This window comes from Schistocerca gregaria, chromosome 2, assembly GCF_023897955.1.
Source record: "Schistocerca gregaria isolate iqSchGreg1 chromosome 2, iqSchGreg1.2, whole genome shotgun sequence".
Classification (NCBI taxonomy): Eukaryota; Metazoa; Arthropoda; class Insecta; order Orthoptera; family Acrididae; genus Schistocerca; species Schistocerca gregaria.
Genome location: NC_064921.1, coordinates 125,954,223 through 126,098,401, shown reverse-complemented (window position 1 = coordinate 126,098,401; position 144,179 = coordinate 125,954,223). Strand labels below are relative to the sequence as shown.

General features: G+C 42.7%; 1 protein-coding gene across 1 annotated transcript; it reads right to left on the bottom strand.

Annotated features, from left to right (window-relative positions):
* Positions 1-33,476: 33,476 nt before the first annotated feature.
* On the bottom strand, positions 33,477-128,400 carry LOC126336499 (J domain-containing protein). The gene is made up of 4 exons (XM_050000247.1): positions 128,166-128,400; positions 120,575-120,676; positions 48,397-48,513; positions 33,477-34,736 (listed from the first exon to the last, which is right to left on the bottom strand). The coding sequence occupies exons 1-4, from the start codon at positions 128,250-128,252 to the stop codon at positions 34,521-34,523; spliced, it is 522 nt and encodes a 173-aa protein (XP_049856204.1). The 5' UTR covers positions 128,253-128,400; the 3' UTR covers positions 33,477-34,520.
* Between the last annotated feature and the right edge of the window lie 15,779 nt (positions 128,401-144,179).

Here is a 144,179-nt window from a genome sequence, read left to right as displayed (position 1 = left end):
GGAAAAACTTCAAGCTTTACTTGACATTACTGTTCCAACGACGAAGAAACAACTACGCAGCTTTCTGGGTTTAATTAACTTTTTCCGTAAATTTATTCATTACTCTGCTTTAAACACCCGTAGATTGTGCCAACTGACGGGTAAAAACTCTATTTGGTCCTGGGATAGCCAAGCACAGTCTGAATTTGTCAATCTGAAACAAGCTTTGTTGAACGCACCACTTTTATCACACCCAGATCTCACTAGAAATTTTTCCATTGCCACCGACAGTTCTAACACAGCTTTAATCGTACACATTTTTCAGGAAATTGAAGAAGACGGTAATACAGTAATTAAAAAAATCGCCTTTGCAAGTCGCATTCTGTCACCTGCTGAACGCAATTACTCTGTTACAGAACTTGAAACGTTATGTGTTTTATGGGCATTTACCCGATTTAGGCATTTTCTTTATGGAAGACATACTACCGTTTACACAGACCACAGAGCTATCCAGTTTTTACTTTCCGCTAAATTTACACATGACAGATTAAGCAGATGGAAACTTTATTTACAGGAATTTAATTTTACAATTGTTCACAATCCCGGTACAAAAAATATTGTAGCAGACGCACAATCCCGTTCTCTCTGCAACAATCAGCAAGATGTCGCAACCAACTTCTGCCAAGCAAATTCTAGCGTCATGTATATTCAACATGTCGCATTTGAAAATTTCATTTCATCGTCATTACGAGACATAGCACAAGAGCAGAGTAAAGACAACGTATGGAAAGAAATTAAACACCTTTGGCAAGATAAGAATAACGTTACCATTAGAAACCATTACACGGTACGCAATAACATTCTGTTCCGCCGCTCACACCCTGACGGCAACATCTGGTTATTATGCATTCCTGACGAACTTGTTAACAAATTAATTTGGTATACTCATTTGAGTTACGCACATTATGGAGCCGGAAAATGTTTTCTTATACTGAGACAGAACTGTTATTTTGCCAACATGGAGAAACGTATTTGACGAGTTTTAGCGTCATGTAAAATCTGCCAGAAAGCTAAATCGGACACGACTTCACATATTCCTCCGTTACATCCCATTGTACCTGTTAAATTGAGACACATGGCCGCTGTAGACATTTTTGGACCGATTCCCAGAATTAATAGAGGTTTTTGCTACATCTTTGTCGCTGTTGAACTCACTTCGAAATTTGTTACCTTCACTCCGTTGCGCAAAGCTACCGCTAAATCTATTTCGAATGCATTTGTAAAACATTTTTTATTTCATGTAGGGCATGTATTGAAAGTAATTTCCGACAATGGACCACAATTTCGATCTGCGATATGAACACGTATGTTACGAGCTAGAAACATTTCTCCGATATATATATCCAAGTATCACGCTTCTTCGAACCCTTGTGAACGACTGATGAAAGAAATTGGTAAACTGTGTAGAATTTACTGCCATAAAAGACATATTGATTGGGATACACACATACTCTCATTCCAGGATGTAATTAACTCCATACCAAATGAATCTACTATGCTATCTCCGACTGTTATATTGAAAAATGTTGAACCACCTAACAAAATTAAAGAATTAGTATCCTTTCCTACATCTCGTCGACTACGCCACCATGAAATAATTGAGATTGCGCTCAACAACATCAACGTGCCGCAGAGCGCCGGAGAAGACAGCAAGAACAGGTTTGTACACGCCGTGACTTTCACATTGGACAGAAGATATTAGTACGCACACACTATTTATCCAACAGAGGAAAGAATAGATGCAGTAAATTTGAACTTCTATACGCAGGTCCATACAGAATTCGCAGTATTCCTCATCCCAATGTGGTACATGTTGAAACTTTGAGAACCAGAAAAAGCAAAGGCAATCACCATGTCTCCAATATTAAACCCTTTATTGAATGAACATACTTTATGATTTATCACATTGTAATGCCTTTTCCGGTTATTGATATGAACACTTACTGATGATTATCATATTTTTTCCTGGCAAGTGCCCGGCAAGGTAAGGTTAGCAGGTCGCTTTTCTTGTCGTTATATATCAGACCGTGCACATTTTCGATTTTTTGTGTATGTATGATTGTTTTCCTATCGAAAGTAGAATTTTTGTCTGTATGCACTATGAAATGTTTAAGATGTAACAAACACCAGTTGACATTGACATTTTGCATTATGAAATCTCAACATCTTGACAATTCTACATTTTTGCTACTACATTATGATACTGTGTGTATATTTTATGCACTTAAAACAGTCTATGTATTTGACCTAATATGTTTTCTGTCATGCTATGGTGTATGCTTAATTATATCACTAGAAACAAGTTTTCATTTAAAGAATATGTGATTAAATGCAAGACATTAATCCTTATTCATCATTTTTCAGAAAGCAATACCGTGTAAAAGAAATGAGTTAAACAACCACAGTGGTTTATTATGAAATGGAGATTTTACCATCAGAATGAAGGAAAGAAAATGCAATATCTTGTCATGAAGAGTAAATGGATCAGAATTAACAAGCATTAACCAGAATATACTATACACATCGTATGATAGCAGTCTTGACTAATTATTTTTATTTCAGAATACGAGGCGATTGATGCAGGCTGTCAGACAGAACCACAGATATTAATTTTAGTAATGACATATGCTAGAAGTAAGAAACTCTATACTATGAATAGCTGTATGACGTAAATGGTATTATTAATATGAATAATGAAGTGTCTATTTTTTACAGATGATAATAAATGATGATGAATAGTTATATGAAGAATATGCTAATACGAATAATGAAGTTTTTCTTTGCAGATGGTGATAATATTTACTGTTAGTTAAGAAATGCTATGTAGTTATTTAAGCATTTGTTGCAGTTCCTTTTGACAGCATGTCTTATGTCGCATAGTATAATGACTGAAAGTTTTGGAAAAGACAGCTAGAGTACATACATACTGAGTACACGTTTCATTACCTGTTAATTTGAAGTTCACTACTTTTCAGCATAATATGCATTTCTTCTTTCAGTTCAATAATCTATTTTGTATTTCTTCCAGGAGAAGCTTTTCATGATATTAATATGCTATAAACACTTAGTTATGAAACCTATTCTAATACTTGCATTTTTTTTTTACCCAGTTGTGTCTCTCATTTATGAATGTGATCACATATACTCTACTTGTTTCATAATCTTGCTACAGCTGACTCATGACAAATGACGTTATTAATCCTTATTTCCAGCAATAAGTCAAAAGCAAATGTTTTCATGCCCCAGCAACTATCGATCCCAACGCAATGCATTGCTAGCACAAAAAAAACCAGTCCCAACTATTACCAGTATACAACTAAATAATGCTACCAGTTTAAGATATATTTTTAGTCTTAAATAAAATTCAAATTTTTCTGTGTATTGATTCCATTATGTCTATGTATTATTGGACTACCAACCTTGAGTAATCGTTCCAATGTCTTACATTTTAAATATGTCACTTACGTGATATCATATATAAACACCAGTAGCTTGAGATTAGATTAGATTAGATTAATACTTGTTCCATAGATCATGAATACGACACTTCGTAATGATGTGGAACGTGTCAGGTTAATAAAAGATGTCTGTACAAGAAATTACATTACACAAAATATTGCATGACACTAATGATTAAGTTTTTTTTTTTTTTTACTTTATATCTAAAAATTCAGCCAATGAGTAGAAGGAGTTGTCATCTAGAAATTCTTTTAATTTATTTTTAAATGTTAGTTGGCTATCTGTCAGGCTTTTGATGCTGTTTGGTAGGTGCCCAAAGACTTTTGTGGCAGCATAATTTACCCCTTTCTGTGCCAAAGTCAGATTTAACCCTGCATAGTGAAGATCATCCTTTCTCCTGGTGTTATAGGTATGCACACTGCTATTACTTTTGAATTGGGTTGGATTATTATCAACAAATTTCATAAGGGAATATATATACTGTGAGGTTACTGTGAGGATCCCTAGATCCTTAAATAGATGTCTGCAGGATGACCGTGGGTGGGCTCCAGCAATTATTCTGATTACACGTTTTTGTGCAATGAATACTTTTCTACTCAATGATGAATTACCCCAGAATATGATGCCATACGAAAGCAGTGAATGAAAGTAGGCATAGTAAGCTAATTTACTGAGATTCTTATCACCAAAATTGATGCTACACTCAATAGCTCCTGTTTTAAAGGATGACTTGTGAATAACACTGAATAATGTTTTGTAACACTATATGAATACTTTGTAACTAGCCAATGAATGCCAATAATTATTCAGATCGGTTGATACACTAGTGTAATTCTATGATGACTAGCATAAGACTTAATGTGTCCTTCACCTTCTGACCTAATTACCAGCAATTACTGCAATATCCGTTTGTCCTGTCCATCCTCATGATCATGGAGCACTATATTGGTTTTTGCACTAATTCTCCGTTGCTGTAAGAGTATGGATTCTACAAGAATATGGTGGTGACATATCAAGCTGTCCACCACCTTGAACGATGGAGATGTTATTATGGTCCTACTGTTTGGTGTACTTAATGTACTACCAAAATGATAGCACTGAATATTAATACAACATTTCAGTGTCTTGGCTACATTGATAAATACTTCAGGGAAGAGAACTTCAGATTGTCTCACTTGGTGTTGTGCTTATGTAGAAAGATATGGACTTTCAGTGCAGCTACATGCAACCTACTGTGCTACAACCGTGATGTAATCCTTCCCATTCCTTTCCTAGTTCCTGTAAAATGGTAAAGACTTTTACAGTGCATTTAAATTCTTGTAAAATGATAAAGACATATACAGTGCGTGTGCACTTCATTTAATTTATTAATATGATCAGTTGTCCTAAATATGCTAAAGTTTTTACTGTGCGTGTGCACTTTATTTAATTTCTTAATGTCTTCATTTCGTGTAAAAAAAAAGGCAAAGACTTATAGAGTGCATTTAAATTCTTGTAAAATGATAAAGACATATACAGTGCGTGTGCACTTTATTTCATTTGTTAATAAGATCAGTTGTCCTAAATATGCTAAAGACTTAAACATTGCGTGTGCATTTCATTTCATTTGTTAATATGATCAGTTGTCCTAAATATGCTGAAGATTTGTATCGTGCGTGTGCACTCTATTTCATTTCGTTATATGTTCTGCACTTATCAATAATGTATATACTCTGAGACTGTAGACTTAGTAACTAACTAGATTATAGAAAAATTTGTTGCTCATGGCAAGTCCAATTGACTCACCATCGCTGCCAAATTTTTGCCCCCCAGTGGAGGGTTATGTAAGAGGTCCATGATTGAGGAATTTGTTGTTAGCGCACTCGAGCAGATGTAATGTCGATGGATTGCTCACGCGCTGTCTGCGATATGTAAGCTGTAAGAGAATCTGGGACCAAAGAGCAGTGTTGAGTGCAGTAGGAACTGTGTGGCAGTAGCAGTAAGTAGTTGTTAGCAGTCTGGTGTATAGTGTTGGCTGGGCCGGTAGTGTGCAGCGATGGCGGAGCCTGAGCGTTGTAGTATAAGGTAAAAGCAGCCTCGCGCATATGTAGTATTGTTTTATCAAGTCCCATTTAAATGTTTAAAAAAAATCGCTTGGTAAGAATCTCATAAAAAGTAACTTTTGACAATCATTCATTTCAATTTAAAGAAATTACTAATTTCTCCGATTCTTGGTCACCCCGATTATTGAAAAGAAAAATCAGTTCTTTCTTTTTATATAAGACAAACCTATCGGCCAGCATTGCACTTAGCTGCGCCAGAAAAATTTCTTATAGGAGCAGATATATACGCGTTATCCGGCGACTTAATTAAGGTAAGATTTTTCAGTTTATTCAGAATGATGTATCAGGGCCATGACGCAGCACTGCTGACGTCCAAAATTTACCAAGTTAAATTGACAGGCAATTATTGAAAGGTTATAAGTGAGTCGCAATTTTATTGAGAGATTAGTCGCATTGTATTATTGGGAGGTTTATCTGTGGGAGGTTACGCTGAATGCTATAAATAATTATATTTCTTACTATTGGGAGGTTACGGAAATTATTTTGTGGGGAGGTTACACTAAAGGTGAATACTATTCATACTATTTTTCTGTTGGGAGGTTACACTAAATGAGAATATTATTTATATTATTTTTTGCTGTTGGGAGGTTTCGAAATTTATTTTGTTGGGAGGTTACAGTCTACTCTATTGTAGGTTTTCCGGTATTGCAAGTGCGTTCGCCAAAGTAGCGTAGTTGCTGATACTCGTTACTACCAGTTGGGGTCTGCCAACGTGGTTTTGGTGTTTCTAGTTCGTGGCGTGGAACAGTACGGAGGTTGGTTGATGGTCTTTGGGGTAGTGCTTGTTGTTGCCTGGTGTACGTAGGACGTTTGGTTATTTATCTAGATGTCTCTGGGGCAGTCTTCAGATAGCGCTGTTGGTTGTAGCAGAGTGGTGTGTATACCACAGGGTATCTTCCTGATACGTGGATGTACTTAGTTTGTTGGCTCAATAAATTTGATGGTAATCGTTCAGATTTTGCATAGTCCCGTATGTTGGTAGCTGATGACACGCATGGGAAACTGAAATCTGTTCCTGCGTGAATGGTTCCACATTAACGCATTGTTGCTAGTTGGGAGACACTTGTTTGTGGTTTGTGTGGCACTATGGCACAATGCACGAGTTACGGTTGTTGATTTAATACCCTGTTCTGTCAATGGTATTTTTGAGTTTGGTATGGTTGAACTGCGGCGAAAGAGGCATTCGTCTCCTTGTAAGAGGGCACTATCCGACCAGGCCGTCAAGCGATGGTGAGTAATGTCAGTTAGTCACCGAAAGGATAGAATAAACAAGCCTGCTTCCTTTTATTATTTCAAGTGGCTCCTTCATCGCTGTTGCGAAAGGTTAGCAGTTGACTCACGTAAGGTTAAGTTGTCCTGGCGTCAAACTGTCTTCGTTGTATTGACCGATGACGTGAGCTGTGACGGTACAGAAACCTAGTGAGCTTTCGCAGCCATTATCAACCGCATTATTTGTTGTTTGATCTTGTATCACTTAAATGGTTTTGAAAGCACTCACTGTCAGCGTGCCTAGTAATATTGTTGTATTAATTTGTACTGTTGTGGCTTTGCGTTTCTGAGTGAAACACTGAGGAAAACAAGGTTTGGTTACCAGAGGTGGCTTTAGGGCATAAAATGGCTGTTCGGTAGTGAACCATCTGCTGTTGAGCACAGTTGTTGTATGTCTTGCTAACGTGTGAAAAGTGTTCACTGCCTTGCCCAATGTGTTTTAATTACGGATTAGTAAGCCAATGGTTAATTAGGTTTACTTTTCTGTCTATTGGCACGCTATCGCCTTAAGCAGAGTCTAACTTGTGTTCACTGGGCTAGTGCCTACCAAGTGATAAGAGGCTAAAACCCGACAAGGATTAAGATCTAAATTAAGCTACGGCTAGTGCTAGTAGAAATAAAGTATTATTCCTTCTACTCGTATATTGTAAGATCAAATGGAATTTAATGTATAGATGTAAATGATATTATATCTATTGAGACTAAGTAGTTTTAAGAAACTAAGTGGGCTGTAGTATAGGTATCAGTAAATCGGTGTCCAATAGACGGGGAGTCCTAGAAATTATTGCTGCTGAAAATGGATTAAAAATAGTCTCGGGTGCAATAAAAAATTAACAATGGTTACCGGTTAATAAATGTTTCATTGCGTTCGAGACGGTTTTCTCCACGACAAATATTCTCAGAAATGATTACAGGTTTTTTTAGTTTGATGGTAGCGCACTTTGCGGGTTATTAAGACGCTACGGACTATAAGACGCACCTCAATACTAAGCACTTTTTTAAAAAAAAAAAAACCTTTACCATGTTTATTATTAGACTGCAAAGACAGACTAAAAAAATTCTTAGCTTATAAAACCAAACTGGTCTTTAAAATCGCTGAAAGTTGTCACCTGAACTTTCTTTTTCTTCTTCGTCTTCTTCTTTTTTGTCGTCATCGTTGTCCTCTTCTTATACAAGCTGACCTTCACTGCTATCAAGAGCGCTACTTGCGCGGCACTTCTTGAAAGATTTAACAGCAATGTCGTCTCTCACTCTAGACCGCGAGTGTTCTATCCACTGACTCACTTGTTTGGTTGGTTTCATACATCATCCATTTGTTTCATTCGTCTCTCATATATATAATGGTTTATTTATCGAGAGCCCGCATCTCGTGGTCGTACGGTAGCGTTCTCGCTTCCCACGCCCGGATTCCCGGGTTCGATTCCCGACGGGGTCAGGGATTTTCTCTTCCTCGTGATGGCTGGGTGTTGTGTGATGTCCTTAGGTTAGTTAGGTTTAAGTAGTTCTAAGTTATAGGGGACTGATGACCATAGATGTTAAGTCCCATAGTGCTCAGAGCCATTTGAACCTTTTTTTATTTATCGAGACATCAAGAGGTTGTAATTGTAAAATCAGTCCTCCCGGGATAACAGGCAGCTCTGTATTTCACTGTCTCAGTTTCTCTTTCACAGAATTTTTCAAATGACTACTAAACTGATCTAGCACAAGAAGAGAACTCTTCTTCAATGAAACATCTGTTCTTCTCTCCCACACTCTGTTAATCCATAATTTCACACCAGCTTCGTCAATCCAACCCTTGTCACGTACGTAAACAACATCTGGCGTATTTCAGAAGGTTTTGGCATTGTTTTGCGCTTGAAAATGATCATTTGGAGTAAGTTTAGTACCATCAGCACAACGTGAAAGGACAACACTGTAGTGCATTTTTTTCATGTCCACTTGTTTTTATAGTTACAGTTTTAGTACTTTTCATGGCAACAGTTCCGTTACTCGGCGCATCAGATGTCAGAGGAGTTTCATCCATATTCGCTATTTGCCTTTATTTCACACTGATTTTCTTTCGATGTTGAACAATAAAGCGATGGAAAGATAATATTTTCTCTTCATGCTCTTGTGACATTTTCTGAGATATTTTGGTTTTGGCTCACCTGCAAGTCCATGAAGCTTCATAAACCTGTAGCGCTAACCAACTACACCTGTGAAATCTGTTATGTTCCACTGTAACGCTAGCTTACGAGCGTGTATTTGCGTCATTTTTGTATCAGTTCCAATGCCATTTTGACGTGTCCTAGAATCCATTTCAGTTCGTCACCTTATAGTTTTGGCCATTTTTGCACTCGTGATGCAATAATTTACCAACAGCCGTATGTATTGTAGAAATTTATTTTATTTTGTGAACTTCTCCGTGCTACCAGTTTCGTCATTACATTGATGTCATCTTCAGGCCCCACTCGTCATAGTCGTAAAATCGCTACACACGAGAGGAGCCATATAACAGGAGCCGTGAATCAATCGTCCTGCAACAGCTCTTGGTGGCCAGGCGACACAGACTGAGGCGGTTTGCAAACATCGATGTGTCACAAACCGCCTCAGTCTGTGTCGCCTGGCCACCAAGAGCTGTTGCAGGATGATTTGATTCACGGATCCAGTTATATGCATCCTTCCGTGTGTAGCGATTTTCCTACTATGACGAGTGGGGCCTAAACATGGCATCAGTGTAATGCAGAAACTGGTAGCACAGAGAAGTTCACAAAATAAAATAAATTTCTACAATACATACGGCTGTTGATAAATTATTGCATCAAGAAGTTCATGTCAGCCGTCGTCCCACGATCCATAATGGATCAACGAAGTTTTTTTTGCATTCAGTCTTCTATTTGCGCATTTAGACTTCTTCATTTTCATCAGTTCTTCTTTACTAGCCCGCCATTCGCGAATGGTGTTTTCTGTTGGTAGAAGACGAAATGCCGCTCACCTGCTCTGTTTCATTGTTCTTTTGCATTTGTCGTTACTTTCAATCTATAGCCCGCGTATATGAATATCTTTTTTTTTTCATAACGAAACAAGCTACTAACAAAAATATTGTATTGTCACCGATAACACAAATCACTTTCAGTTCTAGTTCACTGGTACCGTAGACTGCAATGATGCATGAAAGGCAAGACAGAGTTCTGGGTTTGTGATGGCGTGGCGGGAGGGAGACACTGTTAGCAGTTTATGAATCCCTACTACTCATGTTCGTAACATCGGTACACTACTGCTACCAGTTGAAACCAATGTTGCCAAATAGAGATAGGTTTCCCGCGGCACTGGACATTTTTATATTAATTTCAAATATAAGACCCACCTGAATTTTTGAGACAATTTTTCGAAGAAGACACACGCTCTGTGTGCAATTTAAAACCGTCTGAGGTCTGTGAGGTGTGTGTCAACTTCGTGAAACGTGATGTCCTCGTATTCCGAAATCTGGTGTTTTGTATTCACTTTTCATTGACTGACAGATGTTTTTTAGAACGTGTCGCCATATTACTGTGTAATTTAAGTGGGTTTTAGCATCTTTATTATAAGAACGTTCATTCAGTATAATAATTGTGTAACTGTTTGGTTGTGCCTCTTAAGAGAGATTTATAATACACTGACTGCGTAAAATTGCAACACCAAGTAAAGCCTGTGCGTCATAATCGAAAGTTGGTAGACCTGTTTCTACATCCCAAAGGTGATGTCTATTCAAATTGCATACCAGTTACTTTCTTAGTAATACCATTATGAAGATAAAAATCAGGTTTGCTTTAAATATACGCTGTAACAGTCCTTTGCGTTAGTTAACCTTTGAGTTTGGACGTGGTTCAGAAATGGTTCAACTGGCTCTGAGCACTATGGGACTTAACTGCTGAGGTCATCAGTCCCCTAGAACTTAGAACTACTTAAACCTAACTAACACACATCCATGCACGAGGCAGGATTCGAACCTGCGACTGTAGCGGTCGCGCAGTTCCAGACTGTAGCGCCCAGAACCGCTCGGCCGCCCCGAGATATTGGATGTTCCTCTCTGTGATACTGCAAAAAGCCTTTACACGAATATAGTCACTGTACATGACTGCAGGCAGCGGTGGTCACGAAAATGTACGTTCAAAAGAAGACTAGGTTCCGGACAGCCACGTGGCACTGCCGAGAAGAAAGATAATCGTGTTCGGCGTATGCCTGGAGCATCTTACTGCAACTGCAGGAGCAATTTGAGCAGCAGTTGACACCACAGTGACATAACGAACTGTTATAAACTGGTTATTTCAAGGACAACTCTGGCCTAGAGGCTCTGTAGCGTGCATTCCACTGACCACAAACCGCTGCCATTTGCGACTTCAGTAGTGCCAAGCGAGAGCTCGTTAGAGGGCAGGGTGGATGTCTGTTGTGTTTTACGATGAAAGCTGGTTCTGGCCGTGTGATGGTTGGAGGGACACCAGTGAAGGACCTGCAACCAACCTGTCTACGTACTAGAGACATTCTGGACCTACACCTGGAGTTACTGTCCGGGGTGTGATTTTGTATGACAGCAGGAATACCCTCGTGATTATCCCACACACTCTGAATGCAAATTTGTAAGTCAGTCTGGTGGTTCAACCTGCTGTGCTACCATCCATGAACAGAATTCTAGGATTTTCTTCCAGCAGGATAAAACTTTCCCACATACCGCTATTGTAACCCATCGTGATTTACAGAGTGTCGACATGTTGTCTTGGCCTGCTCGTCACCAGATCTGTCTCCAGTCGGGCACATAAGGAACATCATCGGACAAATCCAGTGTCATCCACAAACAGCATTAACTGACCCTGTATTGACCGATCAAGTGCAACAGGCATGGAACTCCATCCCACAAACTGACATCCGGCACGTGTGCAACACACTGCACGCACATTTTCATCCTTCCATTCATCATTCCGGGTTACATCGGTTACCAATGTACTAGCATTTCACATTTGCAATGGCTCATCTCGCACTTACCTGTGATCTTGCAATGTTGTTATTGTTGTTGTTGTTGTGGTCTTCAGTCCTGAGATTGGTTTGATGCAGCTCTACATGCTACTCTATCCTGTGCAAGCTGCTTCATCTCCCAGTACGTAATGCAGCCTGCATCCTTCTGAATCTGCTTAGTGTATTCATCTCTTGGTCTCCCTCTTCGATTTTTACCCTCCACGCTGCCCTTCAATACTAAATTAGTGATCCCTTGATGCCTCAGAACATGTCCTACCAACCGATCCCTTCTTCTAGTCAAGTTGTGCCATAAACTCCTGTTCTCCCCAATTCTATTCATTACCTCCTCATTAGTTATGTGATCTACCCATTTAATCTTCAGCATTCTTCTGTAGCACCACATTTCGAAAGGTTCTATTCTCTTCTTGTCCAAACTATTTATCGTCCATGTCTCACTTCCATACGTGGCAATACTCCATACAAATACTTCCAGAAACGACTTCCTGACACTAAAATCCATACTCGATGTTAACAGATTTCTCTTCGTCAGAAACGATTTCCTTGCCATCGTCAGTCTACATTTCATATCCTCTCTACTTCGACCATCATCAGTTATTTTGCTTTTCAAATAGCAAAACTCCTTTACTACTTTAAGTGTCTCATTTCCTAATCTAATTCCCTCAGCATCACCCGACTTAACTCGACTAGATTCCATTATCCTCGTTTTGCTTTTGTTGATGCTCATCTTATATCCTCCTTTCAAGACACTGTCCATTCCGTTCAAATGCTCTTCCAAGTCCTTTCCTGTCTCTGACAGAATTACAATGTCATCGGCAAACCTTAAAGTTTTTATTTCTTCTCCGAATTTTTCTTTTGTTTCCTTTACTGCTTGCTCAATATACAGATTGAATAACATCAGGGATAGGCCACAACCCTGTCTCACTCCCTTCCCAACCACTGCTTCCCTTTCATGCCCCTCGACTCTTATAACTGCCATCTGGTTTCTGTACAAATTGTAAATAGCCTTTCGCTCCCTGTATTTTACCCCTGCCACCTTCAGAATTTGAAAGAGAGTATTCCAGTCATCATTGTAAAAAGCTTTCTCTAAGTCTACAAATACTAGAAACGTAGGTTTGCCTTTTCTTAATCTAGCTTCTAATATAAGTTGTAGTGTCAGTATTGCCTGACGTGTTCCAATATTTCTGCGGAATACAAACTGATCTTCCCCGAGGTCGGCTTCTACCAGTTTTTCCATTCGTCTGTAAAAAATTCGCGTTAGTATTTTGCAGGCGTGACTTATGAAACTGATAGTTCGGTAAATTTCGCATCTGTCAACACCTGCTTTCTTTGGGATTGGAATTATTATATTCCTCTTGAAGTGTGAGGGTATTTCGCCTGTCTCGTACATCTTTCTCAGCAGATGGTAGAGTTTTGTCAGGACTGGCTCTCCCATGGCCGTCAGTAGTTCTAATGGGATGTTGTCTACTCCGGGGGCCTTGTTTCGATTCAGGTCTTTCAGTGCTCTGTCAAACTCTTCACGCAGTATCATATCTCCCATTTCATCTTCATCTACATCCTCTTCTATTTCCATAATATTGTCCTCAAGTACAACGCCCTTGTATAGACCCTCTATATACTCCTTCCACCTTTCTGCTTTCCCTTCTTTGCTTAGAACTGGGTTTCCATCTGAGCTCTTGATGTTCATACAAGTGGTTCTCTTTTCTCCAACTTGCAATGTTAATCACTTAAGTATGTTACATAGAGAAAAGTATTTCCGAAATTTCATTACTCTAGATTAATTATGTTTTGGTGTCGCGATTTTTTTCTGTGTGTGTATGGTGTAAGTTGGAGAGTTCGTGAGTTTCCTCAATTTGTTGTTTTACTAATTCCATTAGTAAGCCCGGTCACTTTTTGGTGTTATGTTTAAAAGGGGCAGACTTGATAGCTAGATATGTTGATTGATGGTTCGTGATTATTCAGGTTTCTGTTGTAGAGCGACGTTCTGTCCCCAAGTGCTCCTGCCCTATGGGTAGAGGTCTGCGCGGATGAGAAAAGTGCAATCCGCAACCGCACCGCATACGCAAGTTTCTTATCCGCATCCGCATATATTTAAGTTTTGAATGAGTAATTAATAGTAATAGACAGTAGTACTTAGAATTATGGTATGCAATGACATAGCTATTGTTATTTTTGCACTCCGGAGCACACCCAGTAGCGGCTCGGATCTCGTGAGATTGGAAACGCTATTTAAAAAATAAAATTCAATGTAATAGTATTAAATGATGAAAATACGTGTATAGAAACAATTATATTTCTCTGCTGTTGTGCCAAGGCAGCTGAAACTGACGATGGTTTTAAACTGTTACTATCACACTGCATCATTTACCGACAGTTTTTTTGTACTCACTGCTTGGATGTGTCAAATTTTGAAGCCATTCATGTCAGCTGATGATTATATTATAGCTTACGCCTTCTGTCCTCGTTATTGTCAGGTGAAATTATTTGCAGTATTAGCCCTACACTGCAAAACGCTGGCGCACCTGTGAAAAAGTTAAACTGCCAGCAGTAATTGACCTTGTCTGGAAGAAATAACTCGTCTTCCGAGGAGTGAGAACAAAATCAGTGGTCATAGAAATTAGGAGTCCATTTAGCTTTAGCTAAAAATACGACTGAAATCTCGAACCTCACCTTTTGGCTGATTTATCGAATTAAGACCTAGCGATCAAATGAAATGTCTGTTTCATTCTCAACTAAACCAAGTTTTTCACACTTTAAAACGTCCTCAACATTGGTCTAAATTACTAAGACCAAATTTGCAGTAGATTACGCAGTTAATACTTTCAAGGTTAAAAAATAATTTTTTTCAGAGTTTAATGGAACAGCAAACGATTTCAAGACGTCTATCTAAAAACCACTCTCCCATAACTTCAAATTTTAGGCACTGTTCCCTTTTAAGCAATATGAATTACAGTTGAAATGTTAAATTTTGTTACGATTTTCAGTCCTTATCTTTACTAACTGGCTGGTAAATTAAAAGACACATTATTATTTTGGATGGTTTGAATATTTTGTAAGTTTTCAATGTGATCAGAATAATCTTTTACGGGCTATCGCAGTCACAGCTTGTTGGTTGTCGTGAGCCGTAGTTTGAAGTCCCACTTGTAATTAATTAGAAGGCCCGCCGTGCCACCGCCCGGCCGGGCTGTTTCACTGTTCACAAAGAGCGACAATTCTCGGCGGCTGCATATGTTACTGCAGTGCACGCTAAAATTTAGGTAGGCACTTATGAGATCATCATTACCTAGTTTAATAATATTGACGTGTTAGCTGTTGAATGTTCTTGTTGCGAAGAATAAAAACTTAAAATTGAGCTCTTTAATATGAAAATTATAACAAAACAAATTGCTTGTTAAATATTTCCTTCTTTTACCTAATCCTACTGAAATGTTTGTGTTGGGAATAGTAAAAACACTAACAATATGTCGAGGAAATTCTTTACTATAAATATTACATTAAAAACTCACAGGCTTCAGATTAAAAATTTTCATCTACTGCTTGCTTCTGATTCAAATTCCATAAAAGAAAGAATTAAATGAAAAAATTGTAACTAATTCAGATAAGCCCAAAACATACCGTGAACTAAGAGAAGCTGTACAAGTACCTTTTTACTCTGGAAGATTACTATGCAAGAACATGATGTCATCCATCGTCTGTGGCTTCAAAGACGTGCGTCGCCCCTGCATTATTTGTTCCGCAGTAGAGAAGCTTCTCTCAGATGGCGCGCTGGATGCTGGAATACAGTACACGAAGTATGCGAGTTTGGAAGGAGGCGGATAGACGTTTTCACGTCCATGCCACCAAGCTATCGGGTCGATGCCTTCCGAAAATTCGTAATCTGAGAATTTCATCTGGCGCAAAGTCAAGATCTCTCGTCAATTAATCTTCTGAGGAATCTTAAAATTCATTAAAAAGTACGTCAGACTTCTGTTTTTTTCTCTCTTTCTTCAGGAATTCCTGATGTTGTTTCCTCCTTATCTTGTAACTGTGGACAATTTCTCGCAACTCAATTTTTCGCTTCCTTTACAACTTCATCTTTTTCGGCACTGCTGAGAAATTTTAGGTTTGTATTTTGGATTCAAAAACGTTGCAAGTTTATGAGTTACTGTTATGTCCCATTTGCTGATTAAAATAGATTTGGCTGTACTCTTTAAATTTATCAGAAATGGGCTGTCGCCATCACTTTTTCCAAGGAAGCAGAGAAGTGTTAACTTCCACAACACACATAAATAAAGCGTAGGGGATTTGGAGGCTTCGAGATCACAAGAAGCTATTTTAAATGGTGTCAGAAAGGTTATTATATCTTGCAACATCCTCTTGTCTATAGAATCAATCAAATTATCTTGATCTTTCCCTGACAAAATTGACAGAACTTCAAACCATTGTGAGTTAATAGACTCAAACATATCCAATTTACTATTCAATCATGTGTCTACATCTCCTTTCAATGACTTCTGAAGGCGATTCTGAAGACCAGATCTTTTAAAGGAAGTTGTGATAGCTCGACAGGAATTTATTAGTCGCTGAACGTCACTCTTCTCATTCGCGTCTCCTCGAGTCGTGTGCTCCAGCACAGTATTAAGAATGTGTGCTGAGCACGAGAGCCTCTTGTATTGGCGAAGTGCTGCCACAATATTTTGACCTCTATCCGTAACGAACACATATTGTTCGCAGCACTGAATAAATCGAACGACCGTAGTATTTTAATTAATTCAAGTTCAATGTTTTCTCCTGCTTTTTTTAATCTCACTCTCAAAATTTCTGGTGCACAAGACTCGATCCACAAGTTTCACTTCTTCATAATTAACATAATGTGCAGTCACTCCCATATAGTTTATTTTAGGGTACGAATCAGTCCATAAATCGACAGTTACTGCTCCACCTATATCTCTGAATACACTCCTGGAAACTGAAATAAGAACACCGTGAATTCATTGTCCCAGGAAGGGGAAACTTTATTAACACATTCCTGGGTTCAGATACATCACATGATCACACTGACAGAACCACAGGCACATAGACACAGGCAACAGAGCATGCACAATGTCGGCACTAGTACAGTGTATATCCACCTTTCGCAGCAATGCAGGCTGCTATTCTCCCATGGAGACGATCGTAGAGATGCTGGATGTAGTCCTGTGGAACGGCTTGCCATGCCATTTCCACCTGGCGCCTCAGTTGGACCAGCGTTCGCGCTGGACGTGCAGACCGCGTGAGACCACGCTTCATCCAGTCCCAAACATGCTCAATGGGGGACAGATCCGGAGATCTTGCTGGCCAGGGTAGTTGACTTACACCTTCTAGAGCACGTTGGGTGGCACGGGATACATGCGGACGTGCATTGTCCTGTTGGAACAGCAAGTTCCCTTGCCGGTCTAGGAATGGTAGAACGATGGGTTCGATGACGGTTTGGATGTACCGTGCACTATTCAGTGTCCCCTCGACGATCACCAGACGTGTACGGCCAGTGTAGGAGATCGCTCCCCACACCGTGATGCCGGGTGTTGGCCCTGTGTGCCTCAGTCGTATGCAGTCCTGATTGTGGCGCTCACCTGCGCGGCGCCAAACACGCATACGACCTTCATTGGCACCAAGGCAGAAGCGACTCTCATCGCTGAAGACGACACGTCTCCATTCGTACCTCCATTCACGCCTGTCGCGACACCACAGGAGGCGGGCTGCACGATGTTGGGGCGTGAGCGGAAGACGGCCTAACGGTGTGCGGGACCGTAGCCCAGCTTAATGGAGACGGTTGCGAATGGTCCTTGCCGATACCCCAGGAGCAACAGTGTCCCTAATTTGCTGGGAAGTGGCGGTGCGGTCCCCTACGGCACTGCGTAGGATCCTACGGTCTTGGCGTGCATCCGTGCGTCGCTGCGGTCCGGTCCCAGGTCGACGGGCACGTGCACCTTCCGCCGACCACTGGCGACAACATCGATGTACTGTGGAGACCTCACGCCCCACGTGTTGAGCAATTCGGCGGTACGTCCACCCGGCCTCCCGCATACCCACTATACGCCCTCGCTCAAAGTCCGTCAACTACACATACGGTTCACGTCCACGCTGTCGCGGCATGCTACCAGTGTTAAAGACTGCGATGGAGCTCCGTATGCCACGGCAAACTGGCTGACACTGACGGCGGCGGTGCACAAATGCTGCGCAGCTAGCGCCATTCGCCGGCCAACACCGCGGTTCCTGGTGTGTCCGCTGTGCCGTGCGTGTGATCATTGCTTGTACAGCCCTCTCGCAGTGTCCGGAGCAAGTATGGTGGGTCTGACACACCGGTGTCAATGTGTTCTTTTTTCCATTTCCAGGAGTGTATATTCTTCAGTTCTGCGGAGACAGTTTCACGCAGACGATCGGTCGTTTCCTTCAAATTTATGGTATGGTGGTTGGATGAGGTAGCAGTTCCTTAGCACTCACTGCACCATACTTGGCTCCCACATCAATAAGAAACTGTGCCGTCTCGAGAAACCCAGACCCATACGCAACTTCGAATGGTAAAATGTCTTTGCTGACAAGATTGATATGTTTTTCTGTCGCGGCTGTTTTCAAATTTGGCGGAACTTCAGGAACTTTCACGTCTCTCTTGGTATTGCCCAGTCTCACACGAATGTTTTAGCAAATTTGAAGTTCCAATTTTGTGTCCAGTGTAGGAATAAACTTTTTTACACGCAAAACAAGCAACTATATCTTTTATCTTTTCGTTGCCATCAAATACGTATCCGAATTTTTTCCAAATTGGGGATTTCAATTAGTTTTCCTTCACTAACGTAAAATCACCTTTTTTCACCTTACACCTAATTGTATCCATAGATATGGTGTTCATTTGAAGAAAGAACTCTCACTGATATTTGCTACGATGCACGTTGTCGCTCGGTCACTACAAAGCGCTAACTGAAGTAAGCGGAAAATTGCAACAGCCACCTGTCTGGTAGACAGTGGGTAGGTTTGCCACCCAGAGAGCACTTCACAGGCCACACAAAAGACACGGTCGCGGAAATGGATTATGCGCAGGTCTCTTGGGTACAGCTACGTCGGTCGTAGCCAGACATCTGCTCTACCCGGGCCCTGCAAGATTCCAAGAATGTCAACAGACTTGAAGTTTTCAACTAACATTGCAACATACGTACTGGACAGATGCCTTGCTCATTATCCGCAGATGACCCGCGGATACCCGCGCCGGTCGCGATTTTATCCGCCAAGTAACAAATACCGCGGATATCCGCGGATATCCGCATCCGCGCAGACCTCTACTTACGGGCTCTTACAGACGCGCTCTTCCCGCCACCTACAACTCGTGATCCAGTGGCGCCGTGCAACAGTGCTTGGTGTCCGGTCTCTTTCTCCAGCACATCTTTGGGTCGAGATGCAGAACTCATGAGTTCTGTTGAACTGCAATTTTGAATGCGTTAATTTAAAAGGGCACGATTAATAAAAGGAATTTGAGTGGGCCGGACCTATTCTCTACTTAAAGCCCAGCGCTCCACTTCCCTAATTTCTTGGTACTAAGTAGTGGCACATTGTTTTCAAGACCACGTACAGTTTAACGTTCCCATCAGTAACATACCCTGTATTTAGCTAGGCCGTATGAGGCTTTTCATTGTCGTGGAGCGGAATAACCCCATGGGTGAGATTGCCTGGTCGTTTTGATATGATCGCTTGGCGAGAGGTGGTCATGGTTTGCGAGTAACACTGGACATTAACTGTTGTCCCGTGCTGCAGGAAGTGAATCAAAAGGGGGCCATTTTTGGTCTCCTTAAAAATGTCTGAGGGGCAAACGATTCACCTTGTACGACGACGCCCAGCTGTACGTGCGCAACTGGTTAACATCGTAGTCCAGGGAACTTTATAAGACAGCCATTCACCCCCTTGTGTCACAGTGGGAAAAGTGTGTCAATAGACAGGGTCAATACTTCTAACATACAGGTACCGGTTTCTATAATTATGCCTCAAGCTCGTTTATTTTTGAACGCCCCTTACATTAACCTGTAATCACTTAAATATTTGTTACCTGGACAAATGTAGCCTATTACCGAAACTTCATTACTCTACAAAATTATTTTTTGGTGTTGCAGTTTTTTCGTCAGCATTCTAGAACAGAGGGAACCTGTACATTCATTTTATGCTGTTGTATACGGGGATCATCCACATGTGCATGTTTCAGTGCTTACCATATTACTGTAAATGATTCCGTATTTTGAAATAATAGAACTACCAAGAAAAACTCACCTCGTACACTGCAGTTATCCAACACCTTCTTGGAAGAAACATGCATGTGTATGATTGTAAAATATCATCACCTTCCCCTAGTACTACATGCATAGCTATTGCCTTCACCTGATAATAAAACATATACACGAGGGATCCCTCATTTCTGGTTTTTTCATGTTGCAAACACAAGTCTTTGATTATGACTCTCTTCTGTGTTTTGCAGAATTATTTCGACAGCACTATGTCCATCAGGCATCTCGCCAGTTTCAGTACTTTGTGCCATCTGTTCTAGAATATTGGTCAAGTGTGTGTGCGCCGTGACTAATAGGACTTTTGGGATACAGAGAAGAGCAGCATGAATTATCACAGGTTTGTTCGATCCATGGGAGAGTGTCACAGATGTGCTCAAGATACTGAACTGCCAAAATCTGGGCAGGTGTAAGCTATCAAGAGAGAGCCTACTTACAAAGTTTCAACAACTGGCTTTAAATGATGACTCCCCGAATATACTACAGCCTCTACATAATGCTCCCAAAGGGATCATGAAGACAAGATTAGGTCAATTGCAGCACAGACGGGGGCATTTAAGCAATTATTCTTGCTGCACTCCATATGTGAATGGAACTGGAAGAAACCCCAACAACTGATACGTTGGGATGTATCCTCTGCCATACACTTCACAGTGGTTTGGAGAGTATAGATACAGATGTAAAATAGGCTGTGTATCACTTGTAGAGAATAACGTCAACAATGAAAGAATATCACAAGAATACATTCATTTTTTTCTGTTGTAGCGTTTACGACAAGCGTAACAGGGTGAATACATTTATGGAAAAGTTTGCAATTCACTAATTCTCTGACAGTGAAAAATGATCATCTATCAGTTGCTTCTTACTACCTTTTGATTGTTAAAATACGGGGAAAATTTGTCACAAAATTTGTCATCAAATCTGAAGAGAAATTGCGCCGTGTGTAGTGATTTCGTAGTTCCGCAATGTGCACAAAAAGTTTGCAGGACGGCAAGTTACAGGACCCTAGTTGTACTAGGTCAGCAACCATGACTCGCTGAAACCATTTTTTACGCACTTTTCCCAAGCCAAATAAAATAGCCTTTTCGAAAAGGAAACAGCACTAATACCAAGTAAGCAATAGGGCTGAAACTCGCGGAAGTTCATACTTGTCCCTTATGAACATTCTGTGTAAATTTCAACAAAATCGAGGATGGGTGAGCTGGCAGCACCTTCCAGGGTGGAACACTTAGCACAGAATGACGCCTAAGTTAGCCTACTGAATAATATGTAGATGAAAGGTAAAGTAAGCGCACTTCTTCACAGTAATGGGAATTTCGGGACTGACAGTGGAGTCGGGCAAGTAGATTCCGTATCGGCAATATTATTCTCAGTAACGCAGCAGGAAGTTTTTACTTCCTTTTCCCCGGTATAGATAATACATGTTTGAGGTTCACACGCGAGCCATGTTTATTTTACTGATACACTATTTTTCCCTATACCAGTAAACTACAATACTTCTTTTCTGTAGTGTTCATCCCATACAGTATGGGATCCAGTATTTCAGAAATTGACAATTCTTAATTTTTAACTTAGTGACTGGATGCCATTCTGGGGACGCCAGTTATCAAGGTAACACAGAAATCGCGTGGTGTGTATGTCTGGCGGCGGTGAGTCGCGCATGTGACGTGGACGGGACGTGAGCGATGCACGTTGAAGGGGCGCTGTCAGAGAGATGCGGGACGGTCGTGCAACGAATTAATCAGAATACGTAATCATCAGACGAACATATTGATCCACTGGGTCGTCTCTAACTTGTAAATGCTGAGCAGCGAAGAATATACTGAGCACTTCCATTATTGCTGAAAATTGACGAAAAGTAGTACATTCGACGTAATGAATTAAGATGTATCCCGAACGTCTCCAGCAATTTTACAGAATGTCTCAAAAGTGATTCTATATTGCGTTAGACAAAATGAAGGACAGAATTCAGAGAAAAGAAACTATATAGGAATGTTTCAATCATAATACTTATTTTTCGTATAATATTCACTCGAACGTGGCTTCAACAGTGCTTATTTTGTGAGAGATGTTCAAAATACACTGACCGAAAAAAAAATCGTTACCGAAAAATAATGTAGGGTAATGAAATTTCCGGAATAAAATTATCTTAGTAACATGCGAGTATTTAAGTGATATTAACATTGAAAGACCACAGGTTAATGTAAGTGCAAGAGAAGTCATTGCAAATGTGAAATTTTGGTGCATTAATAATGGCGTTACCGGCAGAATTTGAATGCAAGCATCCAAACGTGCATGCATTGTGTTGCACAGGTGCCAGATGTCAGTTCGTGGGATTGAGTTCCAGGCCTGTTGCACTTGGTCGGTCAATTGATTGACGTCAATGCCATTTGAGGATGACGCTGCAGTTGGAAGAACACCCCATGGAATGAATGGGAACACAACAGGTCGAATCGGCAGACTGCCGTACAATTTTGCAGTCATGTTGCATGGATAACCACCAGTATGCTCCTACTGTCTACAAAATTGGACCGTAGAACGTAACTTTAGGTGTTAGCCCGTGTGTGAAGCACACAGTCATGTTGGGTGGAGGTCTTCAACAGGCCTCCTAACCAACACAGAACCAGCTTTCATCAGAAAACGCAACAAACCTCCACGATGCCCTCCAATGTGTTCTCGCTTAACAGTAGTGAAGTGGCAAATGGCAATGGTTTGGGGCTAATGGAATGTACACTACAGGAAATTAGATCCCTTTTTGAGTATACTTTGCATTAAACAGACAACCAGTGAGAGCATCAGTAAGGCACATGGCTTTCAAGCCACACTTGCATGGTTTGTTCAGAATGTACGTTTTAATCTGTATTTGCCACTAAATGATACCAACGTGTCATCGATTTATGCACATTCTCCAATACTGTAGAATATTTGACAGATGTCAATAAATGTCGTAAACATTTTTGACATTGGAGCCAAAGGATCATTTTGCTTGCGCTCAAAACAAGTTGCAGGGTCATCGAATCTCAAGCATGTTAGGAGTATACCAAACCGACTTTAGGATGCAAAGCATCTACGTATATAACATCCAGTACCATCTGTGGCATCAAATGATTTTTAATATTGTCTTATGAATTTGAAAATAGCTGAATGAAATAGTATACCGAAAAATCCTTTAAGTGCACACAAATCAGCTCCATACGAAACATTTGGATCATTTTCAGGAATTTCTTTGTTTATTTTTAGCTTATTCCGTGTCAATATGACACTCAGACATAGTCATTAGCAAATTCCAGATAGTCAGAGGGTCTGGATATTACCTACTAGAAAAGGCGGTCGCATGTCAGCAAACGAATGATGTGCTGCTGAACACGAAATCACTTGAGAAGAATCTTTGACGACCAGCGGTATTTGTTTCAACCAAATATATTTCTAGCAGAACTTTTAGCTAAACACTCAATCTCTACACTTCTGTCCTCACCACTCTGATCACTTGTTTCATTCAAGGAATTTGGAGGTGGCAAAACAATTCACACTGTTGTGATTCTGAATTACGTTCGCTTTCAATTTCGTTGTTACTATCTGATCCAATATCACTTCCTAAAATGTCCTCAATTCATTTTAAAGCAATAGCATCGAAGTCAGAGTCTGTAACACAAACAGCAGAGGAAGACCTGACTACCGAATGCCTAACGGCAAGTCCCAGGCACGGTCTCAGAGACCGCTAGCACCTAGGAAGCAGTAACAGTATCGATTCCCGTCACGTTCAAGTGGCTGCCGACAAAGTAAAACACGGCAGCCTCGGGAGAGAGCAACTAGACATCGCTGTAATCATCTGGCCTGCCCCTATCCACTAGCAACAGAGTAACAGTAAACGCTAGCAGTCTGTGAGACCGCACTTGGACGTTAAGTGTTAAATAGGAATGCAAGTTTTGGAAACAAATAGGTCTTACCGACAGAGATGCTAAAAGAAGTACATGTTATATAGGCATTAAATAAAATAATATTACTTCAAAGACTAGTTCAGCACGAACTTTGGTACCTGAACGCTGTGTGAACAAAATGACCGTAAAATAAAACCCGAGTCCATTCTATGTGCCACGAATTCATATTATTATTACGTATCATACAAAGATAAACTTGCTATTTTTAGTCTAACCAACCTTCCTTTCAATATAACTTGTGTAAGGTTTCCTCTATGTAGTAGTAACTAACTGTACAATTGCTTGATGTGATCTACCGATTCGAGGCTGTGTGAGGCAAACATAAGAGACCAGAGACTCTGGGAGAACTGTCAAGCCTTAGTTTGATGATGAATTTCCATACTCAAAGTCTAATCATTCACCTGGGTCCAATATCATCTGACAAACCACCTCAACAAATCCTCGGTCTGTCACACCTGACTCTACTGCAGCAACATTCATCCTACACTCACAGCATAACCAACATTGTTTCACCTCATATCTGTAAAGCAAGAATGAAATTCATACTACGTGATATTTGTAAGCGCCAACGAAATGATACGCGTACTCTAACCACAACTTTTTTCAAAACCTGCAACTCTCCAACGACTACTTGTTTAAACTACCACGAGCGTACTTAATTCTAGTTGTCAAAGCAGAATTTTGAATGCAAACATGAAAATGTGCATGCATTGTGTTGTACAGGTGCCGGATGTCAGTTTATGTGATGGTGTCCCATGCCTGTTCCACATGACCTGTCGATGCAAGACAGTTAACACTGTGGAGGACGCTGGAGTTGTCCGATGATGTTTCATATGTGCTCGACTGGACACAGGTCTGTTGATCTAGCAAGTCAAGGCAAGGCAATGTGTCGACACATTGTAGAACATGTTGAGTTACAAACGTCCACCCTACCCTCCAATGAGCTCTTGCTTTTCACCCCTTAAGTCGCAAATGGTGGTGGTTTGGTGCCAGTGGAATACACACTACAGGGCATCTGAATCCGAGCTGTCATTAAAGTAGTCAATTTGTAACAGTTTGTTATTAATAATTGGCAACCAATGCTCTACAATCGTAATAAAGTCATGAGATGTTCAATTGACTCTTATTAGAACGTGTTACGCGTTTTGGGATTACACCCATCCTCAGACATCACAAACTTCAACTCCTTCCTAACCAATCACGCGTACAGCCTTGAAAACTCAAAGAAAGTGTCGAAGAACATATGACTGCGACACAAGCAACTCTGCTTCGAGACTGCTTGTGTCGCAGTCACCTCTCCACTCTCCTTACCAAGGTGGCTTCCGCCAGTTCCCCCTCCCTGATGATGTCCTCCACCCCTCCATCTACCCCTCCTACCAACTTTGATACTCCCCTCCCTCTTCCTGTGTTTGTTCACATAGGCACCCTCTCTCTCCCTTCTCTCCCCCTTCCCTCCCTCCTCCCTTTCTCCCCCCTCCTCCCCTGGGCTTCCTGTACCCCCATACCTTCATTCCTCCCATCATCTCCTCTGCCATTGGCATCCTTTGTTCCCCATCTCCCTCCCCCACAACCACCTTCTTCCCCTCTTGGCACGTCCCCGGACTCGTACACGTTAAGTGGACATTCGCGCGCCGGAGATCATCGGCATAAGTTTCTCGTGTGTGTGCCATCGTGTTTGTGATGTAGTGTTTTTCGCCCCCACGCTCCTTCGTTCACTTGTACTGTCTCAGTCATCATTGTCCGCAGTGCCGACAGTTCGTGTTTTTTTCGTCGATTGTTAAGGGATTCGTGTTTTTACATTTTTGTATCTACTGGTTTTAAACACCCATCTGTTACTTTTCTCTCTTGTCTCTTATTGTAATGCTTGTGGCTGAAGAAGAGTCGATTTATTCGCTGCCAGGCCACATTTTTATAAGGTGAAAAATAACAATAAAGAAAAAAAACAGTTTGTTATGTCACTGTGGTACCAACTACCGTTCAGGTTGCTGCTGAAGATGCAGTACGATGCGCCTGAGCAGTATACTGAACACGACGGTCTTCGCTCTCCGTAGCGCCACGTGCCCTTCTAGAGTCCGGTCTTCTCGAGACATTCTCGTGAACACCGCTGCCAGCAATCATCTACAGTGGCTACATTCTTGCCAGGTCTTTCTGCAATATCGCAGAAGAAACATCCAGCTTCTCGTAGCCATGTTACACAACCTCATTTAAACTTAGTGAGGTGTTGATAATGACGTCATTGTCGCTTTGAAGGCATTCTTGACTAACATCAGCTTACTATGTCCAAAGCCAAAGGTAACTAACGCTCACGACCATTAAAGCGTGCATTTAAAGCAAACCCGACTCATTCTCATAGTGGAGCTATTGTAAGTAAGCTGTTTAGGTTTTTATGCTGGTGACGTCACCTAGCGCTATATATGAAAATCACTGACTGTGCTGTGTGCATTCTGTGGCTGGTTTGCATTGTTGGAATTTGCTATTGTAGTGTTGGGCAGTTGGCTGTTAATAGCGCGTAGCGTTGCGCAGTTGGAGGTGAGCCGCCAGCAGTGGTGGATGTGGGGAGAGATATGAAGTTTTGAGAGCGGATTATGTGGACGTGTGTCCATGATAGAGTAAATTTGTAAGACTGGATGTCATGAACTGATATATATATATATATATGACCTTTGAACACTATTAAGGTAAATACATTATTCTCTATCAAAATCTCTCATTTGCTAACTATGCCTATCAGTAGTTAGTGCCTTCAGTAGTTGGAGTCCTTTATTTAGCTGGCAGTATTGGCGCTCGCTGTATTGCAGTAGGTCGAGTAACGAAGATTTTTGTGAGGTAAGTGATACATGAAAGGTGTAGGTTATTGTCAGTCAGGGCCATTCTTTTGTACGGATTATTGGAAGTCAGATTGCGTTGCGCTAAAAATATTGTGTCAGTATAGTGATGATCAGAATAAGTAAAGAGAGAAATGTCTGAGTACGTTCAGTTTTTCTCAGCTGTTTGAAAATCAAATAACGTAAGGGGTTTACCAGCACAGTAATTAATAAATTTTTCTAAGGGGACGTTTCACTATTAGCGCCGCTCTTCTGCGGCTGGCGCGAAATTTGAACAGACGTCATCTTTCAGGTGCAGAAATACGCCTATCAACTTTCGTTTATGTCGCACAACTCTTTCTTTGTGTTGCGATTATTTTTCCATCAGTATATGTGTGAAAAAGAACTGGTGGGGATGAGTCTTTAAATCTGTGTGCAAGAATAGACTTGAGTACTGGTGAGCTTACAAACCATATGCCATTCGAATGGAGCAGAGATGTTACAGTTTTTGAAAAAGCTAAGGAAGTGCCTATACTCATGTGAGGGGTAGTTTTAACAAAAACTCCGACAGTAAAATTTTGTGATCGTGTTAGTTCCTTCACAACAGATTCATCTTTCAATATAACACATTTTTCCCGACGGTGGGTGGACTCTGGGGACCTGGGTTCCAAAACTGTCTTTTCAGCTCTCCATGAAAAATTCTACCTTAAAAATCACAGTCATTCTGAAAATTCACGAGCAGGAAACCAAAGTCAGTGTGTGCCATGTGGAGGGAGGAGGGGGGCGGAGGTGAAGCAAAATTTGGTATCCCAAAGATAGTCTGTGTGAACGTCTCCTGAGCAGAAAGAGCTGCAGTGTTGTGGAGCAAAATCACACCCTTTGACAGCTTCCCGTGGTGATTCGTCTTGGCAGTCCCAAAATATACTTAGTATCACCTTGTCCAATAATGGTTGCATCTTTGTCTTTTTCGGTGTTGATGAAACCACAGATTTCCACCCACAGCCTTGATGCCTCGTCTGGGGTCTAAGGGCGTAGCCAAGATTTTGTCGGAAGGGGGGAGCTGATTCGATTTGTTGAGGAGATTCTCAAAGAGGCTTGTTTATCATTTATTTTGCACATTTCCATAAAGAACGTTAAACCATTTTATTTGAAAATGATCTGTGTTCTCATCAAGCGGGGATACAATTCCGTTACATTGGTGTGCTGTATTTTTTGCAAACCGGTAAGACACAGTCATGCTCCAATTTCCCTTCACCCGTCAAATTCATTTTATACTCTTGTTCTTTCAGTTTGGATTAGAGCTGAGAATGTGATCTGGAATGCACGTGCGCAAATTTTTTTGGAGCACCGTGATTATTACAGACCAGCCTTCTGGAATAAAGAGATCTCTGTTCGACAGAGAAGCTAGAATAATTTTCGGTGGTGAAAATGCAAAGGATCTGTAAGTAATCATCCTTACACTTTTCCAAATAGTGTCGCGACAGACAAATGTGCGAGTCTAAATGAGAAGAATTTGGATTATTATTTGTTTATCACATTGCTTTTTTGCCGGGAGTCTCTGAAGAAATGTCTGGCTCACCTTCGATGTAGCTCTTTTCAGTTAAACTGAGCGACTGCATCTTTAAGGGAATTGGAATATGTCAAGAAAGGAAGTTATTAGGAAGGCTGCGTTCTGTAATACGGGAGTAATACTGGCATTTGTATGAAATGAAAATGAGAAACCGCAGAAAACGGTATTTAAGCTTGCTGGCATATGGGTTCAAACCACCTCGCATCCCGAGTACAAAGATTGCTAGCTGAGTGCTCAACACGCGGAGCTACCACAAACGATGGAGAATTTGCGAACAACTGGTTGTTGCACATTGTTTCAAAACAAAATAAAATGCATCACAAGGAAAGATTGAATTCTGACATTGCATGTTTTTCCTTTAATTGCGCATGTTTCGTCATTTGATAGTGCATGAATACATGCATGTTTCAAGATTTAATTGTGCATGGAATTATTGGCTTTAGTTATTATAGTATTACAAGAGCGTAAATAGACTTAACGAAAATGGGGTGGGGGAGATGCGTGGTGCAGTCGACTCTGACCAATTCACGCAGCCCTCTGAAAAAACATCCTTTAGAAACGAACGAACTAAAGGTTGTTCTGTCATCACATACCATTTCAGCTCTCCACAAACCCCTCTCCATCGTTCCGTATCGGAACTCGTTTTTATTACTGAGTACTCCTCAGGTGACCAGACGGAGCGATACTTTGCCTTTTGGGCTACTAATAATAGAATATTGAACAAATTTTCTGAATACATGCAACCATCGCCGTTTGGATGGATTTTTTTGAGCAACTCAATTTTTGGGTGACAAGCAAACCCAATGTAATGTTAATGTAATGTTTCTAATGATATTTTTCGCTCCGTAGACTAGTAAATACTGAAATATTGCAACCTCAGAGTTCTACCAGCCTCCAAATAACTCCAGTGCTGATGCTGAGCTACTATAGATAGGTAAATATGCTATTACAGTAGTGCTTACACATTTTTACTTACCGTAATGCTACCAGACAATGAAAATCTATTTTCCTCTTCTTTCTTGTTACAGACTCACAATTAGAAACAATCGCAACAAAACACAGCACAAAGGTAACACATGGTAGCACTTTTATTAAATTCAGCTGCAAGTAAAACTGAACTGACTGACTAACAACTGAGCTCAAGCGAAATCAACAATTAGTCTTGGCTAAAATCTGGGTGGGAGATAAAGTGCTATGGATGTATAGATAGTTTACATCTATCGTTGGCATTGCTGACTATCGATAGTGTATATCCCTCTTTTGTCGCATGATTGAAAATAAAAAATATTTTTCAATTTCACTACACGGCAAGTAGATCGTGTGTAATTTCAATTAGGTGAATGGGGTGAGGAGGAGCAGACAGCCCTTTGGCTACGTCCTTGTTAGGAGTCATGATGATACACCGAGATCTCGTCCGCAGTGAATAGGCAGTTAATGATTAGTCTCACGCCGCTGCAAGATTCACCCTACTCTCGGCATGCTTCTTAAATGAGTGAGCAATCTTGGAACCCGGTGGGCAGCAACCTTGGAACCCGGTGGGCAGCAACCTTTATCTTCAATAACTCGTGCTACATTTTGAAAACTAATCCATTACTGATTTTCAGTTTTTACATTGCCGCCTCGAATGTTATATGCTGCTCCTCCAGCACCAGAGCCTTCACTTCTCTGGCGTTTTCTGGTTCTTCACGGAGAGATGGTCTGATACTTCTTTCATCATACAGACCTGTGATCACCCTGGAAGCGTCTGCATTACGTAAGAAACTGCGACGTATGATGGTATTGCCTACGCTTCCACCAACTCAGGTGAAATTTTTGCAGTAGTGTTCCCCTTCAAAAATCTCACAGTACTCGACTCTATCAGTAGGCTGCACAACTCCTTTTGGCTCGTTAACAACAAGCTACGGAACTGTCGTGCAGCGGTTGTAATTTTCACCGGGGCTTCAGACTTGTGCTTGCGAATGAACCTTATTGTAACTTCAATGTAATTGGACATACGAAAAATCAACTCGCCAAGCGCCAGCAGAAGAAAACAGACACAAAAGTCATGGAAATGTACACGCTTTAGGAGCCAGTGACTACCTCTGGGGAGGGGAAGGAAGGGAGGGAGGGGGAGGGAAAGGGCTGACGAGGTTTAGGAAAAGTCGTCGGAACATCAAGTCAAGGGGAAATTTACCGATGGGACTAAAAGGAAAGACTGATTGTTGGAGACTGCACCGGACGAGATTTGAAAATCAGAGAGCTTAAAGTTCTTGCTTATTACCCTGACGTCCAAATTCAAGCACTTAAGTTTCAAATCTCGTGTGGTGCAGTCCCCAAAAATCAGTCTCTCCTTCTCATCCTGCCCAGTAAGTTTCGCCTGACCTGAGGTTCTGGGCGACTTTCCCATGACTCTCCCCATTTCGTAAATCTCACCAGTTCTGTTCCTTCGTTTATAATACACATACCAAAAAAAGTTTTACATCGCCCCGATTCTGAGATCTTCTGAAGATAGACGTTGACTGTGGACATTGTACCACAGAGACAGTCCCTTTGTTCAGAGATGTCACTAAACTGGCCCAAAGATGTAAACACCCATGCGTGAGGAGCACCTATTAGACGGAGGGGGTCCTACAGCCAATCAGTTCCCGTCGTTCCACCAGGAAGAAGGTACACGGCTCTTGTCGTTTCTAGTTCAAACATGCCTAGACTGTCAATACCGCGGCTCGATCGCGTCCGCATTGTTACTTTGTGCCAGCAATGGCTCTCAACAAGGGAAGTGTCCAGGCATCTAGGAGTGAACCAAAGCGATGTTGTTCGGACATGGAGAAGATACAGAGACAGGAACTGTCGATGACATGCCTCGCTCAGGCCGCCCAAGGGCTACTACTGTAGTGGTTGACAAGCTCTACCTACGGATTATGGCTCTGAGGATCCCTGACAGCAACGCCACCACGTTGAATAATGCTTTTCGTGCAGCCACAGGACGTCGTGTTACGACTCAAACTGTGCGCAACTTCACTCCCGAAGTCCATGGCGAGGTCAATCTTTGCAACCACGACATCATGCAGTGTGGTACAGATGGGACCAACAACATGCCGAACGGACGGCTCCCAACTGGCATCACGTTCTCTTCGCCAATGAGTGTCGCATTTGACTTCAACCAAATAATCGTCGGAGACACGCTTGGAGGCAACCTCATCAGGCTGAACGCCTTACACACACTGTCCAGCGAGTGCAGCAAGGTGGAGGTTCCCTGCTCTTTTGCGGTGACATGTGAGGGCCGACGTACGCCACTGGTGGTGGTGGAAGGCGCCGTAATGGCTGTACGACACGTGATTGCCATCCTCCGATCGATAGTGCAACCATATCGGCAGCATGCTGGCGAGGCATTCGTCTTCATGGACGACAATTCGAGCCTCCAACGAGCACATCTTGTGAATGACTTCTTTCAGGATAACGACATCGCTTGACTAGAGTGGCCAGCACGTTCTCCAGACATGAACCCTATTGAACATGCCTGGGATAGATTGAAAAGCGCTGTTTATGGACGAGGTGACCCACGAACCACTCTGAGGGATCAACGTCGAATCGCCGTTGAGGAATGGGACAATCTGGACCAACAGTGCCTTGATGAACTTGTGGATGTATACCATGAGAATACAGGCACGCATCAATGCAAGAGGACGTGTTCAAAATGGCTCTGAGTACTATGGGACTCAACTTCTGTGGTCATTAGTCCCCTAGAACTTAGAACTATTTAAACCTAAGTAACCTAAGGACATCACACACATCCATGCCGGAAGCAGGATTCGAACCTGCGACCGTAGCAGTCGCACGGTTCCGGACTGCGCGCCTAGAACCGCGAGACCACCGCGGCGAGGACGTGTTACTGGGTATTAGAGGCAGCATTCTGGACCAGCACCTCTGAAGGTCTCACTGTATGGTTTCACAACATGCAATGTGTGGTTTTCATGAGCAATAAAAAGGGCGAGAATGATGTTTATGTTTAGCTTTATTCCAATTTTCTATACAGGTTCCGGAACTCTCTCCACCGAGGTGATGCAAAACTTATTTTTTTATGTTTATATATGAACTATATGAAAGTGTAATATCTGTTCTTTCGGACTTTCATAGTCCTTGCATTTGTGATAAATAGTGTGTGGATGACGCAATGATTAACGCAACTGACTAGGTGCACGAGATCCCAGACTCAAGTCTCGTGGTACATATTTTCAGTCGTCGCCGCAGATTTCATATAAAACCCCGATGCAGCTATCAGTTTCCTCTGTTCCTTTCCTTTCTCTCCTCCACTTTTCCTTAATTTATTTTCCTTCGTCTCCTGCCAGTAAGATTCACTGGCTCTAAAAGCTGGCTCATTTCCATAATTATTCTATGTGCTGCCTCCTGCCGCCCTTTGGGGAGTAGAATTTTTGTATATTCAGTTACATTATATTATATTTTCAAAAATTTATTATTTTAGGTGATAAATTGTAATTTTATGAGGTGATAAAGCTGATGACTGACCCTCATGGCAGCATAAATGAAAATATTAAAAAACTGAGCGATGTTCTGTGAGCAGTGGACAGCTATCTTTATGTTATTGCTAGGAAGATATCTGTTCAAAAACTAATTTAATTCTTAATTATATACTCAAGCTAAGCAACTTGTCTACAGTTATGTTAAGGAAAGCTCTGGTAGAATGTGAATGATTTGGGAGCAAAGAAGACAACTCATCAAAATGGTGGAAGTAATGAGTCATTAACAGACACAATAAGTAATGAAAACCGTGCCTTTAAGAAGATTGCTCACCTGCCCGCCCCACACGCTCCCCCCCCCCCCTCCTCCCCCCTACACACACGTTACATTTTGAAACCGATTGTTGATTTTCCAACATACATAGGGCCTATAGATAAATGCAACAGCAGTGCACGTTACTTTGCTTCACTGTAAATCTGAGCATAAAATTACATGTAACTCACCATACATGAAATATTTCATGAATATAAATGTCACCTTGTACACTATGAACTGTTTGTCAGAATGCAAACTACAGTTTGTTAGACATTTATTGTTGAAACATACAGGAAACACACTTACGGAAGGTACATGATAAATACACACATTGAGAATTAATGGTATTTTTAAGTGGAATTGATTTCCCAGGATATCAAAGTAGCAACACATTTAGCTCCAGAACACAGGTACAGATTATACTAATAAGTAATATAAACAACAATTTCTACTTTACAGTGTGACTTCACTAATTTAAATTTGCAATGCCAGCTTGCAAAATTGTTATAAATTTTGAAACCATTTATAATACATTACAATCCTTTTTCAGTTACCTAATAACCATTCATCAACAGAACCCTGTTTTCGTACTACTCTGAAACATGTCAAACATATCATGCACACATCAAATACTTATTATAGCATGACACAGTTTGTCTTCAGATTTGGGTACTAATATCACCTAACAACAAACATTAATTGTAACATTAAGTTTACAGGTAAGGAGCCACATTCAGTAAGAAGGTAGTTTATCACAGGAAATTTCTAAGTAGGACCCGTCTCTTGCACTTCACTTAAAATAGTCTTCAGTTTAAAATATAGGAATTCCATTATTCATAGTGAAAAATGCTTGAGCATGTTTCCAAAATACTTAAATTCACGTTTTGTTGATTATAATGCTTTATCACAAAAATAAAAATACTGATTATCGTAACTTGTCATGTTTTAGCCTTCAGACACCTGTCAGTGGAATGCAAAAGGTGATAGTTTGCTTTCTACATTTGTGGCAGATTTAAAAATACTTTCATTTGGATGCCACTGAAAAATAAAAGTGTATAGTTGGTGGCTATATAAATATATAAAATATATTATATGAAACAAAAATTGCAATGTGTAAGATTGTAGAGTTACAAGGAAGACAATAGAAATACTTCTTGCTGTATGAAAATATCAGAAATATTACAGACAGCATGCAGATTGTCTAAAGTACGGTACAACACAGAGACGGTATCACACCCATGGAATGTAGTTCTCTACAGGTTGTGACACAAACAGGAAATTAGTTACAATAGCAAAGCAGTCTAAATTTCATAGTTGCGGAACTTGCTGACAACTTCACTAGAAGCATCAGATTTCCAGTTGACAGTGCCGCGAGCACCCCAGTGTATGTTTGCACCTCCCTCTGAAGCCCGGCGGTGTGCCTGGGGGGCACTCCCTGAGCCACTTGTGCTGCCACCTTCACCTGCAGTTTCAGGCAGCATCCTATCTTTCGTCTTCAGGGTGGTCCAGTGCATTGACTGAAAAATATTCAACAGTATGAAATTAGGATTTCTGAAAATTTTTTCAAATTAAGGTGATACTTTTAAGAATCAGCGAACAAACTTTGAAGCTAAGGAAATTATGAGTTAATGGTACTGCAGAATTGCTGTAGGGAGATTGAAGAAGAAAATTAAGAAGGAGAAGAGAAGAAGCTGGTAAGACACGAAGAAAATTGTAAATCTTAGAAAGTTTAAGAACTTTACCTTAAAATCCAAGAGATAGAAAATAACAAATGGTAGTTTGTATCGTTATTTTTATTGTATAATTATTAAGAAATATCAGGTTACATAATTCTAAATGAATTTATTGATTCCCCTGTTTGTGCCTCATTCTGAGGATGTACTGGAGAAACTATTGTCCATCTCTTGGGTGATCATCTGACAGTTTTTTCCGTGTTGTCGTTCGATGTATACAAATTTTAACTAGTCTTGTGGCGGTCCACCCTTTGTGATCCTTCCAATTTCGTTCTCTTGTCTCAAAAAAACGGTTCAGATGGCTCTGAGCACTATGGGACTCAACACCTGAGGCCATGAGTCCCCTAGAACATAGAACTACTTTTGCCTAACAAACGTAAGGACATCACAAACATCCATGCCCGAGGCATGATTCAAACCTGCGACTGTAGAGGTCGCGCGGCTTCCAGACTGTAGCGCCTATAACTGCTCGGCCATCTCGGCCGGATTTCTTGTCTCCCTTTATTCACATCTTTTATCCCACACATATGCTTTATTCATATTTTTTCTGTTGTCCCATAATATAATTCCCTGGATATGCCTTAGTATCTTCACTTCCATCGCCTTTAACTTTTTTTATCTTTTCCATTTCCACTAGTTTCTGTTGGATGTCTTAATAGTAGGCAGCATTATTTTTTTATATATTTTTATTTTCCCCATAGTTGTCAAATTTATTTCACAGCAGAGTATTTTGTAGTGATCTGCCTACCGTTACTGCCTTTATCACTTTGTTTTTCACGTCCATGGTTATGTCTTTATAGCTGGTGATAATAGTCCCTAAATAATTAAAACTCATTACTTGTCCAACTAACACACTATCCACTTCTAATTTACCTCTTACAGGTGTTTTATATATTACATTAACTTTTTTAGAGAGGATTTTCATTTTATATTGCATAGCTATATTACTGAATTGGTAAGTCAACTGTGATTGTGAAAATCAGCTGAAACTGATTTTTATTCATTTGTTCTATAGATCCCATCAAGAAGCAGCCAGCTGCCTGTTCACTGAAGTTAAGCAAGGTTAGGCCATGCTCGTTCTTTCGAGTGACACTGGCTCAAGTATGTGCAAGTCACCTGTGGTGCCCCATTGAAAGACTTCCACCAGGCTATGATGACATAAGGCGGTGCCGCCGCCACCACCACCACCACCACCACCACCACCACCACCACCACCACCACCACCACCACCACCAGGAAGGGGATCATTCAGAGTTTAGAAATGAGTCAAGACAACCAAATCAAACAGACTTTAACTGTTTTGTGTATTAACCATAAGCCAACAATATATTTCTTAATGCTATTATTTGCATGTTAAAGCACCGTTTCCAGGCTGGGTATGTGCGCTGGACCTGGATCGAATCCACCTGGCAGGTTAACGACGAGGTTCAGTGAGCCAGCTAGACTTGCGGTGGTATTTAGGCAGTTTCCCCACATCCCACTACGTGAATAATGGGCTGGCACCCAAATCCCACATCAGTTCCACTATTTGCAAACATTTAGAAAACTTCTTCCCACTATCACATGAATACTACTGCACGCAGACAGTTGTGTACATATAGTCTGTCATGAGAGAGGGGTACAGGAGTAACAGGGTGGCATCAGGGTGGCAACAGGAAGAGCATCTGGCCACCATTTAAACTAACGATGCCAAATCCATTAATAACCATGCCGACCCTTAAACGATCCGGGACAAAGGTACAAGAAAAAAAAAACAATATACTGCTTAATGCTGTTCCTGCTTATGCCATGTAAATTTAACCGACACGAAATTAGGAAGGAAATATATTTTGAGTAGAGCAGGTGTCTCCTTTGTTATATTACATAGCTGCTGTTTATCTGCTATTGTAGCGTAATATTTTAGTTACAATGGCATTTCTCAAGGAAAATCCGTACCTATGTGTGTAAAAACTGAGTCGATTTATGGTGCATTACTGCTTTTCATCCAGTTTTACAACAAACATAGGTACTTGTCATGTAGCTAACAGAACTTTCCAATTGATGAATCTGGATACTCAGGTAAGTCGCAGAAAGATTGGTTAATGGGTTATGATTTTAATTTCCTTTGTATTCGTAGGTGTTCCTAATTTCTTGCTTCATGCTGAATGGAAAGTTGCTGAGTATCTTCCTGATAGAGTACACAACTATTTCAAACTCTGTATGACATTTATTTGTGTGTCGTGTATTGTGACTACATAAATCACAGATGTAAAGTTTTCTACTTCACTCGGTACTCTTAATGTTTGCTTCTGCTGAATAAGTACTTTGTTTGTTTAAATGAACTGCACCAGAAAACCCTACTGTAACATAAAAGGGATTTAAAATACACAAAATAAACCAACAGTTCTTTCTTTACTCCAACACAATGATAGATGTTTCTAAGGGAATACCATACTGAAAAGAGGATCTTTATTAGTTTTTCTATGTGTTAATGATATTTCAACTTTAACTGAACTCGGCCCAATGGAATTTCACTAATTCTGTTTCATTTAGTGTATCATCAATGTCTTCTTCTGGTTCTGAAAGGCATTATTGCTGGTTTCAAATTAGTACCACAGTGCATTCGTGAAGTTGTAAAGTCACTGGAAGATAATTTTTGTAGGTTAGAAACTACAGTGGGATAAGTATTGAATTTTGTAGCATTCCACACGTTATGTTCTCTCATTCTGAGACGAGTTTTTCGCTTGTGTCTCAGTCTGTTAATGAGATGACCTGCCTTCTATTATGAAGATAAGATTCTATTCATGCCAAAGTTATGCCATTCAGGCTACAACATTTCAGTTCGCCTAGTACAATTTTATGAGGCACACAAATGATGGCATCAGCTTTACAGACATGTTTATACTAAAGGAAATTATAAGAAAAAAAAACTCAATAAAGATACACATCCTTTTCGTCGATTATGTAAAGACCTTTGATGAAGTGAATAGATAGTTATCGTGGGAAATTTTAGTAAGAAGAGGTATACCAATACACATTGTACAGGTAGTTCGAAAGATCTATGCAAATACAAGAATTCAAATTGGGGATAATGAAAAAACAACAAAGGTTATTAATTTAGGAGTTCGAAAAGGTTGCAGCCCCTCTCGGCTGTTTTTTAACATTTACACTGACGACATTATACGGCAATGGAGAATGAAACTTAAGAACTATACATATAACTTCAACCAAAAAGATTAATTATGACTTTGTTATTCGCAGATGACCAAGTGTTAATTTCGAATAATGAAGATGGTCTGCAGAGAGCTGCCTAAGAAATATACCAAACATGACAAATATATAATATGTCAATATCAATAGAAAAAAAGCCATGGCTTTCTGTGGAAAAAATCCAGGAAGAACAGAAGTAATTATAGGCAACAAGATTATAGAGCAAGTAAATAGATTCAAATTTCTAGAAACCACGCTGTTTTACAGGTTAGACCTAGATCAAAAAGACAAAATTGAGAAATTTAACTACTTAAGTGGCACTATCAGAAGAGCTTTCCAACGTAAAGTAAGAACAGGAACATACATAAAATTTTATAGAGTTATTTCAGTACCCCCCCCCCCCCCCCCCCGCCACCACACATGAGCCATGGACCTTCCATTTGGCGGGGAGGATTGTGTGCCTCAGTGATACAGAGGGGCAGCAGCCTTTTCAGTAGTTGCAAGGACAACAGTCTGGATGGATGACTGATCTGGCCTTGTAACACTAACCAAAACGGCCTTGCTGTGCTGGTACTGCGAACAGCTGAAAGCAAGGGGAAACTACAGCCGTAATTTTTCCCGAGGGCATGCAGCTTTACTGTATGGTTAAATGATGGCGTCCTCTTGGGTAAAATATTACGGAGGTAAAATAGTCCCCCATTCGGATCTCCAGGAGGGGACTACTCAAGAGGATGTTGTTATCAGGGGAAAGAAAACTGGCGTTCTACGGATAGGAGCGTGGAATGTTAGATCCCTTAATCGGGCATGTAGGTCAGACAATTTAAAAATAGAAATGGATAGGTTGAAGTTAGATATAGTAGGAATTAGTGAAGTTCGGTGGCAGGAGGAACAAGACTTTTCGTCACGTGAATACAGGGTTATAAATACAAAATCAAATAGGGGTAATGCAGGAGTAGGTCTAACAATAAATAAAAATATAGGAGTGCGGGTAAGCTACTACAAAACGCATAGTGAACGCATTATTGTGGTCAAGATAGACACGAAGCCCACTCCTACTACAGTAGTACAAGTTTGTATCAATATCATCACCATCTGCAGAGCTAGTTGGCATATAAAGTATGATGAGATAAAAGAAATTATTCAGATAGTGAAGGGAGATGTAAATTTAATAGTCACAGGTGACTGGAATTAGAGAGTAGGTAAAGGGAGAGAAGGAAACACAGGTGAATATGGATTGGAGGGAAGAAATTAAAGAGGAAGCCGTCTGGTAGAATTTTGCACAGAGCATAACTTAATCATAGCTAACACTTGGTTCAAGAGTCATAAAAGAAGGTTGTATACATGGAAGAATCCTGGAGATACTAGAAGGTATCAGATAGATTTATATAATGGTAAGACAGATTTAGGAACCAGGTTTTAAATTGTAAGACATTTCCAGGGGCAGATGTGGACTGACCACAATATGTTGGTTATGAACTATAGATTAAAACTGAAGAAACAGCAAAATCGTGGGAATTTAAGGAAATGGGACCTGGATAAACTGACTAAACCAGAAGTTGTACAGAGTTTCAGGACTAGCATAAAGGAACAATTGACAAGAATGGGAATAAGAAAAACAGTAGAAGAAGAATGGGTAGCTTTGAGTGATGAAGTAGAAGGCAGAAGAGGCTCAAATAGGTAAAAAATCGAGGGCTAGTAGAAATCCTTGGGTAACAGAAGAAATATTGAATTTAATTGATGAAAGATTAAAATATAAAAATGCAGTAAATGAAGCAGGCAAAAAGGAATACAAATGTCTCAAAAATGAGATCGACAGGAAGTGCAAAATGGTAAAGCAGGGATGGCTAGAGGATAAATGTAAGTTTTTAGAGACACATATCACAAGGGTAAGATAGATACTGCCTACAGGAAAATTAAAGAGACCTTTGGAGAAAAGAGAACGACTTGTATGAATACCAAGAGCTCAGACGGAAACTCAGTTCTAAGCAAAGAAGGGAAAGCAGAAAGGTGGAAGTATATAGAGGGTCGATACAAGGGCGATGTACTTGAGGACAATATTATGGAAATGGAAGAGGATGTAGATGAAGATGAAATGGGAGATAGGATACTGCGTGAAAAATCTGACAGAGCACTGAAAGACCTGAGGCGAAACAAGGTCCCGGGAGTTCCATTAGAACTACTGACGGCCTTGGGAGAGCCAGTCCTGACACAAAAATCTATCATCTGGTGAGCAAGACGTATGAAACAGGCGAAATACCCTCAGACTTCAAGAGGAATATAATAATTTCAATACCAAAGAAAGCAGGTGTTGATAGATATGAAAATGATCAAATTATCAGTTTAATAAGTCACGGCTGCAAAATACTAACGTGAATTCTTTACAGACGAATGGAAAAACTGGTAGAAGCCGACCTCGGGGAAGATCTGTTTGGATTCTGTAGAAATATTGGAGCAGATGAGGCAATACTGACCCTATTACTCATCTCAGAAGCTAGATTAAGAAAAGGCAAACCTACGTTTCTAGCATTTGTAGACTTAGAGAAAGCTTTTGACAATGTTGACTGGAATACCCTCTTTCAAATTCTAAAAGTGGTAGGGGTAAAATACAGGGAGCGGAAGGCTATTTACGATTTGTACAAAAATCAGATGGCAATTATAAGAGTCGAGGGGCATGAAAGGGAACCAGTGGTTGGGAAGGAAGTGAGATGTTATTCCATCTGTATATTGAGCAAGCAGTAAAGGAAACAAAAGGTAATTTTGGAGTAGGTATTGAAGTCCATGGAGAAAAAATAAAAACTTTGAGGTTCGCCAATGACATTGTAATTCTGTCAGAGACAGCAAATGACTTGGAAGAGCAGTTGAATGGAATGGACAGTGTCTTGAAAGCAGGATATAAGATGAACATCAACAAAAGCAAAACGGGGATAATGGAATGTAGTCGAATTAAGTCGGGTGATGCTGAGGGAATTAGATTAGGAAATGAGAGACTTAAAGTAGTGAAGGAGTTTTGCTATTTGGGGAGCAAAATAACTGATGGTGGTCGAAGTAGAGAAGATATAAAATGTAGACTGACAATGGCAAGAAAAGCGTTTCTGAAGGAGAGAAATTTGCTAACATCGAGTATAGATTTGTGTGTCAGGAAGTCGTTTCTGAAAGTATTTGTAAGGAGTGTAGCCATATGTGGAAGTGAAACGTGGGCGATAAATAGTTTGAACAAGAAGAGAATAGAAGCTTTCGAAACGTGGTGCTACAGAAGAATGCTGAAGATTAGATGGGTAGATCACATAACTAATGAGGAAGTATTGAATAGGATTGAAGAGAAGAGAAGTTTGTTGCACAACTTGACTAGAAGAAGGGATATGCTGGTAGGACATGTTCTGAGGCATCAAGGGATCACCCGTTTAGTATTGGAGGCAGCATGGAGTTTAAAAATCGTAAAGGGAGACCAAGAGATGAATACACTAAGCAGATTCAGAGGGATGTAGGTTGCAGTAGGTACTGGGAGATGAAGCAGCTTGCACAGGATAGAGTAGCATGGAGAGCTGCATCAAACCAGTCTCTGGACTGAAGACGACCACAACATGTCAGTACCATCATTACTTTGTGGAAGTGAATCTTGGGTAATGAAAAAGAAAGATAAAATAATATTTCTGGCCAATAAAATGAAATTCCTCAGGTACATAGCAGTATACACTAAGCTATGCTACAGTTATCAGGGAGGAATTAAATATTTTCAATATAAACAGTAAGGTTGACGAATACTGACATAAATGGATATTGCATCTGTTACGATCGATAAATCAAGATTACCACTACATTTTCTGGCGATGTACTCCACAAGGTAAAAGACGCATTGGAAGACCTGCAAAACGATGGTAGGACGACGTGTAGGTGCAACAGGTTGAGGGAAAGCTTAATGGCCGACGGAAGAAGAAGAAGACAAAGGATAGCTTAGAAAAATATATGAACAAGGTAATCTTTTTTGTTTAGCTCTGCTACAACTCCAGCTGTGAGCTCTTTTATTGCTTTCTATGTGGAGAATCCTTTATGGAAGGGCAGTTAAGTTCTTTTTGGTGAAATAAGTCAGTGTGTCATCATAGACTGCTTTCTCAAACACTTTTTAAGAGATTGGAAGCAATAATACAGGTTTATAAATACCGGTATTTTGTTTATCTGTAAATTAGAAGATGGGTGTTACTGCAGCGTATTTGTATCTTCCAGCAAATAAGAACTCAACACAGATTGATTACAGAGGAGGCTTAAGTTGTGTGTCAATGTCACCCTCCCACCTTTTTTTTCCCTTTTTATTTTAATGTTATAGTGACGTGAGCTGTGGTGTATGCAGTGTAATATAGAGTAGTGTAGTGTAGTGTAGTGTAGTGATTACAGTCGCTGCCTGGTATACTGCATGTTCACAATTCAGACCCGAACCCCAGGAGTTACTTGCTGTTTAGTAAGTATAATTTCTGGAAGGTTCTTGAAATATTTTATGTTTGTATATTCTGGAATATATGACGTTTGTTTGAATGCCAGCAGTACGGAATAAATTTGTATCAATGTCTGCACATTCTGTCGAGGCGATCAGTCGTGTTCTGGCTGTATGCTGATGTTCATAATGAACGTGCTTTCACTGCGAAGTATTGTATTTCACTGAAGACACCACTTTCAGATTTTGACTTGACTCTTGTTACGACGTGACATTGTTTGATAGAGACGCCTAGTATTTCAAAAAATCTGCATGACTATGGTTCCAATTATGCCACGTAAACGCCATCGCATGCGTGGACAGGAACTAAAATACAAGGTCTGTGGATCTGTGGGTACGTTTATTTAAAACAACCATAGATCTGAAGGCAGCAGTAAGTCACTTGCACACGAGACATCCATCAGTGTTTTCTGGAGACGTTGGTCAGGATATGATGAAATGGTTAAAAGGATTTGACCGAATCACCAAATGCAACTGGTAGGATAAAATGATGTGTTTGGCGAATGTGCACTCTGACTTGGATGGCACAGCCCAGCAAGGTTCAAGAACAATGAAGAGTGCTCTGTAGGGGACAAATTCCATGCCGAACTGAAGAAAACATTTGATGACAACCAACAGCAGGCCCGATTAGCAGTTGAATGTGACCCAATGTCGTGGCGAATGACTTTTGCAACACTGCGAATCTGAAAATGACAGAAGCCAATAAAATATTACATTGGATGAAACGAGTAGCAGAAGTCATGTACCAAACACGTATGGTTAGCGATGTTACAACAGCAGAAGAATCATCAAGCGGTACAAGGAAACGCATCAAGAAAAAGTCTGACGAAGAGTTATAACCGTCTGCCGAATGTGGTCCGTTGGCAACTGAGGAAGCCCACTATGATCTCGCTTTCTCTCATATGCCATGTTATAAGAGAAGAGATACAGTATTTTATGGCACCCAGAACTGATGAACTGCGTATACATCAATCGTGGGCTTCAATCTCCACCACCACATGAACGTGCCATGGAGAAGTGACTGCCATCTCGGACTTACATCGCAGCTGTCAAACACACACCCGGCAACCAACCAAAGGAACTACAACCAAATCCTCTACGAAGTAGAACGCCCCCTAGAAGAACAGGTATACTAGAATGCCGAGACAAAACTTCACATTGATACTAGTAGTTTTGGGATATGAGCAGTTGTAGCGGAAATTTAGGACTGCATTGAGAAGGTTACAGCTTAAGTTTACAGAGTACTTCCAAATCCGAGGTGGACTACTCTAAAACCGAAAAAGAGTGCCTTGCAGTTGTTTGGGCCAGTAAAAACTCCAGCGGTATTTGCCTTGACGAACCATTCACTGTTGTGACGGTTCATTATTGTCTGTGTTGCCTGACTTGCCAGCAGGATCCAGTCAGTTCATCTGGTGAGACAGGCCCTTTGGCACCCAGAGACCAAGGTCACAATGGTATACAAAAACAGACACAAACGAGACTGTCAACTAGCTTTCAAGGCATTATTTAGCGAAACAACGCTGTGGATGAACTCTCAATCATGACTGTGTTAACTGACATTGCTGCTAAACAGAGGAAAGATCCAGCATCGCTAAAAACCATAGAAGCCTTGGACTAGTAGGAATTGATGAAAGAAAGATGCCAGTTAATAAATGGAACATTGTTTTAGAGGAATTATTAAATTTGGAAAAGTGTGGCTAAATATGGAGCGAACGTAAACATTAGGCTTTGCTACATGTCAGTCTCACCACAATCAAGATTTCAGAGGGTGGGTGGGGGGATACGCGATATCGCATTTTAGCCCCATGACTATCCTTTTCGTTTTCAGGGTTAGATTAATTTATACTTTACCCATTATACCTTATCGACGCCATTATCGGAAGTTATAATTTAAAATATGTTGCTATCTGTTGTAGATTCAAACTCTGAAAAATGACTGAATAAGTTTGGTTATGATTTTATGTATGCATAGAGTAATTTTTAATTCATACTTTGCACATAAAGGGGTGCCATTATAATTTGAAACAGATAATTACAGACCAGAATGAGATTTTCATTCGGCAGCCGGGTGTGCGCTGATATGAAACTTCCTGGCAGATTAAAACTGTGTCGGACCGAGACTCAAACTCGGGAGTCCGAGTCTCGGTCCGGCACACAGTTTTAAACTGCCAGGCAGTTTCAATTCCTGACATTCCTTTATAAGGTGAAAGCATGCTTCATTCAGTTTCCATAAAGAACCATAAACAGTTGTTGGAGTAATGCTTATTGCAATTGTCAAAAACTGAATCACACAGGAAAGACGTAATCGACAATATCTTCCAACCACAAACTAAGATTACGGTATTATGCTCCTGGTGTTTCGGAAATGTTACAAAATATGATAGAGGCCAGGAATAACATATGCTTCGAAGACCCTGGATGAAACAAGTTTTACTACACAAATAAACAAATACATCACTATACACAAAACAACACAGTTCCAGAACACAGTAAGAACATTTACACCTATATTTTTTTTCTTGATATGTTCGTACATTTGTATTCTGAGTACAGTTGCGAAAAGAAACTCAGTAACTGCGTAACTTATGAAACAATACACGAGCACTGTAACTTTCAAAATAATCGCAGAATGACTTCCCGAAACAACAACTAGTTCGGATTGGCACAGCAAAGAGCGCTGAATAACGTGCCACAGCCGTTCTCTCTCTGTCCCTCTCTCTCTCTCTCTCTCTCTCTCTCTCTCTCTCTCTCTCTCTCTCTCTCTCTCTGGCTAGAAATCCATGTCATTCATGTGCTCTTGCCGAATTCAAGCTGCCGAACACGAGTGTAGTTTCCAGTCCCTTGAACATTAAATTTCATGACCGTTATACCCTCGGCTATATTATTTTACGGTCAGCTACCTATTTCCCTGGCCACCCATTTATTAAGCTCCAAATGGAGTAACTACAGCGTGTAGCAGCAAGGGCGGAGCAGCAGGACTATCTGAGTGCGAAGACGCGTGTTTAAGGCACGCGCAGGACCTACAATCTGTAGCAATCCTGCTCGCACGCTGCCTACCGGCAAAGAGTTGAGAGGCATCTAAGCACTCAAGTAACTGGATGTTGATATCAAGCAGATTTTAGAATGATCATCTTTTATCGTATCGTAGTTAGGTGGAACTATAATTCCCATGCAGCCTGCTAATTTCCAACCAGATCATGGATCAAATGGTTCTAAGCTCTAAGGGACTTATCATCTAAGGTCATCAGTCCCCTAGACTTAGAACTACTGAAACCTAACTAACCTAAGGACAGCACACACATCCATGCCCGAGGTAGGATTCGAACCTGCGTCCGTAGCCAGCATCGCTGTTCCGGACTGAAGCGCCTAGAATCGCTCGGTCACAGCGGCCGGCCCAACCAGATGAATTTTGTAATCTCCTTTGTGTCTGTGTTTTCGGAACTAATGTTAGTTGGTAGTGTATGTCGTGACTGCATAAATAAATGTGACTCATCTGTATTTTGTGGTGTATTTCCGTGTGCAGTGTTTGCTGTCGCTGTGAAAAGTATTAATTGCAATTGGTGACCAATGTTTTCAAAGTGTCATTTCTACCAGAGCTATTTTCTGATGGGCGAAGTTCATTAGCATCACTATTTTTGTTTGTTTACTATTCTTCGATTTATTCTTAGAGTTTCATTTTGTGAGCAAAGTACACCATTTCTTTTATCTTGATAACAGACGGAAAGATTTTACAGTACTGGTGGCAATGAAGTTCAAAATCTTGAGTATATCCTTTCCTCTGAATTACGTAGATCTCTGTCTTCCTAGCGAAACTATTTTAATCCTAGGAATTATTCACCCCTTATCTCAGATTCCTGAATGGAGAACAATCGTAATAAGTTGTCAAATTGCATTCAACTAATAGTTCTGTGAAATATCGAAGATCAACCGATCTATTGATTGTACAAACCTATTGATATTTTCGAAAACGAAATATTAACACTTAGCTTTGATGAATAATGGGCAACGCCCTTGCCGCAGTGGATATACCGGTTCCCGTGATATCACCGAAGTTAAGCGCTGTTGGGCGTGGCCGGCACTTGGATGGGTAACCATTCAGCCGTCATGGGCTGTTGCCATTTTTCGGGGTGCACTCAGCCTCGTAATGCTAATTGAGGAGCTACTCGACCGAATAGTACCGGCTCCGGTCAAGAATTCCATCATAACGACCAGGAGAGCTGTGTGCTGACCCGACGCCCCTCCTATCCGCATCCTCTATGAGGATGATACGGCGGTCGGATGGTCCCAGTAGGCCACTCTTCGCCTGAAGACTGAGTGTTTTTTTTTTATGAATAATGATGCTGCAATGCTTTGCTTCACAACAACGTATACTACCACTACTCACGTATTTCGAAGGTACATATATCCCAAAATTGCTGGAGCCGTAAATGAATTAAATGGAATTTCTGTAACTGACAAATCGTAAAGAGCAGAGTTTAAACATAACTTAAGCAATACCAAAAGAACGTAACACCTATGCCGGCTGGAGTGGCCGTACGTTCTGGAACCGAGCGACCGCTACGGTCGCAGGTTCGAATCCTGCCTCGGGCATGGATGTGTGTGATGTCCTTAGGTTAGTTAGGTTTAAGTATTTCTGAGTTCTTGGCGACTGATGACCTTAGAAGTTAAGTCGTATAGTGCTCAGAGCCATTTGAACCATCTAAAACCTATTTACAAAACAGCTTCAAAAGCCTGATTACCAATAAGTGTGTGTTAAATATTTGTCATTAAGCATGTAAGAGAGAAGAAGTTTGTTGGAATTTGCTATGTGCTCTCATTCTCTAGGGCTGGATGAGTATGTTCTGGATTAATTTGCGCGCCATGAGTTAACGCTGCCTCAGGACATGTCAACAATTTCTAACAGTAATATTTGTCTTTCTGTGTTAAACTTACATCAGATTATACCTCTTTAAGTCGATTATGACGGCATTTCAAATTTTTAAATTAGCTCAAAAATTAATTTAATATTGAAAATGAAATTTTTGTTGTCTCTGAAAGCCGTCAGACAACCTGCAACTGAGATCGTGCACTATAAACTAGGTTTGCCGTTTAGCAACATAGATGAGCAGCAATTCAATAAGCGAACGTTACTTAAGTGTAACTATCACCAGATGATTGTCAGCCACGAAGACCAGAACACAGCAAATGATCTGGGCAGTTAACAGAAAATCCCAGTATCCTCAGAAGGACATTGCTTGGGTGGTTATAATTTCCATATTATTGTTACTACTGACTTCTGGCAAAAAAGTATTTTATTTACGTGCTTTTCACAAGACGAGAATTTCGTAAGTGAAGGAGTGATAAAATACAAAATAAACTAACCACAGTACATATTTAGGGTCATACAGTGAGGGGTACTGTAACTTTAAGAAACAAACATGCTGATTTGAGCTGTTTGATTAGTTGCCTATGTGTTGATTAACTTGTTATCCAGTCATAATACATGGAAATTTAGACACAGATTTTCACATAGTGTATGAGGCCATATTTGCTCATTTGAAATTGCATGATATCAGTCTTTGCGAGATAAAAAGTTGATCTGTTGTGGGCTTGTTCAGCCGTCATCTGAACTGTGTCTGGTACAGTTGAATTTTTATCCCTGGTTAGCATACTTATACAAGTTTCGAACCATTTTTAATATTGTTAGCCAAGAATTTATGTAGTAAACGAAAGTGCAGAAACTGTAATAGTAAACTACACAACAAACTTATCTTGGCTGTAGGTACTTACCGAATGAACGTGTTCCTTCATTCCAACCCATTGCTTGTAGCTGATAGCAATGCCACTATTGCGCCACTTGTCGTAATTGCTTCTTTTCTCGGGGTCACAAAGGATTTCCTTTGCTTCCTGAAACAACCAAACTATTATGAAATACTGCTTTCAGCAATTTCTTACTCTTAGTTTACTGAAACTTACTTGCTCCTGTGCCTAGGAGAGAGAACAAATTATCGAATTATTATTGTTCTGATAATCAGTTGTGTTTGCGACTTGCATTTCACTCTATGACCTGCGCCTGCAGGGTGCTGTCAAATTGCATTTTCATAAAAGCTGAAAAAGAAATATACTGATTAACAAAACCTAAGTGTTTTAGGTAGATTGCATTATTAGCACCTCATCCAGAAGACGTACTTTGTTGTGGTTCCCAATTTTATTTGTTTTTCTTGGGATATACTGACTCTACAGTGTTCATCTTTGCCACACTGGAGTAGAAGCTGTGACGAAACGAACTAAGCCAAAATTGGTGCATTTCGCATATTGACTTACATATGTTTATATATACAAGCCGACTTCTAGTATTTCCTTTGTGTCCGAGTAGAATCTTGTCAATCACATATATTCGCTTGAAAACAAATATGCTGAATTTTCGTGTACAATTTAAATGTCTTGTGTTAACTGTGTGGCGACCATCGAGCACAAAGACAACTCGAAGTCTATATCCTGACATATCTTTTGTATATCTTCGGTTTTTACTTAGTCTGCTCTTCAGTCATGTTCTTTACATGTGTAATATTGGTCTACCGGATGGAATGATTTAGATAAGTTGTTGCGATTCATTCTATTCACCGTCCGCTGTAGTGCACGTACTCCAAAACTCTCAAAACTTATCTGTGTATATTATGATAGAGTGTAATGAAACCGAGTGTCGCATGAGACTTGTTTTATGCTATAGCATCAGCTGTAAATTATTTTTGTACTTTACATAATTTTGCAGCAGTATTTTCGCTCAAAAAGCACGGAATCGGAATTTCAGTTTTCATGTACATGAACTCATGCATATTTTTAGAATGTTCAGAAGTTACAAGTTAAGGAAGTTTTGCAGGTGTGTGTAACATTTTTCTTTGCAAATCGGATTTTGTGAGTTACAGTTACTGCAGCGTATATTTTAACTAACATATCGTGTTAAATCTAAGTCTCTATTCCAACAATACTACAGTATTATCATCATCTTACATCTCCACAGTTTTCGAGTCTGATCTGTGCATTTGTTAGTTCCCACAATGTAAATGCTTCCGCATAGTTTCAGAATATCAGTGGTTTTTATTCCAGGTCATGGTATAATAGAAATCTATTTGTTGGGTGCTCAGCGCTTCACTTCCTTAAGAGAACTGGTAACACTCTTAGCGTAACGGATCCGGAAACTGAAAGAGAATAAGGAAGCTTATTTAAAGTTGTTTGCTTAGTGTTCCACAATAAATTGCGCTAGCAACAGTGCAACCCCATTTGAATTGTATCTTTGGCGCAGGACGATTTTGTTGCTCTCTACAAGAAGGTGGGAGTCTCACTGACAATCGTCACACAACTGGAAGCAGCTACAAATCAGTGTGCTGGAAGGTATACCAAGAGACATGCACCAGAATACCAAAGGTAAATGAAGTACTGTCTACTGTGCATACTGCCTCTTCTGCGGGCAGTACTCAGGATATTACATACAATCCTCAACCCAAAAAATCTGAGAGCTATTGTTGAGTTGGCGTTGATTCGTGACAGTTGCGGTAGGCTGAGCGCGGTTGCTTCACGGGCCTACTCCAAGCAGTGACGTAACACGATTATATAAACATTTCTCTGGCAATGTCTCGGTGTTGTCGCAGCTCTATAGGCTGCTACAGGTTTTGCCTGTAACCGTGAAAGCTAACAGCAGCACAACGATCTGTCAGGGATCTCTTACATTGTCCAGACTGTATCTTCCACTGAAACAAACTGAGCCCAGCGAGGATGACTTCACCTTTTGGAGAAACTGCGGTGTTTCGTGTCAATAGGTAGCAAAAGCGAAAGGATGGGGTTTAGTGATCATTTCCCTAAGGGAAAAGATACCAAGGAATGAGAATGAACTCCACAAACATTCTGTCTCTCTGCCTCAAGGACTCATTCAGCATGTTTAAGAAGCTGGTCCAGTGGACGTTGAGGAAACACGGTGCAAGCAACTGCCGACTAGGTTCCGCGATAATAATTGGATCGCCCTAGTGACTGGCTGAGGAAGTTGTGAAGACCAGTAATACTTGGGGAGTTTCGACGAAGTCTGTAGTATTGTATGTGGAACTGTTCATGGCCCCCCCTGGTCCTATGTCGAGCGGAAGGTTTGAACCAGTTGCTGTAAAGATTAAGTGACAAGCTAGTTCTTAGACTTGCGACTAGTTAAAACCCAAAGTAGATATGAGGGAGGCTCTTGGGGACAATTTAAGTGTGTATCCAAAGGGCAGGCTAATAGGAAATGGAGGGTGTATCTTTTGCAGTAGATAATCAGTGCAGGTTTAAGGCCCAGGTGACAAAAGCGGCTGCTTGGGACACCAAACAGGGGGGAGGGGGAGATTTCTGTACACCCTAACAACTAGCAGCCGCTTGGGGGCGCCAGCTGAGAGAGAGGTGCACCAGGCGTATCCAAGTGCTAGATTTGTTCACAACGTGTATCACAGTTCCGAAAACTGACAGAGAGAGAGGGGCGCCAAAAGATAATTCGGTTATGTGGAAAAAGTTCTCGATATGATCCTGTGGACAGGTGATAAATTCACTGGGTTGGTAATTGAAGATGCATGCGAGATTGTTTGGGCAAAATCAGTATTAATGGTGGGTATAAACTTATAATTAGATCTTTCTACTACCAGACTCATTCCACAGGGCAAAAAAAAAAAAAAAACGTTAGAGGAAACCTCAGTAAACCTCATATTTATGTTCCCCAGTCACACTGTCATCATTGAAATAGACTTTAATCACCTATCAATCAATTGGAATAAAACAATTCTGTACCTGGCTGACGTGACAAAACGTCTTGCAAAACGATAATAAATGACTAATCTGAGTGATATGTAGTTTGGAAGCCCACTCACGATGGAAATATATTGTGATCAAATCCCACAGGGATCCATACTTGGCCCATAGATCTTCACTTTATACACAAATCACAGTCCAAACAATTATGATAATACAGTTACTTACATAGATGATATAACTACTATTCAGGGATAGTGATACAGAAAATCTGCTACTAAAATTCAAATTTGAAGTAAATTAATCTATCCAAAGTTTGCTGAAATAAATTTTCACAATGATATTGGTGAACACTAACTTTCAGACTAAAAAGCGAGCACAATGAAGATATCAAACTTTTCACTGATGGGCACATAAAAACTCATAATTCCTTGTAACAATTAATAAAAACATTTTTCAGTAGAGCTGTGAATGACAGATCACCAAACCTCGTATGAAGTGGTGCTGGAATACAGTCCCATAACAGACGATACTCCACAGGCATGCAATTCGATTAGAAGTCGCTTGTGAGAAACGGGGTCAAAAGTCTTCTGGAAATGTAAACAAATAGCATTAATTTGTCGATGGCACTCATTACTTCGTCAAAATAAAGAATTAGTTGAGTTTCACAAGGACGATATTTTCTGAATCCGTGTTGGCTGTTTGTCAATAAATCGTTTTCTTTGATGTGATTCGTACTATTCGAGCGCAATATATATCCCAGAATCCTACTGCAAATCGTCGTGAGTGATATGGGTCTGTAATTCAGCGGATTACTCCTATTTCTTTTCTTGGGTATTGGTGTGGCTTGTGCAACTTTCCAGTCTTTTGGTGCGCATATTTCGAAGAGCGGGCGATTCTATGTGACTGCTACGTATGGCGCTATTTTATTAGCATACTCTCTGATAGGAACATGAGTGGTATACAATCTGGACCGGATCCCTCGCCGTTATTAAGTGATTTAAGTTGCTTCGTTACGCCGAGGATGTCTACTAAGTTACTACTGTTGGTGCATGTTCTTGATTTGAATCTTTCAATACTTACGTCGTCAATTTCAGTGAAGAAATTCCGGAAAATGTTTAGTAAGTCCAGTTTGATGGCGCTGTTATCGGTAATATTACCATTCGTATCGTGCAGTGAAGATATTGATTGTGTCTAACCGTTGGTGTACTTGACATACGGCGAGAATCTCTCTTGGAATTTCTGCCAGATTTAGAGACAGTTTAGTTGTGGGAACTATTAAAAGCATCTCGCATTGAAGTCTATGAGAAGTTTTGAGCTTCTGTAAAACTTCGCCAATCTTTGGGATTTTGCGTTCTTTGAAATTTGATCACATTTTTTTCGTTGCTTCTGCAACAGTGTTCTGACTTAATTTGGGTATCATGGCTGACCAGCACCATCTCTTATTAGCTTATTTGATGTATATCTCTTAACTGCCTTCGATACTCTTTGAATCTGAACCATTCTGGTCTACACTTAAATAAATGAATTGGAAGGAGTTGAAACTGGTTTTTAGGAAGGTTTGAAGCGAATTTATAACTGCTTTTTTAAATATACTTGTTTTACGTTTGTTTTTGGGGGTTTCAAAAATCGCTCTGAGCACTATGGGACTTAACATCTGAGGTCATCAGTCCCCTACAATGTAGAACTACTTAAACCTAAGGACATCACAAACATCTATGCCCGAGGCAGGATACGAACCTGCGAACGTAGCGGTCGCGCGTTTCCTGACTGTAGAGCCTAGAAACGCTCGGCCACTCCGGCCGGCTTGGTGGGTTTCGACCAAATTTTGAGTGCTGCTTATCAGTCTTAGTAGAAGATGGAAGATCGAAGGGATAGCATCATGTTTCGTCACGTGACCGCTGTAAGTGAGGCCATCTGCATCACGGAGTAATTTACTGGTGAAATTCCAAGAGAGTTCATTCTGCGGAGAGTCAGACCAGCATATTGCTTCCTCTTGCGAAATGACGACGATAAGAAAAATCGAAGAAATTAGAGCTGATACGGATGCTTACTGTCAAACATTCTTCTCATTCGCTAGTGGAACAGTGATAAAGAAAAGTACCCTCCGCCACACACCGTAAGCTGGTTCGCGGGGTGTGGATGAAATGTAGAATACACCTGAGCCATTTTCGCAGTTTCACATGAGGACGCAGGTTGCCCGTGACACACAACTGAGCCATTAATTTCCTGAATCGCTACGAGCCGTATCTGGAGTCATACCCAAAGGAATAGGGCACAATGACGCCAGGAGTAACGCCGCAGCCGTCTGTACCAAAGTAGAGAAGCCAGAAGATAATCAGAATTTGCAGAACGACCTGCAGAGAATTGATGAATGGTGAAGGTTCTGGCAGTTGACCCTGATCGTAAATACAGTACTGGCCATTAAAATTGCTACACCACGAATATGACGTGCTACAGACGCGAAATTTAACCGACAGGAAGAAGATGCTGTGATATGCAAATGATTAGATTTTCAGAGCATTCACACAAGGTTGGTGCCGGTGGCGACACGTACAACGTGCTGACATGAGGAAAGTTGCCAACCGATTTCTCATACACAAACACCAGTTGACCGGCGTTGCCTGGTGAAACGTTGTTGTGCTGCCTCGTGTAAGGAGGAGAAATGTGTACCATCACGTTACCGACTTTGATAAAGGTCGGACTGTAGCCTATCGCGATTGCGGTTTATTGTAACGCGACATTGCTGTTCGCGTTGGTCGAGATCCAATCACTGTTAGCAGAATATGGAATCGGTGAGTTCAGGAGGGTAATACGGAACGCCGTGCTGGATCCCATCAGCCTCGTATCACTAGCAGTCGAGATGACAGGCATCTTATCCGCATGGCTGTAACGGATCGTGCAGCCGCGTCTCTATCCCTGAGTCAACAGATGGGGACGTTTGTAAGACAACAACCATCTGCACGAACAGTTCGACGACGTTTGCAGCAGAATGCACTATCAGCTCGGAGACCATGGCTGCTGTTACCCTTGACGCTGCAACACAGACAGGAGCGCCTGCGATGGTGTACTCAACGATGAACCTGGATGCACGAAAGGCAAAACGTCTTTTTTTCGGATAAATCCAGGTTCTGTTTTCAGCATCATGATGGTCGCATCCGTGTTTGGCGACATCGCGGTGAACGCACATTGGAAGCTTGTATTCGTCATCGTCATACTGGCGTACCACCCTGCGTGATGGTATGGGGTGCCATTGGTTACACGTCTCTGTGACCTCTTGTTCGCACTGACGGCACTTTGAACAGTGGACGCTACATTTCAGATGGGTTACGACCCGTGGCTCTACCCTTCATTCGATCTCTGTGAAACCCTATATTTCAGCCGGATAATGCACGACCCCATATTTCAGGTCCTGTACGGGCCTTTCTGGATACAGAAAATGTTCGACTGCTGCCCTGGCCAGCACATTCTCCAGATCTGTCACCAATTGAAAACTCCTGGTCAATGGTGGCCGAGCAACAGGCTCGTCACAATACGCCAGTCACTACTCTTGATGAACTGTGGTATCGTGTTGAAGCTGCATGGGCGGCTGTGTCTGTACATGCCATCCAAGCTCTGACTGAATACCCAGGCGCATCAAGGCCGTTATTACGGCCAGATGTGGTTGTTCTGGGTACTGATTTCTCAGGATCTATACATCCAAACTGCGTGAAAATGTAATCACATGTCAGTTCTAGTATAATATATTTATCCAATGAATACCCGTTTATCATCTGCATTTCTTCTTGGTGTAGCAATTGTAATAGCCAGTAGTGTACGTTACCAGGCCTGTTAACAACACTAAACATGGACAGTATTAATGCACCCTGTTGGCCGCTCTGTCACTCAGAATTGCAACATACTTGCCGATGGTATGTACATGTACGAATTTACATTGACATCGGAGCATGTCTTCTGCGGGCTTCATATTTCTTGTCAGACAGTTTACTCTGAAGTAAACCAGAACTACGACTATGACTAATTTACTATTAGAACAGATGCAGGTAACTCCTTTGTGTCAGTTGATAGTATAATGAAAATTTGACTAGCGATACACTACGTATCAAAGAGCTCAAGAGGTACCTTGCTCATCTTAAAAAGAACTTTGAGAGATCCTTTAATCCGATTTGTCTGCAGCTAATTCGTCAAGGATTTCAAAATTTTTGTTTCAATACGCAGCGCTCGTATTCAAAGCGCCCTTTGAGTTCCGGATAGCGCATGCACTTAGCGCATAGCTGCTAGAAAACTGCTTCCCTTAAAAATTATTTTCTGTGCTAATAAGAATCATTATCTACACTCAAGGAAAACATCGCAGCACCAAAAAATAATTGGTGCTGAGTAACGAAATTTCGGGAATACATTTGTTTAGGTAACATTGAAGTTACTGATACACGCGCACCTGCTATATTTCAACAAAGGCTTAATCAGTCTTATACGAGGGGCGTTTGAAAAGTCCGTGCAAAGTCCGAGAGATGGTACCACAGGAGCATATGTAAGTTATGTTTAGATAGTAGCATCTTTGGAAAGAACGCACACAAAGTGTCAGCCATATTGGTCTCTTTCTTTGTGTTTGGCATTCGTGTGAATCAAGGAAGTCGAGTGATTGTCAAAAAATGGACGAAAAAGAATTTCGTGTGGTGATTGAACATTACTTTATGAAAAGAAAACGCCTCGTGAGACTAAAGAGAAGTTTGATAAACATTACAGTAACTCTGCACCTTCGATTAGAAAAGTTTACAAGTGGTTTCAAAATTTTCGGAGTGGCCATATGGACAGAAGTGATGATGAATGTTTTGGACGCTCTGTGGAGGTTACGACTCCTGACATGATTGATAAAATCCATGATATGGTGATGGATGACAGAAGAGTTAAGGTGCGTGAGATTGCTAGTGCTGTGGGCATCTCGAATGAATGGGTACATAATATTTTGCATAAACATTTGGATATGAGAAAGCTATCCGCAAGATGGGTTCCGTGATTGCTCACGGTTGACCAAAAACGGAATCGTGTGAAGTGTTGCAAGGATGGTTTGCAGTTGTTCGGAAAGAATCCACCTGCTACGGTCGCAGGTTCGAATCCTGCCTCGGGCATGGATGTGTGTGATGTCCTTAGGTTAGTTAGGTTTAAGTAGTTCTAAGTTCTAGGGGACTAATGACCACAGCAGTTAAGTCCCATAGTGCTCAGAGCCATTTGAACCATTTGAAGAATCCACCGGACTTAAAGCGTCGCTTGGCCACCGTGGATGAAACATGGATACATTACTATGTTCCTGAGACCAAACCAATCTAAACAATGGGTTACCAAGGGAGAATCTGCACCAAAAATCGCGAAGACCATTCCTTCGGCTGGAAAAGTAATGGCGACGGTCTTTTGGGATTCGCAAGGGATAATCCTCAGCAACGATCTGGAAAAGGGCAAAAATACTACAGGTGTGTATTATTCATTGTTACTGGACTGTCTGGAAACCGACCTGAAAGAAAAACGCCGGCGATTGGACCGGAAAAAAGTCCTTTCCCATCGCGACAATGCACCAGCACAGACCTCAGCAGTTGTGGTCGCAAAATTAATGCAAATAGGATTCCAACTCGTTTCATATCCCCTATTCTCCAGACTTGGCTCCCTTTGACTACTATTTGTTCCCCAATTTGAAGAAATGGCTGGCAGGACAAAGATTTTTTTTCAAACGAGGAGGTTATTTCTGCAACTAATAACTATTTTGCAGACTTGGACAATTCCTATTATTCGGAAGGGATCAACAAACTAGAACAGCGTTGGACGAAGTGTATGAATCTAAAAGGAGACTATGTTAAAAAATAAAGGTTTCCCCGAAACACGTACCGTAAGTAGTTTTTGTTTTTGAATGGACTTTTCGAAAGCACCTCGTATCAAACATTTTATATATATACACGCACATAAGCACGATTAAAAACTAGTGGAAAAACACTAAATTGGAAATTGACAAATCTTTACTCAAAGGAGCCGCACTTCATCTCAACACTCTAAAAATGGCAACTTAATGGCTACCTAGAGTAACAAAATTACGAACAACATGCTTATAGGTTGACTAGAATAAAGGAGTAAATAACACATACACAGATTCCGGCGGCCGACAAACTGTGTTGGACTATTGAGCAGTGATTAAGCTAGCCACAACATACGCTAGCCAGGTTAGCGGCTTATTTAAAAACAAGCGTCGAGCAAGAACCCTGGTGAGAAGGTAATGGAACCAGTACTTATAATTAACTAATTTACAACTAACTCCGCCGCGCGGCATTAGCCGAGCGGTCTAGGTCGCTGCAGTCATGGACTGTGAGGCTGGTATTTGAGTAATGTGTAAACTTAGGGACTGATGACCTTAGCAATTAAGTCACATAAGATTTCACACACATTTGAACATTTTTGAACAACTAACTCCAGCATTGAAATCAACTGATGACAAGTTAACCATTACCGATGTGGCGTACGATGGACAGTCAATAGACTGAACACTCAACTGAAACCCGGTGTAATGCTGTGGGGCGAAACGCCCAGCCCAAAGCATGTTTAGCGCAGACGCCTATTTTGAGAGTAAAACAACCATGAAGCAACAGGATTATATTGCAACTTGCAGTACAAATGCCACAGCCCAAATACAGCCTTCACCCAAGGCAGGACTAAAACACACTAGTTTGTCTCTGAAAGTTTCCAAAACAATCAAAATTAGCAGGATTACTATCACAATTCCCACGCAAGCTGAGGTGAATGGCTCCCCTAGCCTACCCTACTATTGCCTCCATGGTGCATCATTTGAACATCGGTCCACTTGGACGATGGCATATCTGGAGACGACTGTCTACTGATGTAACAAGAAATAAGATTCATCTGATCAGGTGACACATTTAAACTGATCCACGGTCCAACCGCCAGTGGTCCTGTCTTCACTGCAATCAGAACTGGCGATTTCTTTGGATCAAGGTCATACACAGGAGTCGGCTACAGCGGAGCCCCATGTTCAACCATGTGTGCTGAACGGTGTGCTCCGAAATACTTGGGCGGGCACCGGCGTTGTACTCCGTCAAATTTCCCATACATCACCGCCTATCTTGTTTTACAAAAGCTGACCACATCGTAGTTCCTGAGATCCTCGTTCGCAGGCGCCGGGCCGTAACGACCTGACCTTGGTCAAAGTCGCTTACGCCAATGGACTTCCTCATTCGCGGTTCGTATGGTCGTCTCCGGTCCTTTTATATACTTCCATTACCACAACGCCATCGGACGAGATTCAGTTTCTATGTGGACATTGGTTATAATGTTTTGCGCATCGGTGGATATATCTGCGACTCGTACGCCACAGTCCTCCATCGTCTCTGTTCTCCCAGTGGTGCAGTTCCCTTATACCTTGTGAGAGACCTATGATAGTCGTGTTCGTAAATCATAGGTTGAAACCAAAAATCAGTGGCAATGAACATTTGAGTCCAGCCTAATCGTTGGCGAAAATGCTTGCAAAAATCAGGAAATCCGGGTTCGAGTCCTGGTGTAACACAAATATTCAGTCATCGCAACGATGACTACAGTGCTAGTTTAGCATTTTTGAACCGTCCACTGTCCGCATGAAGTGTGTGGTGAAATGTCTTGTGTCGGACATGTATCAGATGAGCGTAAGTCTATCATCTTGACACGTGAACGTGTCCAATTATTCCATGCCGTGGCCACAGGAGACCTCTCATTCGTCCGCCCAACAGAGAGCATCGCTGGCGTTTCGACACTAACGCCCGTAGCTAAGACGCAGGTAGAACAGTAGTGTGCTCTTGGCACTTGTCCCTTCTCCCTCGACGGACGCTGTGGCGGAGCGGTTGTTGGCGCTTCAGTCCGGAACCGCGCTGCTGCTACGATCGCACGTTCGAATCCTGCCTCGGGCAAGGATGTGTGTGATGTCCTTAGGTTAGTTAGGTTTAAGTGGTTCTAAGTTCTAGGGGACTGGTGACCTCAGATGTGAAGTCCCATAGTGCTCAGAGCCATTTGAACCATTTTGAACCTTCTCCCACGTCATCATGTTTATCAGTGACTTCACACATGATATCATCGATGACCCTGATCTCATGAGGTCATCAGTTATCAGTGGGAAGACACACTATCCCTTGTCTCCAGCCAATCATAGCACAGTATTAATAATCCAAGCTGATGGGAATACACCAGCTGTGTGCTTCACACCCACCTCCACTTCTCTTCCCAACCAGTCAGAGCGTACTATAAAAATTGTGTCAAGTTACATCGTGTACAGACCAGCTTGTTTTATAATCAGCATCATCCAGGTCTATGCGTCCTTGGTCAAACTGGCAGCACCATTTCACTATAGCTGTACGCAAAAATGGATTTAGTCCATATTCCCCCAGAATTCATGGTGAAGGGATGTCCTATTTAGACGTTTTTTCCCCGCAGGGATCTTACTGTCCCATGTACTTCAATTCTGGAGTACATTTCCAACTACGAAGCTATTTCACTCTCACACTGTGATGCGTTTGTTATCAGTGCTGTAGCATAACTTCATCTGCAAGAAACCCGGAACATTTACACTGACAGTGCGCCACTCTTGATCGGCAATGGTCTTCGCGCAGGACGACCTGTGTACGGAGTCTGTTCAAAAATTTACGGGAAATTCGCGCCAATGGTATGTTGGTACGAAATGCGGTTGGCATCACTGCACACTCCTGTTTTTAATTTGTAACTGCCGGAAGTTTCATTGCTGCATGTCAGTTATTGTTCAGTGCTGTATTGAGTAGAATGCCTCGTTTCAAATTTCGAGATGGCAAAGTTAGAGGAGCAACGAGTCTGGATTAAATTTTGCGTGAAACTCAAGAAAACCTTTACAGAGACACACCAAATGATGCAGGAAGCCTGCGATGACGAGTGCTTAAGCTGTACTCGGTGTTACGAATGGTTCACACAGTTTAAAAACGGCCGGACGGAAGTTAAAGATGACTCGTTCAGGACGCCCTTCGACGCTCATGTCGGGAACGTCAACGGAATCGTGCCAAACGCATAAACTGTTTATCCAGGGTGTCATCGGGATGTGTTTCGGCGCCTGAGAGAAAATGTGAGAAGGAAACGGCCTGAAATATGACGAGACAATTCGTGGCTCTTGCGTCACGATAACGCACCCACACGTTCATCCCTGTTGGGGGGTGACTATTTAACAAAAAACTAAATCCCTGTGCTGTCTCACCCTGCGTACTCTCTAGACCTGGACTATGCAAACTTTTTATTTGCAAAGTTGAAAACGCCGTTGAAAGGATGAATATTAGCAACGACAGACGAGATGAAAGAAAATTTGCAGACGGCGCGAAGAGGCGCACCAAGATTTCTTCCGGAAGTGGAAACGGCGTTGGAAGTGGTGCATCAATTGTGGAGGAGATTATTTCGTAGAAGACCATGCACAATAAGAAAGATAAGCGTAGAAAAATTTTGTTGACAAGGTTCCGGAATTTTTTGATCAGACCTCGTAATTTATTTTTTGTAGTCCTCTCGTACGAAGTCCGTGATATAAGAAAGGCTTCTCGCTTCTGTCGTCGTGCAAGGAAATCTATACTAATGGGTCAGTAACTGTATCCTGACTAGGTTCTTACGACTTCTAAAATTGTATCAGTGAAATGAACTTGCCATTCGTCTTTTTACTACACTCTTTCTGTACATCACTTTCCAGGTCTCAAAACTCTGGTCGAACGTATATAATTTATGATATAATTCTTTTTGCTGAAGAATCACAAAATATTAACATAAACATTCGGGTGTTATTTCAAACGACCTTACTGAATTTCTTGAGTCGTCCTGTCGAAACGTTGCGTACGCCTGGCTCCAGGACACTGAAAGGACGATAGCCAATCTTCTTGTAACTGGTATACAGCTTTCATATTAGTCACACCAAAGTCTGACGAAGAGCTTTCATATTATATTCAAAAATCGTGGTTGAATGTTCTGAAAAAGGTACGTATTCCTCTACGGAGCGTGAATGCACGTTTCGAAAACAGTTCGCTTATTTGAAAAGCTAGCGCTTCCATAAAGCCCAGTTTTTATTTTTCTTGCGAATGCATTTGTAGGATTACCGCACGCAGTTCCACGAGCTACCTTTCGTTCGCTTCGCGGCCGTAGTGTGGCAGTGTAGACACCTGTGGTGGGACATACAGGGTGTTTCAAAAATGACCGGTATATTTGAAACGGCAATACAAACTAAACAAGCAGCGATAGAAATACACCGTTTGTTGCAATATGCTTGGGACAACAGTACATTTTCAGGCAGACAAACTTTCGAAATTATAGTAGTTACAATTAACAACAGATGGCGCTGCGGTCTGGGAAACTCTATAGTACGATACTTTCCACATATCCACCATGCGTAGCAATAATATGGCGTAGTCTCTGAATGAAATTACCCGAAACCTTTAACAACGTGTCTGGCGGAATGGCTTCACATGCACATGAGATGTGCTGCTTCAGCTGTTCAATTGTTTCTGGATTCTGGCGGCACACCTGGTCTTTCAAGTGTCCCCACAGAAAGAAGTCACAGAGGTTCATGTCTGGCGAATAGGGAGGCCAATCCACGCCGCCTCCTGTATGTTTCGGATAGCCCAAAGCAGTCACACGATCATCGAAATACTCATTAAGGAAATTAAAGACGTCGGCCGTGTGATGTGGCCGAGCACCATCTTGCATGAACCACGAGGTGTTCGCAGTGTCGTCTAAGGCAGTTTGTACCGCCACAAATTCACGAAGAATGTCCAGATAGCGTGATGCAGTAATCGTTTCGGATCTGAAAAATGGGCCAATGATTCCTTTGCAAGAAATGGCGGCCCAGACCAGTACTTTTTGAGGATGCAGGGACGATGGGACTGCAACATGGGGCTTTTCGGTTCCCCATATGCGCCAGTTCTGTTTATTGGCGAAGCCGTCCAGGTAAAAATAAGCTTCGTCAGTAAACCAAATGCTGCCCACATGCATATCGCCGTCATCAATCCTGTGCACTATATCGTTAGCAAATGTCTCTCGTGCAGCAATGGTAGCGGCGCTGAGGGGTTGCCGAGTTTGAATTTTGTATGGATAGAGGTGTAAACTGGCGCATGAGACGATACGTGGACGTTGGCGTCATTTGGAACGCAGCTGCAATACGGCGAACGGAAACCCGAGGCCGCTGTTGGATCACCTGCTGCACTAGCTGCGCGTTGCCCTCTGTGGTTGCCGTACGCGGTCGCCCGACCTTTCCAGCACGTTCATCCGTCATGTTCCCAGTCCGTTGAAATTTTTCAAACAGATCATTTATTTTATCGCTTTTCGGTCCTTTGGTTACATTAAACCTCCGTTGAAAACTTCGTCTTGTTGCAACAACACTGTGTTCTAGGCGGTGGAATTCCAACACCAGAAAAATTCTCTGTTCTACGGAATAAACCATGTTGTCCACAGCACACTTGCACGTTGTGAACAGCACACGCTTACAGCAGAAAGACGACGTACAGAATGGCGCACCCACAGACTGCGTTGTCTTCTATATCTTTCACATCTGTTGTTGAAAATTGTAACTACTGTAATTTCGAAAGTTTGTCCGCCTGAGAATGTACTGTTGTCCCAAGCGTATTGCAACAAACGGTGTATTTCTATCGCTGCTCGTTTAGTTTTTATTGCCGTTTCAAATATACCGGTCATTTTTGAAACTCCCTGTATATTGCCGCAAACGCTACCGAACTGCAGTGTCCGGCAACGCAGCCGGTCTGTATTATAGGCAATACGCTATTTCTTTGGCCCTTGAAGATGTGGAGCACAAATGAAAAAAATTCAAAAGCATCGTTAAATATGCCTTGGAAAAGAATGTTCCGATTAAGGTCTTAAAGGATGGGGAAGACACACTGGTTTAATAGACGTGTCTGAAAACTGCTACTTGCGCAAAGAGAGCTTCATCACAGATTCAAGGAAAGTCAAAACCTACAGACGAACAAAGGCTGAACTAAGTGAAAATGAGGGTAAGGAGGGCAATGAGAGAAGCGTTCAATGACTCATAGTAAAAATTTGTCAACCCATCTCACTACAAATTCTAAGAGGTTCCGCTCTTATGTAAAATCAGTAACCGAAACAAGGCCGAAATCCTGAATTCGGTCTTCCGAAATTGTTTCACCGCGGAAAACCGTGACACGGTCATTCGTTTCAACCATCGCACCATCGCACGAGCGTCAAAATGGCAGATGTTGAGATAATCGATTGCAGAACAGAAAAGCAACTACAATCGGTTAGTAGTGGCAACACATCAGGACCAAACGAGATACCTGTAACATTCTACAACGATTATGCGTAAGAACTTTTCCTCCTAGGTCTCCTTGGTCGTTGGAGCAACGAAGGGTACCTAGCGAAAACTCTAATGTGATTCCAGTTTTCAAGGATGGTCGTTGATCCATTGTAGAACTATATCAAATCAAATGGCTCTGAGCATTATGGGACTTAACTTCTGAGGTCATCAGTCCCCTAGAACTTAGTACTACTTAAACCCAACTAAGGGCATCACACACATCCATGCCCGAGGCAGGATTGGAACCTGCGACCGCAGCGGTCGCTCGGTTCCAGACTGTAGCGCCTAGAACTGCTCGGCCACTCCGGCCGGCGTAGAATTATAGAAGATATTTTATGCTGAAGAATTATGACGCTTTTGGAAAAAGAAAACCTCTTCTATAAAAATCACATGGATCCCGCAGAGATGTTGCGGAAATCAGCTCGCTTTGCACCTCCAGGAGATCCACAGCGCTGTACACAAAGGCGCTCAGGATGATGCCGTGTTCCTCGATTTCAGGAGGGTTTGTCACCATCCAGCACTGACTGGTTAGTGAAGAAACTGCGAGCTTATCGAGTATCGGATCAGATTTGCGACTGGATTCAAGACTCCCTTGCTGTTAGAACTCAACAAGTCGTCCTTAACGGAACAAAATCGACAGATTTATAGGTAATTTCCGGAGTACTCCTAAGTAAGTGTGATAGGAACGTTACTGATTACGACGTATTATAAATGTTCTAGTAGAAAGCGTCAGAAGTTCTTTAAGACTGTTCGTAGATGTAATGTTGTCTGTAACAAAGTAGTAAGGCCAGAAGACAGTATCGATTTTCAGAACCACCTAAAGTGGACTGATCATTAACGTAAATAAACGTAACATACCGCGCGAATGTAGGAAAAGAAATCCACTACTGTACAACTACATATTGATGGCAAATTGATGGAACCATATCTTCCGTAAAACGTCTAGGAGTAACTAACCAGCCTGCCGGGGTGGCAGAGTGATTCTAGGCGCTACAGTCTGGAACCGCGCGACCGCTACGGTCGCAGGTTCGAATCCTGCCTCGGGCATGGATGTGTGTGATGCCGTTAGCTTAGTTAGGTTTAAGTAGTTCTAAGTTCTAGGGGTCTGATGACCTTCGAAGTTAAGTCCCATAGTGCTCAGAGCCATTTGAACCATTTTGAAGTAATTATCCAGACCGATAGTAAGTGGAATGACCACATAAACAGTAGAAAAGGCAGATGCCAAATAGAACCGTGTGAAGAACCTTAAGGAAATGTAACTCACCCACGAAAGGAGTGGTTTGTTTACAAGGCGCTTGTTCGATTCTTGAGTATTGTTGATCAGTCTGGGACCCTTACCAGGTGGGACTGATAGAAAAGAGAGAAAACCCAACGAAGAGCGGCGCGTTTCGTCACGGGATCGTTTAGTTTGCGCGAGAGCGTTGCTGAGATGCTTAATCTCCAGTGGCAGACGCTACAACAGAGGCGTTGTGCATGGCGGAGAGTTTCACTGTTGAAATTTGTAGAGAGTACTTTCCGGAAAGATTCCGATAACATATTACTTCTTACCACATACTTCTCGTGATATGACCGCGCAGAGAAAATTTGAGAAATTACAGTGGCTCACCGATAGCCAACGTGTAATTTGCGAGAGGGAAAGGGAAAGGGGGGGGGGGGGAAATCGAAGATACCAGATGTACCCTCCGTCACACACCGTCAGGTGGCTTGTGCAGAACTGATGCAGCTTTTTACGAGGAGGTCACCGACGGTTGCCGGTTTGAATGAATGTGTTAAAACGTCATCTGTTGACAACACTGAACTCTAGGTTCAACAAGACTGGGCCCCACTGCCTGCACGCAATGTTTATGACATGGATGTTACCTCCTCCTCCCCAGCCACTGCTATCCACACTGCTTTCTTCGAAGTGCGCGTATCACGGCCAAGTTGACGAGCAGTTACTCATGGATTTCTCCTAAGCGATCCATTCAACTGTGCGAATTTTTTTTTGTCATGAATCTTTATCACTTCTAAGTTTCTATCTTTGTCGTTTATTTTTTACCACTTATGATTTCACAATGGCGAAACTTATCACTGTAAATTCGTTCGGATTTACAGGTACGAGTAAAGAACCATCTCCGACAGAAGTCATGAACTGTAAATAGTGGCAAATTCCAACGTTCGCGTCAAAGACGATGGTGCCTTGTTTTTCCAGGTAGCTCCACCAAAGTCGATACAGTAGGCTGCGGTTTACAAACATGTGCCTCATACGAATTGTTTATTCAAGGCCTCATGTCACGCGAAATTTTCGACAATGGTCCTATTATTTAATTTAAGAAAAAAATGGTTCAAATGGGTGTGAGCACTATGGGACTTAACTTCTGAGGTCATCAGTCCCCTAAAACTCAGAACTACTTAAACCTAACTAACCTAAGGACAACACACACATCCATGCCCGAGGCAGGATTCGAACCTGCGACCGTAGCGGTCGCGCGGTTCCAGGCTGTAGCGCCTAGAACCGCTCGGCCACCCCGGCCGACCGTCATCAGTTTAAGATCCTGTAGCATTTGCATAGTTTTCCTCTAAAGTACGCTTGTTTGCATTTCCTTTATTTTACTGCGGTTATTGATTTAAATTCTTATATTGAGTGTTGGGTTGTTTTATACGTACATCTCTTGAGTTTTTTTGGTTTTTCAGTTGTGTTACCACTGTACTGTCAAGATGACATTTGCTCTGTGTTTGCATTTCACTCGCCATGCGTAACATCTTTTTAAAAGTTCTTCACCAGCAGTCAATGTCAGATGACCGTTTTCTAAATCGGACAATATTTAACGATTTTAATTAATACTGTACATACACAACTGTTGTCGTAACTCATGCGTATTAAGTCACTCTGGCAAGAGACGACGGAAAAATCAGTTAACGTTGCTGCTAAAGGTTTGCGATACCTTGTGTCACTTCGTTTACGTGGGCCTTCCAAAACCGAGTTCCCAATACCGCTTCCGGGTCGTCACGTAATATCGATTTTGGAAATGCCTTTCGAGCTGCCGGATTTGTTCTTCGACAATCTACTTTTACTCCCATGTAAACGCACAACCACGTTTGAAACGTGCTTGGGTTGTTTGGTTACTTCTTTATTTTCATCTAATCTGGATTAGATCTGGATTTTGCATTAAAGAATAAGTCTCAGCACTGGATTAAACTCGAAGTTGGCTACCTACGATGCTGTCTGAATCGAAAACCGGAACAGCTGATTTCTACAGGCAGTTCGTGTAAAACAAAAGACGACCGGAAAAAAAGGATATTTGACTTGTCCAGCAAAACCACTTCTGGCCTCTCTATTTCAGATAAATTTTGATGTCACCGAAATTTCTAGTTTTTATTTTTTTAATTAAACTCTAGTTTGGTGACTGTCTTGCTTAACTGTTTTGTAAGGAGGGTTTGACATCGTCTTTCGCGCTAACAAGTTTTTCGTGTCCTGTCGTAACTGTTAGAACTACGCGTCAAATTTTACTTCAATTATCCTAACACAAAAACCGGGACGGAGCTCGTTGGATGCTAATCTTCAGCTAACGAGAAAAGGGATCAGAAATACGTAACATGGTTCACTTGGCATTAAGGCCTGTATATATTTTATAATAAAGTTGTTTATCTTTCTGAAACAGTATACAAAGATTATTTCTGTAGATTACTTGGGAAATTCAAGACCAGGGAGAAGAAACAAAAATTTTAAGGTTTGCCGGTGACATTGTAGCTGGCAGACAGCGACGAGCTTTGAACGCCACTTGAATGGTACGGACAGTATCTTGGAAAGAGACTATATGATGGACAAAAAAGTAGAACACGGATCATGACGTGTGCTCGAATTAAATCATATGATGCTGAGACTATCAGATTAGGAAATGAGGCACTGAAATGAGTACACGAACTGTGCAAATTCGCGGAGAAAAATAAACTGACGACAGCAGAAGTAGAGAGGTGGAGGGTTTTGTGCACGAAATGGCCTCTCGATTATGTCCCAAAAATGTTCGACGAGATTCACGTAGAGCGATATGAATCATTCGCCCGAATTGTCCAGAATGCTCTTCAAATCAAGTGCGAACAACTATGGCCCTGTAACGTGGCACAATGTGATCGATAAAAATTCCATCGTTGTTTTTGAACTTTAAGTACGTGAATGGCCGCCAATAGTCTGCCCATAGCCGAATATAGCAGTTTGAAGTGAGTGAGCGGTTCAGTTGGACCAGACGGTCCAGTTCGTTCCATGTAAATACAGCCCATACCATAATGGCGGTACTGCCAGCTTCCAGATTGCCTTGTTGACAACTTGTGGTATCTGTACCACTCTCTAACCCCACTAATAGCTCTTAGCAACTGAAATCTGGACTCATCAGACCAGGCCACTGTTTCCCAGACGTACAGGACCCAACCGACGAGGTCACAAGCCCAGGAATGCCAGTGTCATGCTGTGAGCAAAGCCAATCGCTTCGGTCGTCTGCTGCTGTAGCCCATTGACGACAGATTTCGCCGCACAGCCGTAACGGATACGTTCGTTGTACGTCCCTCATTGATTTATGCAGTTATTGCACACACGGATGTTTGTCTCTCAAGCATTGGCGAGTCGCAAACGCCGCTGCTCTAGGTGAAAATCATCGGCTGTTGTGTTGTCCGTAGTGAGAGGTAACGCCTGAAGTTTGGCATTCTCGGCACACTCCAGACACTGTTCATCTCGGAATATTGAATTTCCTATCTATCTCCGAAATTGAATGTCCTAAGAGTCTAGCTCCAACTAACATTCCGCGTTCAAAGTCTTAATTCCCGTAGTGCGGCCATAATCATATGAATCACCTTAGTACAAATGACAACTCCGCCAATGAACTACCCTTTTGCACCTCATGTACGTGATACTATCGCCATCTGCATACGTCTATATCACTATCTTTTTTTTGTATTTTGTTCGTTATTAATCGTTGTGTTTGGTCGTTGCGGACGTCGCAAGACATCCTGTTAAAGTTCGGTGCTTGATCCTTCCACTCAGTGTTTTTTATTACAGTGGCCAACCGGCTCTCTGACCGAAGACGCTGAGCTATCGTGCCGGCGCACTATCCGGTGACTTCTAACCTTGTTGTAATGGCGAGCTACTGAATCGAATTGAAACGAGAAGAAATTTATGGCACAACTCGAGTAAAATAAGGTATCGTATAATAGGCTACAGCCAGTTATTTTATCTAGTACAGCATTGAAGTGCAATAAACAAGACTTACGCCCAACAGTCCGAACATGTGTACATAGTTCCGCGTAGTCAGCTCGTACACAACTTTCCCACTAGAGCGCGCCCCGCTAAGTGCACCAGCGCAGGCGCAGAGCTCGACCGTCTCCGCACTACGAGATGGCGCTGGCTTAGAGACGGACCAAATTCTGCTTCCGCCGATCCGCGTATTAATATGTGACGCAGCCAATGAGATTGCTGCTAACGTAGAACCTTTTCTCCTCGCGAATCACACTCGCGCAGTGATACCTGAACGCTCAAGGTATTGTAACGAGTGTACAGACCTCCGATTAGTCAGTCTGGATTTGTCTGTACCAGTCTATAGACAAGTTTCAGTCTGCGTCTAATAATATTACCATATTCCTGTACATAGCCATGAAGATAAATGGCTAGACACTGTCAAGTATCAGAGATATGTCAGAATAAGATTAACGTACGAAGACCAAAGGAACTTCAGATTGTCAATTGTAAACAGAATCGAGAATCAAGTTACGTAATATCTATAATTGTTATTATTTTAATAAATGTGTGTGAAAATTAATCAAGTTCTGTTTAAAGTTGGTCACCGTCAATCTGCTACTCGAAGCGTGCAAGTGGCATTTGTATCGTCTGACCTAACGGCAGAAGATAAACACGCCACGATAAGACCACGAGACATTGCTGACATTCTGCTACTTCGTTAGAGAGACAAGTCAAATAACCTGATGGTGTGTGTACCGAAGGTCTTACAGTACGCACACCACAAAAGTTTCCTGGTACTTGTTAAGAGCTCGATATCTAAGCTAGTTATTCTCTAAAATGTTTACGAGCGACGAATAGGAGTTCTCAGATTTTTGCCGAGTCGGGGAGACTAAAGCCTGAACTTGCTGAGTTGAATCACACGAATCATCTGCAGCCACACTTTGCAATGCCGGGCTGATGAGGTCGCGGGTTGCCACAGAGGCCAATACGTTGTCACGGTGACACAGTCATTAAATCTCTCGCTTACGACGGCCTGACCGGACATTTATTTGATCGAGTTACGAGTGCCCATCGCGACTGTAATTAACGAGCTCCGCTCAACGAAGAGCCTCGAACGTGCAGTTAAAGCGCAGCGAGTTAACTTAGTTTCACGACCCACTTTTACTGCTGCGCTTTGCAGGACAAGTCTGCGCGCAAATTCTTGGTAGTGCTCTTGTAGTGGTTACCTTTTGTCCACCCATGAGTATATGAAACTGTGCGAGTGTTACGTACTAACGTTCGTCAACGTAGCGACTCGTCACTTAAGTCAATGAAATACCACTCATATGCAAATTACACAACACATAGAAAATGTTTTGTTGACTGTCTTCCAGCTAACAAACAAATTTTAAATGACGTGTGCACGAAATAACTTGGCCGCTACCCTCGCTGACTCAGCGGAAGGGGGCACAGAGAAGAGCGCCAATACCCGGGGCAAGGGGAAACCACGAAAAACTGTAGTCAGCTGTGTTTCTTTAAAGACAATGATTTAAAAGTCTGTGTTCGTGGGTTTTTAACAGCATCGGAACTGAAACATTTCTTGTGGCCGCTTACAAGTTGCCATTTGTCTTCCATGATATTGAAAATAATCGATGCTCCCAGTTTTGGTCCTTTCCGCTGCAGTCATGGAGTGTGCAGCTGGTCCCGGCGGAGGTTCGAATCCTCCCTCGAGCATGGGTGTTAGTTTGCCCTTAGGATAATTAAGGTTACATAGTGTGTAAGGTTAGGGACTGATGACCTTAGCAGTTAAGTCCCATAAGATTTCACACACATTTGAACACATATTTGGACGCTTTTTGGCATCCTTTAACACAGATCAGAGAGGTCACAGTTCGTAGTAATTGACAAAGTCATCGAGTAAAACAGAAATGATTTCTGGCGTTTCCCAAGGTAGTGTCATAGTCCGTCTGCTGTTCCTTATCTAGGCGGCAATCTGAGCAGCTGCCTTAGGTCGTTTATCGTCCAGTAAAGTCATCAGAAGATCAAAACAGATTGTACAACGATTTAGAAAAGATATTTCTATAATGGGGAAAATAGGCAGTTGACCCTAAATAATTAAAAGTGTGATGTCATCCACGTACGTGCTAAAAGGAATCAAACTTCGGGTACGCGATAAATCAGCCAAATCTGAAGGCCGTAAATTAAACTCAGTACTTAGGATTTAAAATTACGGAACAACTTAAATTGAAAGAACACACAGAAAATGATGTGGGGAGGCGAATCAAACACTGTATTTTATTATCACAACACTTAGAAAATGTAAGGTGTCAGGCAAATCCAACACCTTCCATGAAAACCCTGACATGATAAGCAAATCCAGTAGTATGTCACATAGCTCCGAATAAATCGTGACATGAAATTAACCAAAGTAATACGAGTAACGAGTGGGCAAATGGAGTACCACAAACTAACACAAGAATGCCTAAATTCATGTCGTACCTTCCCACCGTGAGACAGACGCAGTTCCGAGGGGAGAAACGAGAACAGAAGCAGAAACGTGTTAAGCTAGAAGGCCCTACGATAAGGGACGGATTGGACACCCACGTGGCCCGCCTACCGCTAAGACCACACCACCCGCACGTTTTAGCGTGAGACTTATTCGCGTCTCTGTTACGTTGCAAACTTTAAAAACATTGCCCCACCACGAAAAGTATAACGTTTGTCATTGGATAGATAGATGAAAACACAGCCAGATAGTTTTTTTAAACTAACTTCGTTAAATTGTAGTAAGGAGAATTTAGGGGAGAGTTAGTTCCGAGACGGCGAGCTGGATGGCTGCTGCGCCGGCCGCCGCCCCCCTGACGAACACCGACAAGGTAATGAACGCACGCGATGCCGCATAACAGCGCATAAAGCTTCACTCAGAACTGCAGAAGTCTCATCTGTTACACCTCCTTTTTGCGTAATACTAGTGTTGATCGTAAATTAAAGCTCATGGTGTTCACATTTGCCACTTGAAGAAAAGATCTGAAACGCGATGATTTCTCTGTTATAAAGTTATTGAGAAGCCACATCAGCCACTGTAATTTACGACAAGTTAGATAAGTAATTAAACATAATTGAGGGTCACTGTAGACCACTTTGATAGCTTTCTCTTTTGTGAAACTTAATTTAAAACTAGATTATATATGTGATATGGCATAGGTCATCCTTCACTCCATTGTAGAACTTTGAAACCCATTCCGGGAATATTCGTTCACATTTTTGTTGAACGCAGTTGGTTTTTATCCTCCTGTATTAAAATATTTCCTTTCATCAATAGTTCAACTTATAAACAATGTTTTGTGAGTAGAATAAAATTTCCAATGGTAAACTTAACTGCTTTTTCGACGTTATTTTACCAACTAACTAAAAATAGGAAAGCCTTGAACCCCTTCCACTAAATTTAGGTAGTATTAAAATTCTTTTACAGGAAGTGCAGTGAAGCTGACTCTGAAATCATTAAGTATTTGGTTATATCATCTCTAGTCTCACTGAACTCTTCTGAATTCCACGTCATGTGTGGTCTGGCGTCTCCTTACCAGCACAGATCCCAGGTTCAAATTAGTCAATTCCCTAAAAAACACGCTCAGAGCGTCGTTGCGCTAAATTGGTAGGGAGACACGATATAGAACAGACACCACCATGAATGTTTAGAAAGAGATCACCCACACTACGCTTGTCCGTTTTTTTGGGGGGGTTAACGGAGTACATCGAGATAGTTCGAAGAAGAGCAGCACTTTATGTATCATCGGGAAATGCGGGAGAGAATGTCACTGACATGATACAGGATTTGTGGTGGACATTATTAAAACAAAAGCGTTTTTCGTTTCGGCGGAATCTTCTCACGAAATTTCAATCACCAACTGTCTCCTCTGAAAGCGAAAATATTTTGTTGGCGCCGACTTACATAGGGAGAAGATTAAAATAAGAGACAAGTATTGTGAATCCTCTGCCAGGCACTTAAGTGTGATTTGCTGAGTACCGATGTAGATGTACGTAGTGTTTGGGGGGGGGGGGGGGAGGGGGGTGCGACAAGGAAGACCAACACACGGCAAGGGAGATGCATTTCGACTGTTGGAACCTACACAGAAATGGTTATCTTGCATAACCTGTAAGTTACAGCTTGCTCGTTTGCAAAACGATCGTATTATCATGTTATATCAGTACGATCACTAATTAGACAAATATAGACATTCGAAGTCAATAGTTTCTCAACAGAGTACTGAAAAATAATCAGCCGCATCAACAAAGGATCAACTAAAGCAAAACATATCCGATCATGCGCTGCCAGAAAAATATTTCAAAACAAAAAAAGTGGAAAAATGTAAAATAGCGGACGACGTCGTTTAAAACTGGAGAATTTCAATAATTATCCTGTCGAAGGGTGAAAAACACTTAACACTAGTACACAAGTGGAATCAACTACAAAAAAATTTATTGGCTACTTGAGCGTTGTTACTCCACAAAAAATTAACCGTGCGAATGTGCACGTAAAATGCGATTGAAACTTGGCATGCCATGCGTTTAAGCCGATTTTCGAACTGGACTAGTTATTTGCTTCATTGTAGTCGTTACGTCCCATTTAAATCAGTAAACTACAGGGGGAATAAACAATGTCTTCGGTGTTCGAAGAAGTTGTTTCATTCTAAAACAAATTATCTGTTTTTGCTGAAGATTTTGAAAGAGCAAGCCTGCTGAAAAAACGCGAAGATAATAATTCTGATATTGAAATTTGCTATTTCTAAACAACACTCTCAAAAACCCCCATGAACCATGGACGTTGCCTTTGGTGGGGATGCTTGCGTGCCTCAGCAATACTCATATCCGTTCCGTAGGTGCAACCACAACGGAGGGGTATCTGTTGAGAGGCCAGACAAACGTGTGGTTCCTGAAGAGGGGCAGCAGCCTTCTCAGTAGTTGCAGGGGCAACAGTCTGGATGACTGTCTGACCTGGCCTTTTAACACTAACCAAAATGGCCTTGCTGTTCTGATACTGCAAACGGCTGAAAGCAAGGGGAAACTACAGCCGTAATTTTTCCCGAGGGCATGCAGCTTTACTGTATGATTAAATGATGGCGTCCTCTTGGGTAAAATATTCCAGAGATAAAATAGTCTCCCCCATTCGGATCTCCGGGCGGGGACTACTCAGGAGGACGTCGTTGTCAGGAGAAAGAAAAATGGCGTTCTACGGATCGGAGCGTGGAACGTCAGATCCCTTTAATCGGGCAAGTAGGTTAGAAAATTTAAAAAAGGAAACGGGTAGGTTAAAGTTACATATAGTGGTTATTAGTGGAGTTCGGTGGCAGGAGGAACAAGACTTCTGGTCAGGTGAACACAGGGTTATAAATACAAAATCATATAGGGGTAGTGCAGGAGTAGGTTTAATAATGAATAAAAAACAGGAGCGCGGGTAAGCTACTACAAACAGCATAGTGAACGCAAATTGTGGCCAAGATAGATACGAATCCCACGCCTACCACAGTAGTACAAGTTTATATGCAAACTAGCTCCGCAGATTACGAAGAGATTGATGAAATGAGGGATGAGATAAAAGAAATTATTCATATAGTGAAGAGAGATGAAAATTTAATAGTCTTGGGTGACTGGAACTCGATAGTAGGAAAAGGGAGAGAAGGAAACGTAGTAGGTGAATATGGAATGGGGGTAAGGAATGAAAGAGGAAGCCGCCTGGTAGAATTTTGCACAGGGCATAACTTAATCATAGCTAACACTTGGTTCAAGAATCATGAAAGAATGTTGTATATATGGAAGAAGCCTGGAGATACTGGAAGGTCTCAGATTATATAATGGTAAGACAGAGATTCAGGAACCATGTTTCAAATTGTAAGACATTTCGAGGGGCAGATGTGGATTCTGACCACAATGTATTGGTTATGAACTGTAGATTAAAACTGAAGAAACTGCAAAAAAGTGGGAATTTGAGGAGATGGGACTTGGATAAACTGAAAGAACCAGAGGTTGTAGAGAGCTTCAGGGAGAGTGTTAGGGAACGATTGACAAGAATGAGGGAAAGATATACAGTAGAAGAAGAATGGGTAGCTTTGAGAAATGAAAGTGAAGGTAGCACAGGATCAAGTAGGTAAAAATACGAGGGCTAATAGAATTCCTTAGGTAACAGAAGATATATTGAATTTAATTGATGGAAGGAGAAAATATAAAAATGTAGTAAATGAAGCAGGCAAAAAGCAATGCAACCATCTCAAAAATGATATCGACAGGAAATGCAAAATGGCTAAGCTGGGGTGGCTAGAGGACAAATGTAAGGATGGAGAGGCGCATGTCACTAGGGGTAAGATAGATACTGCCTACAGAAAATTAAAGAGACCTTTTGAGAAGAGGACCACTTCATGAATATAAAAGCTTAGATGGAAACCCAGTTCTAAGGAAATAAGGGAAAGCAGAAAGGCGGAAGGAGTATATAGAGGGTCTATACAAGGGCAATGTTCTTGAGAACAATATTGTAGAAATGGAAGAGAATGTAGATGAAGATATGACACTGCGTGAAGTGTTTGACAGAGCACTGAAAGACGCGAATTCTTTAGAGACGAATGGAAAACCTGATAGAAGCCGACCTCGGGGAAGATCAGTTTGGATTCCGCAGAAATAATTGACCACGTGAGGCAATAATGACCCTACGATTTATGTTAGAAGATAGATTAAGGAAAGGCAAACCTACGTTTCTAGCATTTGTAGAGTTAGAGAAAGCTTTTGACAATGTTGACTGGAATACTCTCTTTCAAATTTTGAAGGTGGCATTGTAAAATACAGGTAGCGAAAGGCTATTTACAATTTGTTCAGAAACCAGAGGGCAGTTATAAGAGTCGAGGGACATGAAAGTGAAGCAGTGGTTAGGGAGTGAGTGAGACAGGGTTGGAGCCTATCCCCGGTGTTATTCAATCTGTATATTGAGCAAGCAGTAAAGGAAACAAAAGAAAAATATCTGAGTAGGAATTAAAATCCATGGAGAAGAAATAAAAACTTTGAAGTTAGCCTATGACATAGTAATTCTGTCAGAGACAGCAAAGGACTTGGAAGTGCACTTGAACGGAATGGACAGTATCTTGAGAGGAGGATTTAAGTTGAACAACAACAAAAGTAAAACGAGGATAATGGAATGTAGTCAAATTAAATCGGGTGATGCTGAGGGAATTAGATTAGGAAATAAGACACTTAAAGTAGTAAAGGAGTTTTGCTATTTGGGGAGGAAAACAATTGATGATGATCGAATAGGATATAAAATGTAGTCTGGCTATGGCAAGGAAAGCGTTTCTTCAGAAGAGAAATTTGTTAACATCGTGTATAGATTTAAGTGTCAGGAAGTTGTTTCTGAAAGTATTTCTATGTAGTGTAGCCATGTATGGAAGTGAAACGTGGACGATAAATAGTTAGGACAAGAAGAGAATAGAAGCTTTCGAAAAGTGGTGCTACAAAAGAATGCTGAAGATGAGATGGGTAGATCGCGTAACTAATGAGGAGGTATTGTATTGAATAGAATTGGAGATAAGAGAAATCTGTTGCCAACTTGACTAGAAGAAGGGGTCGGTTGTTAGGGCATATTCTGAGGCATCAAGGGATCACCAATTTAATATTGGAGGGCAGCGTGGAGGGTAAAATTCGTAGAGGGAGACCAAGAGATGAAGACACTGAACAGATTCAGAAGGATGTAGGTTGCAGTAGGTACTTGGAGATGACTCTTGCACAAGGTAGAGTAGCAAGGAGAGCTGCATCAAACCAGTCTCTGGACTGAAGACCACAACAACAATAACAACAACACTATCAAATATGAGGTACGTCGTTAGCCTTTGTTTAAAAAATATATTGATCCTACTGCAAAGCAACTGAATTCTTCTCCCTTTAATATTGACACTGGAGACATTGAAACGCAATTGCTGAATTTGAAAGCAAGGATTGTGGAGTTCGAAAGTTGAACGTCTTTGTGCTGAAACAGAAACAATAGAGAAACGCTGACGCGAACTTAATTCACAACTCAAGTGGTCTGCGTCGCAAGACCTGAAGAATGAAGATCTGTTTATGTTTTTATTTTTTTGGTTAATGCCTGCAATAGTATTCTCCTCTGATATAATCAGCTGACGAAACAAGCGTTTGCTGTTCTTTCTTCATTCGGATCTACAAATTAATGTCAACAACCATCTTCTACCAGGAACTTATCGCAGTAAACTGAGAAATCGTGTTATTGGCAAGAAGCTGGAATTGAGACCAATTGCAACCAACAACATTCAATTTGTCTTACCAGAACTTTCCAAGGAGACGCAAAGTCATCGTTTAAATTGTTGCTTGGTAGTATTGGCATGATTTAATTTTATGTATACCTTACAATTTCATTTGATCAATAAGCAATATCCTTATTAAGTACGATATTAAGCTTTGTTGGATATGCCGATGGTTTTAGGACAGTTTAGGAGTACCTTAATTTAATAGCAGTATACCTACTACCACTATTGATATTTTTAAAAATATCGGGAATCCGATATATCACTATTTAAAAAATATCATTATCGGCCTTCGTAAAATCGAAAAAAGTTATCGATATACCGATGGAAAGAATATCTACCTATCGGCCAAAAAGTATATTGCGCGTTGTAAGTATACTGTCAATTTCAGAGTGGTATTGGTTTATTGTTAGATATGCTGTACATCAACAGCTAGCATTTTACTTATCCCCCTACGGGTAAGAAGTGAAAGGAAAGCGATGCATGTTCACGACTGGCGATAACCGTTTTGCTAACAATGGTAATAATAGCAGGTAAATGGCACAAAAAAGGTGTCCGATGGGTCGGTTTGTCACATCGGATATGCTCGGAACACTTCGTGTCGGCCTCATTTTTTCGTTTCTGCACAAGCCAGCCACCTAGCAGCTGTGGTGGCAAAACTTGCGTGGTGAAACACGTTGCAGTTCCTCTTAGTAGCGCCGAGCTGTAATGCATACGTGCCTTCCCTTCACGTGTTTAAGCCAAGTATTATGCTTATTTATGTGATCGGGAATGCTCAGTTACAGCCAGGCTACATGTACATTTATCAATTAAGCATCAGTAAGGAGCATTAGTGATGAAATCGGAGGAGGCAATGTTGCGCAACCTTAGTAGGGACAAGATCCGACTATTCGGGAGTACGATCTTACAATCTGAGACAGTGTTCCGAGACGAACTTTCGTCACAATGTCTGCAAAGGTGACGTCAGATCCGCCTAGCAACAGCTATCTGAACGCCCATTGGCTGAAAGTTTGGAGAGGTGAAGTCAGAAAACTGTGTTAATGCGTCTAAAGCGTCGAATGTAACGGCGTAGTCCTGAGCCACCATAATCCAAATACTGATTCTGTGACGTGTGTGATAAAGAAATTTCTGTATTAAAACTAGTGTAGTACAAACATTGTTGACAATTAACAACAGGCATCCCTAAACACTCCAATTCAGCAGGATCACCACCTCACCTCACGACTGAGCACTACTACTGTGCTACGACGGACTTACCGAAGCAGCAAGACACCAGGTTAGTGATACTGCCCAGAGAAGCACGTCCTTCTCGCTACAATGCCAATGAGGGGATTGTAGAATGCCGATTACGTCAACATTTCTCCTCATACATCTTCGCCCACCACAAAGACCAGTCTGACATTTTTGATCATCACTTTCAGCGATTGTTTTTGAAGAATGCCGATGTGAAGAAATAGCATACTAGTTGCATTAAAAATTGATTTTTAACTCAATTGGTGTGTTATTTCTTCACATCGGAAATCTTGTTATTCCATTTGCACCGCTACTCTTCAGTACAATCTGACTACAACTTTGTGCCACCTATACTTGCTTCACAGAGTCAAAGAGAAAGTGGAAGTGATGAAAGCTCAAAAAGTACTAAGACTCCTTCACACAGTGTAAGTAAAATTATGTTCTTCTACGATTTCAAAAGAAAACTGCGAAAAAAATATAATATAAAATAAGAATATCGGTATTCGATATCGCAATTTAGATATCGATATATCCGAGAAGGGATATCGCCGAACTACATCGATATTCTTTTAAAAAATGACTGTATATCGATACTTTATCAATTGCCCTAATATGTACCTATCCAGGTTAAGTTTATAAAATCTGGCTGCCAAACGAGACTTCAGTCGTTGGACTGCTGATATTTGGTTCTGTTAACTAGTGCGTTTGCTGACCATTAGACTAGATTGATACCACTTTCCTTCACTTTCAGTGACTTTCAAAAAATATTTGATTCGGTTCCGCTCTGTCGTCCAATGAACAGCTTACTGAACATCGGACCAGCTTGTGACTTTATTCAAGATGTTGTAGCAGACTTGATGTCTCCATGGGAGAAAATCGTATGATGCAAATGAAAAATCGGGAACGCCGAAGGTAGTGTTCTAGGCTGTTCACGATTATACATCGTCTGTGGGATAACATCGGAAGCTACTTAAGGCTGTTCACAGACGATGATGTTTACACAGAAACTCAAAGGACAGTGTAGAATAGTTATTTTTGGTCTAAAATAATTTTCACTAATGGAAAATGGCTTGGCGTGGCACTAAGTTACGGAGAAAGTCACCAAGCCCGAAGGGCAGTTAAAATAGTCTGTAACTCTTATTTTGCAAGAAAGATTCTACGTAGTTTCATCTAGGGAAAAATTCATGCCTAAAACTGTATTTAGTAATAATTTTTGGCGTTGTGGTGGGGCAACAGTGATCGAAATTAATATTTTAATAAAAATCAGTCCAGATCGCGATAAATTTCTGTCTGTTAAGAGCATTCTTAGATCAGTGACTCCAGATGACATGAGGAACAGGTTCACAGAAATGCTGCATACCGGTTGTTAGTCAACGACAATATTATTGCAGCTAGGAGAGAGAGCGCTTAGATCGCTTTATCATTGGTCAGTGGGTAATCGAGGCTGGTAGTGTGTGCACAACTGACCTGAAACCATTGAAAGTGTGATGCCTTCTCCATAATCACCACGGTACTTGTTTACTGTATCGTCAACCCATGTTTCTGGTAACAGCCAGATACAGTAATATCTTGGTTGAATTATACTAAGTGTTCATTTAATTTTGTTGTTGTTGCTGTTGCTGCTATTGTCTTCAGATCGAAGACTGGTTTGATGCTGTTCTTCAAGCTTGTTTACTATGTGCAAGCCTTTTCATCTCTGCATAATTTCTGGAAACTGCCTCTGAACGTGTTTACTGTTTTCATGCCTTTCTATCTCTGCAATTTTTACCCCACACTTCTCTCCGTTACTAAATTGATGAGACCTTGATGCATCACGACATTTCAAACAAATTTCTTCTGCAAAGATTTCTTAACACTTAAAATATGTGTATTTTAGATGTTACCGAGTGAGGTGGCGCAGTGGTTAGCACACTGGACTCGCAGTCCAGGCAAATGCCGGGATGGTTATTTGAAAGGGCACAGCTGACTTCCTTCCCCATCGTTCACTAATCCGATGGGCCCAATTGCCTTGGTGTTTTGTCCCTTCCCCCAAATCAACTAACCGACTATTAGATGTCAAATTCACGGTTTCCAGGAGTTATTTTCTTTTGTAATTCATATTTTCCTGAAATTATTTTCTTGCTACGGCCAATCTGCATCTGCGTCCTATCTACTTTGCTCACAGACAGTTATTTTGATCCCTAAATAGCAAAATTCACCAACTACTCTAAGTGTCTCATTTCCTAATCTAATTCCGTATGTTTCGCCTGATTTAATTAGACCACTTTCCATTGCGCTTGCTTTACTTTTGTTGATGTTCATCTCACCTTTTTCCAAGATAGTATCCATTTCGTTCAACTGCTGCCTGACCAGAATTAAAATATCAGCAGAAAATCAAAGTTTTTATTTTTTCTCTCCAAATTCTAAATCGCTTCTCTCTCTCTCTCTCTCTCTCTCTCTCTCTCTCTCTCTCTCTCTCTCTCTCTCTAACGCCCCCCTCTCTCTGTCGCTCTCCCTTTTCCCAATTTCCCCATCTGCCATCTGTCCATCTTCTCCCCTCTCTCTGACCTTGAGCTTTGTTGTTCCAAATTCCGGTTCTACGGTGGTATGCCAATCGAACCAATAAGCTTTAAATACAACTGTCCTGTTTGCTAAGAACGTTTCATTATATATTAAAAGTATATAGTCTATGTGTATTATCGGAAAGGCAGTTCGCCCCGATAGCTGAATAGTCAGCGTAACGGACTGCCGTCCTAAGGGGCCCAGACTCGATTCTGAGCGGAGTCGGGGATTTTCTCCGCTCAGGGACTGACAGTGAGTGTTGTGTTGTCTTCATCATTTCATCCCCACCCGGCGCGCAGGCTCCCAGTGTGGCGTCGAATGTAATGAGACCTGCACTGAGGCGGCCGGACTTGCCCCGTAAGGGGCCTCCCGGCCAATGACGCCAAACGCTATTTCCATTTTTCAATCGAAAAGGCACATTAAGATTTTTGGTGATTATGTTTTCCTTCATACATTACATTTATATAATACATATATTAAAAGTACATACATATTATAGAAATGGTTCTCTAGATACGCCTGTATTAGAATACAATGTTGTGTTAAAATTTCAAAATGATCGGTCAAGAACTTTCGGAGATACACGATTTTGAACAAAAACATTTGCATTTTTGTTTATATACGAGGTCTGTTCAAAAAATTCCGAAATATTCGTAATTTCGCAATGGTGTGATGCAGTGAAATGCGGTTGGCACCCCTGTACACACCTATGTTTAATGTGTAACTGCCGGAAGTTTCACTGTTGTACGGTTGCTAGTTATTGTTCAGTGACGTATTGAGAAGAACGTTGTGTCGCACAGTTCGCGTATTTCGAGATAGCAGAGTTAGACGAGCAATGCACCTGGATTAAATTTTGCGTGAAACTCACGGAAACCTTTAAGAGACACGCCAAATGATTAAACAAACTTACGGTAATGAGTGCTTAAGCTGTACTTGGTGTTTACGCGGTTTATAAACGTCCGGACGGAAGCTCGTCAGGTCAAATGTCAAAGCCATGCTGATAGTTTTCTTTGGATCTAAAGGATTAGTTCATCATGAATTCGCGCCACAAAGAGAAACTTAATCGATGGTACTATCGGGACGTGTTGCGACGCCTGAGAGAAAAAGTGAGAAGGGAACGGACTGAAATATGGTAAGACAATTCACGACTCTTGCATCACGGTAACGCACCGGCACAACCATCCTTGTTGGTGCGTGACTGTTGCACAACAAACGAAGTCTTCGTGCTGCCTCATCCTCCATACTATCTAGAACTGGCCCCTGCGAACTTTTTTTCCTATTGAAAACCCTGTTGAAAGGACAAGTATATGCAACGATAGACGAGATAAAAGAAACTTCGCAGACGACGTTTCGCGCGATCCAGAAAGCGTCTGTATCAAGACTGCTTCCGTAAGTGGAAACGGCCTTGGGAGGGGTGTATCAATTGCGGCGGAGAGACCGTGCACAGCAAGTAAAAGGAAAGCATAAAAAATGTTGTAGACAAAGTTCGAGAATTTTTTGAACCGATCTCTTAGTTCGTGACTTCTTCACATTGAATAAAAAACTGATTATCAAATGTATTTTTGAGATGAAAACGCCTATGGGGTGTAACAGATGTCATACGTATGTGATTCCAGAAACTGATGCTACCCATAGACTACGGAGACGAAATGTTTCAAATTCCCTTGCTTCCTACTTGATGGATCGAAATCGGAGGCTCCGACTGTAATAGCACGAAATTTCTGGCTCACGAAAAGCCTCCCGTGACCAGCACTAGTCTAAACTCTTAGGCAGACAGCGCACAAAAGAACTTGGCCCGTACCATCGCTGAAGGCGCGATGGAGAAGGTGCACTAACAGCTGAAACCTGCTTACGTTACACAACATACAAGCTACAGATATGAATTAGTAATAATACTAACGCAAGAATCGCATATGGTTGGATTCTACGGAAGTCTCTGCACAGTTTTAGATTGCTAGATGAAAATCTATTCTTTGTCATCTGACAAGGCAGCTGCAACGCTCTTTCGGGGAAGGCAATTTCCCCAACCAGAAGCGCTGCTCGCTTTTCAGTTTACGGAAATACCTTAAACACTCCAGCATTTCTTGTCCATTTACTTCATGTAAGTGGACGAAAAACCTTCATTGAGCTCATGTTATAGTGAAGTCATTTTCAGTTTATTAAAAAATTTCGTGCAGTTGGTACTTAAAACAGCCCCACAGTTGGAGCTGTCAACTGTTTACTATTTTGAAGAGCCTGTCCGAGTGTAACACGCTGGCAGTATGTATCCGCCAATTTCTGTTTCATTGTCTCAGCTATCAATGGCAGTTTGAGGGCACCAAATATGTCACACCAGCCTCAGCTCTCCCAACATCTGTAGAGATCGAGAGGCGTCAGTTGGCAACCTCTTAAGTTATGGAACTTCAGATACTGAAAACCTAAGTCAAGCAACGAACGACAGCTGATTACTGTTCCAGATTTGAACATGACCAGTCTTATTCCATCAGACATATTGACATCCATATTGCAAAGATACAATGTGGACTGCAGTGAGTGGAGTCACTTACCACACATCCGCATTGTATCTTCCAAGGTGGGACTGAGCGAGGTGGCGCAATGGTTAGCACACTGGACTCGCATTCGGGAGGACGACGGTTCAATTCCGCGTCCGGCCATCCTGATTCAGGTTTTCCGTGATTTCCCTGAATCGCCCAGCCAACTACCGGGATTTTTTTGTGGGGTTTAAGGGCGCTTAACTACTGAGGCCATTAGCGCCCAGTCACAATTGTAAGAGCACATAGAATCTAGTAAAACTCAAGGGAAGGGGGGGGGGGACACCAGAAAGTTCTTACAAAGATGCAGATAAAATAAGTCAAAGAGTTAGATGTCTTTGGACAAGCCAGTCAAAGTAATAAAACGAAGAACACGAGCAGCTGCTCGTCATCAGCTAAAATATCCTGCAAAGTAGATGGCAGAGACAGGACAACACAAGACTGACTAAAACAGGGACATGACAATAAAACATGGCGCACTGTCAATGCATGACCACAAGGGTACTGCGGGGCTGGGTCACTGGAGAGCAGGTAGCGGTGGCTAAACCAGCAATGCCCAATCCAGAAACTGGACCTCTTCTCACCGAGATGTTCAGGAGGAGGTTGTCCAAGCAGTTGGGAACGGTTTTACGGCCCGGAGCTTGTTTCCTTGAAGTGATGACCAAATACCCCACCACAATGAAACAAGCCTCTTACAAACAATCCCACTAATGTCAGATGACGGGACACAATTGGAGGCTGGCTGAGGCAGGAGGACTGCAGCCTTGGCTGCAGCATCAGCAGCCTCATTCCCAGGCACTCCTACATGGCCAGGAACCCACAGAAAGCTGACAGAGCCATCATCAGCAAAAGAATGGAGGGACTGTTGGATCCGTTTCACCAAGGGATGGACCGGATATGGAGATCCAAGGCTCTGAAGAGCACTGAGTGAATCAGAGCAGAGTACATACGATGAATGGCGGTGGCGGTGGGCATACTGAACGGCCTGATGGAGAGCGAAAAGCTCGGCCGTAAAGCTGGAACACTGGTCGAGGAGCCAGTATTTAAAGGTGATGGCCCCGACGACAAAGGCACAGCCGACACCATCGTCAGTTTTGGAACCATCAGTGTAAATAAAGGTGTGACTGGAAAGTCATGCACGAAGTTCAACAAACCGTGAGCAATACACTGCAGCCGGAGTACCCTCCTTCGGGAGCGAGCTGAGGTCGAGATGAATATGAACCGGAGCCTGGAGCCAAGGTGGTGTCAGGCTCTCACTTTCTCTGAAGGTTGTAGGGAGGGCAAAATCCAATTGTCGAAGCAGGCGACGAAAGCGGAATCCAGGGGGCAGCAGGGCAGACACGTACAACCCATACTGACAGTCGAGAGAATCGGCGAAGAAGGACTGATAAGAGGGGTGGTCGGGCATTGACAACAGCTGGCAGGCATACCGACAAAACAGTACGCTGCGCCGGTAGGTCAATGGTAATTCGGCAGCTTCAGCATAAAGACTCTCGACGGGACTAGTGTAGAATGCTCCGGTCGCAAGATGTAACCCCCGATGATGGATGGAGTTGAGACGGCGTAAGAGGAGTGGCCGAGCAGACGAGTAGACAAGGCTCCCATAATCCAGCTTTTATCGGACTATGGACTGATACAAGCGAAGCAGGACAGTGCGATCCGCTCCCCAAGATGAACCACTAAGAACTCTGAGGACATTAAGGGAACGTGTACAACAGGCAGCCAAATAAAAGACGTGTGGGGACCAACAAAGTTTCCTGTCCAGTGTGAGCCCTAGAAACTTAGTTGTTTCCACGGATGGGAGAACAACGGGACCGAGATGTAAGGATGGCGGAAAGAACACTTTATATCGCCAAAAGTTGATGCAAACCGTCTTCTCTTCAGAGAACCGGAAGCCATTAGCCACACTCCATGAGTATAGGCTGTCAAGACAACGCAGAAGGCAGGGCTCCAGGAGCATGTTATCTGGGCACTGCTGTAGATCGCGAAGTCATCGACAGAAAGAGAGCCCGAGGCATTAGGTGGAATGCAATCCATAATTGGATTGATCGCTATGGCAAAAAGGGCTACACTCAAGACAGAGCCCTGAGACACTCCGTTCTCCTGGAGGAAGACGTCGGACAATACGGAACCCACACATACTCTAAACTTTCGATCTGTTAAAAAGGAATCAATAAAAAGGGGCAGGCGACCACGTAGACCCCACCCGTGCATAGTGCGGAGGATACCTCCTCTCCAACAGGTATTATAAGCCTTCTCCAAATCGAAGAACACGGCTACCGTTTGGCGCTTTCGCAAAAAGTTGGTCATGATGAATGTCGACAAGGTCACAAGGTGGTCAACCGCGGAGCGGCGGCGACGAAAGCCGCATTGAACATTAGTAAGTAGCCGTCGAGATTCAAGAATCCAAACTAACCGAGCGTTAACCATGCGCTCCATCACCTTACAGACACAGCTTGTAAGAGAAATGGGGCGGTAACTAGAAGGAAGGTGTCTATCCTTCCCGGGTTTGAGTATAGGAACAACGACGGCGTCACGCCAACGCATGGGGACTTTACCTTCAGTCCAGACGCGATTGTAGGTACGAAGAAGAAGAAGAAGAAAGCTTTTGCCTGCCGGAGAAAGGTATGTCAGCATCTGAACGTGAATGGCATCTGGTCCCGGAGCTGAGGACCGGGACAGTGCAAGTGCACGTTTGAGTTCCCTCACAGTAAAGGGGGCATTATAATTTTCCAGATTCAATGAGTGGAAGGAAGGTCGCTTAGCCTCTTCTGCCTCTTTCCTGGGAAGGAAGACAGGGTGGTAATAGGCGTAGCTTGGAACCTCCGCGAAAAAGCGGCCGAAGGCGTTGGAGACATCCACAGGATCAACAAGTACCTCATTACCTGAAGTCAGACCAGGTACCGAGGAGAGGGGCCTTAATGCCCGACAGCCGGCGCAGGCCACCCGAGACGACAGAAGAGGGAGTAAAACTGTTAAAGAAGCTTGTGAAAGAGGCCCAACATGCTTTTTTTGCTGTCTTTGATGACCCTACGGCATTGCGCTCCGAGTCGTTTGTATCCAATACAATTCGCCAACGTAGGATGACGGCGAAAGGTGCGTAAAGCACGTCGTCGAGCACGGATAGCGTCTCTACAAGCCTCATTCCACCATGGGACGGAAACGCGACGTGAAGAAGAGGTAGTATGAGGAATGGAACATTCGGCAGCATTGATAACAGCCGTGAGGTATTCGACCTGACTGTCACAACTGAGAAAATCGTGGTCCGGAAAGGTCGCCAGGGAGGAGTAAAGTCCCCAGTCAGATTTCGGTATGTTCCAGTTCGAAGGACGTGGGGATGGGGTGTGGTGCAGGAGACGAATGACACAGGGGAAATTGTCGCTCGGATAGGTGTCAGAAAGGACATACCACTCCAACCGACGGGCAAGAGTGCTAGAACACAATTAGAGGTCCAAGTGGGAGTAGGTATGAGTAGAGTCCGAGAGGAAAGTCGGGGCGCCAGTATTGACGCAGACAAGATTGAGATGGTTGAAGACATCCGCCAAGAGGGAGCCTCTCTGACAGGATGCAGGAGAGCCCCAAAGGGGATGATGGGCACTGAAGTCGTCAAACAATAAAAACGGCGAAGGAAGCTGAACAATTAGGTGCATCATGTCAGCCCGACTAACTGCGGATGACGATGGATTGTAGACAGTACAAACAGAAAAAGTAAAGGCAGAAAGAGTAATACGGACAGCTATTGCTTCGAGTGGGGTGGTCAATGGGATGGGATGGGATGGTAATAGACATCGTCCCAAACGAGCAACATGACCCCACCATGAGCTGGAATACCGTCCGCAGGGGTGAGGTCAGACCGCTCCGCCGTATAGTGGGTAAAAGCAATACGGTCAGTTGGGCGCAACTTGGTTTCCTGCAGACCAAGGACGAGCGGATAGTGCAGACGGAGGAGTAGTTTTAATTCCTCTCGATTAGATCGAATACCTCTTAAGTTCCAATATAACAAAGCCATCGCTAGTCAGAAAAAAAGAGGGAACGAGACGGGTGAAGAGCTAGTCACCTCGACGGCCGCGAGGACTAGGTTTCGAGGGAACAACGCTACAACTGGCGGGAGGCGGATCCTGTTCCATCGAGTTGTCGCCAGCTGCGGCCGCATTCCTGGGTTGCGTAGGAAGGGCAGCATCATTTGCCGACGACAGGCCAGCTGAGCGCCTGGCAGCAGAGTGTCCTGGCGAAACTGACGACGGCCAGGAGCAGTGACTCACGGATGGAGCGTCAGACGAAACGCGCCGGGGTGGAGAGGGGGATAAAGACTACTTTTTGGAAGTATGATGAGGCACGGGGATGGTGGGCTGTACTCTAAGAAGGTCCTCACGCGTGGGGTCCGTTTTGGAACGCCGGACACCTGAGAAGAGGATCGCTTCTCAGGCGGCGGAGGGGGGGGAGGTGGAAGGGTGGCCCCTGGGGCAGAGGGAGCAGGGGCCGCAAGGGAGGAGGATTGGGAAGGGAGGGATTTGGAAGGCAGAGGCATAGACCCCGTATGGGGTGAGGAGGTAGAGGGGGGACACGATAGGGGAGAGGATACTGTGGAAGGAGTGGACATGACTGAGGCAAACGAAGTTGTCAACGTCACGGGATGGAGGCGGTCATACTTCTTCCTGGCCTCAGAATAAGAGAGATGGTCCAAACTTTTTAATTCTTGTATCTTCTTCTCTTTCTGATACGGGGGGCAGTCTAAAGATCTAGGTGAGTGGAGGCCTAGGACAATTGACGCACCGAGGTGGTGGGGTGCATGTATGTTCCTCACGAAGAGGACGTCCACAATCGCCACAAAGGGGCTCAGCCTCATACCGTGACGATATGTGCCCGAAACGCAAACACCAAAAGCAGTACACAGGAGGCGGGACGTAAGGTCGCACGTCGCACCGGTAGCACATCACCTTTACCTTCTCCGGGAGAATGTCCCCCTCGAAGGCGAGGATAAAGGCCCCGGTGTCGATGCGACGGTCTTTGGGGCCGCGCTGGACTCGCCTGACCAAATGCACGTCTTGGCGCTCCAAGTTGGCCCTGAGCTCCTCATCAGATTGCAGCATGAGGTCCCGATGAAAAATAACCCCCTGCGTCCTATTCAGTGCCAGATACGCGACAATGGACACTGGGATGTCCCCTAGTCGGTCGCACGCCTGGAGCGCCGCTGACTGTATGGCGGAAGTGGTCTTTATAAGAACGGACCCCGAACGCATTTTACTGAGAGCCTCGATTTCCCTGAAGATGTCCTCGATGTGCTGGACAAAGAACATGGGCTTGGAGGTGGCGAACGTCGCCCCCATTGGTCCGAGAACAGACTAAATAGCGGGGGAAGTACTTCGCCCCAAGCCGCCGGGCCTGTCCTTCCTCACAGGGAGTGGCCAAAGGGGAAAGGGCAGGAGAACCAGAACCAGAGACAGTACCTTTCTTTTTAAAAGACTCGGCCGCAGATCGACCTGATACATGTTGACGTTTCATCTGCGAAACGTCCTCCCCGATACCACCCACTCCGACCAGGGGCTTTTCCCACAGGCGCCACCCAGCCTCAGCGAGGGCCACCTGGCAGGATGACCATTGCCGGGAGTCCTGATGCCCCAAAGAGGCGGGCATCTACTCCTTGGCCGACGTGTGGAGGGTGCAGCTCAGGTATCGGCAGTACGATCCCTGTGTTGTCAGGGGGCTACAACCTAGAGGGTACATGACGACCCCACCACAACAGGCTGGCTACCGTGCTGGATTTCGGGTGCCATGGTAAGTCCATGATCGTAGGTGCAGATGGGGATGCACTATGGGCGTAACATGTGCAACCCATCAGGCGTTTAGGCCCAATTTGAGGAACAGTGGGTGCAGTTACAACGCCGTTACAATGCTGAGTGACAAGGTCTTAGTGCATTGAGGACCAGTGATACACCACGTAAGGCATCCTTCCCCAAAAAGACTCGTACTTCTGTAGAATTTTGAAAAATGGAGGTCAAACCCCAAGGGGGACCATCACATGGAAGGCCGAAACGGTTGAAACTCCTCTTAGTCGCCTCTTACGACAGGCAGGAATGCCTCGGGCCTATTCTTACCCAGGACCCGCAGGGGGCCAACTGCCGGGATGGTTTCTTTGAAAGGGCACGGCCGACTTCCTTCCCTAATCCTATGAGACCGATGACCTCGCTGTTTGGTCGCTTCCCCCAAACAGCCCCAACCCAAGGTGGAAATGAACATACAGGGTGGGCGGAAATTCCGGTTACAAACTTCTAGAACTAGTAAAGGTGACTGAATAGATGACATTTCGAATAGGAAGCGTATCGTTTCCGCGCTACGGCCATTTGAAAACATGTTTACTAGGTACGTATGCAACATGGTAGTCATGGTGGACGGTTTTTACATCAGATCGGCTGATGTCATTTGACGTGTATCTTACCTCTGTGAGATGGTTCGAACGTCGTTTAAGTGACTATGAGTTGGACAGCGTGGTTGAACACACGTTTGCAGAATACTCAGACGTTGTTGTTGTGGTCTTCAGTCCTGAGACTGGTTTGATGCAGCTCTCCATGCCACTCTATCCTGTGCAAGCTTCTTAATCTCCCAGTACCTACTGCAACCTACGTCCTTCTGAATCTGCTTAGTGCATTCATCTCTTAGTCTCCCTCTACGATTTTTACCCTCCACACTGCCCTCCAATACTAAATTGGTGATCCCTTGATGCCTCAGAACATGTCCTACCAACCGATTCCTTCTTCTGGTCAAGTTGTGCCACAAACTTCTCCCCAATCCTATTCAATACTTCCTCAATAGTTATGTGATCTACCCATCTAATCTTCAGCATTCTTCTGTAGCACCACATTTCGAAAGCTTCTATTCTCTTCTTGTCCAAACTATTTATCGTCCATGTCTCACTTCCACACATGGCTACAGTCCATACCAATGCTTTCAGAAACGACTTCCTGACTTAAATCTATACTCGATGTTAACAAATTTCTCTATTTCAGAAACGCTTTCCTTGCCATTGCCAATCTACATTTTACATTCTCTCTACTTCGACCATCATCAGTTATTTTGCTCCCAAAATAGCAAAATTCATTTACTACTTTAAGTGTCGCATTTCCTAATCTAATTCCCTCAGCATCACCCAACTTAATTCGACTACATTCCATTATCCTCGTTTTGATTTTGTTGATGTTCATCTTATACCCTCCTTTCAAGACACTGTCCATTCCGTTCAACTGCTCTTGCAAGTCCTTTGCTGTCTCTGACAGAATTACAATGTCATCGGCGAACCTAAATTTTTTTTTCCTTCTCCATGGATTTTAATACCTACTATGATTTTTTTTGTTTTCTTTACTGCTTGCTCAATATACAAATTGAATAGCATCGGGGAGAGGCTACAACCCTGTCTCACTTCCTTCCCAACCACTGGTTCCCTTTCATGCCCCTCGACTCCTAAAACTGCCATCTGGTTTCTGTACAAATTGTAAATAGCCTTTCGCTCCCTATATTTTACCCCTGCCACCTTCAGAATTTGAAAGAGAGTATTCCAGTGAACATTATCAAAAGCTTTCGCAAAGTCTACAAATGCTAGAAACTTAGGTTTGCTTTCCTTAATCTAGCTTCTAAGGTAAGTCGTAGGGTCAGTATTGCCTCACGTGTTCCAGTGTTTCTACGGAATCCAAACTGATCTTCCCCGAGGTCGGCTTCTTCTAGTTTTTCCATTCGTCTGTAAGGAATTCGTGTTAGTATTTTGCAGCTGTGGCTTATTAAACTGATTGTTCGTTAATTTTCACATCTGTCAACACCTGTTTTCTTTGGGATTGGAATTATTATATTCTTCTTGAAGTCTGAGGATATTTCGCCTGTTTCATACATCTTGCTCACGAGATGGTAGAGTTTTGTCAGGACTGGCTCTCCCAAGGCCGTCAGTAGATCCAATGGAATGTTGTCTACTCCGGGGGCCTTGTTTCTCAGACATTATCCTTCTGAAAGGCGAAGCTCCCGGTAAATTGAAGAGCTGCATGTCGCCTTTGTCAGGATCGTTCTCCACAACGTCTGACTCCATCGCTTACCCTTTCCGCCACAATTATGCAAAAGTCTGTAGAAAAGATATCTTGGTGCGCCAAGGAGACGCCGCAGGCCAGAACTGGCGGTGGCCGCGCATTGCATCACGTTAAAGAGAACCCGTCAACGAGTTCAACGAGCAATTTCTTTGGCTGTTAAGTGATGTACTTTGTTACGCCGAATCAATTACTTACGAAAGTGGTCGTATTACCAACATGTTTTCAAATGGTTGTAGCAAGGACACGGTACGTTATCGGACAAGGGTTACAGTTCAAAATATTATCTACTCACTGCCATCTAAAAGTCCTTTAAGTTTGTAACGGGGATTTCCGAACACCATGTATACAGGGTGGTCCATTGATAGTGACCGGGCCAAATATCTCACGAAATAAGCATCACACGAAAAACTACAAAGAACGAAACTTGTAAAGCTTGAAGGGGGAAACCAGATGGTGCTGTTGTTGGCCCGCTAGATGGCGCTGCCACAGGTCAAATGGATATCAACTGCGTTTTTAAAAATAGGAACCCCCATTTTTTAATTACAGATTCGTGTAGTACGTAAAGAAATATGAATGTTTTAGTTGGACCACTCTTTTCGCTTTGTGATAGATCGCGCTGTAATAGTCACAAACGTATACGTACGTGGCATCACGCAAAATTCCAACAGTGCGGGCGGTATTTTCTTTGTGATACATTACCCGTGTTAAAATGGACCGTTTACCAATTGCGGAAAAGGTCGATATCGTGTTGATGTATGGCTATTGTGATCAAACTACCCAACGGCCGTGTGCTATGTATGCTGCTGGGTAATCTGAACATCATCCAAAGTGTCCGGACCGTTAGCCGGATAGTTACGTTATTTAAGGAAACAGGAAGTGTTCAGCCACATGTGAAACGTTAGCCACGACCCGCAACAAATGATGGCCAAGTAGTGGTTTTAGCTGATGTTGCGGCTAATCCGCACATCAGTAGCAGACAAATCGTGCGAGAATCTGGAATCTCAAAAACGTCGGTGTTGAGAATGCTACATCAACATCGATTGCAGCCGTACCATTTTTCTATGCACCAAGAATTGCATGGCGACGACTTTGAAAGTCGTATCCAGCTGTGCCTCTGGGCACAAGTGAAATTACGAAACGATGACAGATTTTTTGCAAGCGTTCTGTTAAGCGACGAAGCTTTATCAACCAACAGCGGTAACGTAAACCGGCATAATATGCACTGTTGGGCTGCGACAAGTGGAACATCAGCGACCTTGGCGGGTTAATGTATGGTGCGGCATTATGGGAGAAAGGATAATTGGCCCCCATTTTATCGATGGCAATCTAAATGGTGCAATGTATGCTGATTTCCTACGTAATGTTCTACCGATGTTACTACAAGATGTTTCACTGCATGACAGAATAGTGATGTACTTCCAGCATGATGGATGTCCGGCACATAGCTCGCGTGCGGTTGTAGCGGTATTGAATACGTATTTCATGACAGGTGGATTGGTCTTCGAAGCACCATACCATGGCCTTCACGTTCATCGGATCTGACGTCCCCGGATTTCTTTCTGTGGGGAAATTTGAAGGATATTTGCTATCGTGATCCACCGACAAAGCCTGACAACATGCGTCAGCGCATTGTCAATGCATGTGCGAACATTACGGAAGGTGAGCTACTTGCTGTTGAGAGGAATGCCGGTACCAAATGTATTGAGGTTGACGGACATCATTTTGAATATTTATTGCGTTAAAGTAGCATGCGCTGCAAGAGCATGCGTTCTCAGAAATGATAAGTTCACAAAGGTACATGTATCACAGTGGAACAACCGAAATAAAATGTTCAAACGTACCTACGTTCTGTAGTTTAATTTTAAAAACCTACCTGTTACGAACTGTTCGTCTAAAATTTTGAGCCATACGTTTGTGACAATTACAGCGCCATCTATCACAAAGCGAAAAAGTGGTCCAGCTAAAACATTCACATTTCTTTACGTACTCCATGAATATGTAATAAAAATGGGGGTTCCTATTTAAAAAAACGCAGTTGATACCCGTTTGACCTACGGCAGCGCCATCTAGAGGGCCAACTATAGCGCCATCTGGTTTTCCCCTTCAAGCCAGACGAGTTTCGTTCTTTGCAGTTTTTTCGTTTGGCGCTTATTTCGTGAGATATTTGGCCTAGTCATGATGAATGAACCACCCTGTATAATGGAATGGAACTGATTATGTTCAAGTCCAGATCATTGATCTGCTGTAGTTGACTGCTTGACTCATGTTCATATCTGACGTTCCATGAGTTCTAGGCGAGTTACATCTGTTGCAGAGATAGAGAATTTTTGACTTTGCTTCTTCAGATATTGGGAAAGATGAAGCTGGAACAATGCATTTGACACCTCTCAAGCTGTGAAGAACATTCCATCCAATGATAGTGGAGACAAGAGATAATGAAATCGGCATTGTGAAATGCAGATTGACAGCACGTTACACCTGGGATAGGCTCTTCAGTGTGGTAGACAGTTGGAAGGTCCGACTGTAACTTCTTTACATAATAGCTCACTTCACAACTGGTATTAAGTACTCCTTTAATAAAATGGAAATAGCTCCAATGCATAAACAAGAGCTCAGTGAAGTAATTTTGCCGGCCGCTGTGGACGAGCGGTTGTAGGCACTTCAGTCCGGAACCGCGCTACTGCTGCGGTCGCAAGTTCGAATCCTGCCTCGGGCATGGATGTGTGTGATGCCTTAGGCTAGTTAGGTTTAAGTAGTTCTGAGTCTAGGGGACTGATGACCTCAGATGTTAAGTCCCATAGTGCTTACAGCTATTTGCACCATTTTTGAAGTAATTTTATTTGTTCGCGTAAGTGCACAGGAAATGCCGGGCAGGTATAGTTCGTAACCTGAAGAACGAGAGGCCTTTCCTGAATGAACGGTACAGCTGCCGTACAAGATTACTAAGAATTAATTTCACCTCTATCAACGTACCTAGAGCTGTGTGCAGAAATTGACGTCCACATGTTTTTCTTACATAAATATAATTAATAATTCATATCTATATGCCATGTAGTGTTAACGCACTTTCGGGGAAAATAAACACCTCTCCCCCCCCCCCCCCCCCCCACACACACACACCTGGCATGTCTACACACTGTGTCGCCAGCGATTCATAAAACGTCCCCCGAGGGATCGGTGTAACTTTGTGCAACGGCGTGTAATTGCTTCCTGTGGCGTGGTGCAAACCTATGAGGTAAGTGTATGACCCCATTCCGACGACTACGTTCCTTCGCGCTTCTACCCTCTACCAACACCCCCTCCGTCCTGTTATTCCCAAAAACACAATAAATCTCTTTCTTCTGCACGTATATGTGGCACACACACATTTAGTATTTCTTCTTATACAATTTAATTTTACAATAAACATTACCGAGCGAGGTGGCTCAGTGGTTAGCACATTGGACTCGCATTCGGGTGACGACGGTTCAATTCCGCGCCCAGCTATCCTGATTTAGATTTTCAGTGATTTCCCTAAATCGCTCCAGGCAAATGCCGGGATGGTTCCTTTGAAAGGGCACGGCCGACTTCCTGCCCCGTCCTTCCCCATTCCCGTGAGGCCAGTGACCTCGCAGTTTGGTCTCTTCCACCAAATAACCGAATAAACATTAATTTTACACCATTAAGACACTTTTTCATAATTGTGATTGCTACACACCCTGCAACACGGAACCTATTGTTCTTAGTGTAAAAATGAAAATGAACTTTTTTGTAGGAAACTTAATGTAGTTCAATTTTGTAATGGAAAACATTTTCGCAAGAAGCTGCAGTTTTCGTGATATTTAAGAAAAACCTAAGGTGGTGTAGTCCCATCATCCCCATGCCCACACCGCATCGGTTAGGATCTTTAGTATGTTCCTTGGCTCTGAGCACTATGGGACTTAACTTCTGAGGTCATCAGTCCCCTAGAACATAGAACTACTTAAACCTTACTAACCTATGGACATCACACACATCCATGCCCGAGCAGGATTAGAACCTGCAACCATAGCGGTCGCGCAGTTCCAGACTGTAGCGCCTAGAACCGCTCGGCCACTGCGGCCGCCTAATATGTTCCTTAGGACATTCCTACCACTGTCCAAAAACTTCCGGAACAAAAATTTTCTACCCTTACCTTTTGCTTATTTTGCATGGTATCCTTCGAAATACTCTCCTCCACAACTGATACACCGCTCCCAACGCCGTTTCCACTTCTGGAAGCAGTCTTGGTAGCCTCTTGCTGCATCGCGCGAAGCTTCGTCTGCGAATTTTCTTTTGCCTCATCTGTTGTTGCAAATATTCCTCCTTTCCACGGGGTTTTCAACTTTGGTAATAAGAGTCCGCGGGGGCCAGGTCTGGAGAGTGCACAGGACGAGATACCACAGCGATTTCGTTTTTTGTTAAATAGTCAAGCACCAACAGGGATGAACATGCGAGTGCGTTATCGTGAAACAAGAGCCATGAATGGTCTCGTCACATTTCAGCCCATTTGCTTCCCACATTTTCTCTCAGGCGTTGCAACACGTCCCAGTAGTACCTTCGATTAACAGTGTGTCCCTGTCGAACGAATTCATGACGAACTAATCCTTCAAAGTCAAAGAGAACTTTCAAAATGGCTTTGACATTTGGCCTGACCTGACGAGGTTTTTTTTGGTCCTGGAAAGAATTTGCTGACCCAATGTGAAGATTGATCCCCACTGTGAAGATTGACCCTTGTCTCAACATCATAACCGCAGACGCATATATCACGAGTTAAGATTCTTTTAAGGAACATCTCGTTCTCATTGCGCGACCCAAAAGCTCTTCACAGATTGCAACGAGAAGGTATTTCCGAAATTGGTGGCAACACGATGCTGTGTCAGGGTTTCATTGCATCATTCACCGGAAATGTTACATTCTTCTCCAATCACTCTGACAATCAGTCTTCGATTGGCACACAATTTCTTTGACATTCCTGACATGAGCGTCATCGGTAGGGGTCGAAGGGCGTCTTCACCGAGGTCATCTGTAACTTCCGTCTGGCCATTTTTAAACCGTGTGAACCATATGTAACAACGAGTATTGCTGAAGCACTCATCACCGCAAGCTTCCTGCACCATTTAGTGTGTGCGTGTCTGTAAAAGCTTCCTTGAGTTTCAAAATTTAATGATTACGCGCTGCTCCTCTAACTCTGCAATCTCGAAATTCGCAAACTATGCGACACAACGTTGTGCTCAGTACAGCACTGAACAACAACTAACAGACATAGGACAATGTACACTACTGGCCATTAAAATTGCTACACCAAGAAGAAATGCAGATAAACGGGTATTTATTGGACAAATATATTATACTACAACTGCCATGTGATTACATTTTCACGCAATGTGGGTGCATAGATCCTGAGGAATCAGTACCCAGAACAACCACCTATGACGGTAATAACGGCCTTGATGCGCTTGGGAATTGAGTCAAACAGAGGATGTACGGCGTGTACAGGTACAGCTGCCCATGCAGCTTCAACATGATACCACAGCTCATCAAGAGTAGTGACTGCCGTATTGTGACGAGCCAGTTGCTCGGCCACCGTTAACCAGACGTTTTCAATTGGTGAGAGATCTGGAGAATGTGCTGGCCAGGGCAGTCGAACATTTTCTGTATCCTGAAAGGCCCGTACAGGACCTGCAACATGCGGTCGTACATTACCCTGCTGAAATCTAGGGTTTCTCAGGGATCGAATGAAGGGTAAAGCCACGGGTCGTAAGACATCTGAAATGTAACGTCCACTGTTCAAAGTGCCGTCAATGCGAACAAGAGGTGACGGAGACGTGTAACCAATGGCACTCCATACCATCACGCCGGGTGATACGCCAGTATGGCGATGACGAATACACGCTTCCAATGTGCGTTCACCCCGATGTCGCCAAACACGGATGCCACCATCATGATGCTGTAAACAGAACCTGGATTTATCTGATAAAAATGAAGTTTTGTCATTCGTGCTCCCAGGCTCGTCGTTGAGTACATCATCGCAGGCGCTCCTGTCTGTGATGCAGCGTCAACGGTAACCGCAGCCATGGTCTCCGAGCTGATAGTCCATGCTGCTGCTAACGTCGTCGAACTGTTCGTGCAGATGGTTGATGTCTTACAAACGTCCCCTTCTATTGACTCAGGGATCGAGACGTGGCTACACGATCCGTTACAGCCATATGGATAAGATGCCTGTGATCTCGACTGCTGGTGATACGAGGCCGTAGGGATCCAGCACGGCGTTCCGTATTACCCTCCTGAACCCACTAATTCCATATTCTGCTGAGTCATTTGATGTCGACCAACGTGAGCAGCAATGTAGCGATACTTGAAACTGCAATTGCGATAGACTACAATATGACCTTTATCAAAGTCGGAAACGTGATGGTACCCATTTCTCCTCCTTACACGAGGCATCACAACGACGTTTCACCAAGCAACGCAGGTCAACTGCTGTTTGTGTATGTGAAATCGATTGGAAACTTTCCTCATGTCAGCACGTTGTAAGTGTCGCCATCGGCGATACGGATATTCCGAAATTTTTGGAGTGGACATCGTACAATAAGGGTATACAAAACTGTAGCATAACGGCGATACTGCATATGTCAAATAACGAGAACGTGTCACGTCGAACAGTGTACCAGCCCCTGAGAACCTACAGGGAAAGATTACTTAGAAATACTATTTTCTTCTTTTTCCGTTTTTTCCCGAAGATATGAAGCCTTGGAAGTACTTGTGGCTATGCTTTATTCTCATTATTGAGCGAATGCAATAGCTACTGGTTCCTGCATCGCCCTCAGATACAGTTTTTGGAGAGACGTTTGCTTACTCGTTTGTCACCGAGACAATGAAGAGCTGCAGTTACATGCTATGTACGGAAGAGATAGCAATGGGAAATTTAAGTGTGTAGTCCGGCAGACGTCGCACAACTGAGGCAGCCCTTTGAAACGACGCTATGTATTCGCCGAGCACTCACGAGGAGAATGCGGTTCTGCATCTGTGCCACGTTATTTTGCGCAAACTGTGCCCAATTATCACAGTCGTCCGATCGGTACTCTCCAAAGTTACAGAAGAAGGAAATGTCAGCTGGTGAACCGCTGAGCCGTTCCTAATACGAAACTGCAAATTCTAATACTAGCTCGATTTGATCTTTTGACAACCAAACATTTGCGCCGAGTTTAAAGTCAAGGTGAGTTCCAGAAAATATTTTGAGATAAGTCTGGCGCAGAACACTAAAAACTTAGGTTTTTGTTAACCAGTGAACTGACCCGTAGAGCAAGCCCATAACTATTTTCGTATAAAGGGCAGCAACTGGTGCTGACAGAGTGCGTCCCATCCTTTGATCTCAATTATAATAGGCAAACTTCCTCTTCCCTTCCAGCTTCATGACATAGGTCACGGCAACGTTGCCTCCCCGGGATAACGACGCCATTAGGGAACGGGAATTGGGTTCGGCGTCTGCTGCTGTAGAGAGACTCCATTTGCTTTGCTTTCGGTATGTACCGGCGGCTAAAAGAGAAGCTCATTAAGCAGTGACTTGCGTTCTGCCTGCAAGTGACTAGCAGCTCTAGGAGTTGTTTGGAGGTATCGGCACTGTTGCCTTCTGTGATCATTCCTCACCAAACCGGCCCTTGCAGGAACGTAACGCAACAAGATACAGGTGAGTTCGGGTGGTGGTATTTTTTTGTGTTCAATAGTAAAGAAAAGAACTACTTCCACCCCTATAAACATCTTTTTTGTTATTTTTCAGAGTTCTGAATCGAAGCGTGAGTAGAAGCTGCGTGTCCGAGCGCGCGAACTTTAATGTGTCATCATCATTGTTATTGTAACTCTTCAGGCTTTCCCGGCGATCTAATGACATCTTGGGTTGTCGGGTGCTCCGCCGGATATCAGCGTCGTACTTGAATGATATTTTGGTCACGTAGCTCGTAACCTTCATCAGGTGCGACCTGAGACTGCTTCTCGAGTGGACCTGGTCCAGTATTTATGCCTCAGTACGACGCTGATATCAGGCAAACACCCGACGACCCAAGATATCATTGTTACTGTTAATGTTGTGGTTGTTATTGTTATTGTTGATGATAGAGATAGAGAGAGGAAGCCCAGTGGTGATTGGTTGGTTTGAAAAGCAGGGGGTGGGGGGAAGGGACCAAACTGCAAAGTCATTGGTCCCTTGTTCTCAGTAGGATAATTACCCAAGGGAAAGGATTAAACAAAGAAGATGTACGGCACAATAACAGGAGAAAGGAAGAACCAGAAGAACAACATAAGGACAACAAACACAACGGACTAAACAGGACAACAAAACCACAGACAGATGCAAGAAACAGGGAGAGGAGATTAAAAACAAGAAAGCAGATTAACATGGCTGGCTTACCACGAGAATAAAAAAGGAGAAGTCAGCCACTCTGAAACACATTAAAACCTCTACCCTAAAAGCCCTAGGGTGGAGGAGACAGACACAAATGACTTGCGCTAAAACTCAGATCAAACGATAAAACCCACCCTCATGAATAAAACGTAAAACTAAAGCTGCTGTTGAGGCTTTGTCGCCCAACACCAAAGTTGCTGGGAAAGTTAAAAGTCCGCCGCAGAGCGGCTAAAATTGGGCAGCCCAGCAAGAGGTGGACGACTGTCATTCATTTGGGAGCCACAGCGGCACTGAGGTGGCTCCTGGCGACAGAGGAGGTAACCATGTGTGAGCCACGTGTGGCCAATGTGGAGTCGACAAAGGACAACTGATTCCCTACGAGAATCCGCAGGGAAGACTTCCACAAACTCGTAGTCTCTTTAATGACACGCAGTTTGTTGTACATACTGTTGTGCCACTCCGTCTCCCAAAACCGAAAAACCTTGCAGCGTAAAACAGAACGTAAGTCAGTTTTAGAGATGCCCATCTCCAGGAGCGGTTTTTCCACGTAGCCTGTTTGGCCAGCCTGTCAGTAAGTTCGTTGACCTTGGATCCCAACGTGTCCCGAGGTCCACACAAACACCACTGAACGACTGGACCATTCCAAAGCAGAGATTCATTCCTGAACATTCGCTACACAGGATGGCGACAGTAGCATTGGTCGATAGCTTTTAAGCTGCTCAGGGAGTCAGAACAGAGAAGAAACGACTCACCGGAACAGGAACGGATGTACTGAAGAGCACGAGATATGGCCACAAGATCTGCAGTGAATACCCTGCATCTAGCGGGCACGGAATGCTGTCAAATATGGCCTCTGTGGACATAGGCGAAGCCAACATTACCATCAGACATCGAGCTGTCGGTGTAAACAAGTTCAGAGCCCCGGAACGCGTCAAGAATCGAGAGAAGTGACAGCAGAGAGCGGAGGGGTTAACGGAGTCCTAAGGGCCGTGCGAAAGGTCCACACGAAAATTCGGCCGAAGTGTACACCATGGATCTCAAGTAGAGGTGGTAAATGGTAGGACTCCAGCTTCGAGAGAAGGGTCGCCGATGCAAGAGAGGAACTGCTGCGGTTAGGAAAAGGAGTCGGTAATTCGGATGCTCAGGACAACTACGAATGTGTGCAACATAACTGGCGAGCAGTTGTGCGGGTCGGATCCGCAATGGAGGGACTCCAACCTCCACCAGGACACTGGTCACCAGAATCGTTCTAAAAGCTCCTGTCACTAGGCGAACGCTGCAGTGGTGCACTGGGTCGAGGAACGCAACGCAGAGGGCGCCGCCGAACCGTAAACCAGACTCCCGCAGTCAAGGCAGGATCGAACAAGGGCTCTGTAGAGCTGCAGCAGCGTAGAGCGATCTGCACTCCACTTGGTGTTGCTCAGGTAGTGGAGCGCATTGAGGTGCTGCCAGCACTACTGCTTAAGATGAAGGTGGAATAGGCAAATCAATCGGGCATCTAAAACCAGTCCTAAGAATCGATGATCGTCATTAAGATTAAGTTCAGGTTCCAGATGAACGGTACGACGCCATCAGAAGTGCATGACACACGATTTGGTGGCTGAAAACTAGAAGCCGTGGGGCTAGAGCACATGACTACGCATTGTGAATGGCTTCCTGTAGGCGCCGCCCAGTAGCACCAGTAATGGAGGAGCAATACGAAATGCAGAAGTCATACAGAGAAGGGGAGACCGACGGCCCTACAGCTGCTGCTAGGCATTTGATGGCCACTAAAAATATATACTCAATGCGGAACTCTGCGGAATGCCATTCTCCTGAATACGGGGAGAACTATGGGAGGCACCAAGTTGGACAAGGAAAGTATGGAGCGACAGGAAGTTTTGGATAAAAATCGGGAGCGGGCCCCAGAGATCCCACTCATACAATGTGGCAAGGATATGTCGCCAGGTCGTGTCGTATGCTTTAGGTAAGTAAAAAAAGACGGCAAACATATGTTGGCGCCGGCCGTTGTGGCCTAGCGGTTCTACGCACTTCAGTCCGGAGCTGCGCTGCTGCTACGGTCGCAGGTCAGAATCCTGCCTCGGGCATGGATGTGTGTGCTGTCCTTAGGTTAGTTAGGACTAAGCAGTTCTAAGCCTAGGGGACTGATGACCTTAGATGTTGCGTCCCATAGTGTTCAGAGCCATTTGAACCGTATGTGGCGTCTGGGAAAGGCTGTTCGGATGGCAGACTCTAGGGACACAAAATTATCAGTGGTAGAGCGACCCTGGCGGAAGCCGCCCTCACATGGAGCCAGTAGGCCACGTGACTCCATGACCCAACCCAACCGCCGACAACCATATGTTCCAGGAGATTACTGAGAACGTTGGCGAGGCTGATGGGCCGATGGGCTGATGGGCGTCTGGGAAAGGCTGTTCGGATGGCAGACTCTAGGGACACAAAATTATCAGTGGTAGAGCGACACTGGCGGAAGCCGCCCTCACATGGAGCCAGTAGGCCACGTGACTCCAAGACCCAACCCAACCGCCGACAACCATATGTTCCAAGAGATTACTGAGAACGTTGGCGAGGCTGATGGGCCGATAGATATCCACATCAAGCGGATTTTTACCGGGTTTTAGCACCGTAATGATGGGAATGATGGTGCTCTCCCGCTATTACGATGGAAAGACGCTGTCGCACCAGATCTGGTTGAAGATGACAAGGCGATTTCGCTTGTAGTCAGACGAGAGATGTTTAATCATCTGACTGTGGATCCGATCCGGCCCAGTAGCTGTGTGAAGGCAATGAGCAAGGGCGCTGAGGAGCTCCCAATGTGTAAATGGGGCGTTATAGGGTTCACTGTGGCGTGTAGTGAACGAGAGGACTTTCCATCCGCCGTTTGAGGGTGCGAAAGGCTGGGGGCGTAGTTCTCGGACACAGAGGCTAGAGCATCAGCAAAGTGCTCAGCAATCGCGTTTGCGTCGGTAGAGAGCACGCCAAGGATGTTAAAGTCATGGACACCTGTTGGGAGTCTGGTACTCAAAAAGACATCTCATCTTCGTCCAGATTTGGGAAGGTGACGTATGCCACCTAATGGTCGACACGTACCTCTCTCAACACTCCTCTTTCCGTCGTTTTAAAAGGAGGCGAACGCGGGCACGGAGCAGCTCTAGGGAAGGGTGCCGCTTACGTCTCTGTAGAGCTCGCCAACGCCCTTTAATTGCCTCAGCAACTTCCGGCGACCACCAAGGTATTGTCTTTCGCTGGAGGCACCCTAGAGAACGAGGGATTGAGTTTCCTGCAGCAGAAATTATGTCGCACACAATGACTCGTTAATTCTGGCAATTTTAAAACAAATGTGAATTCATTAAATGGAACCGTTTTTCTAAACGTTTCTTTGCTAGTCTGCAAATTGAGCTCTGTGCGAAAACTACGAAGTTTTCGCAGATATATTTTCTTGTACTATTAATTATCTACCTATAATAACATCTTTACCTATATCATAATGAACATTTACTGTGTGGACTCCTCTCGCTTTGGGGGCAGATATCGGCATCCTCTTCCATTCGACATAATGCCCTTCATTCCGTAATACTCACACCATTGACTCAGCCTCTGCTTATGATTTGCTTGCAGCTGCCGTCGCAACTGACACCTTTTTGCTTCTCATTGGCAGTAAATTTAATGACTGAACAACAACCTGTTCCGGATTCCAGGAAAGCAATTTGCTGCACTCACTTTCTATAGTCGCACTCCGAGGTAACAAAGCGTACTACTTTGAACTATTATGTGACTAGTTATTCAAGTGACCAAAGTATTTCCCGCCACTGCCTTGGCGATTAATACACTACTGGCCATTAAAATTGCTACACCAAGAAGAAATGCAGATGATAAACGGGTATTCATTGGACAAATATACTAGAACTGACATTTGATTACATTTTCACGCAATTTGGGTGCATTGATCCTGAGAAATCAGTACCCGGAACAACCACCTCTGGCCGTAATAACGGCCTTGATACGCGTGGTCATTGAGTCAAACACATCTTTGATGACGTGTACAGGTACAGCTGCCCATGCAGCATCAACAGGATGCCACAGTTCATCAAGAGTAGTGACTGGCGTATTGTGAGAAGCCTGTTGCTCGGCCACCATTGACCAGACGTTTCCAATTGGTGAAAGATCTGGCGAATGCTCTGGCCAGGGCAGCAGTTGAACATATTCTGTATCCAGAAAGGCCTGTACAGGACCTGCAACATGCGGTCGTGCATTATCCTGCTGAAATGCCGTCAATGCGAACAAGAGGTGACCGAGACGTGTAACCAATGGCACCCCATACCATCACGACGGGTGATACGCCAGTATGGCGGTGAATACATGCTTCCAATGTGCGTTCACCGTGATGTCGCCAAACACGGATGCGACCATCATGATGCTGTAACCTGGATTCATCCGAAAAAATGACGTTTTGCCATTCGTGCACCCAGGTTCGTCGTTAAGTACACCATCGCAGACGCTACTGTCTGTGATGCAGCGTCAAGTATAACCACAGCCATGGTCTACGAGCTGATAGTCCATGCTGCTGCAAACGTCGTCGAACTGTTCGTGCATATGGTTGTTGTCTTGCGAACGTCCCCATGTGTTGACTCAGGGATCGAGACGTGGTTGCACGACCCGTTACAGCCATGTGGATAAGATGCCTGTTATCTCGACTGCTAGTGATATGAGACCGTTGGGATCCAGAACGACGTTCCGTATTACTCCCCTGAACCCACCGATTCCATATTCTGCTAACAATCACTGGATCTCTACCAATGCGAGTAGCCATGTCGCGATACGATAAACCACAATCGCTATAGGCTACAATCCGACCTTTATCAAAGTCGGAAACGTGATGGTACGCATTTCTCCTCCTTACACGAGGCATCACAACAACGTTTCACCAGGCAACGCCGGTCAACTGCTGTTTGTGTATGAGAAATCGGTTGGAAACTTTCCTAATGTCACCTCGTTTGACTTTTCTGAAAAGGTAATCATTGGCATATCACAGCATCTTCCTCTTCTCGGTTAAATTTCACGTCTGTAGCTCGTCATCTTCGTGGTGTAGCAGTTTTAATGGCCAGTAGTGTACTTCCTTGATGGCGGAGAGCTGCGAAGCCGAAAGCAGAACGAGGACCACGTCATTCTGTAAGGTTGCCGTTAGTTACTAGGGTAGCTGGCCACATAATTAAAATCCTCTTTATATTCCGACCGACAAGGGTTATGCTAGATCACTTCAACACTGCTGGATCCTAAAGGGGCTTGTGGTTGTGGCAAAGTGTGTATAGGCAAGACGCAGGGCTATTAAAGTCATAAGTAAAAGATCATGAAGTTCAAATTTGTTGAAAACAAAGTGGGAACCAGCTGTAGTGGACCACCACCACACCTTGACATAGATTTTAATAACATTCTAGGGATAGTCAAAGAAAGTAATATTGAGGGAGCGTCCAGGAAGCAGCTGAGGTCTCTTAAAAATGACGCCGATTTCAACAGAGCTTATTGCTGTAAGCATCCTGCTTCGTAGCTTCCCGCCATCGACGAAGCAACTGCCTAGCCACGGACAGTGAGAAACAATCATCAGGAAGCTACCTAACCACAATATTCTGATAAAAGTCCCTCAGTCTTTCACTAAATACTATCATCATGAAGATGCCTCACCTATAGTAGGGTGAGTAATTTTACTGGTAACTCATTCGTCACTATTAACAGCACCAAATCCCACAACTTCTATCCGACTGCAGACGTGCCCGAAGGCTCTGTCCTTCCTCCTATCCTCCACAGTCCGTACGGTCACAATGTGTCCACCACGTATGTTCGACGTCAAGGTGCAATAACCACTCACAGATGGCAGCACTAGAAGTGGAGGATATACAAAGCATGTCGGGGAACGCGGAAGATATTGCAGTGGTTGTCGTGATGCGGAAGCGACCCGTTATCTGACGTCAGAATGGCATGATCATTGGCTTTCGGGTCAAGGATGGAGGCATTTTCGAAACGGCTAAGTTTGTAAACTGTTCGCGTGCCACCACGGTTAAAGTATACACGGCATGACAGAATGGCGCTACCAAAACGGGCGTTGAAGCAAATGTGATACACCACGGGCCATAAAGGGCAGGGGTGAACGACAGATGAGACTTGCACGGGCGAACAGACGTGCAACTGTTAAGCAACAGCCCAGATGAACCAAGATATTATCTACCGACATGTCTCCTTAGTGACTGTTCACCGAACGTTGCTGCTTATGGGCTTCCGCAGCAGACGCCTGATTCAGCCAGCCATGCTGACTGGCGTCCATCGGGGATGAAGGTGGGAATTTGCACGCTACTACCGCAACTTGATGTCCACAGACGGGCAACAGATGGATTTTTCGGGTGAATCACGTATTACACTCCATCTAACAGATGTCCGTTGGTGTGTACGGCGTTTAACGCCTGAAAGCAATCACCCACTACGATCGTCGGTCGGGGCCAAACAAGAGATGGGGGCGTTGTGGTCTGGGGAATCCTTTCGTGGCATTCCCCGGGTGATATCATTCTGAAATGCACAAGGAATCAACGTAAGAATTCGCCTATCCTTGGGGACCATGTCCACTCCTACATGCAGTTCGCTTCTCACCGGCACGATGGCATCTACCAGCAGGACAATGCAACGTGTCACACAGCTCGCATTGTAGGTGTATAGCTCGAAGAATACCAGGATGAGTTTACCGTACTCCGCTGGCCACCAGACTCCCCGGATTTAATACCAATCGAGAATATGAGGGACCACCTCGATTGGTGTGTTCATGGCACGGATCCTCAACCGAGAAACCTAGAGCAGCTGGCCATAACATGAGTCAGCATGGCCCCACATCCCTGTCATTAGCTTCCAGAGCCTCAGTGACACACTTCCTGTCCGTCTCGCAGCAGTCTGCGCTGGAAAAGGTGACCATTCAGACGTCTGACAATTGGTCACATTATTGTGATTGGACAGTATATCACTGAACCAGTTGAGGCAGTGGTCAGTGTACAGGACTCATTCGGAATGACGACGGTTCAAATCCGCATCTGACAATCCAAATTCAGGTTTTCTGTAATTTTTCTAAATCGCTCCTGGCAAATGACAGGGTAGTACCTTTGAAAGGGGATGGCCGACTTCCTTCCCAGTCCTCGACACAGTCTGAGCCTGTGCTACGTCTAATGATGTCTAAGTCGACGATAGGTTCAACCTTCCTTGCTTCTTTATATCGTTCACACTGCCAATACACCCAAACCACCTCCATTGGTCTAACTCCTTCAATATGCTGATGACAACGCGTTCCTAGCCTTCCACCCTACACTTCAGAAATCCCAACGATACCTCCAAATCCACCTTTAATTAGTTTAACTCTTTGTGCAACTAGTGGTTCCTTGAGGTCAGCCCATGCAAAACCCAGGCATTAATTATGGGGCGAATAATATGTATCTTCACCCTCCTATCTTAACTTATCCTTCTAACTGACAATAAAATATCCATGACTAACACTCGACTGGCAATAAACACGGAACTGAATCCACAAACCATCTAATAGACCGATGTGACAAAAGTCATGGTATACCTCCTAATATGTCAGACCCACTTTTGCCTAGCATAACGCAGTTATCGACGTGGCATGGACTCACCATGTCGTTGCAAGTCTCCTGCTGAAATATTGAGCCATGCTGCCTCTACAGCCGTCCATAATTGCGAAAGTGTTACCGGTGCGGAATTTTGTGCAAAACTGACCTTTCGATCATGACCCAGAAATGTTCGACGGGATTCATGCTGGGGCGATCTTGGTGGTCAAATCATTCACTAGAACTGTCCAGAATGTTCCTCAAACCAGTGGTGAACAGTTGTGGCCCGGTGACATGGCGCATTATCATCCATAGTCCATGGTTGTTTGGGAAACATGAATTCCATGAATGGTCGCAAATGGTCTCCAATTACCCGAACATAACCATTTTCACTCAATGATCGGTTCACACCATATTTAATTTAAGAAAAAAATGGTTCAAATGGGTGAGAGCACTATGGGACTTAACTTCTGAGGTCATCAGTCCCCTAAAACTCAGAACTACTTAAACCTAAATAACCTAAGGACATCATACACATCCACGCCCGAGGCAGGATTCGAATCTGCGACCGTAGCGGTCGCACGGTTCCAGACTGAAGCACCTCTAACCACTCGGCCACAACGGCCGGCTTCACTGATTTCACCCCCATCGATCGAGTTCCGTTCCTTTAATTCATTTCAAAAAGCTCGTTGTCTGTATAAGACTTTCGCTTATTTTATTTCTCAAGTGCCCCAGGGATGTGAGATAGGACCGCTTTTGTTCCCTGTAGACAGAAACGATCTGACGGATAAGATGTGCAGCCATCTGCGATTGCTTGCTGATGCTGTAGAGACGGAAAGATGTCGTGGTTGAGTGACTGTGGGTGGACGCAGGGTGACTGACAGAATTATCGTTTGGTTTTATCAACAGCAGTTTGCTCCGAATGCAAGACCATACAACGTAATGCAGGTGAGTAGGAAAAAGAGTCCTTCGAATACAGTGTTAGGGCTGCCTGACACAGTCAAGTCGATTAAATATCTAGGCGACATGAAATTCAAAGAGCCTGTAACGTAGACAGTAGGGAAGACGAATAGTCTGTTTCTGTTACTTGGACGCTTCTAGAAAGGAATAGTATAAGTAGGCGTCTAGGATGGCTTGCATAAGACGGTGATTAAACTTATAAATTACTGTAAAATTTTCATGGACGATAACATAGCAGCTTTTTGTTAAATGGAATAAAATCTGACCCTGTTAAAATTAAACTAGGCCAAGATAGGAGATGCTCTGTTCCTCTTCTCTTTAGTGTAGCCTTGGAGAGACATGACGAAACAAATTAGTATCCTCTGGGATCTTCCCAAGAAATTAAGGTTTTAGCGTATGCGGATGATGTGCTCATTAGAAAAAGTGAACTAGAGATCAGACTTATTTGTGCAGCTCGTGCGATAAGCATCCAAACTTTACTTAAAAGATCTGAAAACAAAATACGTTATTGTTGAAGTATCCACAGATGAACAAGACAAGCAATCGTTTCTAAGAGTCAACAAAGAAATTCGAATGCCTTTAGCAGTTCATATTTCTGGGCGGAATGATAGATGAACAAAATCAGAGATAAGTAGAATAAAAATGAGACTGGAAAATACTAACAGAGCGGCCTACTCCATATAAAAAATTCTGGGGTCTAAACTACTGACAAGGAAAACAATTACCAGACCAGTCTAAACGTATGGAGTAGTTGAACTAAAACGGAAGTTCAATTACAAGTATCTGAAACAAAGTTTACACGAAACTATGATAACGAATCGCAAAGCTGAAATGAGAAGACACACAAATCAATCAACATGCTGCCAAACAAGCGCCAATGATGAGCATAATAAATTGCAGAAAACTTTAACGGGAAGACCAGCAGATGAGAGTTAAGTGGTTTCAGGAACATTCATGAAAAAGTCGTTTGGAAAGATACAGGAAATGTATACGCAGTTGCGATTACGGGCAACCACCAACTATAGAATGGGATGACGGCATTGAAAATTAGTGCCAGACTAGGACTCGGACCAGGATTTCCCACTTGTTGCGAGCGGTCGCCTTAACTTTCGGCTACCCGTGCACACTTCATGGGGAGACCCATTCTCCGTACGTCTTCGTCCTTTTACTGTGATTTCTGTACAAGGGAGACATTGAATACAAAGTCGCTTGCCTGGTATCCGCAGATAAATATACTGGATGATCAAAAAGTCAGTATAAACTTGAAAACTGAATAAATCACGGAATAATATCGATAGAGAGGTACAAATTGACACATGCTTGGAGTGACCTGGGGTTTTATTAGAACCAAAAAATACAAAAGTTCAAAAAACGTCCGACAGATGGCGCTTCATCTGATCAGAATAGCAATAATTAGCATAACGAAGTAAGACAAAGCAAAGAGGATGTTCTTTACAAAAAATGCTCAATATGTCCACCACCATTCCTCAACAATAGCTGTAGTCGAGGAATAATGTGAACAGCACTGTAAACCAAGTCCGGAGTTATGGTAAGGCATTGGCGTCGGATGTCTTTCAGCATCCCTAGAGATATCGGTCGATCACGATACACTTGCGAAGTCAGGCAACCCCAAAGCCAATAATCGCACGGACTGAGGTCTGGGGACCTGGGAGGCCAAGCATGACGAAAGTGGCGGCTGAGCACACGATCACCACCAAACGACGCGCGCAAGAAATCTTTCACGCGTCTCGCAATGTGGGGTGGAGCGCCATCCTGCATTAACATCGTACGTTCCAGCAAGTGTTTACCAGCCAGGCAGAGGATGGTGCGAATCTGTAACATATCGGCGTACCTCTCACCCATCACGGCAGCAGTTACAAAACCAGAATCACGCATTTCCTCGAAGAAAAAAGGCCCGATAACAGTAGATGTAAGTCCAACCCATACCGGTACTTTCTCGTCGTGCAATGGAGTTTCCACGAGAGTTCCAGGATTTTCGGTAGCCCACATTCTGCAGTTCTGGGCGTTGACAGACCCTCGGACCGCGAAATGAGGTTCGTCGGTCCACAACACGTTACTCAACCAATCGTCATCTTCCGCCATCTTTTGAAACGCCCACACCGCAAATGCCCTCCGCATCACTAAATTGCTAGGTAACAGTTCATGATGTCAATGGATTTTGTACGGATAGCATCGCAGGGTAAGCCTAAGTGCCAACCAAACAGTGTATGGAATGCCGGTGCGACGTGCGACTGCACGAGCGCTGACTTTCCCGTACATAGACGAACCTGCTACAGTCTCAATTTCTTCCTGAACTGTCTCAGCAGCATTAGGCCATGTGCTCGGTGGGCCACAACGGGGTCTATCGTCTGAACAACCCGTGGCTTCGAACTTCGAAAGTACTATGCATTGTTCCTTCGGACATTACATCGTACTTCTGGTACTGTAATATCGCTTAGAGACCAAAGGGAAGACCCAGGAGTACATGTGTAAATACAATTAAAACAATATGGAACAGGTTGGGCGTAAATAAATGCCAGGAAGCAGCACACAATGGAAGGATTTGGAGGTAACGTACACTGAAGCGCCAAAGAAACTGGTATAGGCATGCGTATTCAAATACAGAAACATGTAAACAGGCGGAATACGGCGCTGCGGTCGGCAACACTTACATAAGGCAACAAGTGTCTGGAGCAGTAGTTGGATTGGTTACTGCTGTACAATGACAGGTTATCAATATGTAGTGAGTTTGAACGCGGTGTTATAGTCGGCGCACGAGCGAAGGGACACAACATCTCTGAGGTAGCAATGAAGTGGAGATTTTCCCGCAGGACCATTTCACGATTGTACCGTGAAAATCAGGAATCCGGTAAAACATCAAATCTCCGATCCTGCAAGAACGGGACCAACGACGATTGAAGAGAATCGTTCACCGTGACAGAAGTGCAACCCTTCCGCAAACTGCTGCAGATTTCAATGCTGGGCCATCAACAAGTGTCAGCGTGCGAACCAATCAACAAAACATTATCGACATTGGCTTTCGGAGCCGAAGGCCCACTCGTGTACTCTTGATTGGACAACAACGCTTTACGCCTCTCCTGTGCCCGTCAACACCGACATTGGACTATTGATGATTGGAAACATGTTGCCTGGTCAGACGAGTCTCCTTTAAAATTGTATCTGGCGCATTCATGGACCCTACATGTCACCAGGGGACTGTTCAAGCTGGTGGAGGCTCTGTAATGGTGGGCGTGTCTAACTGGAGTGACTTGGGCCCCCTGATAAGACTAGATACGACTGACAGGTAACACGTACGTAAGCATCCTGTCTGATCACCTGCATCCATTCATGTCCATCTTGCATTCCGTAGGACATGGGCAATTCCAACAGGACAGTGCGACACCCCACACATTCAGAATTGCTACAGAGTAGCTCCAGGATCACTCTTCTGAGTTTAAACAGTTACACTGACCACCAAACTTCCCAGACTGAACATTATTGAGCGTATCTCGGATGCGTTGCCATGTGTTGATTAGAAGAGATGTCTACCCCCTCGTGCCTTTAAAGGTTCATCGACGCCCTGCAGGATTCATAGTGTCAGTTCCCTCCAACGCTACTTCAGTCATTAGTCGACTCCATGCTACGTCGTGTTGGGGGTGGCTCAGGCCCTACACTGTGTTAGGAGGTGAACCGGTTTCTTTGGCTCTTCAGTGTATGATATCGGCAGGGGATCTTACATTCCCTTAGAAGCGAAGAAGGAGGAGGAGGAGGACAGAAGATAGACATTAAATTAGTCTGTTGTTGCTTCAGTATCTCTTTAGATATGATTGTTAGTAATACAGCATATTTTTGTCCTTTAGCGTGCCAGCATACGCCACAAGTTTCGTGTTGGTACCACAACCGTGTACGACATGTTATGTGTGTTCAAACTACGCCATGTGCATCGGTCCCACCATCTTTATTATAGAAGAGTAAACCGATAGAGGTACTCAAAGTACCCTCCACCACACACCGTTAGGTGGCTTGCGGAGTATGGATGTAGATGTAGACTATCTTGGGGAACGATGGACGTTGTTTTCACTTCCAGTGTAAGCCCCTCATTAAGAATGATGATTGTCTACTTGCCCTGCGTTTGAGTAGCACTCTGTGCTATTTGTTTTGAGTTGTGAAGCTGTTAAACGTGTGGAAATAACAGTACAGTGACTTTTGTGCCCTTGCGGCAAATGTACGATTGCAGCAGAAAGTTTGAAGTAGGCAAACTTTTGTCGATGACGCTTCGCATTAGGCATACCGTTCAAGTACTAACGAAAACTATGCAGCAGTGTTAGAGCTTGTCAAGAAAAAAGGCTGTTACTACACTAAATAGCCTCTCTTATGGACTGTTAGTGGTGGTTCACCACGAAATATTATCCACGATGTGCTGCGAGTCATTAAAGTGTCTGCGAGATGGTTCAAAATGGCTCTGAGCACTATGGGACTTAATATCTGTGGTCATCAGCCACCTAGAACTTAGAACTACCTCAACGTAACTAACCTAAGGACATCACACACACATTCATGCCCGAGGCAGGACTCGAACCTGCGACCGCAGTGGTCACGCGGTTCCAGACAAGCGGCTAGAACCGCACAGCCACACCGCCGACCCGCGATATTGGATTTGTTGACTGCTGAGTTGAGATTATTGCGTCGACGCCTGTGAGACTATGCGCGGTTTTTAGGTCGAAGGTCAGGGACGTCGCCCCGAAGTGTTTGAACGGCACAGACAACTTTGGGAGGTAAGCATTTCAAACTGTTGAAGAGGCGAAAACTACCGCGCATGAGTGGCTCCATTCACACCCCAATGAATTTCTCTCACGAGACTTCCACGCACTTCTGAAGTAAGCACTAGACGTCTTGGGATCTACGTAGAAATTATTCTGTATTACCTCATTTCGATCACAAGAATTTCATGTGAATAGCAGTCGTAAATTTATCCTTTTCCAATGTCTCAAATGTGCATTAATTTTTTTATGACCGTAAAAATGAATTTGCAACTGGGACAGTGAAATACTTGTTAAACTGAAATTTCAACGCAGTTGTGGAATATACAGTGACAAATATGTCGGTAATTATATATAAAAGACTTTGAGCGCAAGGTTATCTACCACTTTTACAGAATCAGACTGTACTTACTGCGTCACAGGACGTGAAAGAAGCAGCACCTGAGAAGGGAGTGAGAGAATATTGTAGCCTACCCCCCCGTTATTCAATGTGTATATTGAGCAAGCAGAGAGAAAACAAACGAAAAGTTTGGAAAGAAAATTAAGGTTCAGGAACATTAAATCACAATTCTGCAGTTTGCCGTTAACATTGTAACTCTGTCAGACGGCAAAGGACATTGAAGAGCAGTTGAACGGAAAGGACAGTGTCTTGAAAAGAGGTAATAAAAACAAAAAGACGCAAGGAAGTGCAGCAAAATTAAGTCAGATGTGCCGAGAGAATTAGATGAGGAACTTGGACGTTAAATGTCATATATGCGTTTGTCTGCCTGCGCAAAGAGATAACCGGCGATGGCCGAAATAGAGAGGATACAAAATGCAGGCTGGCAACAGTAACAAAAGCGTCTCAGAGAAAGAGAAATACTCAACATCCAATTCAAATCTGTTAGAAAAGCCATTCTGAAAGGATTTGTCTGGAGTGTAGTATTCAACGAAAGTGAAATGTGGTGTATGAACAGTGAAGATAAGAGAATAGAAACTGTATAGACCGGGCTTTGGACCGACGACGACGACATGTTGCATTTAACCATATTTCAAGGAAGCTGCAGTGTGCAATCATCATGTGGAATTTACGTCCATTTCCTTTTGCTTTTCCTTACCAAGAGACCCCGGGTACCAACAGACCCCGGGCAATACTTTTCCCGTATGCAGCAGCGCCGTCGTCGCCGAACAAACAAGATAAGGATTTTATGTCCCAACAACGACGAGGTGACTGGAGACAGTACAAGCTCGGACTGGGAAAAGGCGGCGATGGAAATCGGCTGTGTCCTTTTCAAAGAAACAACCCGGCATTTGAGTACAGCGATTCAGGTAAATCACGGAAAACCTAAATCAGGGCGGCCGGATGGGAATTTTTGAAACGACGTCGTTCCGAATACGAGTCCAGTTCCTTACCACCGCTTCATCTCGGAACAACAAGAGCGCTACTGATGGTACCTGATAATACCTTGCGTACATTAGCGATTCAATACATTAAGTTTCTCTCGTTCCTATTGAACAATCGCTGTTCACTGTCACGCATCTGGTTTTATTAAGTCAAACATTCTCTCCACCAGTATAACCTGAAAAGGTAAGTGCTCAACATCTAATGGCGGCAATAAAATTTTAATTGTATTTATAATGCAATCTTCTCATTAGAGAAGTTTATTTGCCCAGATCATATATATATATATATATATATATATATATATATATATATATGTATATGAGAGAGAGAGAGAGAGAGAGAGAGAGAGAGAGAGAGAGAGAGAGAGATATTCATGTTGTAAGGTGTCAGGCAAATCTAACACCTTCCATGAAAACCCTGACATGATAAGCAAATCTAGTAGTATCTCACATAGCTCCAAATAAATCGTGACATTAAATTAACCAAAGTAATACGAGTAACGAGTGAGCAAATGGAATACCACAGACTAACACAAGAATGCCTAAATGCATGTCATACCTTCCCACTGTGAGACAGACGCAGTTCCGAGGGGAGAAACGAGAACAGAACCGTGTTAAGCTAGAAGGCCCTACGATAAGGGACGGACTGGACACCCACGTCGCCAGTTAACCACTAGGACAGCGCCAGGTGCAAGTTTTAAGGCGAGACTTTTTCGCGTGTCTGTTACACTCGGACCACCCCCCAGCCCATGTTAAAAGCTAGAGCCCTCCAGAAAAACAGTATAGATCTTACGATAACGCTAAAAGGACCACACCAGCTGCAGGTTTTAGCGTGAGACTTTCGCATCTCTGTTACGTTGCAAACTTTAAAAAAATTGCCCCACCACGAAAAGTATAGCGTTTCTCATTGGATAGATAGATGAAAACACAGCCAGATAGTTTTTTTTAAACCAACTTCGGTAAATTGTAGTAAGGAGAATTTAGGGGAGAGTTAGTTCCGAGACGGCGAGCTGGATGGCTGCTGCGCCGGCCACTGCCCCTCAGAAGGTGCCTAACCAACGACGAGGTAATGAACACACGCGATGCCGCATAACAGCGCATAAAGCTTCACTCAGAACTGCAGAAGTCTCATCTGTTACACCCCCTTTTTGCGTAATACTAGTGTCGATCGTAAATTAAAGCTCATGGTGTTCACATTTGCCACTTTAAGTAAAAATCTGAAACGCGATGATTTCTCTGTTATATAATTGTTGAGAAGCCACATCGGCCACTGTAATTTACCACAAGTTAGATAAGTAATTAAAGATAATTGAGGGTCACTGAACACCATTTTGATAGTTTTCTGTTTTGTGAAACTAAATTTAAACCTAGATTATGGATGTGATATGGCATAGGTCATCCTTCGATCCATTGTAGAACTTGGAAACCCACTCAGGGAATATTCGTTCACGTTTTTGTTGAACACGGTTGGTTTTTACCATCCTGTATTGAAACATTTCCTTTTATCAATAGTGCAAGTTATAAACAATGTTTTGTGAATAGAATAAAATTTCCAATGGTAAACTTAACTGCTTTTTCGACGTTATTTTACCAGCTAACTAAAAATGGGAAAGCCTTGAACCCTTTCCACTAAATTTAGTTAGTATTAAGATTCTTTTACAGGGAGTGCAGTGGAGCTGACGCAGAAATCATTAAGTATTTGGTTATATCATCGCTAGTCTCACTGAACTCTTCTGAATTCCACGTCATGTGTGGTCTGGCGTCTCCTTACCAGCGACAGGACTCAGGTTCAAACTTGTCAATTCCCTAAAAAAACACGCTCAGAGCGTCGTTGAGCGAAAGTGGTAGGTAGACACGATATAGAACAGACATCACCCAGAATGTTAGAATGTTAAATTTGCATCAGATCTGAACAAGCATTTACAGTCTAATAACCGTCTTTCGTCGTGACGAAGAAATTCTAATACATTTATTACATATCATCTACGTATATAGACCATTGTGTCATTCTACGTAGCCGAGTGTCATTCAGTCCTTGGGAAAAACTGTGATGTAAGTAAATTCGGATATGGAAAATCCACTCAAGAATATGAAACTTAATATGACTGAGGTGAACATACGTCATTGAAGAAGATATTCCAGGGTGACACTACACATTTTACAATAAAATCATGATCGTGCCAAATACGACAGTTTCTGATCAAAAAGACTGAGCCATTCAACGCTGGATTTTCCGTAACTGTACTTATGTTACAGTTGTTCCCAAATATGTCCATTGCTAAATGACAGTACACTACATAGTGGTACAATTGTCTATGCACATAGATGGTATATAAGACGTGTATTAGAATATCTTCTTTGTAGAAACGATTGTTAGACCGTAAAATTTTGTTGTAATACTTTTTTAGGTCTGTAGGTAGCAAGTGAAGGAACTAGTTGTGTATATATTTTGTATAAGAAGATTACATTTTATTCAAATTCAGAGATTGCTCTTCTGCATAATGGTACATGAACAACTATATTTACATTTTATGTATATTTTTTATCACCCATCGATATTTATTTGCAGCTCTCTTTATTTGTGTACAAACCATGTTTGACAATGAACTGCTCTAAAGACTACAGAATCCGAAGTCATTGAAAGACAATAGCGTGTAACAGACTATTATGCCTGCCATAAAATGGTTCAAATGGCCCTGGGACTTAACAGCTGTGGTCATCAGTCCCCTAGAACTTAGAACTACTTAAACCTAACTAACCTAAGGACATCACACGCATCCATGCCCGAGGCAGGATTCGAACCTGCGACTGTGGCAATCGCACAGTTCCGGACTGCGCGCCTAGAACCGCGAGACCGCCGCGGCCGACATGCCTGTCATGAATGAAGTATTTTACACGAAAATCTGTGGCATATGTATGTAGTTAATAAAACTTACAAAGTTGTATTTTATGAAATACAAGTGGCTCTGTTGTACGTCCTTCGTCATCAGAGTGCAAGTGTGGAGTTTGAATCAAGTGATGAAAAAGCGAAGTGAAACAGCTCGTGGCAGAGATTAGGATAGTACGACCTCTGTGGATTTCGATCTCGACCACTGCAGCGAGGATATGCCGAAAATAATGTGGCGTGTCCCCGTACCGCTCTTGTCAAGAGAGGAAACTTATACATTTCGTTGTGTACTAATCATTTCAATTTACAGAAATTTGTAAGTAGTTAGGTTCCTATATTGGTAACGCTTCCGCCACGTAGCGCTCTGTATGAAAAATCACTAGCTGTGCTGTGTGCAGTCTGTGGCTGGTTTGCATTGTTGTGTGCCATTGTAGTGTTGGGCAGCGGCAGCTGGATGTGAACAGCGCGTAGCGTTGCGCAGTTGGAGGTGAGCCGCCAGCAGTGGTGGATGTGGGGAGAGAGATGGCGGAGTTTTGAAATTTGTAAGACTGGATGTCATGAACTGCTATATATATGACTACTAAGGTAAATACATTGTTTGTTGTCTATTAAAATCTGTCCATTTGCTAACTATACCTATCAGTAGTTAGTGCCTTCCGTAGTTTGAATCTTTTATTTAGCTGGCAGTAGTGGCGCTCGCTGTATTTGAGTAGTTCGAGTAACGAAGATTTTTGGTGAGGTAAGCATTTGTGAAAGGTATAGGTTAATGTTAGTCAGGGCCATTCTTTCGTAGGGATTTTTGAAAGTCAGTTTCGTTGCGCTAAAAAACATTGTGCCAGTTTAAGCACTGTTTTGTACAATTGTTCCAAGGGGACGTTTCAAATTGCACAAATGCAGCTGCATAAAGAACAAAGAGCAACATAAGACGATACCCCAACTTATACCATTGGAAATATGACTTATCTCTGCTTGGACCAGCATTTATTGTTTCAACTAAATACTTAACGCAATTTTGTCATGTGATGACATGATGGAGACCGTGGCTGTTGTTTGAAGACAAATGTTGGTGTTAGGACAGCAACCAGCCACAAATTTACTTTCCGTTCCTTTATTCAAAGGACACCGTTACCAGTTTCGAATCGTTGTGATTCATACTCAAACGGTTTACACGCTTTCTTTATGACATGTGTTTTTTACAGATTAATTTTCATGAAACGTCATTAACAAAACATGTGGTGCGTTGTAGAAATCTTCTCAGTGACAAATATAGTGTTTAGTGAGAACAATTTACGTGTGCAGCAATAATAATGCAGTGGGAATGCATTTACATCTGTTGGACGAATGTTATGGAAACAAACACTGCAAACCGACGTTTCACGAAAATTAATCTGTAAAAAACACACAACATGTCATAAAGTAAGCGTGTAAACTGAATCACAACTATTCGAAACCGGTAACGGTGCCCTTTGAATAAAGGAACTGAAAGTAAATTTGTGGCTGGTTGCTGTCCTAACACCATCAAAATAAATGCTTAACTTTTTCAAATACCTCATTTACGACTCCAGTGAACATGATGGTCGTGACTGTCTGTTACAAGACGCTTTTTGTTCAATAGTGACTTGTCGCTGTGTATTTTTGAAAGTCGTTACCCTTCAAACAATGACTATACGGAAATGCAAGGTTTTCCGCGTAAATGAACTTACTGATGATTGAACAGGCATCTCCGTATTTTAAAATGATTTCTATTAGATTTCAACAGTTCGAGCTTCTGTACTGGCCTTGTGAGAAGATATAAACGCAAAACGAGTCATGGAAAAAAAAGTAGAAGTACCGTGTTGAGGCCCTGCCAAGGTCGTGACCATGACGTTGACACGGAGCAGTTTATATAAATAGCGAAAACTAAGCCACGATGGCCCGCGTTGGCTTAAAACCCTGCCAGTACCAGTCTTTCGATTCCCCGACGAGTCACTTCGCTGACGCGCCAGAAACATTACTGCGTTGTAATTAAGTACTGAGGTCTCTAGTACGGATCCATACGATAAACGAGGCCTTTTCAGCTGCCCCGGAAGATAAGTAAGGTCAGGCGACACTAAGTGGGGGATTCCTCTGTTATTCCAAAAGCTCGCGCGCGGTGAGTTACATTGACGTTCACCAAAAGCGCGTTGTATTGCCGTACGAGACAAGCACTGCTAGGTGCACGGACGAACACCTGTTGGAAATCTGAACATCGTCTCGCATTAAATCTGCCATGTTTGTACCAAGATTTCAAAGCAACGAACATGAAAAATTAATAATGGCATCTCAGAGCCGTCCTTGCAACTACTTAAAATGAGTATTTTACTATATGTGGGTCAGTTGTCTGGAATGGAACATAATTACAGTTTTATTTTTAGCTCTAAACCTAAAATAGTTCGCTTTAAAGGACACTGAAATTATCGTTTAATTTTGCTTAATCTAGAAGTTCCGTCTGAAAGTACATTTCCCAGGTATTCTCGGATTTAGTACTCATGTTTGTGGCCTAACATCGTCTGCAGCACTTCACATTTTCTCACATGAAACACTATGAGGTATTGCACCATTAATATTTGTGTGTTCTGAACATAAGCCTATATTTTCTGTTTTTAGTGTCGTCAATTTGGTTTTTCTTTGGTCCAGAAACGCTCTTTTGATGTATCGTTTTATTTATGTTGCTATATATTAACTTATGTGAATGGCATCAAGGGAAATTAATGAAGAAGTGAGAATGGGGGGGGGGGGGAAGTGGGAGTGCCAAAGACGAATACAAGATGGTGAATGCAGAAGTAAGGAAGCGAAAATGGGTTGGTTATGAGTTGGAGCAATGGCGAAGGAGGGAGGTAGATGTGAAATAAAGAGAGTAAATACGCGGTTTTTAGCAGTTGCAAAGACTGATACGAAACACCACTAGTGTTCTAAAAGCAGTTACATACACCAGACTCAAACAAACATGGAAGTTATTAAAACAACCAAGGAGCCTGAAACAACTGGAAGACAATAACTGCATGTCTTACCTGCAACTGCTGAAACTTCGCTTCGGCTTCTTTGTCGCCCTCATTCTTGTCCGGATGGTACTGGAGAGCTCTGACCTTGTATTCAGCGACAATCTGTTCTGTCTGGAAGACAAAGCACACGACAGAAATTAGTTAAACTTTTACAGAAGTTATTAAATTCAAAATTAACAGCCTCAGTTGCGGAGTTACCTAGATTTACCTAGGTTTCAATTGGGATAACCCAACCTTCTTCAGAAATACACTTACTAATGTTTGTCCATAATGGACATTGTCAATGGACAAACATTAGTAAGTGTAATTCTGAAGAAGGTTGGGTTATCCCAATTGAAACGTAGGTAAATCTAGGTAACTCCGCAACTGAGGCTGTTAATTTTGAATTTAATTTATACAGTTGCTGATAGTGCCGCGAAATGCTGGAAGTATTGATTTTACAGAAGTCTTCATGATGTAAAATAATTTTGAAAAAACGAGACTGCTCGGATTGCAATCGCGTATTAATCAGCGTCTGTTTTTCGATCTTCTACTATGAAGAGTTTTACCGAAAGTGATCGATCTCGTGGTGATTGCCGAGCAGCTAACTACAGACGTATTCACTCGATACACTGTGAGGAAAAACTGCGGACTTTCTGCACATCCTTAGGGAAAACCATATGCATAAATGTTTTGAGTAGTGGGAGTTACCAAAGCCAATCAAGAGTGGACTCAAATGGGTGGTACTTTGAAGTCGACCATCACTAATTAGTAAAAAGAGAAATTTGCATATCGATCTTGTCTTTTTATCGGTTCTCATGCGCATTTCCTGACGAAACGCGAGAAAAAAGACGAACAAAACTATAGGTCTACATCTCTGACGTTGAGCTGTTGTGGAATTTTGGAACATGTTTTATGCGCTCATATTATGACGTTTGTGGACTCCAAAAATATCCTCCTATAGGGATCAACATGGGTTCCGGAAACAACTCAGCTCTGTTTGTCCACGAGACTGAGAAAGCTGTAGATTCAGGCAGCCAAGTAGATTACGTGTTCCTTGACTTCCGGAAGGCGTTCGATACAATTCCGCACTAGCGCCTGAAGAAGGAAAAAAAACGAGCGTACCGAATATCAGACTAACTATGTGATTAGACTAAAGAGTTTCTAGCAAATAGAGCACATGTCATTCTGAACGGAGATAAGTCTTCAGACGTAAATGTAACTTCAGGCGTGCCCCGAGGGGGTGTTGTAGGACGAATACTTTTCACAATATACGTGAGTGATTTACATACGTTAAAAACCCTCGAAGCGACGTAACTGACCCTGACAAGTAATTTCATACGATACATGGGGTCGTATATGTCGGGAAATACTCCAGAAATGGAGAGAAATGTAGATATGTGACGTCACCAGATGACGTACCTCGTCCCAAGTGTAGCGGTTGGGCTTGGGCGTGAAGGGGTAACTGAGAGATGGAATACTTGCAAACGGTCCAAACTTCGAACAGCTTTTGTAAATGCCCTTGGTTGTAAACGCAAAGTCAAAAAATTATTGTCGTCGCTGTAACCAAGTAAAAGCTGTTCTTATTCTATGTTCCTTTTCTACTGTCCAGTCTTTTTTGTTTACAAACATTATTTAGTAAATAAGACGTAGCTCGTTTACTGGTAACGACGCGATTAGAAATCATAGTCATTTACTTGTGACATGTAGAGTTTGTTGTGCTGTACTTCATAATAAACCCCGGAGACTGTAAATGGAATAACATATCTTACGTAAATGTAAACACACAATTGTCTAACGCAATGAAAAAATACAGCTTGCCAGACACAAGGTTCGAACTGTGAGCTTCACCATATAAGTGGACCAAGAGCTACACCGACGTCAATTCTTGACTTGGTTTGGGATGATCAGATGCGACACACCGATAAGCTCCGCCGACGCAAGTGAGGCGAGGTACGTCATTCCTAACATTTGCGACCCCATGTGTCAAATTACGACCTAGCAGATAACGTAAGTTTCTTGGGGCTTTTCGTGGATGATGCTGTTGTATACAGGTAAGTCGGAAAGCTAGAAAATTGTACGAGGGTTGCCCAGAATGTAATGCACCGCAGTTTTTTCTACAACAATTCTTTACTGAACATAATGAGAATTAAACACCCGAATTAATGGCGTTTCGTCTACACATCCTATTTTTACACGTAATCTCCACACCGTTCTGTGGCCTTCCTCCAGTGGAAAACAAGGGCGTGTATGCCCTGTCGGTACCAGTTCTTATCCTGGTGGCGGAGCCTGTGCTTCGCTGTGTGAATCACATTTTCCTCAAATTGTCTTTCACGAATGCCATCCTTTAATGGCCCAAACAAGTGGGAGTCCAAGGTGCCAGGTCAGAACTGTCAGGTGTGACAGCCGTGGATGGTCTCCCAGTCTGTTGCAAATCGTGGAGCTCCACCGAATCGCATTCTGATGACCTCTCCCACCGTTAACTTTACTTCCGTCGACAGCATATGCTGCATAACTTTGCACAAGCGTTTGTGAATATTCTCCACAGTTTCTTTCTATGCAGTGAGAAATTCAATGGCAACACGTTGCTTGTAAAATCAGGTACATCACCTACATACGCCATTTTTGAACTGACTTACAGCTACGCTATCTGTCGGAAGTGACAAACTTGACGCGCTCTCTCAGGAGACTTCAAATAATACATACGCAACGTTTATTATTCGTAGCGTTGTTTTCGGTGCACTTCTTTCTGGGCACCCCTCGTAGCGAAATCCAGGAAGACCTGCAACAGATCGCCGTTTGGTGCAGGGAGTGAAAATTGATCCTCAACGTAAATATGATGTATTGCGCGTAAATAGACAGAAAGGCCCATTATTGTGTGATTGCGCAGTTGCAAAACGGTTCAAACGGCTCTAAGCACTATGGGACTTAACATATGAGGTCATCAGTCCCTTAGAACTACTAAAACTTAACTAACCTAAGGACATCACACACACCCATGCCCGTGGCAGGATTCGAACCTCGACCGTAGTAGCAGCGCGGTTCCGGACTGAAGCGCCTAGAACAGCTCGGCCACGTCGGCCGGCTTACGCAGTTGCAGAACAATCAGTGGAAGCCGTAAGACCCCTAATGTATCTATGGGAATGCATAGGGAGCGATTTAAAGTAGAAAGGCCACATAACACTAATCGCAGGTAAGGCAGATGCCAAACAGATTTACTGGAATAAGCCTCAGGAAATTTAGCCCACTCATAACGGAGGTAGCTTATAACAAGCTCGTTCGATAGGATTTACAGAGCGAATAGAGAAGAACAGCGCACTTAGTTATGGGTTCATTAAGTACGCGTGAAAGTGTCACGAAGACGGTTAGTCAGCTCTTGTGCCAGACTGTAAGAGGCGTTCTGTATCATGGTATGGTCTACTTTAAAGTTCCGAGAGCGTACGTTTCTAAAAGAGTCAACGAATATACGTATTGTTTCCTCCTACGTGTATCTCGCGGAAAGACCATGTACGTAAAACTAGAGATTCGAGCCCACACAGAGTCTTACCAAAAATCGTCCTAATCATTCACAACTGGGACAGGAAAAGGGGGAACTGACTGATTCACAAAGTAGCCTCCGCCACACACCGCAAGGTGGACTGCGGAGTGTAGATGTAGAACGAATGTGGCACTCTTCCACTACCGCTTGAGCTGATTGACTTCGACGGTACTAACAATGGAAGCGTACATCTAAGATACCACCGATTTTGTCCTCCTTTCGCTACGATTATAGTGCACAGTTAGTTAAGTGCTGTCCTAGTATAATGCACTCTTCACGCGTTTTCGAAAAATGTTTAAAATTTCGCGAAGATGTTGAAGACCTATGGGAGGACCACCTGTCCAGCAACGGTGTTAGCGCAGCCGGCTGAGGCGACGAAGTCTGCTCTAACTGCGTTCGACTCAATTTTTTTATTCCTCTCCCCTCATCTTCCATCAAACATTCGTATGATGATTCTTCAATGACCATTGAAGGCCCCGTTATCAGCTCAATTACAGAAATTTAGTAAATATACCTGTATCTTTGCAGTGTACAGCAATGAACGATCGTCTTGACCAGTTACGAACTAATTTTGATGAAGTTGAGTTCTACAGCTGACACTAATACTACCGAAAACCACCTCAGCTGTATTATTTCACGTTTATTGTGATGTCTTCGGCTTCGTTAGTTATCCGAATTTGACGCGCCAAGTAAACCGAGAACTTTTTATGCGTCTTCAGGTTGCCTGAAGTTGGACAAAACAGGGAATTAGGCTATAGCTAAAACATCTTAACAAATAAAGCAGACAACTCACACATATAACAGCTTTGTACTGAATCCTCAGTGAGCTGTACTAAAGGCATGACAAATAGCCTGGCTGTCGTATGTTATGTTAAAGAACATCTCTGATCATAAGCTTTCTACAGCATGCTGCGTACAGTAACAGCATATGATAACCACCACTTTGGTTGCTTCAGTTCTTTTACATTTTCAAAGACAACGCATATTTTGTAATTACGTTATTAATGAATTCGTTCTGTGAGATCATAATTATAGTTTATGAAAAATTTAAATAATTCATTTGCAACCATACTTTATAATTATTCACTTACTGTCGTAGCTGTCAGATGACGACGTAGTGCAGTATAAGCACTGTCACGTGTTGCCTTGTTATTGTGCATAATTGTGTTGTTAACTTTTGTTCTACTTTTCAATTGTTTGGATTAATTGTGCACTCTAATATCAGTTCTGTACTTCAAGTTTCATCATTACTTTTAATTATTATGATCGCACAGTCGCCTATCGCACTTGACAGAGGCCAAGTACTATGTTTACATGTTCCGACGTGGAGCGATCCTGGCTAGGCAATTTACAGTACGCAGCCACACTTCCGCCAAGCAGTCAGCAGAATATTTATGATCAGTGTTTTTGGATTTGGTCTTTAACGTTAGATATGATAACTAAACCATTTGCGTCACGATTTCAGTACAACTCAGTGAGGATTTCATATAACGCTTTTATCAGTGTGAGTCGCCTATTTTATTCGTTAAGATGCTGTAATTTTCCTGTACTGTTTAACTGCAGGCAATATGAAGATGCGTAACGAACGAAACCGGTCGTGACACGATAAATGTGTAATACAGCTGAGATGGTTTCTGTTAATCATGAGAGTTACAATCTGTTGAGTGCCAACCTGATAACTTGACGCGGTATGCAACACAACAGGTAGAAAAGGAGGAAACCCCGGCCGACTCCATGAACACAGGAATCACCTGCTTTCCATTGACTCTCCAAAAGCAATACAAATGCTGTGTTCATTATTCGAAACAGGTACAGCTCGTTATAACTCCACTGCGATATGCGCCTGAATGTCTCGATAAATAAATGTTCATTTTATCACGATTTATTATTATACACGAATGTCCCACCATGATCATCATTACCACTACTACCATTATTATTATTATTATTATTATTATTATTGTTATTATCATATTATTATTTTATTATTATTATGTCAGCCCCCGGTAGCTGAGTGGTCAGCGAGACAGTATGTTAATCCTAAAGGCCCGGGTTAGATTCCCGGCTGGGTCGGAGAGTCTCCTCTCAGGGACTGGGTCTTTTGTCCTAATCACCATCATTTCATCCCCATCGACTTGCAAGTGGCCGAAGTGGCGTCAAATCGAAAGACTTGCACCCCGCGAACGGTCTACCCGACGGGAGGCCCTAGTCACACATTTTATTTATTATTATTTTTTCTTTCTAAAGAAAAATCATTCGTTGTAGCAATATTAGTGTTTGGTGGGAGATTAGGGAAACAAAGAAAATTACGTGTGTCTAACTCAGTGCGGATAGACTTTTCGTCTGTAGCCTTAGCCAATGATAAAAAATTGAAGCTCTCTTGCTCAAAAACGTTTGAGGAGTGCACCATACTAAAACTTCATTTTTAACATCTAAACATGTGCTACAATAGTGCAACATATGAGTAAAATTGATGATCTGTCGCTCTGAAAAAAAGAGAGAGGTTGCTCAGTAATAGGTGTCGGCAATAGTTCCTAACTGATTTAATAGTCTCATTTCTTTTGTATCAGTGTATGTACAATCAAACTTGTTTCAGAACGAGAGTAAGATTTCTTAATGGTTGATCACAACTAAATTATGTATTTAATATTATCGAAAAAAATGCAGTGACCTGTGTTTTGTGGAATCAGTAGTGCAAAAGACTGAAATCTGCGAGGCCTCATTGTGATTGCTCAGCGTACCAAATATATCTATATAGAGATGAAAGAATCTCCACAGGGGAGCTAATCTAACTTCATTTGGATAAACCTTAACCCATCGATGAGGTCAACAGAGATGAACCACAAGGGCGAGGTGGGAAAGAAAATCGGTCTGGTCTTTTTCAAAGGAAACATCCCAGCATTGGCGCTGAATATGATTTAAGGGAATTATGGGAATTCCTGATAAGACTGGTAATTGAACTCCAAATGCTCCTGACTAGCGCCTTGACCTTTGTGGCACCTATCACTGTTTGTTTACAAAAGTATTTGTGTCGTTAACGTAATTAATGAGCGAAATAGTAAGACTATCGATAAGGTGCTATTTTTATCAGTAAATAAATAGTCAGGACAAATACTGTCATCAGTTCAATAGATAGCAATTCACGAAATCTTGATTGCGGCAAAAGATTTATCTGTAGCGTAGCCCGACGTCTACGTTGGCGCCAAATTTAACACATACTTCGTTATACATTAAAAACTTGCGGGGAAGATTCAGAAAAGATGTATTAGATAATACACAAATCTCCAACTAAATGATTTAATATATATACTGTCGGACATAGATTACGTTAAATGCAAGGTGGGAGGCCGCTACGTAATTATTACCCTGATAGGAATCTGCTTAATCTCATGTTAAGTTGATTTGGAAACAGCCGATGACATGTAAACTGACATTGCATCAGAGCTATTAAATGACGTTACTGTCTACACAGAAGTAGTCTCACAAAACTTTAGTAATATACGATCAGATGTTAAACTATCAAGGATTAGCAACTACAGAAAAAAGTCAGAACAAAATTAAGAAATAGTGCAGTCCAATCAAAAATGACCTCAGAGGGCAGTCAAAGGCGAAGGGTTAGCAGAAATGATGTGAAATGTGAAACACACACACTATACACGGTTCATAATATTTCGCGAAAACCTACTTAGAAAAGTACGAGCTGGATAGTTACTGGGCAGAATTGAATATCTAACTCCACTACCTCTCTGACGGCCCCTCCTATCCTACAGATAGCCCAATTAAGAGTTCGTGAAAACAGAATATGGCGTATAATAAATCTTTTTTTGCTCTCCAATGTGAATAGTATGAGAGGAAAACTTAATACTGTTACTAAAAAAAAGTTCCCTTCGCCACACACTTTACAGTGAGTATACACGTAGATACAAGTAATTGAAGAATTATTATAAATATGGTAATAGATGTTGTATGATAGAAACAGAACGCTGCAGGGCAATCGAAATGAGTGTGCACTGAAAAAAAATTACTGCTTGCGATTTGCGAGAAAGTTTTGACAGCTGCGTACCGTATCAAAGACGGACTTACTGTGGAATTCTCGTCGCAGCCGAGCAGTGCGTAGAAATCCTCCTCCTCTTTGCGGGTGTAACTGAGAATGCTGTCTATGGCGCTCATCTTGAAGTGTTCTCTTGTTTTCCGCCTGTGTTTGGCGCTCGACTTCCTTGTACTGTTAACGGGCAGCCGTGGAAATACCGCCGTGCTTACTAGCGGTTCTGTCCCGACACTGAGCGGCAGCAGACGACGTAACTCCGCCGCTGTCTCGCCATTGGTCGGTGCAAGCGACAACGCCCGATTCGCTCTCGGAAAGTCAGCCGAACGCGGGCAAGTTCGCAGCATCACCGCCAGGAGCAGCACCCGTGCGGGAAGCACTTGCGTTCACTCCGCCTGTAAGGTCCTTGGAACACGTAACGCTGCCTGAGAAATTCCGATACATTCATTTGGCTTTTACCACTTCGTGAAGGTCGTGACCCGGTTTGTACGTAAAGTGTGCCGATTACGCCTGACCGGCCAAGAAACTCTTTGAGTGTCCGTATCGACAATTTCACAGTTCCACGCCATGCCGAGTTTGCTGTTTTCGCTTGATAGATTGCTTGTAGTGAAGGAGCTATCGCTGAGTGATATCGTGCCTCTCGCTTCATTCTACACTCTTTACGATAACGCTACAATCTTCCCGCAGAGTAAGGATGGCCACAGTTACCATGTCAATTATTTTGTCTCTTCCTAAAAGCTTCTCAGAAAGACTAATATGACGATTTACACGTAAAGCGTCTTTTACATGATAAAGAGTCTCAAGCAACAGTCTGACGTCCACGTTTCGCAGAAAGTAATAACGCTCAAAGAGAACGATATCGAAAATCTTAGTTGGACTTTGACAATGTCGTAAGAGAAGAAATGCACGTATTTTAGACTACTGTGTAATACTAAATTGCATATGTAGAACAGTTAAAGAACATGTAGTAAATGGCTGATAAAACTAACGATACAACCATCGAAAGAGTTTGTGATGTATTCTAATTCGGTATTTGCTTGTGTATTACGTCCAACTGTGCAGGAATTGACCTTCAAGATGGACAAAAGTAATGTACTGCGCACAAATATGCCAACAGATCCATCACTGTTCAATTACACTATCGGCGATAAACTACTGGAAATAGTCAAGGAGTAACAGTTCGGTTCGATCTAGAGAGCGAACAGAGTCCAATTACCCCCTACCTCCGTAAAATTGTTGGTCTTGGTAGGGAAGGTTTGTGAAACCTTATAGTGAAATCTTTCTGAATATCTCTTACTGATTTTTCCTGTGTGGGGTCGTTCTTGAGCCTACGTGCAAATTAGGATGCAACAATAAGAAGCAACAATTGATTAACATGTGTAATACGTAGAGGTTAACGGGACTTTGTGATCAATTTGTACACGGGAATGGGCACAGGAAACCATCTGTAGTAAAAGCAGGTAACAGGCTGAGATTCATTCGAGGAATCCGTAGGACTTACAATTCACCAATGTGTCTTCAAAACACTCGTTCGACCTATCCGTGATATTCCTGGTTTCTCTGGAATACTTAACGGGGTAGGATGTTCGCCTGATTAACTGAGTGGGAACGTGTCTGGCTAACATGCACCGCGCCCGGTTTCGATTCCCGGCCAGGTTGGAGATTTTCTCTTTCTCCTGGACTGGGTGTTGTGTTGTACATCAACGACGCGCAAGTCGCCTAATAGGGTGTCACCTGAAATAAGACTCGCAACCGGCGGTGGAACTCCCCCAGTTGGGGCCTCCCGGCCAACAATGCCGCACCATCGTTTCGTGTACCAAGTAAGATAAACAGAGCAGCTCCAAAGAACACACATGTATTTTGTAACGTGGTTGTTTCGTAAGTGCGAGAGGGTAACGGAGATGCTCACCGAACTCTACAGGCAGACTCTACAACAATAGAGCAGTTGGGCGTTACGGAGAGGATTTTTGTTAAAATTCAGAGACCGTACATCCCAAGAAGTCGGATAGCATACTACGTCCTCCATCACAAGGCTTTGCGAAATGACCACTACGAGGAAAGCAAATAAATTAGAGATCTTAGAAAGGCTTCTCGACAGTTGTCGCCGCACGCTATGGTGTTATGTTAAATATTTATTTGTTGAATGTAAATTTGGATTCGTACTTGACCGTGTTTCCATAATATACATAAATTCATCTCAGTCGCAAAGAAGTCCAATAATTCATTTGTATATAATTTCTATTTCCGACGAAACTCGCTTCTCTTCAAGATGTAAATCACTGAATCAAAACTTAATTTCAGAAGCAGTGCTACAATTTTTCTTGTCACCAGCACGAAAGAGGAAAGTCGTTGAGCAGAGATGCTAACATTAATTAGTTGCTTCAGTTTCAATTGCCGTCAGTTACCTCAATTATTCGTTACAGGGTGACAAACAGATTGTTCCTACAGTAAAACGTAAATAAAATTCTTCGCTCACGTAAAAATACATTCAGATTCTTCTGCTTGAAAATAGTACAGACTTCTCCTGAGCTCAGTGCTTTTAAAATAAACTGCAGGGTGTAGCAAAAAGAATCATTCGATTTATAAAAAATCATAACTATTGTGTTATTTGAGATATATGCCTGAACAACGTACTGTTCGAAAGAGGAAACTCTCTAGTTTTACATGGTTCTCACTAGGTAGCAGCAGTGTGCGCCCACTTAGGTTCTAGTAAAAATGGTGTCGAGGCAACAGAGAGCGTTTTGTGTAGTACGTTTTGCGCAGTGCGGGTCAGAAACAACTGTTCATCGTGACTTTCGTGATTTGTTTGTATGAAGGCAAATAGCCGGGCTGTCCCCGAGCGTCTGACCCAGACGTCGAACGCATCCGCCATTGTTTCACAAGGAGTCCGCAGAAATTCGTTCGCCGTGCAACTCGACATCTCAGCATGCCCCCGATGTCCGTCGGGCGTGTGTTGCGTCTACGGCTACACATGATGAAACCCCAAAAAATTCAGCTACTGCAAGCTCTTCGTGATGGTGACAAGCAACAACATGTAGAGTTCTGTAATTTCATTTTCGACAAGATGGAAGATGACAGTTTTCTTCCACGCTTAGTGTTTAGTGACGAGGCAACATTCCATTTAAATGGAAAGGTGAACTATCACAATGTGAGAATATGGGGTACAGAACAACCTCATGAAGTTGTACGACTTCAGAGCGACTCTCCAAAATTTGATATGTTTGCGCATTTTCACGGGAAAAGGACCAAGGTCCATTTTTCTTTGTTGAGAGCACTGTTACACGAAGCATATATCTCGATATGCTTTAGAACTTCACCTGACCATATGTGATTATTTCTTGTGGGGGTTTATAAAAGACTCTTTATGTGCCTTGGTTAGCAACAACAATGAATGGACTGAGAAATCGCATAGCAGCAACTGTGGAAGCTGTAACTCAAGACATGCTCGCTGCCGTGTGGGAACAATTTGAATACAGCATTCACATGTGCCGTGTTTGTCAAGAGGGCTTATTGAACACCTTTGGAAAGGTATGTAAAAAGTTTTTGAGTTTCCTGTTCATAAAAAAATTCATTGTATATGTTTATCAGTTTCAGAAATGTAGACATGCCAAATAGGATGATTCTCTTTGATACACCTTGTATATAACTGGATGAAAAATAAACTTTGTAATTTCAATAAATCAGTCAATTAGTCTAATATAGTTGATCACTACCAATATTCTTATATTTTCTTTAGCATTTGTTCCGCCTGGTGGCAGGGTCCGCTGAGTGGATTCCCTGTCTGCATTTTGTTCGACCGTGGGTCATGCCTGGATGAACGTTTACAGCCTTCAATGTGCTGGCCCATCGCTGTATTGGTTGTCTCTTGGGTCTCTTTCCCGTGACTTTCACTGCATATGCTACGTTTGCAATGGTGGCGTTCTTTGCGCGCAGCACATATCCAAACAGTCACAGACGAATTTCTTGCATTTTATTCTAGGTCGATGAGACTCCAAAACCTTTCCTGTGTAAGTAAGCTGTTTAGGTTTTTTTATTGGTAACGCCACGTAGCGCTCTGTATGAAGATCACTGGCTGTGCTGTGTGCAGTCTGTGGCTGGTTGGCATTGTTGTAATACTCGCCATTGTAGCGTTGGGCAGCGGCAGCTGGATGCTAACAGCGCGTAGCGTTGCGCAGTTGGAGGTGAGCCGCCAGCAGTGGTGGATGTGGGGAGAGAGATGGCGGAGTTTTGAAATTTGTAAGACTGGATGTCATGAACTGCTATATACATTACGACTTTTGAACACTATTGAGGTAAATACATTGTTTGTTCTCTATCAAAATCTTTCATTTGCTAACTATGCCTATCAGTAGTTAGTGCCTTCAGGAGTTCGAATCTTTTATTTAGCGGGCAGTAGTGGCGCTCGCTGTATTGCAGTAGCTTGACTAACGAAGATTTTTGTGAGGTAAGTGATTTGTGAAAGGTATAGGTTAATGTTAGTCAGGGCCATTCTTTTGTAGGGATTTTTGAAAGTCAGATTGCGTTGCGCTAAAATTATTGTGTCTCAGTTTAAGCACAGTCATGTATAATTTTTCTAAGGGGACGTTTCACCTGGCAGTGTCTTCGAAACGTGTTCCAGTCGAGTGATGCCACCTGTCCATTTAAGGATCTTAGTTTATGAGCCGCAATCGTCGTTCTGCCTCTTTTTGTTGACGGTGCCGAAGAGAGCAACAGGTTGGTTGACAGTCCAGATCTTTGACTTCAGATGATCCTTAATCCGACGATCGTACGTGGCGCATGTTGTCGTTCGCCACATCATCCAGGCTGCCTGCGTTCTTGCTTTGACCTTGTCTGTTAGCTGGCCATAGCTAGAGACTATAGAACACTTAAATTTTGATACCCTTGTTAGATATTCTCCATCAAATTTGATGGTTCCATCTTCTTGTGGGTCTGATGTCACGTACTTAGTTTTCTTTTTGTTCAGCCTGAGGCCAAATCGCGCAGGTTGGTCATTCCACTCTTGTGTTTGGCGCTGGAAATAAAACTTGTCCTCTGCAGCCAGCATGACATCATCAGCATAGAAAAATGTCCATGGTAGTGACATGTGCAGGTTTGTTGTGACAGCGTCCATTGCAAGAATAAGCAGCAATGGTGATAGGGCAGAGGGGAGGTTGACTCCTACAGTGACGCGTAGGTCATGTGATGCTCTGGAGCCGCTTGGACACAGTTTCTCGATTCTGCACACAGAAGCTGTATCCAATTAACAAGACACTATGGGATGCCATGTTCTAGAAACGTTAACCACTTTAGGTCGTGTGGCATCCGATCGAAAGTCGTTCTGAGGTCTAGAATCGCCTTCAATGGCGTTTATAAGCAATATAAACTACGAAGTCGCCGTCATTTTTAAGCCAACTGGAAAATAACAGCCCCATTTTGGAGCGTCATATTAAGTGATGCTAACCGTTGTAGATACGGATTCATTTGGTTTTACCGAGTGAGGTGGAGCAGTGGTTAGCACACTGGACTCGCATTCGGGAGGACGGCGGTTCAATTCTGTCTCCGGCCATCCTGATTTAGGTTTTCCGTGATTTCCCTAAATCGCTTCAGGCAAATGCCGGGATGGTTCCTTTGAAAGGGCACGGCCGATTTCCTCCCCCATCCTTCCCTCACCCGAGCTTGCGCTCCGTCTCTAATGACCTCGTTGTCGACGGGACGTTAAATACTAATCTTCCTTCCTTCATTTGATTTTCTTTGTTACACAAGAACATTTGCTGCTACCAGTCAAGATTTTTCTTTATCTGTTTCGAGGACTCATTCGTGTTATGAAGTGCATTTTTCGGGTGCTGTGAGATCTTCAGCGTGACATTGCGATGTGCGATCAGCTGCATTATTCCGGTGGCTTTACTATAATGTAAGCATGAGCATTTTTGTAATTTCCGATGTAGCTTTCCCTTTAAATACTGGTGAATTTGTGTATAATGTTTACTTATCGTAATTGTAACTCTGTTTCGAATTGCTCACAGGTGTTTCAATCTAGCGTGTGCTCTCTTACGATTTTATCAAAGAGGTATATCTATACAGATCTTTGGCATTTATAAACGAAACAACGGTAGTTGATGTAAGTAAATATTTTAGCGCGTGATTCAATGGCTTAATAATCTTTGATTTTGAAACTGTCGTGTAGACTTAAGCAGTTCTAATGGAAGACAGGACTGCAATTTACTTCTTCGGGATATTCAGAAGTGGTGCATTTTCCTTTCAATGAGACAAATTGTTTCAAAATGTCGCACCGAAATACTATAGCCACAGCCTTGAAGCCTCATATATAGACCTTTAACCAACGCTTCATAGTTACAATTTGTTTGTCTATTCCTGAGATACGTTGTTTTGCATGTTTCACTTGCTTTCACAGATTCTCAGATCTCACTTGTAATTTTTCCCTGGACAAACAGATGTACTGACCCACACGAAATACAGTACAGAAATATAATTTAATAAAGACCTTCGAATGGGATTCTTGATGACCATGGAGATCCAGAAAATACAATATAGAAACTTTATAAATTTGATAGTTACGTATAAGAAAGCTTATAAATGAAAACGTTCTGATACTCACCTTAAGTGCGATATTCCAACTGTTTCATTCCTACTAAAATTGTCTGTTGAACATATATATTAATAACAATTTTTTTAAAAAATTTATATTTCGTTCACAGAAACGTATGTGTTTCCAGCATCTGTTGGATCCACCCAAATTATAGGTTCGGTGCGGTAGTCGTTACAAAATATGGCGGCCATTGTTTATTATAAATCATCACAAGAAACGAGTTCAATAGTTGCACTGAAGTGTAAAATGAACATGTTTAATTACATTCCATTCACCGACAGATTATCACGAGAACAAAAAACAGTTGCGAGTAATTAAGGTTAGCGGAGATTCAAGACAAGGAAGCGATACGTAGGTTACTGCATTATTATCACATTGATCCGTTTCCGCGATTTGACGACGGTGATTACCAAAATTTGAGTTTGTAAAATTATGCACGCCAGAAGGACGTCTTCTTCCTACTCAGTAACACACTAGCATTTACTGTGTAAATTGCGAGCAATACACGCCGAAGCCGACTGCAGTTCTCACTTTTTTTTGAACAGCATAACTACTGTGTTTTCCGCCAGTGCTACTGTCTGCAACCACTGTGTCGGACAACGTTTGTGAATCCTGGAAAGCTACCTAACACAAACTTTACATTATGCTCAATTTGGAGCTACAAAGCGAAAATGACTATTTCTCACACCTAATTCTGCGAGTTGAATTCGACGCGAATCTCTCAATAGCAGCAGACAAAGTCCAACTTAGTTCCTCCTGTCCTCCGTCTTAACATTTGCCCCTTCTTCAACAGCTAATCCTAACCTCTCACGAGCAGTCATCCAATGAGAAGTACCAATTCTCCTGGAGTGTCCTATCACTTTTCCAAAACTATTACATCACACCAGGCTGACCAATGAAATTCGCGTATTTACGCGTGCAGAGCCCTACAGCTAAAGAAAGGAAAGTGTTTTGGATCTGGTCTGTCAGTGCCTCAAAGGAGCGTGTTATCACGTCTCCTACGACCCTCCTAAGATTTCTATCTACTTCATATCTATATACTTTATATAAATGAAGGGTCAGCTACAGATATTTTTTTATGAGAAAATTACTGTCCCACACTTACAAAACCCTCAGACCTCATCTGCTGTGTTCTGCCGAGACCATAAAGTCATAAATACTTGTAGCTTTCACACAAATGTTTCAAATGGCTCTGAGCACTATGCGACCTAACTTCTGAGGTCATCAGTTGCCTAGAAGTACCAATTCTCCTGGAGTGTCCTATCACTTTTCAATAATTTTCCAAAACTATTACATCACACCAGGCTGACCAATGAAATTCGCGTATTTACGCGTGCAGAGCCCTACAGCTAAAGAAAGGAAAGTGTTTTGGATCTGGTCTGTCAGTGCCTCAAAGGAGCGTGTTAACACGTCTCCTACGACCCTCCTAAGATTTCTATCTACTTCATATCTATATACTTTATATAAATGAAGGGTCAGCTACAGATATTTTTTATGAGAAAATTACTGTCCCACACTTACAAAACCCTCAGACCTCATCTGCTGTGTTCTGCCGAGACCATAAAGTCATAAATACTTGTAGCTTTCACACAAATGTTTCAAATGGCTCTGAGCACTATGCGACTTAACTTCTGAGATCATCAGTCGCCTAGAACTTAGAACTAATTAAACCTAACTAACCTAAGAACATCACACACATCCACGCCCGAGGCAAGATTCGAACCTGCGAACGTAGCGGTCGCTCGGTTCCAGACTGCAGCGCCCAGAACCGCACGGCCACTTCGGCCGGCTAGCTTTCACACAGCCTGAGTAGTGTCCAACGGTATACTGCTATCAGCATACTGGCACCGTCCTCTGCGTTATTCGCCTAGGGATCATTGTTGCTCACCTTCCAGGATCTTCATTGTGCTTTACAACGGCAACACCGCAGGAGAACGCTTCAGGAATATGGGATTGGCTGTCATATCCTAACGACTCCTCTGCGACTGTCCGGACAGCCACGGTGTTACCTGCTGTACGCATAATGTCAGCTTGTAATGGCCTTCCTTCATCCTCTCCAGTACACACAACAGCCTTCTGCGAAAGCTGTTCTACCTGGCCTTGGCGTCACCTTTTACAATCTGCGTTAAATTAAGGGTGGTCTTCAGACCACTTTGATCTGCTGTCTGTCCGTGAAATTGCCAGCGCAGCCAAACATAATTCTCAAGAAATAAAATGCCTACAAATACTTCATGTACTCGTAATGGCAATCACTACTGGATAATCTTTAATAAAAAGAAAGGAATACGTTATATACAGGGTGTTTCAAAAATGACCGGTATATTTGAAACGGCAATAAAAACTAAACGAGCAGCGATAGAAATACACCGTTTGTTGCAATATGCTTGGGACAACAGTACATTTTCAGGCAGACAAACTTTCGAAATTATAGTAGTTACAATTAACAACAGATGGCGCTGCGGTCTGGGAAACTCTATAGTACGATATTTTCCACATATCCACCATGCGTAGCAATAATATGGCGTAGTCTCTGAATGAAATTACCCGAAACCTTTGACAACGTGTCTGGCGGAATGGCTTCACAAGCAGATGAGATGTACTGCTTCAGCTGTTCAATTGTTTCTGGATTCTGGCGGTACACCAGGTCTTTCAAGTGTCCCCACAGAAAGAAGTCACAGGGGTTCATGTCTGGCGAATAGAGGGGCCAATCCACGCCGCCTCCTGTATGTTTCGGATAGCCCAAAGCAATCACACGATCATCGAAATATTCATTCAGGAAATTAAAGACGTCGGCCGTGCGATGTGGCCAGGCACCATCTTGCATAAACCACGAGGTGTTCGCAGTGTCGTCTAAGGCAGTTTGTACCGCCACAAATTCACGAAGAATGTCCAGATAGCGTGATGCAGTAATCGTTTCTGATCTGAAAAATGGGCCAATGATTCCTTTGGAAGAAATGGCGGCCTAGACCAGTACTTTTTGAGGATGCAGGGACGATGGGACTGCAACATGGGGCTTTTCGGTTCCCCATATACGCCAGTTCTGTTTATTGACGAAGCCGTCCAGGTAAAAATAAGCTTCGTCAGTAAACCAAATGCTGCCCACATGCATATCGCCGCCATCAATCCTGTGCACTATATCGTTAGCAAATGTGTCTCGTGCAGCAATGGTAGCGGCGCTGAGGGGGTGCCGCGTTTGGATTTTGTATGGATAGAGGTGTAAACTCTGGCGCATGAGACGATACGTGGACGTTGGCGTCATTTGGACCGCAGCTGCAACACGGCGAACGGAAACCCGAGGCCGCTGTTGGATCACCTGCTGCACTAGCTGCGCGTTGCCCTCTGTGGTTGCTGTACGCGGTCGCCCTACCTTTCCAGCACGCTCATCCGTCACGTTCCCAGTCCGTTGAAATTTTTCAAACAGATCCTTTATTGTATCGCTTTTCGGTCCTTTGGCTACATTAAACCTCCGTTGAAAACTTCGTCTTGTTGCAACAACACTGTGTTCTAGGCGGTGGAATTCCAACACCAGAAAAATCCTCTATTCTAAGGAATAAACCATGTTGTCCGCAACACACTTGCACGTTGTGAACAGCACACGCTTACAGCAGAAAGACGACGTACAGAGTGGCGCACCCATAGACTGCGTTGTCTTCTATATCTTTCACATCACTTGCAGCGCCATCTGTTGTTGACAATTGTAACTACTATAATTTCGAAAGTTTGTCTGCCTGAAAATGTACTGTTGTCCCAAGCATATTGCAACAAACGGTGTATTTCTATCGCTGCTCGTTTAGTTTGTATTGCCGTTTCAAATATACCGGTCATTTTTGAAACACCCTGTATATGGATAATGTTAAAGTCGACGATACCGTTAGTTTCGCCGTCTTTCAATAATTGATATTTACATATATTACAGAATGTAAGAATAAGCTCCTCCAATGGTAAATAATTGCCATTGTTCTAATATAAAGTTTGTCGTCGGTGCGCTATGGCTCTGTTCGTATGTGCTACTTCTACGAAACTCGAGATCACAGGTTTAAACCTTTGATGCCGCTAGACTTTTTGTCTTCATGTGGAAAAAGGCAATTTGTACCTGGTCCACATTAAACTCGGTAAGTTAGTTCTAAGATCAGAAGGAGGTATGGGCATAGCAGAGGTAACAGGAGAATTCTGGTGACAGCAGTATTCTTTTATTATGATGCCCTGGAAATGAGCATCCGTAGTCTGCAGATCCCTGTAAAAGGTTTCACCATGTATTAGTGTTTGTTCTCATATCTTTCACGTATGGACAGCGGGAAGAATGACTGCTTAAATGCCCTTGAGCGTACAGGAATTAGTCCACTCTTGTTTTTGTGTCCTTTACGGGAACGACATGTCGAGAAGCATGTGTCCAGATTCTTCAGTTAACATTACTTCTTGAAACTCTCTAAGTAGTCTTTCGCTGTATAATTGACGTTTTTCTGATCTCCGATACTTTATATTCTTCAGCATTTTGGTTATGCTGTTCGACAAATCAAACAAATCTGTGATCATTTGTACTACCCTATCCATATCCGTTCAATGTCCTCCAGTAGTAACATCTCGTATGGGTTCCACACATTTGATCAATATTGTAAAATGGAACACTCAAAGGTTTTGCTGGTAATCTCTTGTAGACGCCTTCTTTGGTAGTTTTTGGGGCACGCTGTTTTACAAACGCGGAATTAGTTTCCTTTTCGATTTGAGTATTCTATTGTTTGAAGGCTGTACTGTATAATCTCAGACTCTCCGTTACATAGTAATCGAGTGTTGTCGAATTTGGCACAATTTATTTTTTCACAAGTTTTGACCCTCCAATGCATCGAAAAAATATAATTCTTCAGTTTATTAACTTCTTTATTTAGTTATCGTAAGGCATACATTATGGGTTTTTGAATCACAAGAACAGCAATACATGTCCGAAAGAACAGATACCATATCCATATAAGTATATACTCGGTTCGATGTTGAGAACACGCGCAGTAAAGTATGACCACTCCATAGACATACATACTTTATGCCCATTCTACTGGGGCTAGATGACTGTGGTCAGTCAGTATTCGCACGTCTCACAGATCCACAGTAGACGTATCACGAAAGTGTAGAAGAAAGGGCAACACTTTATCACCGAAAATGTTGAAATAAATATCTTGCCTAATGTTGACGGTAACCCGAATGGGTGGTTCCTAGACACTGTACGAGAAACACCCAAAAAAACATCACAGAACCACTGTCGGCCAGAACTACATCCCCCATTTGGTGGGAGATAAAAGCTTCACGCCGACGACGGTAACTCGACACCCTGCATATTTGGAAAGAAGCAGGATCGGGATTGTACAGCCGCAGTACAGTCAACTGGAGTCCAGTTCCTGTGTAGATTGGCCCGTTGACGACGTGCAACTTTACGGTGTATGCCGGTGTGAGCAATGGCTTTCTGCCAATTACCTGATGACTCAGCCGTATCCCCAGGAACTCCTGGCAAAAAGAGATTAGTTTTAGTTATAATCTTATTAGAGAATATTTTTGAATAGCTCCACATACGGTTGTAATTAATTTAAAACGTGATAGAGCCAGTAGAAGGACAGATGCTTAAAGTAATGACTAATCGTACAGTTCAACCCGTTTCTGAAAATATTCGAACGCGATTTCAGTTCGTTAAAAAAAGCGTTTTATTCTCTACGAATTAGGAGAAAAAGCGGGGAAATTGAAGCAGTTGTTGATGACTTCAGCAAATGAGTCATCAGGCACACAATAGAAGAGTTTTACACTGTGCGAAAGGTTATGCCCACTGTAAGAAAACTTCTGCCAGTTCTTGAACAGAAAAGTATTAACGTACATTGATTTCGTGTGGAGAAAGGTTGAAAACAAGAGGACTTTATTTTTGGAACGTGGTGACATTGTGCATTGGCGGTCCCAATTCCTTGTCGAGTTGAAAAATATTAGGGAGGCTGGCACAGAGAGATTTTTATTTGGACGAATCCTGAATGGACAGTAACCTAACGTGAAGCAAATGCTGGCAAAAAAAGAGATTGTTGTGGGTGTTACTATGTGGGGAAGCGTCTCCAGAAGACTAATAGCTGGAAAGTGTGGGTTATAAGAACGGATTCGTTAGGCAGGTAGAGCTAAAGTCCTGGTCCAAATCAACCCAGGGAGATTGCCACGGGCAGATGCTGATTTAGTAAAATGGTTCGAAGAACTAGTACTCCTAAATCTTCCTCCACACTCTGTAGTAGTCATGGGCAATGCACATTATCACAGCAGACAACTTAACAAACAGCCCACCTAACACGATAGGAAAATATCAATGATACAGTGGCTGCAGAACAGAAAAATCCAGTGTGATGAGAGTATGACAAAGAAGGCTCTGTACTCCCTGATTCGAGAGAATAGGGCAGCAGCGAAGTCGTATGCAGTTGACATACAGGCAACAAGAAAGGGCCAAAAATTAATTCGCTTGCCTCCATATAATTGCAATTGGAATGCCATTGAGCTAAAGTGGCAGAAATAAAAAGACTCTTTTGGGAGCGCAGCACTACTCGTGACATGTCATCTGAAAATCTGTGGACTCTTGGAAGCGCTTGTTTTCGGGCTGTTACTGAGGAAGGCTGGAAAGGTTACTGCAAGAAGGTACAACAGCTTGAACAGGAGTACTGGAGGCATGATGGTGGAAATAGCCATTGACAACCTCATTGTCGACGTTGGCAGTTCAGACACGAGAGACTAGTAAGAGAAAACGATTACGTGCCAAAGTGAAACTGTTAGTGCATCGGAATTATCAGAAGCTTCAGTAGAATTGGCCTGTTTTATTCTTGTTTTATTATACATTTGTGTTGAATGTTATCATAGCTTTGCTGAAATGTGTAGCATCCAGTAAATTTGAAAAATAAACAATTATCTTCCGTTTCTAGTGTCGTAAATTTTCTTTTACCTACTTCTAATTCCGCATTTATTTTGATACGGTAACTGATAATGTAGGGCATTAATGACAAGTTTGTTTGTGTGGCTATCCTCCGCACCAAGCATATGAATACTTGATTTCTAAATAAAACTGCCTTTTTCCTGCTGCTAGTTACTTTATCTACCCCATACGCGTTTCGCCTTCTCCTGTTCTAAGGCATCATCAGTGGGATCTATAGCGATACAGTTTTGTTAGTTATAGATGTTAGTTATAGACCATCAAACAGTTCACTTTGCGATTTTTTGTAAAAAAGTAATTATTTACGATTTGTTGATCTGCGTTTCCTCACCTCTGGTCTGGAGGTTGCACTACCACTTTTAGCACCGTCATATAATCATATCTTTGTGTTCTCGCCTTCCACACACTGTTCACCATGTTTATTTTGTCACTCGATGCAACTATTTCGTCGTACATTGCTTTTCACAGCGTAAATGTTGCGACTCCATTGCGTGTTTCATTTACGCTGTGTCCGTCCCCTGTAGCTGAGTAGCCAGCGCGACGGAATGTCAATCCTAAGGGCCCTGGTTCGATTCCCGGATGGGTCGGAGATTTTCTCCTCTCAGGGACTGGATGTTGTGTTGTCCTAATCATCATCATTTTATCCCCATCGACGCGCAAGTCGCCGAAGTGGCGTCAAATCAAAGACTTGCACCAGGCGAACGGTCTACTCGACGGGAGGCCCTAGCCACACGACATTATTATATTTCTGTACGCTGTGAAAAGCAGTGTACGACGAAATAGTTGTCTTGAGTGACAAAGGGCATGGATGTGTGTGATGTCCTTAGGTTAGTTAGGTTTAAGTAGTTCTAAGTTCTAGGGGACTCATGACCTTCGAAGTTAAGTCCCATAGTGCTCAGAGCCATTTCAACCATTTGAGGGACAAAAGAACAACAGTCCACTACACAAAAGAGTGAGAAACACGGTGAAAAGTGATAAAAGTGGTAGTGAAACCTCCAGACCAGATGTGAGGAAACGCAGAACAGCAAATCGTAAGTAATTACTTTTTTACAAAAAATCGCGAAGTGAACTGTTTGATAATCTATAGCTAACAAAACTGTATCGTCATAGATCCCACTGATAATGTCTTAGAACAGGAGAAGGCAAAAAGCGTATGGGATAAATGAAGTAACTAGCAGCAGGAAAAGACAGTTTTATTTACAAAACAAGTAGGACATTAATGTCTATATTTAATATGTCAGTACAAACAATGATCTCAATTTCGATAGCACGAAGTATTTGACTGACGATTAACTCTGTCCTACACATAGCTGCTTTTGTGGAAGTTTAAGAAACACGTTTGTGTTGCCTGCACTGCGCGTCTGTAGTACATGGAGACGGAGCTTGTTCCCCTCCTCACTTCGCCTCCCCCTGAGCAGCCCTAGTGCTCGCTCCTCTGGAAGATGCCAAGTAATAGTTCGCGTAGAGTATTCTATCTATTCATACAATAATTCATGTTTCTAACATTTTTTGAAGTTGTTGCGTGTTCTGACTGATTATGCCTGAGCATAGTAATAGAAATAATAATTATAATTAACAATTAAGTAATGGTAAAAAAGGAAATACACTCTAAGACGAAAAAATACGCATCACGAAGGAATTACCTCAATGGGACCGAAATCGGTAGAGGTGATGCACTTGAACAGACAAACAAACGACTGCAATCTCAAAAAAATGGATGATTTATTGACCTTCAGCCTGGAAACGCATTGACTGGAGTGGAATTGTCTTCAGTGACGAGTCCCGCTTCGAAATGTGCCCCGATAATCAGCGACACATGTACGGACACGCCCAGACAGTGGTGTGACACCAACCTGACGGTCGCACGCTATACGGCCTCACATCAAGGAGGAATGGTCTGGTGTGCCATTTCTCTTCATAGCGAAATCACTTTGGTTGTCATCTGTGGCACCTCGATGATGTCCTGTGTGACGTTATGTTGCTCTTCTTGGCAAGTCATCCTGGGCTTCCATTTCAGCAAGATAATGCCCGCCAGCAAGTGATGAGAGTTTCTACTGCTCGCCTTCGCACTTGCCAAACTCTGCATTGACCGGAAGATCGCCAGATCTCACGCCAATTGAGAACATTCGGAGCGTTATGCGAAGGGCCCTCCAACGATTTTGGGATTTTGACTACAACTACCACCTTGTACAGCGACTTATTGACAACTTGGGTTATGGCGTCGTGGGTTCTGCGCTACACTCGAACCCTACCACCAGCTCTCAACAACTGAATTCGGGACTCGTCTGACCAGCCCACAGTTTTCCAGGCATCTAGGATCTAATCGATACGGTAATGAGCCCAGGAGAGGCGCTGCACGTGTCGTGCTGTTAGCAAACGCACTCGCTTCGTTTGTCTGCTGCCACAGCCCACTAACGCCAAATTTCGCTGCACTGTCCTAACTGATACGTTTGTCGTACGTCATACATTGATTTCTGTGGTTATTTCACGTAGTGTTGCTTTTATGTTAGCACTGACACTCTATGCAAACGC

Bases quoted from the DNA above. Each gene is read 5' to 3' on its own strand.
- LOC126336499 (XM_050000247.1), bottom strand. From the start codon at position 128,252: ATGAGCGCCATAGACAGCATTCTCAGTTACACCCGCAAAGAGGAGGAG. The intron at 120,677-128,165 runs GTAAGTCCGTCT...TTTGTCTTCCAG, and splicing joins GCTGCGACGAGAATTCCACA to ACAGAACAGATTGTCGCTGA. The intron at 34,737-48,396 runs GTAAGTACCTAC...AATATTTTTCAG, and splicing joins TGAAGGAACACGTTCATTCG to TCAATGCACTGGACCACCCT.